The sequence below is a fragment of the Bradysia coprophila genome, unplaced genomic scaffold (assembly GCF_014529535.1).
Source record: "Bradysia coprophila strain Holo2 unplaced genomic scaffold, BU_Bcop_v1 contig_70, whole genome shotgun sequence".
Lineage (NCBI taxonomy): Eukaryota > Metazoa > Arthropoda > Insecta > Diptera > Sciaridae > Bradysia > Bradysia coprophila.
The window spans coordinates 2212469-2356647 of record NW_023503941.1 but is presented as its reverse complement, the minus strand read 5'-3'; the positions used below and the strand labels follow the sequence as shown (position 1 = coordinate 2356647).

Genomic DNA, 144179 nt, shown 5'->3' with positions numbered 1-144179 from the left:
CACAAAAATTTCGTTTTCACTCAGGTTGACTTTTTTAAGTTGTGCAATCTTTGTGTAGGTCACCAATTTTACTAGATACGCGGGAGATCGCTTCTGATGATTTTAAACGTTAAAAGAGCATGGGAGGTGACTTATTTGTATGAAATCCACCATTTTATCGTCAAGTGTGGTAACTGTATCGGCGTGACATCCACAAAGTTTACATCCTTCGACTTTTTCAGTTAATACAAACTGCCGCTACGCCTAAATGAAACTAATTCAAATTTTTCTTTTGCTCTCCTGTCAAGTCAGACAGTACAACAAACTAGAACAAAGGTTTGTTTTCATCGTCAATCAGTACCTCGTTCATTCCACATATTAGTGCCACGTCATGTCAGCGTGATCTTATAAAAACGTCGGTTGATATCGGATGTAAAGCTCTTTTGACGTAACGGCTACGGTACATAATATGGCTGACAGCGCTGACAGATTTCATATTACGTAAATATTAAAACCAAATTTTGATGTCGTCGACTCTGGCTTATAAAAATAAGACTCAGACCGTACTCGTACATAGATCGCTGCGCTTGAAATGTACTCTATCGTTGTTAGTGAAATGCAGTTTTCTGATGTTCAAAATTTTATTTTCAGATGACACAATAACTGTTCGCTACAAAACTCGAAGAGGTGAACAATCAGATTTTATGTTTTCTTTTATCATTTTTCGCCTGTAAATTTGCTTTCGACAATTCGTGTTATTTTCCTAGTATGCTTGCTAACTCTGTAGCTTCTATCTTCTGTTGTGGCTGTACGAAATACCATACTCACCCCAAACGAATTATAACTTCCAGAGCTTCCATTCGGTTGGAGACTACATTCATTCCACATACGATGTCGACGTTACCGCAAATTGCGTACGACACCGATTCGAGTTGAATGTGTAATGTTGCTGGAAGCTATAATGACCGTGCTGTAAAACCTTTTTTTCCTTGCTCTTTTGCTTACTCATCAGCATTTTACTGACAACCATAACATCGACTTTATGTGTAGCGCGCGAATGAACAAGTTCATTTACAATAAATCTTTGGCAATCACTCATCCATAATCCTAATCCCTAAATCCTTATTTAACTCGCATATAAATATGCGAAGGTAGTGTACCGTACAGAATGAATTTTATCGTCTCATCACGTTGCTGTCGACGTTTCAAGCGTACATTTTGCTGGCAGAACGGAATGAAAATTCAATATTTAACCGAACACATTATTAGTCAACATCATAAGATTGTCTACCGTTCGTTCTGCCTGCTGCAGCTCTGTGTACGTACATGAACTGAACATACATCCTGAGGCTACACAGAAAAACGATTGGAAAGGAGGGAAGAAGATGTAAAAATAAATGGTTGTTCTGTACGACCTACGACCTCATTCTATATTATGCATGGCGGGACGCATGGTCGATTTCAAATGATTTACATCAATGGCGCTTTTCGCATTTTCTCCCTCATTCTTAGAATATTCCCAATCGCCGGAAAATGATTACATTGTTTCTACAGGCATAATGTTGGTGTTAACAACCATACGCACAATAGAGTGCAGCGTCATCTGATATCATTTGGATGTCGCTTAAAAATTTGCTTTTCCAAGATTTATTTCTGTGTGCGACAGCCTCCATTGTGTCCAGTGATTGTATGAACAGATTTCACTCAGCTATTCAGTGAACTATAATGGCAAGCAAAGCGATAACAAACCAGCTACCTCTATCCATTGTCCATGCATTAAACTTCATATGCAAAATTAATTAATAATTTTCGCCATCGAAATTTTACCGTTTTAACATCCATCACCGAATTAGGCGACCATATAATCCCGTGCTTTTGGAACAAAATTTGTCCAGCGGCCTCTCTCTCTCGCCTCATCATAATGTTCACATAAAACAGCATTTCACATTTATCTTTGAGCCATTTTTCGGTTCCGAGGATATTAAATCACCAAATCGGCTTAACACAAAAAAGTCTGAAAATGATTTACAGGACGCTATCCATACAAAACAAGCGGATACTTATCTGAACCAGAGCCAAATTATGATTCCGACTATTCCATCTACAAGTACAGTACATTGGATAGACGACGAAATCCGCCATTGAATGATAGTCATAACAACAACAACAACAATACAGCTGCTACAACTACAACTGCCGACGAAAAGTGAGCTTATCGTTTTAATCCTTTTCATTTATTTGTTTTTCGTTAATTTTTATTTACTCGAATTTTTCACTCAGGCCACCCACCACCTCCAAAATATTCCTAAAACACTTTGCTTCGAACAATACGACGTTTTAGTTTTAAACGAGCCATCAGAACAGTCGGAGCGTTTGCTGCGACTGAGCCCCGTACAAACCCGTATATCTATTGCGTACGTGACCCTAGTGCGTCTGTCACCCTACTTTGACCGTAAGCCTATGTTCCGGTTAAAGTAGTTAAAGTAAAATTATTATGTAATGTGTACATCTTAGAAATTGCGCATAGCGCAATTACGAAGCCCCGTACGACGTTCCTCTCAAATAAAACAAAAATTTCAAATAGCCCTAAAATTTTAATTTATTGAGTATAAATACACATAGGGCCCTAGTAGCGGCCTTAGTCCGAGGACCCAAATTTAATTTTTTTTCAACTACATTCTATTCGGCCTTTGATTACCTTCCAAATGAAACAAAAATTACGAAAAACGGATGAAATTTGCTCGAGTTATATGTAAAATACACATAGGGCCCTAGTAGCGGCCTTAGTCCGAGGACCCAAATTTAATTTTTTTTCAACTACATTCTATTCGGCCTTTAATTACCTTCCAAATGAAACAAAAATTACGAAAAACGGATGAAATTTGCTCGAGTTATATGTAAAATACACATAGGGCCCTAGTAGCGGCCTTAGTCCGAGGACCCAAATTTAATTTTTTTTCAACTACATTCTATTCGGCCTTTGATTACCTTCCAAATGAAACAAAAATTACGAAAAACGGATGAAATTTGCTCGAGTTATATGTAAAATACACATAGGGCCCTAGTAGCGGCCTTAGTCCGAGGACCCAAATTTAATTTTTTTTCAACTACATTCTATTCGGCCTTTGATTACCTTCCAAATGAAACAAAAATTACGAAAAACGGATGAAATTTGCTCGAGTTATATGTAAAATACACATAGGGCCCTAGTAGCGGCCTTAGTCCGAGGACCCAAATTTAATTTTTTTTCAACTACATTCTATTCGGCCTTTAATTACCTTCCAAATGAAACAAAAATTACGAAAAACGGATGAAATTTGCTCGAGTTATATGTAAAATACACATAGGGCCCTAGTAGCGGCCTTAGTCCGAGGACCCAAATTTAATTTTTTTTCAACTACATTCTATTCGGCCTTTGATTACCTTCCAAATGAAACAAAAATTACGAAAAACGGATGAAATTTGCTCGAGTTATATGTAAAATACACATAGGGCCCTAGTAGCGGCCTTAGTCCGAGGACCCAAATTTAATTTTTTTTTCAACTACATTCTATTCGGCCTTTGATTACCTTCCAAATGAAACAAAAATTACGAAAAACGGATGAAATTTGCTCGAGTTATATGTAAAGTACACATAGGGCCCTAGTATCGGCCTCAGTCCGAGGACCCAAATTTAATTTTTTTTTCAACAACTTTCTATTCGGCCTTTGATTACCTTCCAAATGACACAAAAATTACGAAAAACGAATGAAATTTACTCGAGTTCAATGTAAAATACACATAGGGCCCTAGTAGTGGCCTTAGTCCAAGGACCCAAATTTAATTTTTTTTCAACAACTTTCTATTCGGCGTTCGATTACCTTCCAAATGAAACAAAAATTACGAGTTCTATGTAAAATACACATAGGGCCCTAGTAGCTTTTCACTTCTAAGGCCCTAACTCACGGTCCACTCACCCGATTTAAAAAAAACTTTTTTTTCCTGGATTGGTATTGACAATACCTATCATTTGCCGTGTCATTTATATTTCCATCGTTTATTTTGCCATAAATATCACCAAAAGACCTTAAATCACTTAGGTGGCCCTAACTCACGAAGGGCCGACCCGAATATGCCCATCTTCGAACTTAGCCTCACTATTTCGACTATCTTTCAGGGAAAAAAAAATTTTTTGAAATCGGATTTGATTTACTCAAGATATCGACGTGACGGACAGACGGACAGACGGACAGACGGACCAAATTTTTATTGCGGATTCGTCATCTATGAACATAGGCAAACACTTTGCCCTTACCGTCTGCTTCGAATTCCATCAATTACACACGGCATCGTAATCCTATAAGCCCCTTCGTACTTCGTACGGGGCTAAAAATCTCCTAATTTTCCTAATTGTGCAACCACCATTATTCGAGTGGGCGGCCTGGTGGATAATTTCGTGTCCGACAACATATTTATTTACATAAACAAAAATAAAAATAATTTTTTTTTTCGCAAAATTTATTTTTAGATTTTATGGGACAATGCCAAATCCAATAAAATGTGGATCCGGTGTTTATAGAAATCAACCGGGTAGAATTGAAAATTATGTTCCAGGTCATTCGTCAGTGTCGGATAAAGAGAGAAAGGAAGTAAGTGGAAAAGAAAAATTTGAAACGAAAAATATTTATAGAAAAACATTCGAAATGATATCGTAGTTAGTAAGACGAAATACGGACGGTCATGTTGTTTTCTCCGTATACTCTCAGCCATTATACCTGACATTATCACTAGAGATAATTTGATCGGTCTGCGTGATTCTGAGTAGTTTAGGCATGGCAAATCATAAAGAACGTTGGCGTTCAAATGTGTTGGAAAAGAAATTCTGTTGATGGATCAAATCACTTCGGCGTTCTGTTGACGTTAGCACATTTGTAAGAACATCAGGTGTTGGACCGTTTTAAGTTAGTTAATAGTACACTACTGTCTTGCTGAGACATTTTTTGTTGAGGCGTGTGGGAAGGTTATATTTCGAGCCGAAGGCAACGAGTCGGTAATGTACTATTGCTGGATTACGGTGTAAATAATAGGGCGTATCGAATTTTTAGAATTTTAAGGGCCGCGATAGCCTGTGTGCGGAAAACGTAGATCATTGAAAACTAATTCCAGGCATATGGTTGATGGATCCGAAAGTGCCCGGGAAGAAGTCCCCCCGGACGACTTTAACTTTCGAATGGTCATAACTCGGAAAGTTGAGAGTATTTCTGAAAACAATGTTCTAGCAGTATGAGGAGCGTTAAAAACTCTACAAAACTGCCAAAGAAACCGATGGTCCAAAAGGTGCGTCTGTCGAGGTTTTCTAACATCGAAAGTTCGACATTTTGGTTTTTGACTTTTATTTCCTGAGAGACAAATTATTAACTTTAGCTTTTGGCATGAGGTTGTAGAGGAGGTCGAGTACTACCAGTACACTAGGCATTGTCCCGGTCGGCGATCCATCCGAAACCACTTTTTCAACATTTTTGAATGAACTTTTTAAGTGTACCCACGTCGCCCACGAAGCCAGTGCAGACACTGTAACCGGTGTTGCTGAGTCGAGGTAACCTTGGCCAGTAAGTGCACATAATATTCCATAACAGTAGCTGAACTCTTTTACAAAATATTTAAGAATTCGGTGTAGCACATTTTGTACTACAAAATCTGAGAAAGTGAAATTTGTGAGAAAAACAACAAATAATCGTTTTAATTAGTTATTTGACCCACGAACAGTAGTAAGAAGTCGATTTCGTTGCAAATACACATTTTTCGATATTTTTACAAAAGGTTGAACTTCGTGGTATACCGTGTCCATATAATGTGCTACATCGAGATCCCAAATATTTTGTAAAAAAGTTCAGCTACTGTTATGGAATATTATGTGCACTTACTGGCCAAGGTTACCTCGACTCAGCAACACCGGTTACATTGTCTGCACTGGCTTCGTGGGCGACGTGGGTACACTTAAAAAGTCCATTCAAAAATGTTGAAAAAGTGGTTTCGGATGGATCGCCGACCGGGACAATGCCTAGTGTACTGGTAGTACTCGACTTCCTCTACAACCTCATGCCAAAAGCTAAACTTAATAATTCGTCTCTCAGGAAATAAAAGTCAAAAACCAAAATGTCGAACTTTCGATGTTAGAAAACCTCGACAGACACACCTTTTGGACCATCGGTTTCTTTGGCAGTTTTGTAGAGTTTTTAACGCTCTACATCCTGCTAGAACATTGTTTTCAGAAATACTCTCAACTTTCCGAGTTATGACCATTTGAAAGGTTAACTCGTCCGGGGGGACTTCTTCCCGGGCACCTTCGGATCCATCAACCATATGCCTGGAATTAGTTTTCAATGATCTACGTTTTCCGCACACAGGCTATCGCGGCCCTTAAAATTCTAAAAATTCGATACGCCCTAGTAAATAACCACGTTTATATTACGAGTCAACCTGACAGGAAGATCCTTGTTAGATTCAGCCCGAACATGATTTGATTTGAATCAGGCTTTCTTATTTCAGGTTCAGGTCAACCGCACCTAAAATTTCAGGTCAACTTGAACCTGAAGGTGAGGTTTGTCAGGTTCAACCTGACCTTATTTCATTCAGATTTTCTCAGTTCAGAATCAGGTCAAGCCGGACCGGTATCGCGAGCATCTATTGGACATAAAAATCTCAAAGCAAACTGAGTTGTACTCAAGGAGTTTTCCATAAATCATTCCTATGAAAGCAACTCCCAGAAAAAAAGGGGAATTGCTCGACGCAATGCAAGTAACAGTTTAACGTCATGTTATCATGCAGGCAGATAACCCAAATCATCGTCTTCTTTATACCGGTTGAAATTTTCCATTCTCACAAACGTAATTTTCGTCCATTTTCTTCGTCCATTTTCTATGACTGCCAAGTTAATCACACATCTTGCACCATATTCATTAAGTCATTAAACTTTACATCCATCACAAAGCACAGTGGCTACATCATCACGGCGAGTTAATTACATTTAAATTTCCATTTCTAATCTCTTCTTGTGAAAGCTAACAAAAAGAAGCATTCAAAAAGGAAATGCGCCAATGATAATGTGTGTCGTGTGAAATCATTTCATTGAAATCGAACAAAATGTAGAGAAAAGTATGAAGTAACGTGACAAACAGTTCATTTCAACCCTCTGAAATTTCCTTTCTTTTCTCTCGGAAAGAACTGTACCTTTCCGAAGGGAGTTAAAGTAAATTCACATTTGAAGCCATGGCATGAAATAAATCACTTTCACACACCGCTCAGTCGAAGTAAACACGAATGTGAATAGGTTTGTTCCAAGGCCATATGAATTGTCAAATTTCATCCATAGAACCATAACCTCAATAATATCTCTGTGTAAATCGCGTAGGCGACGTTGCTCGATTTGTGTGAAATATCACGTAAGCGACGTTGCTGTGGATGAAATTGTCGTTGTTCGGGTTGTCAAAGTTCGTGTTTACAGTTACTTGGAACAAACCTATCATAGAGTCACTCATAGAGTTTAAGGTCAACACACACTAGCATCTAGTGTCAGTTGGGAATATGATATTTCTATTGTTAAACCGGTTTTAACTGATTTTAGCTGATTTAAACAATAGAAATATCGTATTCCTGATGACACTAAATGCTAATGTGTGATGGCCTTAGTTGTGAGACGTCTATAACTGTTGTCCATCTTCCTGTTATTTGATTCAGATTACAAATCGGAAATAATTTTCTTTTAATTTGTAGTGGTGGGATCAAGTTTTGGCTATTTTTGACGGGGTAGGATGTTACATGCAATGGGTTTTTTTTTATTTAAATTGAAAGTTGTTTCGGTGATTAATGTAATTAACAGCTTAAGCGAAGTCTGCTACAAAGTTGTCTCTTTCAATGGAGAAATCACAAAATATTTTGCGCCTACAAACCGAAACTCGAAAACCACATCCAGCCAGTCCAGCTTTAGAAACGTCTTCCTTCGTTGTTTCTTTAGTCTAGAAGTACAAGATTTTGATGATAGACCTTTTAAGTTGAAAAAAAGACTAGATGATCTGGAGGGATGAATTGACAGTTGACAGCTGTGATCGGTTCGCTTTTGGTCACTATCGTTCACTTCTCACTTTTATTCAACGAAAGTGAACACAATCAATGAAAAGCGAACCGATTGCAGCTGTCAGCTGTCAATTCATCCCTCCAGATCATCTAGTCTTTTTATCAACTTAAAAGGTCTATTGGTTGTTCTAATTAGATGTCAAATCTAGTACTTCAAAGTCTAAGAAACAGACGTGACTATGAGTGGCACATGTGGACTTTATTAAAAGAAGAAAGAAGTTTCTAATGAGCTAGACCTGTTATTTGTTGGTTAATTGATAATGCGATGAAGTTAATGATTCTAAGGTTGGAATACAAACATTTGTAGCAAATTTCGACCTAACTCAAGTTCATTTTAATTATTTAAAAAAAATATATTGAAGTGTCGTGTGTTGCTATAACCTTATATGACTTGCTGCACTAATAAGAGCTTTCATTTTTACATCTTGTTTACGTAACTTGTTACAAAAAAAATTGTCTTGACTCGTAAGGAGTTTAGCCAAGTCGGAGACTGCTGATTTGTTTATGTGTATGAGCTGCAGCAATTGAACTCCAGAGAAACGCTAAGTAGCTACCGACATTTCAAGTGGAGGATAAAACTGATTAAAAATGATAAAATTGAAGAAAAAAAAACATTTTTCGCGAATTATCCGATTGAGGTTTTGAATTTGGCGGACCAAGTGAACAACGAAAAACGTGTAGTCCCTGTAGTCCCCATAGATCTCTTCGTTTGGTGAAACTGATGACGGAAACGTGAGGAATGGTGGGGAAAAGTGTGCAAACTAATTGAAACCAACTTCACAATTTCACATAGTAATGAATAAGTGAGTGCGTCCAATTCTTTGAAATGAATGCAAATGAACTAAATACGGGGAATTCCCTTAGAAGCAAAGTTGGTTGTCATTAGTTTGCACACAAAACCGAACCGTCGATCGTCACGCCAGCGGTCATTTTAGTGATCTATACAAACACGACAACGACACGTGTGAACAATGAAAATGAACTGTCTCGCCTGATGAGCACGGATTAGAAAGTGCATTTGAATTACTGCTGAGTACTATGAGAGACGGTTACTTCAATTTTGTATACGCATTGGAATTAGTGAAGACACTTTGTCTTACATATTAGGGTTGAAATACGGAACTCGGAAATATAAACTGACAACGTCTTATCATCACCAGCCCATATCAAATGATTTCTTTATCTGATTGTAGTGTGACTATAGTGCTAGGGCCCACTGGATCAAAAACCCATATCAATTTACTTTTGTAGACCGCGGGGAAAAGACTGTATGACCTGAACTTTCAGGTCAAATGTTTTTTTTAAGAATCGTGACGTGACCTGCAAATTTTTGTCAGCACCTGAATGCTGACCTGACAGGTTGAACGTATTAGTATTTCAGGTAAAAAAGTTTGAAATCAGGTTCACGTCGGTCAGGTTTCAAGTAAAATTTAGTTGGACCAGACCTATTTCCGAACTTTTATAATATCGCATAGCAATCTACGAAATGATAATCCTTCCAGCGGCTCCGGACAATAATTGTGGATCTTGTTGTTAATAAATTATTGCATGTCTGACAGTTACAAGTAGATTAATAATTAGAAGAAGCGTAATATTGAACTCATTCAAAGCTCTCGTTCACTTTACATGACCTCACATCGCAAGTGCGCCAACTTTCACTGGAGAGCAGAATTTGCAACAGCTGATCTTTCATCAGCTGGTGCTCACACTGTTGTTTATATCACTAGTGCATTAGCTAGTTTATTCACAGACACAAACGTGTAAGTGAGTCAGGCGCCAAATGCACTACTATCATAAACAGTAACTTGAGCACCACCTGTTGCAAATTCGTCAATCTAACGAAATTTTAGGAGGGTATAGCGTGAACTTATGATTACTTTTTACCATGTTACCATTGAGCTGCACAAACTGCGGTCATGAGGTTATGTAAAGCGATCGATCGCGAAAATCTCTTCTCTCCAACAACCTCTAAGTTAATCCGAATTCAACAATTTAATTTTAGCGTACCGAGCACGAAAAGCTAGCAAGTCGAAGTTACACAGAGGGTTACCTGTCAAGGTTCGTTGAACAACGACAACTAGTTGCATTTTCTTTGCTCAATTTAATCATCGAAATTTCATTTTGGCAGAGCATTAAAGGACCAGGGTTACGAGAGTGACTCAACGCTTGTATTCCGCAAACGAGACACCGGCATACCATCACCACTCAGTCCCGTTGAACAGAAGCAGGCATATTTGAATTTACAAGCTGGAGGAGAGGCTCCACCGCAAGGGTTCCGCAAACAAGCTCCGGAAAAGCCGAAAGGTAAGAATTGGAATCCGTTAAAAATTTCTTTCGACATTGGGGTGTGAATTCTGCAATTAAAACTAATTTTATTGGCTTCACAAAATCAAATTTTTTTTTGTTTACCGAGGAGTTTCGCATCCGCTTCGATTCCACTCATTTCACTTAGTCTAATACGACTCGAATGTCTCGCGAGACTCCTCCCACTAAAGGTTTTGTCGGGGATTTTTTTGTTGTATTTTATTTTAACATTTTGACTACAGAAACATAACATCAAGGGCTTTAATTTTAACCAATTTGGTGCTGGGAAAACTACTTCAAGGTTTGTTGTGGATTTGTTTCATTCGAATCCAATTTGTTCAATAAAAACAAATGCTTCACCACCCAAAATTGCACGCTATTTTAATGTGTAGATGCACTCTTCACTTCCTACTTATATTTACGCTTCGATCATGTACAAAAACCACTGCAATCGTTAATTTGGACACTTTTTTTCTTGCTCTTTTTCAATCCAAATCATCCCCAACAGTTCATGATCGGATAGTTCTATCTCAATAGATCCATTCGTCAACGGAAAAGTCAAATTTTGCGCCAAATTTCAGTAAAATCTTAATCAAAACACTGACGAAACGTCAACAAAGACACAAAAACGTCAAACTGTCAGTTAAGCTGAATTCACCGTCGTCCGTTTTGCCTATGTTTAGCTTTCCGTTTACGTGACGTTTCTATTGTTTAGATGACTTTTGCATTGTTTTAAAACTGTCAAGAAAACGGACGACTGTGACGCCATCTTACGGCCAAAATATCGACGAGACGTCTGCAAAGGCACAAAAACGAAAAGAATGCAATGACATACAGCGCTGCTGTATTAACATGCAAATGTGAAGTATAGTTTCCACTTTAGCCTCCATTTACATGACAGTTGTAAAATAAAACAAAGGAACTGTCACGTAAACGGAGTAAAAAATTGAAACAAATTCAATTTCCACTCTGTTTGCGTGACAGTTCTTTTGTTCTATTTTACAACTGTCATGTAAACGAAGGCTAAACGGAGTGCTGTTTTTAAGTGGAAACTATACTTAAGGCTTGATTTCCAGTTACAAGAAAACCTCCGTTTAGGTAAACCACGCTTATTTTCTATTGTTTAAAAAGTAAACCGAGAGAAAGCGGAAGTGGAAATCAAGACTAAGAAGAAACAATAGTGTCCTTTCTGCGTCTTCATGCTACAACTTATCCCCTTCCTTACTGAGTTGAATATCCCTCATCGACTGTAACCGACGAGCACAATCCTTAACAACCACATTTTATCGTATGTTTTGCACATAAACACAGACACGCCGAGCAGATTACCGTTATGGCAGTTATACCACGTGTGTGATTTTTTACCAAATTTTATATTTTGAATTGCAACGATTTTACATCACACCGGTGAAAGGCTCATCAACGCATTGTATCGCAAAGAAACGTGTTTCATGCGCCATGTTTTCCGTTTTTTTCTAATTTCCAGACGATCACCACATTGAATATTTCCCGATTACATCAACGCTAACCAAAATTCGTGTCAATAACATTGACTCGATGATCAAACCTCACAAAGAGATCATTTGCTATCCCATAACAAACATAACCCGACCAATTGATCTGTTCGGTCCGTTTCCGAAATCCGTTCAAACATTTGTACCGGTCAATCCGCCCGCACCGCCGAACCGTAAATCGTCCAAACGGAACACGACTCTGCAAATATTTAGCGATATTCAATCCATGGCCAAGCAGAATTCCAAGAAACCAACATCAAGCGGACCGATCAACACCGGTACGATAACGTTGAGAAAAAGCCGTTTGGCGGGAAATTCAAACCGATCACGATCGACCGGTAGTGTTGTATCGACATTCTCGTTGAAAGAGGAAAAAAATGTTGCCAACGATTTTCGATCCACTCGTCGCCAATTTTGCCGGGTCAGTTCGGTGAGTCCAATACCGCAGGTGTCCAAGGCAGATGCACGTAGATCTGGTGCCAGTCCAATAGCTTTCGGCCGAAGCATATCGAAGGAACGCACTTTCGCCGAAGAGAAAAAGAAGTTGGAGCAAAGATTGCCGTTGTGTCGTAAATCATTTACTGCCAGTACCAGCATCCTGAGAAATCCCGATCTCAAGTCTCCCGATCAGATAAAAAAGGCCGTTCAAACTACCTTCAGAATGCCGGTTTCGACGGAAAAATACACCGCCTCGAAATCCACCAGAAAAGTATCCGCTGGCGGTACGGTTAAAACATCCGACTATTCATTTTCGTCGAATAAATCGCACAAAGGGTCGGCAAAGAATGACGAAAAGTCTCTGCGATTGACCGTTGCGATTTCGTCGAAAAGCAAGGAACCGTTGAAAACGGAAGCTCGGATCGGGGCACGTAGTCAAACTTCCATGGTAAAATCCAATATCACCCGAGGCTCGCGCAGTTGTGAAAGCAAATTTACCAGCAAGTCGAAGAATTCATCAAAATCAGTCTCGAATTTATCGTTGGCCAGAACCAGTTCCACCTACTCCATTGATTCGTGTAATTCGAAAAAGCGCAGCTACCACGGCAAATCGTTGAACGTCATTAAGTCCACGTCGAAGGAAACGGTTTTTCCGCTTACGATAAGTGGAAAAGGTCGCAAAAAGAAAGCCAATGCCAAGGAAAAGAACACCAATGAAGGTACGGATGAAATTGATAATCGAACGGTTGAAATGGTGTCATACAACTCGACAATGCGAGAAGATGAAAAGTCGCTGGACGAACACTATCATGATAACATTGACGAAGCAATTCGTTTCAACCGAACCGATACGTTTTTCCAAAACTTATTCCTTCGAGATGTTCCCTCTCCTCCTCCGTCCATTGTAAGTTGTGTGTCCAAAAATACCTCTGTCCAAGAGAAGGCAAGACTATGGGATACTGTGACCAGAAAAGCCGACACTAAGTCGAAACATCAAAGCGTTTATTTGACGAATAAGCGGGCAGTGTCCGGTTCAAAGTTCAAAACCATGGAACATGACCGCATTCGTCAATCACGAAGCTTAAGTCCGCAGAAGTTGTTCCGGCCAAAGTGTCTCTTCTACGATTCAGTCACTAAATACGACTCTTTCCATCAACTGTCCGATGAAGAGGAAGACTTTGGAAGCATGACACACAGTCGAACCACCGAACTGGTGCACAAATTCGAGGAACCGACCTCAAATGTCTTTCTAACCGAAGTCATTCGACCGAATTCGCCAGTTGTGATCCATGGACGGCAAAGTTTTGAGTATATGGCACGCAATGTGTCGCCTGTCCGAGATATTCGATCGCCCTCTTGTCGCAGGATACAACAAAGAAGAACAGAAAGTTTCAAGGCTAATAACCAGAAGACGGATCAGAAAAAAGTAGTTCGGGCTCGCAGTCTCGGTAGCAGTGATCGTTATCACTCATTGGACTCGCATGCATTGACCCGCAGCAATAGCATGCTGAATGCCAACAGCTACGAAAATCATGTCCCAATGTGTTCACATCAAAAATCCGAACGATTCAAAGAACTCAACAGATTCTACAACAATTTGGAACGCGTTGGACAGTTGGAACGAGCTACATCGTCAACGGACTTGCGTCCAATTCGCAAAGAAGGTGACCTTATCGATTTCGATGAATGGAAACAGGTGCGGGATCATGAGAAAGCTGAAAAGGAATTGAATCACCTGGTGGACAAGCTGCGACGTGACGAAAAAGAGAAAGATTTTTTGTTTCGTCCAAAGTATGTCGAAGACATGAAATGGAATGAACGACGCGACAGCGGTTTGAGAATCAAAGAGAAATCCGTCGAAGATTTGAAGGACATGTTCAAGGAAAGGCATTCGGAAGAGCGTCAAGACGAACTAAAGAAAGAAGAAAGCAATGCGTCTAAGGGCACCTACAAACCGTTGTGGCGTGGAAGTTCGGTTCTCGATCTGGCTTCCAACATGGTGGTGAAATATAATCCACCAGTTAAGACAAGCTCGTCGAAAATTCAGGCCGATGACACGAGAATCGGAATCAGCAAGAAGCTCATCAGCACGCTGACTCGAGATCAAATTGCAAAGATAAAGAATCAGTTGAGCGAAATTTACAACAACAATTTCAGCGGACCTTCACAATGCGAGAAGAATGTCGGAGCCGGTCCTGTTCCGGATAAATTCGTTATAAATGTTTCGTCCACCGATCAACCAAAAAATCGATCTTTAGTCGTGCGAAGCACTTCTCTTGTTCGCAAGGAAGAGCTGCTGGGACCAATCTTGAAACGTCATCAAGAGCGATTGACGGAAAACCTCCGTTCGGAGTCCATAAGTTCCATTCATGAACCGCGGGCCAGTCGTAGCGTTGAACGGTACGAAGATCTGGTCAAACGAGAACAGAAAGAGATCTCTGAGGCCGAAAAGAAGAGCATTTTCTTCAGCATTAGCAAAGAGATTCAGGACAAATTGCATGAACGACGCCAGAAATCAATGGCACCAATTTTTCTCGCCAAGGAAACGCGTGGAGCGATCGCTTCTGATATTGCGAGGAACACTTTGTCACAACCACAGAAAGGAGGCAATTTTTTAGACCAAAGTGAAACTGTGCGCAAAACATCAGCAGATCCGAAGGCAGACGGAAGCGCACAGGAAAGGACAGAACGAACTTTTCACGAAGCCAAGAATGAACTCGACGAGTCGAAGCAGTTGATCGACATAGAGAGCAACACCGAACAATTGCCTAAAAACACCGAACGGATTCTGGAGAAAATTCATTATTTCGAGAAGAAGAAAGATGAAGCGCCTGAAACTACCATCTATCACGCCCGGGAATATTCGTCTCCAGATGAAGAAGAAATCATGCGAATCATTGAGGAAAAAATGGCGAAAAAGAAAGCTGAACAGAGTCTGGTTCAGGGTAGAAGTTCTTCGGTGTCGGATTTTAAGGAATTATTTGGCGAAAGAGACCCTGGTCCAGCTAGGACACGTACACCATCACCAGCGAAAGGTAAATGTAGTGCCTCAACTGTAAAAGCGGTTTCGAATTCAACCAGTGTCGAAAGTGTTTTCCGTTCGAGGAGCGTATCACCTTACTACGAACAAAAGAACTACAAGACATACTACAACATTGTCCGCACCGGCGATGTACAGAAGATGAAAGATAAGTTCGAAAGCCTCACATTCAAACCGAGACGAAATTTTATCGAAATTCCGCCCAGACGATTCCAGAGTGATCCGGATCTGAACAAAATCAAACGAATAACCAGTCCGGATAAGATAACGGTAAAGACGCATGAGGCCGGAGATGTGTCTTGGATTACGCACAAGTTTGAAGTGAAAAATTCTGCCGCTCGGGGTCGAAGTCGCGTTCGACGTGTCATTTCACCGATACCGAAAGTGCCATTCAAGAAGGAAGATCGGTTCATGCCACACATCGACATCATTAGTAAAACGGCATCCCTCAAGCAAGAGATGAAAAAATCTCCAACTTCCAGCCAAGTCACCAATTTGTGGACCGGAGAGGTGCAGAAAATGCGAAGTAAATTTGAGTCACCCGATCGGTTATCGTTAATGGGTCAAATGTACACATCGTCTCCGGATATAAGCGAACTCAAGGACATTTCGAATTATCTAACTGGCCCATGGATCGCCCACAAATATCCAAATGCCAGAGACAATGCACGGTCACCAGTGTCGCCGGACAAAGGACCGATCAGTACGATTTGTAAGAAACGCGTTTCGAGTCGTCCGTGCTCTACGTCACCGCCACGATCGAAATCGGGCATTGCTTCAATTCTGAAACCGTTCTACGATATGTTTGCCAACCAGGACTACGATCCAATGAAACACCGTCCAATCAACCGATACGTTCCCGATAAACGGATCGACGCTGAGCTGTTGTGGCGCCGTTTGCAGAAGAACAACAACGGTGCAAAACCAACCGTTAAATTTGAAGGTTTTTCGATCGAATTTAAAACACTTTTAATTGCACCCTGGAGTGAACCACTGAATTTGTGAATTTTAAGATCACCGGCAATGCACACGAAATGTTTTTTTTTATTATTCTAGCGTCTCAACATGCGGCATAGTCGGAAACGTATTTTTTAGTCGGACCATGTGAAATGTCAATTTTTTTAAATTTTCTAATTTTCTCCAAAACTGTGCTATTGACCTATTACATCTACTGTTGCATGCTTTTCCTTTTTTTAGTGAACCTCATTGTTTAACCTTAGTTTGATTTTCAATTTTATTTCCATAATTTTCCCCATTTTTAATTTGTTTATGTCTTGCCTGTCTTTTATGTGTAGACACTGAAGTTGTTCCCCCACCACCTCCGATTAAAGGCGTGCCATTGAACTTAGATAACAGAGATCAAGGTAAGATTATTTGATTTTTTTTCCTTCTTTAATTTGAACACAAAACACCACCCGGTTGAAATAGTTACTTGCACATTAGTTTGTAGTATTTACATTAGAATACGATTAGTTATTAATAGGAATGAGCTGCATCCTTCAACTCTTTCTGTCTATAAACCTAAACAATATTAGTAAACATTCCTCGAGCGATATTCATACCAGTTTTGCATGCACTAGTCTAGTGAATCGTAAGTGGAATGCAAGTTTTAAGTCACTTCAGTAATGAACATGTTAACACATACGGATCTTGAGGTAATTCAACAACTTCCGTTGACTGGTTTAAAACAGTGTATGACGACGCTCGTTTGAACATTAATTTGTAGTCTACGAGCGTAGCTCCAATAAATTCGCATTCAGGTTGATAGCGAGTTAACTCTTTACTTTACACAGATGCTCTGTCCTCTGTGGCAGAACCTTTGTTCTTGTTTTGTTATTTTTTTCGCTTGACTATTTATTACACTATTTGCACCCGGTGGAACTTACAGTCAAAATTTCCATTGTGAAATAGTCATGATCCAGTGAGGAAAACAGCTGGTATGGGTTGTCTCGCTCTGTAACAGTACCATGTTTCGGAGCCAGAAGCAGAGAGTCACTTTAGATAACAGATTTCCTGCAGTAAAGGGAACGTGAGAAACAAAATTGATTTGGCGAGTATCAAAATTCAATTTGCCTTTAAGCCCGTCATAGGGAAAGGGACAGGACAGTTTCCCGAAAATGTATGTAAAATTTTATCACAAAAATTCACCGAAAAAATTCAAAGAAACTCACCTCTTATACTTTCCATTGTATTCGGGCATAGTCTCTTTAGGTCGCCAAGGCATATTTGAACACTAAAACACTTTTTACTCGATACAAAAACAAAAAGTTTTTTTTTTGTTTTGTCGCGACAAAAACACAGAAAATATTTCGACACAACAGTGACACTCCGCTATTATAAATACTAGATTGAATGTTTGCTGTGTTCACTTCGGCGGTAAAATATCTTCATTCAAAAAAGTGTCCAGCCAAAACCTTCTGTTGAACGAGCGCAAAATTCAGATCATCTTCATCCCTTGCTTCCAGTGCCGTTATGAGCGTATCATAGCTTTTGGGCAAACTATTTAGCAACATCGCGACGTTCCATGACTCTGAGATCTCTTCCTCGCCAATATCGACCAATCTTTGAAAGAAATCAGACATATGATTGATGTGCTCTTCAGCATTTCCGTTCTCGGACATTTTCAAATCGCAAATTTGCCGCACAATGTGAACCTTATTGCTGAGAGTCGATGTTTCATGATACTGGCGTAACGCTTCCCATGAGTCCCAAGCCGTAGTCTTTCGTCTAACTTTTTTCCATTCTGCCTTCTCGACTGCTGCTGGTGCTGCTAGTGCTTATGCCTCATTTGCTTCTCCTGCTGCATTGTCGACCACCGGAGCTTTCATGACTTTCTCCCACAGATTTTCTTTGATGAGAATCAGTTCCATTTTGTATTTCCAGATTGAATAATTTGAATTATTCAATTTCACAATTCTGGTTTCTTTCTCTGCCATTTCTCTTTAATTTGTAGATGCTGGGCCCATAACCTGTTAGCGATTGGAACCTAATTGGATTCTACAATATTAAAGTTTCAGGATAGACCAAACACAAAACGACTTTATTCGGTGGGATATGAATTAGAAGTGAACAAAATGATTTAGGCTAAGCTGATCGAAACTAGTAATTCAGTTTACTTCGTTAAAGTACCGTTGAGTGAATTGCTCATACTCAACATTTTTCAAATTAAAAACAATTGCCACATGACTCTAGCAGCCTAAGCTCATACTTTTGTGCGTGTACACCTCTGGCGAATCATAAACGAAAATGTGGTTCACTTTCATATGAAAATGAAATTGCGGCATCGTTTCATCTCCAAACATGCTCCAAACATGAGGGATGTGGTAGAGCTTACCAACAAAGCTGGTTCAATCCAACAAAGTACAAGAGTGTTGAGCAAAAATAAATGATGTACGAGCTTCATATGCTCACACAACTTTTTCTCTATCACGTCTAGCAGACTGGAAGCTTGCGAGCGAGGACCGTAAATCACACGAGGCTTTTTAGAGAACCCTATCGGATCAGCGCGTTTTGAAATAAACAAAACTCACGGTTTGCGGTCCCTTTATTATTACAAATTAAAAAATTTCTGGAAAAAATGTTCAGTCAAGAGACATGACCCACCCAAGTGGCGGGACCTAGTTCTTTAAGAAAATTTTTAGTTTTACAGAAAATCATTTCACTGAACTGAGAACGAGATTCCCCTTCCCCGATCTTGATGTAGGAATCTTGTATCCCAGATTCAAAGACTTTAAAAATCTGAGAAAAAATTTAAGATTTTTCGTGAAATCTTTGCGAAGTCCACGACCACGACCGTATACAATATCGCAGTGACAATCCGACTCTAAATGTTTGTTCTGCATCAATATTGTATTCAATCATTGTATTTAAAGTATTTTCGATATGCAGCACTCTACCGAATTACCATAAATCAAGCCACATGATGATAAATTTTACAAATTTAGCCATTGCATCATCGCATATGCTAAATATTTCGATTTTAAAATAGAAAGCGAAATTGAATAACGAAATTCACTTGACCTGAACGGTAATTATCAGTAAAATGAAGTAATGAGCGTTGCTGATGGACGATATTAAAAACGAAATTTGTCGTTTCCAACATTCAAATCGAATTACATAAAATATTAGACAGACCAGTCCACACACATACACATCCATCCACGAGTGTATAAATAGGGATTATGTTAAACGCGCGATTCATGGACATTCCTAAATCTAATTAATATTCATCGAAGCACCATGAACTTGACTTTGAATATGCCAGTCGGTGCATAGAGGTACATAATATTCACTGTTGTTGTTACGATTTCATTGTTAACACCATTTAAAAAGAGAAATATTTTTGTTTAACCGTTTGGTGTGTGGGGTCTCGATTCTGCAATCACATCATTATCATTTTGATGGATTACGTTTCCCACGACCACACAGACAGACAGATATGACACAAATTCAATTACTTAACATTTTTTATGGAAATGAAACCAATACAAAGATTGAAATGTGGAAGTAAGTGCTGCGGGGTATATGTTGAATGGAACGCTAAGAAAACGTGATGGGACAGCCGGAAATATTTAATTTCGAATTTTATTTTTCATTGAGTTAGCATTTAGCCCATCACACTAAGTCATACTAACGTTTAAAGATTGGTATTTTTGTGTACGACGTTGAACTATTGTGCAAAATTCAAATTAGGCGCCAAAGCTTTAAGCTTAACAAACCGTTTAATTCAACTACTCATTGCTAGCCTATATTTCAGAGTCAAACGCTTCAGGTTGCGCAGACTTCTATTTTTTCTTTGCAGTAGTTACACAGAATCCTTGAAACAGCGGAGCTCTAGTCTAAATATTTGAATTGATTGTCAGTACAATAAGACTAAAGAAACGTTTTAAAGGTAGCAGGCATGAGCGCCGACGGAGAAACCTCGGCGGCGGCTAGCCGAAAAAAATTTCTCGGCGGCGGCGAAAAAGTCGGCTTGAGCCGGCTTAAAACGGCTCGGCTGGAGGTTTCTTTTAACTTTTTTCAAAATAAAAACGTTTCGATAAATTCATGGAAAATGAACTAGTAAGCATGAAAATGAAATTGTACGGAAAGCGAAAATGTAGGTAGATTAGGCTGTTCAAAGTGCAAGTGGAACTGGTCTTGTTACAAGCAAGTCTCTAAGTCTAAGGTTCACTAACGCGTCAAGTTTTATTGCCTCAAAACTTGAACTAAATGGAAAATCATGCTCCAGTACACTCATTTAACTCATTAAGAAAATGGTTTTCGATAAGAAATCGAAAGCTCACGAAAATCAAGTAAAAATTGAAAAGAAAAAAAAATCGAGAAAATTCGCAAAGATCGATAAAGTTTCCTCAAATTTGTGAATTAACTGATTGAGCGCCTTCGGCTCGTTCCGCAAAGGTCATACTTGCCAAAACAACAAACTTAGAAGCGAGGACGTAATATACCATTCTGGAAAATTCATGAAAATTCAAGAAAATTTTCAAAATTTTCTTAATTTTGTAAAAAAAAATTCAAAAAGTACTTGAGCTGCTTAGGATCAACAGGAATCTCGGTTTTCAAAACTATTTCACCCATTCACCTTTCGAAATTTTTATTTCATTTTCCAGCCGTTTCAACCCTGTTTTTGGCACCGGCTCGGCTGCGGCTTGCTCAAAAATGGCCGGCGGCGGCTTGATCGGCGGCTTATTTTCGGCGGCGCTCATGCCTAAAAGGTAGGCCCTGACATTGGTCTTGCATGCCAGTAATCTGCATAACTCCCAACATAACCTTGGCCTCGACTTTTGTTCGTTATAGTTGCAGAAGGTTATCTCTCTTCCACTCACACTTTCACAAGTTTGAAATATGCACAAGACGATATGCCTTACGTGATATCCTTCCACCAAAATGATCCGGACTCGACTACCGTGTCAGACAATTCCACGTGGAACTTTTCAAGCGATTGTATCGCATTGGTAACGTCCTAACGTTGCGTAGTTGCAAATTGTGTTCGGTGGCAGTGGCTGGTCGTTACTAAATGACGTATATGACGTCCGAAAACGATGTATCTGTGTGCATATGTCAAGCCTACATTTAGACGAGATATCAATCAATCAGAGAGTATTTGCATACTTTGAGGCGTGCTTAGTTACCGGCCGCAAGAACTGAGAGCTCTAAAGAAACAAACAAATCAGGGACACTGCATGTATAGCTTGTCGTTGGATTGTTTACAATAAATGGTTCATGGGTTGGTGGAACAGTCGCCTATTATGAAATTATCTTTTTCTCAAAACGTTTTCAGTACATTCTGCTTCTCAAGCAACGTCTTTACGCTGCGTAAAAATCAAATTCTGCTGAAGTAGATGATTGCAAGCCAAACGAAAAAAAAATGCTTTTCTCGAAACACCCGTAGTTGAAAGATCTACGCTCTAGACAACCTATCGTATCTAATACACCAAACTCTCAGTTGTAAATTGTATCTCAGTTGTTGCTGTTTTTTTCCCATCTAAATATCGTGTTTCAGTGGTAAACAACGAATCGATCGGTTCAAGTGTGTGTATAAATATTGGGAAAAAGAAGCAACGTGCCAACGCTGAAGCTCATTATATAGCATCGGTACAATATTGGATATGTTACCATTTTATTGATAAAACAATTTTAGCATTTTTGAAATATGTTTATCGTACGTGAACGACGACGGTATATTCCGTGTGTCGTCGTCGGTGTTGTACTGTGACATTCAAGAACAAATTGTTTTCTTTTCTCGTTAACATCTCTGGCATGTGAACATTGTGGACCAACAGAAAATTGAAATTTATGGTCACCTCGTAAGCAATAAGCGTAACTACGCGGGGTTACATTTACGTCATTTTCGTTGAATATATTAAATCGGTTACGGAATAACTCACGCTCACGGTCAGCAGATAGTTTAAACGTGAAAACATTGATAACAAATGTGAAGTTCCATTCGCCCACAAGGCAATCAAAATTGAAAATCCATAATGAACGACACAACGTTCAACGATTACATTCTCATCAAGGCCAATCCCTACATCATATCCGATTATGATGATAGGCAATTCGTCTACGGTTGTAATTCACCGACAGAACAGCACTCCAATCAAAATACACTTCATGATTCCATTGAATCGAATGATTCGTGCGGACATTCGGTGACAACGAGTGAATTGTTCAATTTGCAACGGCCGAGACATTCGGATAAAATTGATATTGTTCCAGCTGCTGTTTATGGACCGCTACCGTTCAGTTAGTATATAATTGCTTTTGTAAATTGATTGATTGATGGGCCAGCGTTTCGATTTCTCGGATTTTATGTGCTTCGTGCAACTCTCTGGTTGAAAAGAAAATTCCTCCCCCTGAGATTTGAATTGGATTTGCTAGGCACAGAAGACTTTTCTCTCTAGCAAACGCGGCAACTATATATAACCGAACATTTCCGTTTCTACCCTTTGGTTTATATCACCACAAAACATATTTTATCATATTCTCGCTTCAAATACGAGCAAAACGAGCTATCACTCGACTATGTAGGTTTAAAATTGCCGGAGATACATCGTTTTGGAATTGGTCACTTTTCATACAAAATACACCAAATTGACTTTTCCCAAACAATCAAAATCTTTCAACTTACTCTGTATGTTTCTATCTGTCTATCTATCTATCGACGGTCGATCTCGAAAAGTAGTCAGCCAATCTCCATGAATTTTTGCAGGAACCTCAGGGTGGGCATAAAAATGAAAATGTGATACGCCATTACCCCAGGAAAAACCAGAATTTTGTTTTATTGGCCTCGAAGTGGTTTCTGAGTGTGGTTCTCGAGGGTCGGGAACGCGTTTTCGGCTGTAGCTTCGCAGTATTGAAACCTACAGAGGCGTGCGACCCATCAAATGAAAGGTATTCGTAACACGATTCGAACAAAAAAATTATTTAAAAAATCGGGTCAGATTCGTTTGAGCTAGAGTGATTAGAGTGACCAAATTTTGAGCTACTCGCGCGTAGGATGAAAGGACTAATATTTTTTGGGGTTATGAAAGATAGAGAGTTACTTTTTTCGGCAAAGTCTCAGAGTTTTACGAGTAGAACAGAGGGGCATATGTGAAAAATGTCGAAAGTTGGAAATGGGTGGGTCAATTGGGGTTTTGGAGATATTTTTTGAATGGTGGCAGATAGATAATTTTTGAATTTCGTCAAATTTTCGATTTTCGTCAAATTTTCGAATTTCGTCAAATTTTCGATTTTCGTCAAATTTTCGAATTTCGTCAAATTTTTGATTTTCGTCAAATTTTCGAATTTCGTTAAATTTTCGATTTTCGTCAACGATTTTCGTCAAATTTTCGAATTTCGTCAGATTTTTGATTTTCGTCAAATTTTCGATTTTCGTCAAATTTTCGATTTTCGTCAAATTTTCGAATTTCGTCAAATTTTCGAATTTCGACAAATATTCGATTTTCGTTAAATTTTCGAATTTCTGTTATAAACTGTTATAAAAAGCAGTGTTCTAAAACTTCTAAAACGACTGATATCCCAAAAATCTCTTCGAGAAAAGTGTGACGCAGTCTTTGAAATACAATTTCTAAAATGAATGATATCGCTAAAGTTGACGCTTTCAGCTTCGTTACGCAAAAATTAAATTTTACACCCAGTTCAAACAAGCTGGCTTAGTTTTTCTCATCATCTGCCAAATAATTTTTACCAAAAAAAATTTGACTGGAAACAACCAAAATTTTACCAAAAAAATCTGCGTCGCATGTGGCAGATAAATTTTCTTGCTGGTCTGTTCCTGAACATCTGCCACTTTGCGACGCAGATTTTTTTGGTAAAATTTTGGTTGTTTCCAGTCAAATTTTTTTTTGGTAAAAATTATTTGGCAGATGATGAGAAAAACTAAGCCAGCTTGTTTGAACTAAAATTGGGTGTAAAATTTAATTTTTGCGTAACGAAGCTGAAAGCGTCAACTCTAGCGATATCATTCATTTTAGAAATTGTACTTCAAAGACTGCGTCACACTTCTCTCGAATAGATTTTTGTTGGGTTTATAGTAGATAACAGCAGAGACCATGCGAACGGCCGAATAAAGTAATCGGAAAGTTTGCGGGCTCGAGCGAAGCGAGGTCCATAATCGGCCATTTACATGGTGCTGTAATCTACTATTAAAAACGACAGGCGTACCACGATGCAATCTTTAATTCTGTTCTTTAATTCGCGTCTCAACACGTTGTCTTTGATGTGCTCTTTTTTTTGCTTAACCAGCGGTGTTTTTCCATGCTTGTCGATGTAAACCTTTTTCTTGAAATTCTATCTGTTTGTTCACTGTTTGTCCGGATATACTTCTCCGAATAGTTAATGCAAACAAACAATCCAACACCAAAACCAAATGTTTGTTACAATTGCGAGAATCTTTAAAGCGCTAAAAAAACAATGCGACACACCCTTAAAGATATTGAGAACTTTCGATGTCGACTAATTTCACACCATTCACATTCCAGCTACGTAACACCTTTAGTGCAACTGAAATTTCTTTTTCAAAAGTTTGTTTTTTCGGGAATCGTTAGGTAGTCTCATTTTTCGATGAAAAAAAAATCAAATCGAAATCTGTTGTACCAAATGTTAGTCTGAGCTTTTAAACACTTCGATCCGTGCAACGTAAACATTTCGCCTAAATATTTGTAAAGCACGTAACGTTTAATGAGTTCAATATGATGCGACCTTTTCCCATCTCTCAATCAAACCCATGTAGAGATGGTGTCTGTGTATGTGCGTGCATAATAAAACACTCTGCGTGTAATATTGAACCATTGAACGATTGCTTGCATAATATGTTCAACATTAATGAGTTCTATTGTTGATCGATTCAGTTCAACGTATCAACGTACCATCGAGGAAAAAAAGTGTGGCTTTGTTATGATAATATGACAACTTTCCATCAAGCGTTTCTCTCTCACATTTTTTGTTGCTGTAGTGCAATGGAATAACTCATTTCAAATCGACGAGATGAAAATAAAATGTGAACCTGCTGCATGAACCATTGCCATCGACGTTAATTGCTGGTGAATGACAATCTCCATTTTTTTGTGCAATCCGTTTTTTTTGTCGTTTCGTACTTTCAGTCGATAGTCGACAGTAAACATTGGATTTAATTTTATCGGAGAGTTTAGAATTAGCGAACTCATTTCATTTCATTTATTTCAGTTTAAATGCGATTATAAATACAAAAAACATCTGCGTAGCTCTCCGTTCGTTGCATTTTATGTAATGGGACCCACTGTACTCAGTTAACTGCTGTAAGCAAAATGCATTCTGTGAGGTTAGTTGCCACAAGATTCTTGTTCAAATTTGATGCTATTTTCGCTAATTGAAGTGATTGCATTGAGGACTGGCACACAATCTATCACTTCGTTCATTTTAACGTGCACTTTGGTATGTAGGATCAAATTAACCGTTAACAATGACAGGGAAAGGTTTGTGGGAATCAAGTCTCTTCTTCTTCTTTTTCAGCCTGTTTCTATCCACTGCTGGATGTGGGCCTCTCCAACTTCTTTCCATTTCGTACGATCCATTGCCATTTGCTGCCAGTTTGTACCTGCAATATTCTTAATTCCGTTTGTCCATCTCTCTGGTGGTCTACCTACAGCTCGTCTTTTATATGGTCGCCAGTTCATGATCTTTTTGGTCCAACGTTCGTCTGCCCTTCTTGCAATATGTCCCGCCCAGCTCCATTTCAGAGATGCTATTCTTTCCATGACATCAACGACCCTGGTTTGTTGTCGAATCCATTGATTCGTCATTCTGTCTCTGAGTGTTATTCCAAGCATACTCCGTTCCATGGCTCTTTGTGTCACTCTCAATTTATCTTCGGATGCTTTCGTTGAAGTTAACGTTTCCGCTCCATAAGTGAGCACTGGAAGGACACAAGTGTCGAACACTTTGCGTTTCAGACTGTTATTCATTTTGCTTTTGAAAATTAGTCTGAGTTTTCCGAACGCTGCCCATGCAAGGACCAATCCTACGTCTTATTTCTGCAGTCTGGTTGTCCAGACCTAACTTCAGTTTATGTCCTAGATATACGTAGCTGTCGACTCGTTCAATGACAGTGTCACCAATTTTGATTTCTCTATCGCCCCCGATGTTGGTCATGACTTTTGTTTGCGATAAGTTCATCTTGAGGCCAAGTTTGCTTGCCTCTTCACTTAACTGTTGTAGCATAAGCTGAGCCTGACCTAGATTCGCTGCTATCGGTACAATGTCATCAGCGAAGCGGAGATTGCTCAGGTACTCTCCATTTATCTTTATTCCCATTTTACTCCAGTTTAACTTCCTAAAAACACTCTGCAGAATCGCCGTGAATAATTTCGGTGAAATGGTGTTACCCTGCCTTACACCTCGGCCGATTCTGAATTTGCTCTTATGAAGTTTCTGTACATTCGTCTAATGCGTCCAATATCGACCATGTTTCCACTGAATCGAAAGCTTTTTCGAAGTCGATGAATGAATAGCAAGTCTCTTGATCATGAATAATTAAAAGGAAAGAAAAGTTCGTTTCAAGTACGGTTTCCACTCAACAAAAAGTACTGAGTGTTTGAGCCGTGAGAGATCAAGCGGTCAGACTCAGGAAAGATTGAAAAAAATAAATTTTTGTCTCTCACACGGAGTACTTTTTCGGTAAATGGACATCAACCTTCAACGGGACGTAGGACATGTAGAACAATAAAATTGCGTCTCCCAAAGGAGCGTTGAAACATTTCATAAATCAATACCCGAGTCATAATCGCCGTGTAAATATTTTAGCGTATCTCACGGTTGCATCGAATATTTATTCCAATTCAATCTTGAGCATGGATTTGCAGTGTATATAGCGTCGATACGTGCACTTGACTCTATTTTCTGCAAAGAGAATTGGAAAACTAAAATCGATGCCGCACGGAAGTGTGTCATATTTTGCAACTGAAAATGCACTTGCCTTGAAACATTTTACTTTATCGATACAACGAACGAGTTGCTTGTGCAAACATTCTGACACAATCGCGTTTTTCAATTTCGTTTTCTGATTTTTCTTTCTGTACATTTTGCTCATTTCTGATTTTGTTTTTGTTTTTTGTTCTTTAAATTGATAATGTTGCGGTCTCTCACCGTTATCTCGGTGTATCATTATCAAAAAGAACAACAACATGAATCCAGCGGTCGGATGTTACGTACTATGTGCATTGATATTTCCAATTCTTTTTTCATTCATTTTCTCTTTGACTATTCACTGTACATATGTGTATACTCAATTAAATATCGCCTGAAGGTGTGCTATGCTTGGTCATTATCTCAATTTTAAATTAAACATTCGTTGTATGTACCCAACGAAGAAACAATTTTTTTTATAATTGCTCGTTGGTGTTTAGCGTACACAATCGGAAAAAGAAAGAGTTTGAACGAAAAAAATCCGCTAATCACATCCTCAATGGGATTTAAATGTTTCCTCACTTGACGAAATGAAAGCTGAACTAAAAAAAAAATGAGCAAAGCGTTCGTTGTTGAAGAGCTTTAAGTTAAAGCCTTCTTTAACCGCTTCAAACCTTAGAGTAATTATACCTAGAGAGGTAATTTGTACGACGAAATGTGGTCCCAACATCAGTTTGTATAAGATAATAAGATACACATTTCGTATAATTTTACACCAATACGTTGACGCTATTTCGCTTTTGATAGTTCAATTTGCCCTCTTAATTAATCATTATTTCATGTTGGGACCACATATTTTACATAATTTTGTTCGAAATTTCCTCTCTAAGTATAATTACTCTTAGCTTGAAACTGAATAAGCTGGCAACACATTCCTACGTGTGTGCAAATAATGCTTTCTTTCCGGTATCCAAAACAATTTTTAAGATTATCTAGTTTTTCAATCTCGATCTCGGTTGCAAGGACCGATATTCCGTTTTTAGCCCCGTACGAAGTACAAAGGGGCTTATAGGATTACGATGCCGTGTGTAATTGATGGAATTCGAAGCAGACGGTAAGGGCAAAGTGTTTGCCTATGTTCATAGATGACGAATCTGCAATAAAAATTTTGTCTGTCCGTCTGTCACGTCGATATCTTGAGTAAATCAATTCACATTTCAAAAAAAAATTTTCCCTGAAAGATAGTCGAAATAGTGAGGCTAAGTTCGAAGATGGGCATATTCGGGTCGGCCCTTCGTGAGTTAGGGCCACCTAAGTGATTTAAGGTCTTTTGGTGATATTTATGGCAAAATAAACGATGGAAATGTAAATGACACGGCAAATGGTAGGTATTGTCAATACCAATCCAGGGAAAAAAAGTTTTTTTTAAATCGGGTGAGTGGACCGTGAGTTAGGGCCTTAGAAGTGAAATGCTACTAGGGCCCAATGTGTATTTTACATAGAACTCGAGTAAATTTCATTCGTTTTTCGTAATTTTTGTTTCATTTGGAAGGTAATCAAAAGCCGAATAGAATGTTGTTGAAAAAAAATTAAATTTGGGTCCTTGGACTAAGGCCACTACTAGGGCCCTATGTGTATTTCACATATAACTCGAGTAAATTTCATTCGTTTTTCGTAATTTTTGTTTCATTTGGAAGGTAATCAAAAGCCGAATAGAATGTTGTTGAAAAAAAATTAAATTTGGGTCCTTGGACTAAGGCCACTACTAGGGCCCTATGTGTATTTTACATATAACTCGAGCAAATTTCATCCGTTTTTCGTAATTTTTATTTCATTTGGAAGGTAATCAAAGGCCGAATAGAATGTAGTTGAAAAAAATTTTAAATTTGGGTCCTCGGACTGAGGCCGATACTAGGCCCTTCAAAAAAATAAAATTTTAGGGCGATTTGAAATTTTTGTTTCATTTGAAAGGAACGTCGTACGGGGCTTGGTAATTGCGCTATGCGCAATTTGTAAGATGTACACATTTCATAATAATTTTACTTTAACTACATTAACCGGCGCAATAGGCTTACGGTCAAAGTAGGGTGACAGACGCACTAGGGTCACGTACGCAATAGATATACGGGTTTGTACGAGGCTCAGTCGCAGCAAACGCTCCGACTGTTCTGATGGCTCGTTTTTAATAATTTCCCGATTTCTGGTCATTTCTCGATTTCCGGTCATTTTATCGCTTTTTTTCTGTGCCAGTTAGATAAGCCGGTATGCGGGTTTTCGGCAAAAAAATTGAGCGGTGTCCGTGTCCTGGATACCAGGGATACACATGATTTGCACATGCGAATTGGTAATAAATTTTTAAAAATCGATTTTAACGATTTTTGAATTCACTGAACTTTGCCGTAATTTTCATACAAAATTGTAGCGCATTTTCAGTTCAGTTGACATTTTGTACTGAAGTCATTGAAGTGCAGTTTAAGTTACCAATAGCCGCCATGTTTTTTTTTCGAGTCACCCCCATTGAAAAAATGGCGATCGGCTTAACCTTTTCACATAAAACCTTGATAGTGTGCCTCGCTAGCACTCGTTATGCAACTGTGTCTACTCTGTAAAATTTCCGTTCTCGGTCGGAGACATCAACTGTGACAGTTTGGATGAAAATTCGATCTATTCTATCTGTCAAAGTGACGTTTCAAACGTCAAACCAAAATTTTTCTGTCAAATAATTAAGAAGTAGCCTATTTTTCCTCAATTCTATCAGTGGAATAGACTTATAGTAAAATAAACGATTTTGTAATTAGTTACTATTGATATTGACTGGGTAGTAGGTGTTTGTGTAAAGGACTAAAGGGAAATCAGAGGAAATCATCCCGGAATTTATGAATGAGCAGAACACCGCCCTCTCCGTTCTGCACCATGCTTATTTGTTGGATGCTTTTTCTTCCACCGGAGCATGTACATTGTACATTGTATTTTGTTGCATACACTTTTAAAACTGCCTGCGGTTTACTGCTGTAAAAACTTCGCTACGAATGAAGAGAAGAGCATAATTTTCGAAATTTTAATAATTTTTTTTGTATTTTGTTTCCATTCGTTCGTTGTGATAAAAATATTTCCATTTTCATAACAAACATAATAGACACAAAAGCCACTCTTCTACAGTAACGACAGTACACATAACACACTTACAGGCATTATTTTGTGTATGTTGCCTTTTACCATTTACAAACCATCATAAACATAAATTTCTCTTCAGTCAGTTGAATTCACGGTCTTCATTTGACTAGGTCGTTAGTGTAGTTGTTTGTTTGGTGAATGCGGTGAACGGAGCATTTCGCTTCGAACTGTAAGACTTTTTACACACCGGGAAAACATTTCTTTTTTCTCTCGATTTCGTCGATTTTGTTAGTTTTTCGAACGGATGAAAAATAAGAAAAAAACAAATTTTTGTTTTATTTCGTAAACCGACGGCGCTCGTCCGATATTTATTGGAAATTTAAAAAAAAAATTGTTTTTAATCACACGGTCTACCACCGGACTATACATCGATTCGTTGTACCCGCGAGTGTTCGTCAGTGGTAAAAGAGGCTGACGGTTTCTTCTGTTTTCGTTTTACATCAAATTAATTTAATTGAAGCCAATTTTTCTGAACATTGTTTACCGTGTCGTCGTGTTAACATAATGTTGTTATTGTTACGGGTGCCGTGTGTGTATTGTATGTGTAATGGTGTTCAATACATTAAATTCATTATCTTAATTACTACTTAATACGAACCGTTACCGAGACTTGGAACGTGAACTTTAAAATGAAACATTGAAAACGTTACATCGGCAATAAGACGAACTCATTAACTATACAATATAATACGCCACTTCTATGGTCGTTCACATGTAATGTGTCTTCGAATTGAATTACAACTCCATTTTAGTAAAATCTTTGAGAAAATTCAATGATGAGATCTGATTTTATAAACGTTATGTTGTCCATTGAATGTTTACTACAATAAACGTCTCTGTAATGAAGGGCACACAAGAAAGTCTGCGGTTAAATTGGAATTTTTTTGTAGTTCAGTTAGTGCGAACCGAAAGATACTTCTGCGATCAATGAAAAAACTCAAGTTATCCCAATGTAGCCAGATGCCACTAGTCCTTGACTATGTACGGAAAGGGAACCGAGGAGCTTCGAAGACGAAAATTTGCAGTTCTGGGTAATACGGAGAACTAAGTTGGTACGCCTGTGACGAGATAGAAGAAACATGTGAATGACAGTTGTTGGCTCCTATGGAAGAGTTTGTGAGAGAATGTGTATGTAATTCTTTCAAATTCTCTCCCATTGGCTCCTAAACTGTCATTCCAATGTTCCTTCTATCTCGCCACAGGCGTACCAACTTATCATCGCTCTGAGGCAATATTATCGCTCAGGGATGATAATATTGATCATAGAAGCGATCATTAAGTGTGGTTTCCACTCAACAAAAATTGCTATGTGAGAGAGCCGTGAGAGAGCAAGCTGTCAAGCAAAAATTAAAAATAAAATCAATTTTGTCTCTCACACGGCGTATTGTTTTGGTAAGTGGAAATCAAGCCTTATCGTCCAGAAATCGATAATATCATCCAGAAGATGATAATTCTGTCCTGAATTTGATAACATTGCCCTGATGGTGATGATCGTCCACAAAATTGGAATATTACTGTCCAGAGGGTTAATTTCTAGGAATCGCCCTGAGGTAGATCCATCAACATTACCATCTCTGAGCGATAACATTGTCCGAAACTGCAAATTTTCGTCTTCTGGTCGATAATCACACGATTGAATTGTCGCGTCGTTCATAACCGTCACACGAAAATCATAAATCTTTCAACCATTTTTCTAAAATTCCGTTTTTTCCAACAATCTCGGAACCTTTTTGCGCGTTTCGAACGTTTGTTTGTAGCCGTGGTAGCCGCAAATTTTTCCAACATGCCTAGTGTACTGGTAGTGCTCGACCTCCTCTACCATCTCATACCACAGGCTAAACAAAATCATTTGTCTCTCAGGAAATATAAGTCAAAAACCAAAAGGTCACATTTTCGATGTTAGGCAATCTTGGCAATGGCACCTTTTGGACCATAGGTTTCTTCGGTAGATTTGTAGAGTTTTCAAAGCTCTACATCCCGCTAGAACATTGTTTTCAAAAAAACTCTCAACTTTCCGAATTATGACCATCGGAAACTTAAAGTCGCCCGGGGGGACTTCTTCCATGGCTCCATTGGATCCATCAACCACATGCCCGGACACAGTTTTCGATGATATACGTTTTCCGCACACAGGCTATCGCGGTCCTTAAAATTTGCAAAATTCGATACGCCCTAATGTCGAAATAACATGTGTTCTTCTGTCACGACATAACATTAGGAAAAAATTTCACTTTCCTCAGTACCCTCTCTACGCTGTCAAAATACCATCATATTCCTTTGTTTGTAGGATGAGCCACTGTTGACTAATTTCTTATTTTACATGTAAATTGCAAAGGCTACGTTGCATTTTTACCACCTTAATAGATGTAGTTAGGTTGCTAGAGGCGTATTGTCAGTTGACATCAACTCTGTTCAGTGCGGAGTAATCTGACTCAGATACTTAATACGTTTCCTCCGAGCCCTGTCCTCTCCTACGTACATAATGTAACAGGAACAATATTCAATTGCGTGACCTCTGCATCTGAAATCTAATCTCCATTGAGAAATCGTTAAACTCCAAGATTTTTCTCGGTGTTCGTTCTGTGTATGCATACAAGTCTCATTATACACCACGACGACGATATCAATTTATTTATTATGCCTCCGTTTTTCTAACATATATATCATAACAAAAATTCCATTATCAGAACGAATCTCTTTCACCATTCAGAGTCTTCTCTCCAATTTTGTTGTGTTTATAATAAATGTGAGTTGAAATTGAATGAAAATTAAATTCAATAAAAATTGAAGACAATTTTTTGTTGAATGGAACTGTGCGCGTTTTCTGTCTACACATAATCAGCTACTTTCTTCGTTTGGATAGAGAAGAAAAAAAAAAAACAAAAACAAAAAACGATTGAAGTTGAGAGTGAAAACTGACCGTAGCAACGAATCGGATAGTCTTAATGGGTAATTGAAATTGATTTTTTTCTCCAATAAATTTTAATTGAATATTTTGTGAAATTGCTAAGTTGTGTACAGTTCGGCGATAATGACCGTGGTATTTTCAGTTTATTTTTAATCTTAGGAAATTCGATTTTTTTCTAACGTTCATTACTAGTGAAAGAGTCGGTTTATTAGTTTAATTGAACGCAAATGAATTGAAATTCCGGTGAATGTGGACGTAATTTTCCAAAAATAATTTTTCTCAGTTTCTTCGTTAACGGTCTATTGTCTACTTACGGTTTCGATAAATTATTTTCGAATTCGAAAATTATTCCCAAATTTTGTCCAACGAAAAGTGTAAAGTATAGTTTCCACTTAAAAAGAGCACTCCGTTTACCTCCGTCTACATGACAGTTGTAAAATAGAACAAAAGAACTGTCACGCAAACGGAGTGGAAATTGAATTTATTTCAATTTTTTACTCCGTTTACGTGACAGTTCCTTTGTTCTGTTTTACAACTGTCATGTAAACGGAGGCTAAACGGAGTGCTCTTTTTAAGTGGAAATTATACTTAACGCGATATTTAGTGGCTGCGTCCGTCATTTCCGTACGTTAAAACGTATTCAATGATACGTTTGTGGCCCTAGCCCAGTCTAACATTAAACTGGCGTTCTTTCAAATTTTGTACACGGAAAGAATCATAAAGTCAACCAGAAATGCCTGATATAGTACCAACCATTTTTACTGTGCGTTGCATTAGACTAATATCACCGTTTTCACAGAGGGATTTTTAGACCCGTACGAAGTACTGGGGTCTTATGCGTTTACGCATACATCCGTAACACGTCGAATTGGACTCCCTGAGTAAGGGGAAACCTATTGTGGTTGTCTAGAGATGCCAAATCAGTGAAAAAAAATGTCCGTCTGTCCGTCTGTCCGTCTGCACGATAGCTTGAGTAAAACGCTTCCGATTTTGAAAATTCTTTTTTTTCCCGTTTGGTAATGTCAAAAGACAGGCTAAGTTCGAAGATGAGTGATTTTGGATCGACCCCTCCCGAGCTGTGGCCCAATAAGTGCTTTACGGTTTTTCGAAGATATATCCGGACATTTAAACGTTAAACTTGTAAGTGATACGTCAAATAAAAGGTACTTACAATACCGATCGACAAAAAAAAAGTTTATGGAAATCGGATGACCGACTCGTGTGTTAGACCCCTTGGTGTGGAACAGGCACAGGGCGGCAAGCAGTTTTTGCTTGTAGGTCGGCCACATTTGAACATATTTCGTCTGTTTTAGCTTTATTAGATAGGTGTTGACCGTACCAATCAGGGAAAAAAAGTTTTTGAAATTATGTTCTCCGGAGCGTGAGCTAGGTCTCTTGGAGTGAGCTCTTATCTGGCTACTCGGCCGTACAGTGAACGTGGAGCATTTTGTCAATATCTCGAGTAAATTTTGACCGAATTTCATGAATTTTTTTTTGTTTGAAAGGTATTAACGAATGTAAAGCGTCGGTAAAATTTCCGGTCCCCTAACAAAATGGCTGCCGGTGGCCATATTGGATTTTATTAAAAGTGATATAAAGTGGGGAAAATGGTACTTAGAGTGTTTCTGTTAACATGGAAATAATTTGTTATGTGTGTGGGGTGTTTCAGGCATTCCATGTATGGACATCTATATATATCTATATTCACCTATATTGAGCTATATACAGGCATATAGAGCTATATAATAGCAAATTCATTTGTGGAATGTTTATTTATAGTGAAATATAGGTAAATATAGCGGTATATAGCTGTTTAAATAGGAATTTATGAAAGTTGAATTCGTACGGGGCTGTCTATATTGCCTCCGGCAATTTATTTGTATATGATAATAAGGCAAGGAAAGATAATGTAAGTGATTTTAAAGGGCGAATAGCTTTTCAGTAGAGAATGAAGTAAAAGAAATGAAGAGTTTCACAGTAAAGGCTTTTGATACGAATAGGTGTTTCGTAAGGGTCGGCGTTAGCTATGTTTTTTTTTCAAAAACTGAAACGCCGGCTGAAATCGGATGCATTTCCCATTGGACCTCGTTAAGTGAGCCTAGAAAGGTATTTGTCCTTAGAAGCCAAAAGCACTTTTAAAACGCCGCTTCTGTGGCTATTGGGAGAGAACTAGCACTTTTTGGACTGAGATTTCTTCTGGTACTTGAAACGTACAAGGCCGTGTGAGGTTTTATTAGAAAGGCAATTTCATGTGTTCTCAAGGCATGGAGGCTTGGAAGCATCTACGATGAACTATTAGCATTTAAAGTGTTAAAGTTACTTGCCCTGAAAGTATGTGAAATTACCGTTCTAATGACACCCCACAAGACCTTGTACACTTCATGTACCTGAAGAAATCTCAGTCGGAAAAGTACGAGTTTTCGGTTTTTGATCACCTCCCATCAGCCACACAAGCTTCGAAGAATTTGTAGATTCGAGGCACTTAGCGTTTTGTGAAAAGAATACCTCACCTCAGAATGTAAGCCTAACAGTTACGGAATTTGGAATAATTCTTCAACCTCAACTACGACCAGTAGCACTATTGACCTCGACTTCGACTTCGACAGGCAATCTTTCAAATTTGTCTCGGCTTATTTTCAGCTGGTTATACACTACTACGCGCATGTACATACTGTTCAATCCGTGTAAGCACTCATTACCAGTTTTGGCTGAATGAGTGAACCAGCCGAAAATCAGCTGAAACAAACTAAGAATGAAATTTGATTGCCCTTTCCTGTCGGTCGGTTCTTCATTGAAATATACTCAATATGGGCCAGAATTTTTCGGAACCGTTCATAAAGTATGTCCCGCACGTAGGGGATATTCAACCTTATGCCGAGTCAAATCTGATTGTTCTAGAAAAAATCCCTTGGACTGTCATTGGTGCCTATTCTGACCAGTCCTACGAGTTTCAGATCTATCACGGAACAGCAAAAGCGTAATGAAGAGACTATGCCAGGTAGTGACGGGAGCACTGTCTCCAATGCTTACATGTTGCTCACTAAATATTCGAATCTCTGGCTAAGTTTTCGAAATTGCTTCTGTCCAACCAAGGAATACATTTGCGGAGTGTCACTCTTGTCACGTTCGTGTTTTCTCAGTTTGTTGTGTGTAAATTTATGTCGGCAACATTTTAAACTCAATGACGAGTTCGGGGACATATCAGAAATAGTCAACGTACATTTTCAACATGCTCAGCATTCTGATCTAATAATTTGTTTCGTTTCGTAAAACCTGCTTTAAACGTACACATAACAACGTAAAGCATCAAAGCTGGGCATTTCGGAAAAGTACAGTACTGCACACACCAAAGCATAGGTGTATACTATCGTGTATAAGCGCACACATTAATTTATTGTCACCGCCGGAACATTAGCATAAATTAAGTTAACTTTTGTGTGGACAGATAAGAACATTTTTCATTTTTTTCTTTAAATTTCGAAACGAATGCAAGGTGAGCGGTTCATCAAGGGTCAATGGCATTCCCTAAAATCTGTTTTCGGTGTTTCTTGTTTATTCCACTAACTGATGGAAGGTTATAAGTGTACAATTAGGAATGCATTTCGGTGAGCAGTGACTAGACTGGTTCTGAGTTATACTTACAACGTATCAATAAGGCTTTGGTTCTGTAATTACAATGAATGGAATAGTTGTGTACATAACAAGGGGGAAATGATTTTTTTGCGAGTATGGAGTGTTGCAATCCAAGCCTAAGGCTGAAAACAAACGAGACAATAGTTATTTGCGTATCGATTGAGGAGGCTGAAAGAGTTACGTATTAAGTTTTATCGCATACGCGGTGTGATTCCCCGAAAAAATTATTCACCTATATATATAAACAAACATTATACTTCTGTAAATTGTCAAAGTGTCATTCGCATATCTTGTTGTCTCGTTTTCGCTTATGCGATAAAAAAGAATATGCACGTATGACAAGCCGTCTCGGCAAGCCTCGACCGCTTTGTCATACGTGCATAATATTTATTATATGCTGCCTACTGTGAACGAAAGTTGAAAAATGTAAACCCACGGGCCGAAAGTGACAAAAATGTAAGCCAAAGGGGCGAAAGCGAAACTTTCGCCGCGTGGGCTTACATATCAGTCACTTTCGGCCCGTGGGTTTACATTTTTTCTTTCAACCCGCAGTAGGAAGCATATAAAACGTGTTTTAGTCCTAGTTTTCATTGACAAATGCAGCAATCGCAATTTTCTAACTTTATTTGACAGTTGCGACAATTTCGTCATGAAAACAAGGACCAAAACACGTTTTGAATGTCTCGTTTGTTTTCAGCATAAAGCAAGGGTTGCATGCATACTCACCAAAATCAATGACTTTTGTGTATCCCCACAAGCGATGATTTTACACGCATTTCATGCAAAACAAAAAACAGCAAAGAGAGTGTTAGGAATTCCACGAGTGTTTCCACTGGTCTAAGTAGAAATGAATCAAGTCACCTCTTGAAATAAAAATGATCGAAGTAGACAAAGCTTTGATATAAATACGAGGTGCTTGTAAGAAGTAAAATCAGAATAAACATGAACGTAGAAAGGGCAACACGCCCGAAATAAGTGTTACATTCTCAGTAGAAAGAATTTAGCTTTCTGGCACTGTGATGTCAAGAGATTACTTGATTAAATTAATTTCGTTGAGTGGAAACACTCGTGGAATTCGGAACACTCCCATCTGTGGTTTTCGAGTGAAGAGAGGAAACCGCACACAACAATTCCACGTTCATTGATCTTCCTCCCAACTTGTCAATGCGAGATGCAATTCCCCAGTTATACATTGACTGTTTTCTTAGATTGAACAAATTCTTTAACGAATGACCATCCACTTTCTCTCAGTTGACGAACTCTTCTCAATGGTTGACCAAACTCACTTCGGTTTGTTTCAACTTTACAGTGATCGTAAACTTTTTAACGGAATTACCAACCAAACGTTTAGATTTGAACAAATCTTCCTCTTGTGTACCCAACTGAACCGGTCCTGTCTCGGTCGCCATATTCGAAATTTTTAGACTTATCGGCTGGCTGGTTATTGCTACGGCAATAAACTGTAATTCTAACTGGCTACGGTTAGGATCATACCATCGCCTACATTTGAGAAAAATACTATATATTGGGCTTGTTGCCCGTTCAACGTTCATGTTTATTCTAAATTTCATTCATACAAGCACCTCGTATTTATACTTAATTCTTGGCTCACTTTGACCAATTTCATTCCAAGAGTTGATTCATTTAATCTTTGAACAGTGGAAGCACTCGTGGAATACAGAACAAAGAGTGACAGAATTGACTACGTCTTCGTATGCGTCAATTCACAACCAACGTACTAAAAGAACAGGTTAAGACGACTCTGAGTTGATCACGAAGGCTACGGTGACATACAAATTGCGTCAGAGGCTGCGAAGTTTATATAAAAAAGGCAACTTAACAAAAACAAAATTCTGAATTTTCCTAAAAAAAACATTTTCTTCAAGTTGATTTCACACACAATCTGGTGTCACCCGCCTTCGTGGTTGTCTTAACCTGTTCTTTCAGAACCTTGTTCATAACGAATCGCATGCATGCAAACGGTCTTTTCCACACCTTGACGCGCCTTTCCACGCCTTTCGAATAGATTTTGACGCGTGATTTTCCATTATTTTCACATTGATCTTGTCTTCTGCTTCCTCTTGTTTGTACACAAAATAATTGACCGTTTACCGATCAGACGTCAAATGTTCATTGCTCAAGCTAATATTCATCTTTTGCAACTCTGCACGTGGTTGAATTTCTTTACTATTGTTCAGCAATGCACAATTTGCCAGAATAAATTTACGTGCAACAACAAATGTCTCGCCAAGGCCTACGTTCACACGCAAGGAAAAATATTGAAGTAGTTATTTGCATCACTCGACTTCGTCTCGACGAAACATACAAACTTATGCAAAAATTATTCTCTCGGTATACGAATTTCAACAAACAAACAAACCATGAAATACACAAACAACAAAACCAAATATAATGCACACCGTTCAAGGTTGAACTTGAATGTATAGAAGAAGAATGAGAATAAAAGCGAAACCGAAAATCCGCGATATAAAGCCGAACGAGTTGATCGTTCGATGTGCATCACACTACTCGTTGATACGGAGAGTAAGCTCCGCCTTCGTATCAAATTTCTCTCTTTGACGAATAACATAAACAAACTCCATCATTAAGGAAAACATCGCCTGGATCCCTAGACCTGTTTGCCAGGTCTGCTGAGATAGAACTAAAAAAGTGTGGTTTCCGATAACTTTTCACGCGTGATATACAGTGTTTTCATGGTTTTGAATTTTCATCTCGTGCTCACGCCGAAAATTCCGAGATAATTTAGACAGAGTGGTCAAGTTCGGGTCTTGGAAAATAAACTCAAAAATGCATCTTCGTCTGTACCATCCTTTACATATTACTGCTGCTGTTACTATTTCATCCTGATGTTGATCAGTTCACCACAGTCTTAATCTCCCAGATCGTCTTTACGGTAGCCGTGTAACATAACAACCATGTCACTCGCGCGTTTTGAAGAGATGAATGCATTTTTGAAGACCTCTGATCTGTTCTGTGCCCACATGGGTACGCTTCTAGGTGCTCCTAGACTCTTTGCCTGTGTACCACTTCCAGAACGAGAGTTTTCATTTGTCATTGTCTGATTGTATTGGACGTGCCATTTCGAACCGGATTTCAGGAATGACCACTTGTGCCTGCACTTGCGTAACAACGGAAAAACAAATTCCACCAACTGCATATGAATGTCTATCTGTTTTCGAATTAAATGGTAAATCTTCCCTGTCTGTATACGGTTCAGTGCCATAACGATTTCGTTTGAATGTTTACCTAGACCTGTGTGCGTATATGCACCTACATGGATGTGTAGCGTTAATAACGTCTGTTACATCACCATGTTTGTTTATTTACATATCTCTAATTAATGCATATAGTGGATGAACGCTCCGTTGCATCTACCTTCAGCATTTCATTTTGATTTGAATTTTTTATTGTAAATTCAACGAGTGACATTATGTCACTTTCATCAATGAAATCATTAAAAACAGTGATGAGCGGCGGTCAAGATGGTTGGCTGGTTCAGGTGGTTTTTTTTGGGGGGCGATGATGATCAATCGAAAAATTGTGTAGCAATGCGGTTGATGCATGCTTGATGTGAGGGAAATGAAGCAAGATACACGCACGTTCTTAAGGCCAGGTTACGGTCTTTACTATCGCAAAGATGTAAACGAGCGTAACCCGGCCTTAAGGCCAGGTTACGGTCTTTACTATCGCAAAGATGTAAACGAGCGTAACCCGGCCTTAAGGCCAGGTTACGGTCTTTACTATCGCAAAGATGTAAACGAGCGTAACCCGGCCTTAAGGCCAGGTTACGGTCTTTACTATCGCAAAGATGTAAACGAGCGTAACCCGGCCTTAAGGCCAGGTTACGGTCTTTACTATCGCAAAGATGTAAACGAGCGTAACCCGGCCTTAAGGCCAGGTTACGGTCTTTACTATCGCAAAGATGTAAACGAGCGTAACCCGGCCTTAAGGCCAGGTTACGGTCTTTACTATCGCAAAGATGTAAACGAGCGTAACCCGGCCTTAAGGCCAGGTTACGGTCTTTACTATCGCAAAGATGTAAACGAGCGTAACCCGGCCTTAAGGCCAGGTTACGGTCTTTACTATCGCAAAGATGTAAACGAGCGTAACCCGGCCTTAAGGCCAGGTTACGGTCTTTACTATCGCAAAGATGTAAACGAGCGTAACCCGGCCTTAAGGCCAGGTTACGGTCTTTACTATCGCAAAGATGTAAACGAGCGTAACCCGGCCTTAAGGCCAGGTTACGGTCTTTACTATCGCAAAGATGTAAACGAGCGTAACCCGGCCTTAAGGCCAGGTTACGGTCTTTACTATCGCAAAGATGTAAACGAGCGTAACCCGGCCTTAAGGCCAGGTTACGGTCTTTACTATCGCAAAGATGTAAACGAGCGTAACCCGGCCTTAAGGCCAGGTTACGGTCTTTACTATCGCAAAGATGTAAACGAGCGTAACCCGGCCTTAAGGCCAGGTTACGGTCTTTACTATCGCAAAGATGTAAACGAGCGTAACCCGGCCTTAAGGCCAGGTTACGGTCTTTACTATCGCAAAGATGTAAACGAGCGTAACCCGGCCTTAAGGCCAGGTTACGGTCTTTACTATCGCAAAGATGTAAACGAGCGTAACCCGGCCTTAAGGCCAGGTTACGGTCTTTACTATCGCAAAGATGTAAACGAGCGTAACTCGGCCTTAAGGCCAGGTTACGGTCTTTACTATCGCAAAGATGTAAACGAGCGTAACCCGGCCTTAAGGCCAGGTTACGGTCTTTACTATCGCAAAGATGTAAACGAGCGTAACCCGGCCTTAAGGCCAGGTTACGGTCTTTACTATCGCAAAGATGTAAACGAGCGTGACCCGGCCTTAAGGCCAGGTTACGGTCTTTACTATTGCAAAGATGTAAACGAGCGTAACCCGGTCTTAAGGCCAGGTTACGGTCTTTACTATTGCAAAGATGTAAACGAGCGTAACCCGGTCTTAAGGCCAGGTTACGGTCTTTACTATCGCAAAGATGTTAACCGGCCTTAAGGCCAGGTTACGGTCTTTACTATCGCAAAGATGTAAACGAGCGTAACCCGGCCTTAAGCGCATGACAATATTTCGTACACAAAATTCAACTAAAAGTCGAAAATCTAAGTTCGGTCTTGCTGGATGCAAGCGACTTTAAGTAATTTGTGCAACAAGTTTCGTATGAAGGTAAATTGATCGAGAATTTGATGCACTGCGAATGAATGACTGACAGACTGACAGATCTGTTGTTACACAAAATATCAGTTCAACGAACCCTGTTCACGGTTCAAGTGGTATCCGATTCCACTCCCTCGTTTCAATGAATCCATCACCCGAAATTGATTCAAATTCGTTCTTTTCTCTCCCTTCCAGAATCACCACATCGATATGTCGAAAGTGATGTCAACATTCACTACAAGACGCCCGTTCGATTCGAATACAAAGATCCAATGTCCGAATCGGAACTGGCATACCGTCAGGCTGAACAGATGAAAAAACTGTACCAGGAAGAGCGTCGCCGAAAATACTTACTAGAAATGCAGGACATGAGCAATCGTCGTCACACCGACAACTTTACGCCGTCACAAAAGTCACCGATCGCCTTGAATCGATACGATGATTTCGGACCGGACGCATCACCAAAGTCACCGTTACTGCCACGAACCGTTGCCCGTGCATTGTACAATTTCCAGGGTCAGACGGCAAGGTAATCAGAAAGTTTGAACAACTAATCTCGGCCAGAGATTTAATTGATGCATCTTTGAAGCAGGGAGTTGAGCTTCAAGAAGGGAGACATCATTTACATACGACGAGAAATCGATAAAAATTGGTATGAAGGAGAACATAACGCTGCCGTTGGACTGCTGCCATCCAACTATATCGAGGTTAGGTTCCTTTTCGTTCGACTTTTAATTTCGCTTTCGTTTCCTAACCGAATCGTGTCGTCCCAATGACAGATAATAACCAGAGATGGCATCCGTATCACACAGAAGAAGTTACCAGAAGGACAAGCCCGTGCAAAATTTAACTTCCACGCCCAATCTGTAAGTTTGCTTCGATCGAAAAGTATCTTTGAGTGTCCTTGTTGACCGTTTTATACGATCCGATTCGGCAGGCCATAGAACTATCGTTAAACAAAGGTGAACTGGTCGCATTGACTCGACGCGTAGATGACAATTGGTTTGAAGGTCGAATCGCTAATCGAAAAGGAATATTCCCAGTTTCTTATGTTGATGTAAGACGACGACGACGGCTGGAACGAATGTGACTCTCATTGACACTAACTCCCAATCCGCCCTTTAGGTCTTAACGGATATTGGTGCCGATTCAACGCCAATCATTTCATCGAAACCAATTGGTTCACCAGCCGCCCATTCGTTGACACTAGCCCCGTCACCGGACTACTCAGTTATTCGGCCGAATTTCGTGTCCGATTTAAGTGCCGGCATAGTTCCGCAATCGAATGGCTACCAATCGAACGGAGTGGTGCGAGAAACAAAAACCATACAGAAGACGGAAGTGCTGCACGTGGACACCAATTCCGAGCCAGTGGCGTAAGTCTGATTTTTTGCATTGTCTTTAGGTGTTGGGACGATATTTGCCGTTGAGGTTGGTTCCGTTTAACTGACTCGAATAGCACTTCGTGACTTCGTCTCAAGTTTCTTTGGGAAATACCACTGAGCTAACCATTACTAGCCGCAGTGATGAACGAGAAACGGTATCTGATCGTCACCACTTACAATTCCCTTGACGGAACAATTCAAGGTTGGGGAGAATCGCATGGAAGTTTGTAATGATCTGGAGTAGTCGTAATTGCCAAAAAGACATTTATGTCGAGGAGTTGTAACAGTACAAGTTTACAACTCGCGACAGTTACACCACCTTCTGCTGCTCTTACTTCTAAATGAGCGTCGCCTAAAACGATTTTTTTTCTTTCTTTCGATCGAATCAGATACCGAGCCATCTACAAATACCGGCCGCAAAATTCCGACGAATTGGAATTGCAAGAGGGCGACATTGTCTATGTTCTGGAAAAATGTGACGACGGCTGGTTTGTTGGCACATCGCAGCGAACGGGCTATTTCGGCACCTTCCCGGGCAACTACGTCGAAAGGAACTAACGGTCGTCCGCCCTTCTTCGATTGTTAATTTTATAAATGCGAGAGAGATTTTCGTTTAATTTATTTTCTTTTTTCGTTTTTCTTCCTTCCTATTCCTCCTCTTCATCGGCCTTCAAGTTGGCTTTGAAGGGGAGCGGGAGGGTTTATTACTAATTTTTACACTTGCGTTTGTTTTCGTTCCGATTGTTTTAAATTTTCAATTTTTTTTTGTTGTTTAAATTTTAACATTTAATCGTTGAATTGCACAATTTTAATTTACAAAAAAAAAATTATGAAAAAACAGCTTCAAAATATACCAAAAGATATAAAAATGCGGGAAATATTGCGTCGTTAATGGACCGAGAGCCGATGTGCATATCAGACTCTCCGATATATCCGGGTCACGATTTTAAAACCTATGCCACACACGCTATTTGAGGCGAAAAATTGTCAATCTTCATTTACATTGCAGAGAAGTCAATTTGGTGTAGTTACGAAACAAAGATCTTCTGGCCAGATGAAGGATGAAAATTGAAAATAAATTTTTTATTGAAAGTACTGTCGGGCCGAAGAAGTCAAACTGTCGGGTTCCACGGCAACCATTCAATAAAATTTTAATTTTCAAATTTTGTTTCCTTATTATCTCACTACTGCCATTCAGGTCCTCAGGGCCTTTAGGTCCTTAGGCTCAAAACAAAATTGAGAAAAATAGTGATTTGTCAACCTAGCGAAAAAAAATGTTGGAAATTTCACTTCGAGGAGGTTTTTTGTGGCCAGAGCGAAGCGACTGCCACAGAAGTCACCCGAGAAAATGAAATTTCCAACTTTTTTCCCAAGGTCAACAACACAACGTTTTTCACAACAAAGGCTCCCAACGTTTCAGCTGAGGTCACGAAAAGACTACTTTCTCGCCTGCGTTGTGAAAAAATGTTTATCATCCATGCGCGGCTCGAATAACCTTATTTTCTGCACTTAAATGCGGTGATAAGATGACGTTTTGTTGACGCTTTCACTGATGACAGTTCATGTGAGAATATCCTTAATTTATCAACTCTGGTGTCTCCCATGGGGTGAAAAAGCTTTTTTTTACAACACAGGCGAGTAAATACTCATTTTCAAACTTCGAAAGTGTGAAAAAAATCGGAAAATATGAAATTTCATTTTCTCTGGCGACAACAACTCCATCATTATACAATTTTCAACTTTTCTTCCCTCGTTGAACAAATAACTGTTACTCCTTGCAACTGTCACTTTGATTTTGGTTTTGAAAAATGGTGAAACCAACTGATGTGTTTGTTTAATGAATAGAAATGGTGATTCAAGCCACGCACAGATGAAGTGTGATCACCTCGGGGGAAAATAGTAAATTCCAACTCGAGTGAATCGCGGCTCTAGCTTCGCTCTGGACTCAAACTTTCGTCTTAATGGGTAAACAAATGGCCATATACCACATTAGGTAGTGTAATAACATGACAATACGTAGGTTTCGAACTGATGTGACGTGATCGTCTGAGGGACTGCAATGCACATCGGCTTCCTGTCTATCAACTATTGAACATTTTCTATTTGTTTTGTTTTTGACGAAGAAAAAACACGACGAAAAAAGGAGATAAAAGTATGTGGAACATATATATCAAATGGAGAAATAAATTTTAAGATTTTCGAAAATGAAATAATTTAATTATTGCCTTACTAGTCAGTCAAAACTTCCCAAATAAATGAATAAAAATGGAAAGAGAAAGAGAGAGGAAAATTTTATTGAATATTTTGAAAATTTTGTTTTTTTTTTGTCTAATTTATTAGAAAAGTTTTTGAATGGAAAAAACGAACAAACATAAAAAAGAAATGTAGAAAAATCTAACATTTAAGTTCTCTTGAACATATTCACAATTTATTGGAAATAATAGTTTTTCTTCCAGCGTACATTACATACCTAGTATCAAAATAACATTTCGGTCGAAGAGAGGAAGCCAACCATTTTGTTAAGTTGAAAATTTGAACAAATTTCGCGATCAAAGATTTCGGTTTTGTCTCCAATCAAGCTGAAAAAATCTGACGGAAAAATTCAGGTCGTTACAGTGCCTTTACACAACGACGTATGCAACATTTCCAGTGCTGTATTACGACGCGAGATTTTAAAGTTTTTCATTTATAAAATCTCGTTTCAACTCTTTTCATTTATAAAATCCTTTGTCACTTTCGAATACAGCAATTCAGCACAACAAGAATTTGATGTCGGTGTTGTTTACTCTCTCTTTGTTTAGGAGAATTGTAAATTGTAGATCTCTCTGTGCTCGAGAAGAAACGTTATGCCTTTAAGCTACGTCACGTATATGCTTCACTTTATTCACATGCAGTTAATGTCGCTAAGACGACAGTAATTTGAGTTCGTTCTTTGGATGAGTTCTGATGACAGCTATTCACACACAAATTATGAGCCGGTAGATCAGTTTTCACTCAATTTGCAATTTTGCGACGATTGGTGACATGGTGAAGTCAAAGGCTAACAAAAGAAAAAAGAGAAATCACAACCGGTTTCATCGAACAGAGAAAGGAATGCCATCTGTTGAACCTGATTCATTTCCGAATTCCGGTTTTGAAACTGGCATAGATTGGACAAAGTCATCATCTTGCTTGGGAGCTAAAATCGTTGAATAATAATTATCGATGAATTTAACGTCGTGTTCGCATCGTCTCAATTACAGAATGAGCTTTGAAAGCTTCGACTTTGCTTGAACTTTGGAATCTGTTCATTTCTGCCAACTTTCGAAATTGGCTTACACTATTCGACAGAAGAAACGAAAAATGGGAAACAACACAGACAACTCTCAGAAATGTTTGTGTTTAGATCTTAAAATCACCACAATGTGTTTGAAAATTTTATTTGATGTTAGAAAAATATGGAAAAAAATTAAAAAAAAAAAATTCACGCGCGAATAGGAAGTGCCTTAAAATTTAGATGAATTTTGTGGTTTCTTTCTTCGAACAAAAAAAAACGGAGAAAGAAAAACGAATTTTTCGGGCCTAAAATTAGAAATTTTGAAAATTAATTCACTTTAAGGATTTATCGTGCAAAGTTGAGAAAACCTTTAATTTATAATTAACAAAATGCAAGCAAAATTCTTTTTTTAACTTTAATTACTTCTGAGTAGTGTTGTTACCAAACCTCTGGCAAATTGTTGAAGCAAAACAAAGGAAAAAAAAAGAAATTTGATTTCAATAACAAGATATTGATCACGCAAAATAAAATAAAAAAAATTAATTACCAAAACGGATTTTCATTTTTAAATGCGCACGAACCCCAACATACAGAGACCAGACCACCAGACTGTAGCCGAAGCGGACCACAACGATATAGTAACTACATCGAAAGAGGAACTTCCTCCCAATATGAAACCAATCATACAAATAAGAATTTAAGGAGAGGATCGGAAGGTGGGTACAATTTTTTAACCTTAAACAGCCGTCAAGTCTATCCTAGGAAACATTTCTAAAGGGCGTAACTACCATATCTCTGGAAGTACAAAACCGACCTTCATCAATTTTGTGTGTTGCTAGAACTATTTGCAGGTTTTTGAGGCCGATAAGGAGTTCGGAACATATAGTCGATAAACCAGAAAAATTCCGGGGAGCTGCGGGAATCGACCAAGAAAACCACCTCTTAGACCATTATTTCAATATTTTTGAAATTTATTATAATTCCATCAATTTGAAGTGTACTGGAGAATCTCCAGTGGACCTGAATGTGAAAGGCATTCTATTTGGAGATGGTGCTCCCATTCCATCAAATGGATTGTGTGGTATTCAAAGACTGTTCTTATACCGGAGCTATATTTGAATGTAGACATTCAATGACTTATTTAAAACAAGCTAAGCACACCACTGTTAGATATTTACGCTTAGCAGTGTAACTTTGTTAAATATTAAAAATTTCGTCATATTTTCGATTTAGCTTCCACATTTCCTTTTTCGTTCTAACGAGACTCATTCACAAAAATCTGAACACTTTAAGTTCAAATTTTAGGATATTTTCGGCATATTTGTCATTTTTAGCGCTTTTTTGCGAATATTTTTTCAAGTTTACTCAAATGTTATCCTATTTTCTAGAGCTCGTCAAGAACTTTCCGAAGAAAGTCATTTGCTGAATTTGAACCAATTTTAGATAAAATTTGAGGAATTTGAGCGTCTTATGCAGCGCTGCAGCGCAAATTAAATGGTCAAATTTCTTCCTATTTCCTAGAACTCATCGAGACCTTTATACAACGAGCTATCGCAGAAATGAAAATCGTTCATTTTAGGAAATTATCCATTTTCCAGACAATTCGTGTGAAAGTAGTATGCGTTAGGAAAATGCCACTTTCACACCTAAATGTTGTTTTAACAAAGGATTTTCTATGCCAGAGAACAGTAGTGAAAGCTCATCGTTTAATACACATTTCAGCTAAGCCTTCGACAAATTAGAATCGTCATCTCGCGTCAAAATTTTGAACCATATTTCGCTCTTTGTCTGTCTTTTATTCAAAGTTTGGAAACTATTCCATGTTACTCATGTTAACTACACGGAGTGCAAAATTCAACTGCGGAAACACTCATCTTTGAAATGAAAAGCCTTGATGGTACACGGCACAGCACTGCTTCTAGCGTCTCAAAATTGGACATTTGTCAATTGAGTATTCATGTTTGACATGTTAGAGCAGTGTTGTGTACACGGGCGAAATTTTTTCGTGCAGCAAAACGAATTTCGCTAGAAAAGCTATTTTCCTCTTAAGTGTCGCATCGCTCGTATCGACAATCTCACATCTAGTGCCCAAAAACAACACCATTTAGACACTTAATAGAAACGAGACATAATGACAATAAAAAGTCAATTAAAACTGAAATGTCAACACGCCATCACACTGTCACATATTTGCGACAAATAAATCGTACATCTAGGACACTGTCAATTTTTATTGAATAAATAAGAAATTATCGAAGTTCGCTATGTCCAAATCGTCCAAATGAAACATTATCGAAATTTTCAGTTCAGAACTTCAAGGTTCTGAAAGAACCAGGTTTAAGGCCAGTTCATGGTCGCATATATCGCAAAAATGTATGCGAGTATGAACTGGCCTTAAGACAACTCTGATCACGAAGGCGGTGACACACAAATTGAGTTCAGCAGCTACGAAGTTTATATGAAGAAGGCAACGTAACAAAAACAAAATTCCGAATTTTCCTAAAAAACATTTTCTTCAAGTTGATTTCACACACAATCTGCACTGGCGCTTATCGATTTCGGTGTCACCCGCCTTCGTGGGTGTCTTAACGCGTTCTTTCAAAACCTTGCAGAAATTGACGTTCTGAGAATGACGTGTTTAAATCTAGCGCTCTTTGATTCTGAAAATGTCACGAAAATTGTGAACGTTACAGTAGCCAATGGTAGTATAGGTATGTTTGATCTTACGGTAAAAGCGATTTTTGACTAAAGTATAGTTTCCACTTAAAAAGAGCACTCCGTTTAGCCTCTGTTTACATGACAGTTGTAAAATAGAACAAAGGAACTGTCACGTAAACGGAGTAAAAAATTGAAATAAATTCAATTTCCACTCCGTTTGCGTGACAGTTCTTTTGTTCTATTTTACAACTGTCATGTAAACGGAGGCTAAACGGAGTGCTCTTTTTAAGTGGAAACTATACTTAAAACTAACGAGAGCCATAACCTCAACGCTTTTTTGTGAACAATTTGTCAACTTTTTTGGTTATGGATGACGATTTGACAGCTCAAATAACCTTGGGACAGTCAAGGGTTCGATCGTAGATGTCAAACTTACCATATTCCTGCCATTGTTTTCCATTCCAATGTTCAAATGCACAATCTGAAGCTTCTTGTATTGGTGCCTGCAGCTCAGGTCAAAAGGAATCCCGTCAGTCGCAATGAAAACTCTTCCACACTCAATATCGTTTCTCAAAGATTTTTTTTAATTAAAATTAATAATAAATAAGACTGGATTTGCATAATATCAATTCAAAATAACGTTGAACTCTTTCCTAATAATTTTTTTCTAATTTTTTCTTGTAACAAACACAACATTTCCGTTTATAAATAAATTAAGTTTTAACTTTCGCATTTTTATTGCAACCAAAAACACTTTGCACAAATCTACACAACTAACTAGTTATATTTGTCTTGTTCGTCTACTTTTGTTTCATTTCTCTTTTTTTTGTTTGTTTAAATTAATCTAACTAAATACAAATTTATACAAAAGGAAGCTTACGTTACGTACACACTGAGCTTTTTTCTACTGTTTTGGCTCGTGTCTTGTTTTATCAGCAACATTTGTCCAAAAAACAAAAATTTTCAATTTTTTGAGAATTTCTTTACCGAACCAAATTTTCGTTTTCGCAGTGACTTTAAGGCAGTGTGGCGATAACATCCTTAGATGTACTATATCGCCTGACTGGCAAATCGCTTTCTTATCGCCAGTTCTTGAAAATATATTTTTTTCGTTTTGAGGTGAATTTCTTCGACGAAATAGGAGTTTAGTTGAAAGGAGACGATGTTATTCGCAAGGTTCTGAAAGAACAGGTTAAGACACCCACGAGGGCGGCTGACACACAAATTTTGACAAACAGATGCTATTTATTGAACATACTCACTACAGATTGTTTGAAATGTCAACTTGAAGAAAAAAAAATAGTTTTTATCAGGTTGACATTTCAAACAATCTGTATTGAGTATAGGTTTGTTCCAAGGCCATATGAATTGTCAAATTTCATCCATATAACCATAACCTCAATAATACCTCTGTGTAAATCGCGTAGGCGACGTTGCTCGATGTGTATGAAATATCACGTAAGCGACGTTGCTATGGATGAAATTGTCGTTGTTCGGGTTGTCAAAGTTCGTGTTTACAGTTACTTGGAACAAACCTATGTTCAACAAATGGCATCTATTTGTCAAAATTTGTGTGTCACCGCCTTCGTGATCAACTCAGATGTGTCTTAACCTGTTCTTTCAGAACCTTGGTTATTCGTACGTCGGTGATTATACGACAATTTCTGACTATCATTTCATCTATAGAATAGAGTCCATGTGGTGTGAACCATTTGGTTCTTTTACATAAACGGTGAAGAAATCGATGTCACCTTTCATCTAAAATATTGTAACGTGGAGTGTCAGGGACTCCCTCTAAGAATCGAAACTCTTAAATCTTTCGGAAAGTATTGTAAAATGTGGGAAAATTCAAGAAAATATGGGACCCAATTTCCGAAAAACAATCCCTGGGTGAATTACTCTTGGGATTATCTCGAAGTGATCACCTGCCCGCTCAATTCTAGTCAACCATCAACAATAAGAATTTCGAATTGTGTGTGAAGATGAAGGATGATCCTTCTCTCTCTCTCTCTCTCTGTGTGATTTTATGAAGAAATTATGATCAGACAAGGTATACCCGATACAAGTCGACCAAAAACGAGAAGTTCCAAAAACGAAAAATATTTTGCAGAGCCCAGCGATAAGCATCGGCCACGAGAATTTTTGCCACATTCATACAAAATAAATAATAATCAGCTAAATGAACATTCCACACAACAAGCACACAAACAAAAACTACATAAACCACGAAAACAACCCGGTGACTAACTTGAAATTATTACTTTCTTCTTCCCATTTCTCCCATTCATTTTAAATTTTATTATGTTGACTAATACATTGTGCTGTCTTGCGACCGGCACTCTCTTCCTCTTTTACTTCGAATCGAATTTACCGAAAATTTTCTCCCTTTTTTTTGTTTGCGATCACATTGATTACTCTGTCCGTTTACAATTTGTTCACATCCAACAAACCAAACCAAAAAAAAAATTTAATTTAAAAATCGAAAAAACCAAAACTTAAATTCAATGCACTCCGGTCACACTTTCCAGCCACGGTTTGTAGTACGTCGTTCGCATATAAACACCGGGCAGATATGGTGCAGCGCATTTGATACCATGCGATACGGTTCCGGCCAATTCCCATCTACCGTCACTGCGTTGCAGCACAAGCGGTCCGCCTGAATCGCCCTGTTGGAATAGACAATATGGTTGTTTCTGTTAGTGATTCGAAGGCAGTTGTGTACAACATATCTTAGGTATCGATGTGGATTGGGCTTGTAGAGCAATTTTAGTATGGGCTGCTAAGTCGGAAAAAGTCTTCTTGCTCACTAGAAAGTGCTAAAGTATTTTGACGACTGTATGTGATTGTAGGGTCAAAGTTTCCGAACTAAATTTTTTTGGGTCTCCTGAACCGGTAAAAACCGTATTTTCTCTAAAACCTGAGATATCTCCGTCAAATCTCCGTCATACGAAAATGTTTGTCGACAATGAGTTCTAGAACAGGTAAGAAGATGGACCCTTAGAAATGATGGAATTCTAGGAACTAGCCTCTAGAGACTTCGAAAATTTCCAAAATCCAGACCAGAGTTCAAAAAACAGCAAATTACCTGTCATCCCTTAGTTCTAGACTTTAGGGAGTGATGCGATTCTCGGAACTGACATTTACCCACCCTTACCTTTCTCTAAGTCCAGAAGAGACACTTCAAAGAAACTGATGTAAGTGCTTGTTATCCTTGAGTTCTAGCTTCGGGATGGATTCGAAGGCATCGTGGTCTTGCGATTTTTCGAGTGAAAATAGTGGAAATCCTTCGAAGCGTTAGTCAATTCTGATGTTTTCCCCAAGAAAATTTTTTGGGGAAAGAGCAGATTCTTCCAAGAGCTGAGGCTCCCAACCCTTTGACATGTCAGAGTTCGGCCAGCTATCACACATAGGCTTTGAGAATAGCTTTCCAAAAGGTGTCGGGGAATCTCGCACACGCGATCATAGTATGCGTCCTTTTACGACATGTAACGAAAAGTCATGACTGTGCGAGATTCACCACTTAGAGGTGAATCTCGCACACCATGAATTTGTGTGGTGTGCGAGATTACCCTACCCCTTCCAAAACGCCTCCAGTCTCAAGGTTGACGTTTTTTGAGACACTCTTCAGGAATCCTCCATTGCCCGAACTGTTCCAGAATCTTGACAAAAAATTAGTTGGGAAACTTTAACCCCTCTATCACATCCAATCGTCCCAATACATTATCCTAAGCGAGCGAGATACATAGCAGCCCGGACTATTTGTCGGAAATTGTCATTGACGGTGTAGCTCAAAAAAAAACTTTTCTCCTCTCTAAATTCCAAAGAAACCAATCGAAAGAAAGGAACGGCCTTGACTCAAACCAAAAATTTAAATTTCTGCTAACCCAACTGTTTGTAGATATTACAGTTTCCATCGAAGACACACACCAACTTATCGATTTCCAAAGCTTCGAATTGGTGAGCTTTGATAAGCTAAGTCAACATGACGCGCCATCTGTTAACATTTCGTTGAAATGAACAAACTCTATCTGCATTCAGATGTAATGTGCTTTAAACAGAGGTTACAGGGAATTGAATGCAAATTGCATCAGATATTGGTGGGTCTATTCCGGGTTAAGTGTCGATGATTCCGAAATTCATTCAAAAGAGAAGAACCGAAACGAAAAACTCACCTCGCACGAGTCTTTCTGTCCATTTGCGTAGCCCGCACAGAGGAATGATGGCAAAATTTTCTTATTATGACCGGCTGTGTGGAACATTTCTTGGCAAACACTGTTCTCGATTATTGGCACCTGAAACGGAAATGGAAACGTGCGGTCAATTTTGGTACATTTCCAACAACGAAGCAACAGTGGCCTTCGAGCCACACGGTTCTTCCGTTCTTGCGTCAAAACTGGCGAATCATTTTTACTTACTTGAACTTCTTGCAGCACAGATGGCACACCTCCACCATACTTCAATCTTCCCCATCCAGTGACTGTTGCCATTCTTCCCGTGAAGTCGGCCAAATTGGCTGGCATGCAAATGGGAACTGAAAATTGATTTTTCGATTCTTAGTCTCGTCGATGCTGAAGCGAATGACAATAAAGTCACTCCGAAAGCGGCTATGCTTACCAATGTGTGTGTCGTAATGTATCGGACTTTCCAGTTCCAACAGAGCCAAATCATTTTCAAATGTTGCCGCATCGTATTCCCGATGAACGACCACTCGTTTCACATTTTTCGTCACTGATCGTTTGGTTTCCAAATCGCCAGAGATGTCAAACTCTCCGAACACGGCGACAAGAGAGGCTAGGAATCTGTACGAGAAGGAAGAAGAAAAACATTTGAATTTTATCGAGAGTGAGACAACACGATTGTCACTCAGTGGCTCTCATCGGTCACTTACCCTGGCTGACAGTGAGCGGCCGTCATCACATAATTCTTTGTAATCAAAACGCCACCGCACTTGTTCTTGGTGAAAAGTCCCAGCCAAGTCGATTCTCTGACCAACACTTGCCATGGAAATTCGCCGAAAGTCGCTCCCTTTCCGCCAACAATTCGTCCGGATTTCACCTGCGGTCGAACGCCACATTCTAATGGAAACAGAACATTTGAGTCTTCATGTCTCACAAAAATCATTTCGTCCGACTCACGAATCCGTCCTTCAGCCAGTGTTGAAGTCTCTTCTTCCTGGTCAGCGGTTTCATCATCTGCTCCCTCGTTTTCCTCATCTTCTTCATCGATTTCGTCTTGTTGCACCGTGGTTGTTTGAATCTGTTTTTTGGTCGGTTTTGTTGTTGGACGACGTGTTGTCGTGACCTACAAGAATAACCGCACGAAGACGGATCGACGGTCAAAATTATTGAAAATTCATCTTGCAAACTATAACAACCACTTACCTTGGTCACTGTCGGCCTTCTCGTTGTTATCGTTGTCGGTTTCTTTGTTGTTCGCCTTGTATTTGTCTGTGCAACACTTGGTCGTTTGGTAGTAACTCTTGTAGCTGGAGTCTTTTGAGTCGTCGCACCTGGTCTGGAAATAGTCGTTCCTGGCCTGATTCCAGGTCGTTTTGTTGTTGTAACCTTCTGAACGGGTTTCTTCGTCGTACCCGATGGTCGCTTTGTCACAGTGGAGTTCTTCTCTTGATAAACAACATCGGCCAATTCGTCGAAATTGCCCTGCAGCGACTCGACAATTTTGCTCACCAACAGTCCCATCTTATCGTCCAAAATTTGATCCTCAACGAACTCCGGTGTTGAGACATCGTACTCGTCCATAGCAACACCGGTTCCTAGCGCAGCCGACATATTCAAATTAGGATTGCGAACGGGCGGAAAATTGTTCAGATCGTTGGGCGACGTGTAGAACTCTTCATGATTGGTTGAGTATTCGATGGGAAGTTTCCCGTTCGGACCGTACGATTGGGTCGCTCCCAGGAAGGCTGGATACGATGTTGACGATCCCGAAATGGTGTTTTCGTAATCGTTTTCGTACACACCGTACCCGGAAGTGGATGTATATGTATGATGCGGACGGTGTGTCGATGATTGGCCATAGTATCCAGAATCGTAGAAGTCATTCGACACAGAAACACTGTCTGGTAACAGTGAGAAATCTGGTCCCGATACACCTGTACCACTTGGCGACGAGACGTAGTCTTGCGTTGAACTTCCATACGATGATACAGTGTAACCAGCAGTTGTACTTGGTCCCGAAGTCGGTCTATACGTGACAACAGGACTGTACACGTACGATGTGCTTGGTTGTTTGGTTGACAATGTGTTTTTCGTCACCAGATTGGGCCTCTGTGTCCAGGTGCTTGAGGTTATCAAGTTCACTGTCGGTTTCGGTGTAATGAGAACGGTTGGTGAGGGATTGTCGGTGCCCAAGTTATCTTTAAGCGGCACTTGACCCAACGGTTTCGATTGAATGATGTGCTCATGAGGAACTTTCTCGGTTGTCACCGAGCTGCCGTAACTCGATCCGATCAGAATTGGGCTAATCGTTGTTGGTTTCTTCGTTCCTTTCTTTGTGGTGAGCGTTGGCTTTCTGGTCGGCGTTGTCGAATAGACGTAGCTGGTGGATGGTTTCTTTGGTGTTGTACTTTTCGGACGAGGTGTTGTTGGACCGGTTACATAACTCGTTGATGGAGGCTCTTTCGTTGAAATTTTGACGGACACGGGATTCTTAGCTTTGGTGGGCTTTTTAGTAGCGTACGTCGTCGGCCGATAACTGCTCCCAATGATTTCGTCATTCGATTCATCTGGCGGGCGTTTTGTAGTCGGACTGCCGGTGACATAACTCGTAGATGGTAGTCTTGTTGTGGCGCTCGATGAACCTGTTACCACATACGAAGTCGTTGAATGTCCTGGAGTCACGGCACCATAACTACTGGCAATGGTAGACTGTACATTAATTGGTCGCCGAGTTGGCTCGGGACTGTATACATAACTGGTAGATGGTGGCTGTGGCGTCGATGATGGCAATTTGGTTGTTATGTAGTAACTGGACTGTCCATACTTGCTGTAGTCAATGGCATTCGTGCTACTGCCCCCATAATTATTGGTAGGATCGGTGTTGTATTGCGGTCCCGTTTTCGTGTCATTCAACATCAAAATGATCGATTCAATGGACTCGATGTCATTCTCAGACATCGATCCATGCTTCGACGGTTTATCACGATGATCGATTGTCTGAACCAACACGAATTTGTTCTGAGTGCCTTTGGTCGGTTTCGGTTTGAAGACCGGCTTTGCATGCGTAACCTTTTGCGGTGCCAAACTGGTTGTCGATAGTCTTTCCGTTGAAACGGATACCGGTTCGGCATAAGTTCCTTCCTCGACAATGATTGAATCAACGCCGGGATGAGTGATTCCGCTGTAAGTGAAATCGGCACTCTGGCTGTTGAACATTGTCTGCGATATTTGATTGAATGCATCGGATGCACCGTATGGACCGGTTGGAATTAATGTTGGCAGTTCTTGGCTGAATGCTTCTTGTGGACTTGTGCCTGTCGATGGAGGTAGATAATAGTCCTGGGCTGATGTGGACGGGGTCATCGTTGTGGAATAATAGCCTTGTGTACTGCTACTACTGCTACTGCTGTATTCTGGGGACGGAGACGAAACCGACACCGAATCATTCTCCACGTAGAAACCGTTAATGTCCGGATTGTGGTGCGACGAATACAGTTCGTTGCTGGGCAAATTACCAGAGCCTAAACTACTCTCATCATCAATCGACGATCCGTAGTAATTGTTCTTGATGCCACCATATTTGTGCGACATTGACGGTCGATGTTTCATCGCATTCTCTTGCAGCTTGATTTCCGTGTACTTATTGCCAGCGCCTTGATACGATTGTTGATTACCATACGACTCGTAGGAAAGAGCAGCGGCTAAATTCGACTGCGGATGATCGATATCCTGTTCGTCGATCAGAGGTGTGTCGACCTCGCCATGCAGTTGACAACACGCCCCAAATAGGAATCTATTGCATGTTTGGTGCGTTAAAAAAGAAATGTTTTCTCTGCCAGTTGAATGGATGTTTCTACTTACCCGTCCATGCATGCGCCCACTACTTCACCTTGCCGTTGCGTACATTCGTGATTGAACATACATATGGTCGGTCCGTGCGATCGAGGATCGGAACTGGGCAACGTTTTCGATGCTCTGCAAAATTTTGGTGTAATTCGATAGCCGCCGAACAGTTTTCGGCCATCTGAAACGATAGAAGGGATTTCAGTGAGTTAGGGGGAACATTTTCAGGTTTAGGCAAAGCTTTATAGCTTCACGGAAAGTCTAATAAAATGTACTCCAGCAAGGCCTCACTTGGTGTGACTTCTTTTACTGGACGTAGACAGGTTAAAAGACATTTGAGCGAGAGATTTCTTAGCCGAAGAACCAGCCACAAAAAAAAAAAAACTGGTACCAGTTGTGCATTAAACCAGTTAAGCACTTATCGTTGCAACGCCAGCCACATTTGAATCCGTATAATTAATGTGTTGTAATCAAAATTAATTTATTTCACAGATCGTAATGTGTATTACGAGGATTAATATAAGCTAAACCCCAACATTCAGGTGGGTCAGGCCGCTTGCTTCATTTTTTTAAAATAAAATAAAAGTAAAGGGACCGCAAACCGCGAGTTTTCTTGATTCCATTCGCTCCACTAGTCCCACATAAGACCCAAGACCGTGGTAGCTCCACGAGATCCATCTACGAACTCAACGTCAAGTAGTTATAATCTCTCGTCGACTCAAAACAAAATTTTGAAAATCGGTGAAGAATTCACACCGCAGGTCAGAATTGGAATTTTGGGTGAATCAGTAGATGAACAAATGGATTGAAATAGTTATTTGTTCACTGACGGAAAAAAGTCGCTCCAGCCTGGTCACAAACAACACCCTCGAAATGAAATTTACTACTTTTTTCCCGTGGTCAACACCACATTTTTCACACAAGTGCTGTTTCCACATAAAATTCACGGGAATTTTATGGAAGTGAACTAGTGAGTTTTGAGATCAGCAGGACGAAACGGTGTCTCTAGGTACTCCAGGGAATGACCTGACTACGACAAATCGGTTTTATTATTGTTTTTCGTTTTGTTTCGCAGGACGACTGACGCTTTAATTCTTTCCCTTGTGCTTCGAGATATGCCGTACGGCAGAGTGGAGAGCCGAAAAATAAACGCCGGCGGCGGCGGCTAAGTACGGCTTAGCCGTTAAAAAAGTTCAGGCGGCGACTGGGCCTAGCCGCCGACCAAAAAGGTCGGCTGGCGGCGGCTGGATGACAAATTTTTGTAATTTTCACGAATTTCTGTGATTTTTTACGAATTTTCGCTCTGTTCACAAGTTTTCGCGCTTTTAGCGAATTTTTGCGCTTTTAACGAATTTTTGCGCTTTTCATGAAATTTCAAATCTTTTACGAATCGAATTTTCGCAATTTTTACGAATTTTTACGATTTTCATAAAATTTGGGATTTTCACAAACAAAAGACCATGTCCATCGACAATATTTTCTACAAATTCTTGAAAATTTTCTTAAATTTCTCAATTTTTCTTGGAATGTTGTTTTGAAGAAAAATTAAAAAACTGACGAAAATCAAAGTAGAAAATATCTTAAAGATAGACATAGCAAGGGACATTAAAAGTAGGGGTACATTCTCAAGTGACGGTACTGTCCCAAAAAATGAATTTAATTTTGTTGGTTTGTGTCATGTTTTTTGGATAAAATATGCACCAGCCGCCGAGTTAGCCGACCTAAACCTCTGGCGGCGGCTTTTGGCGGCTAGCTGCAATTAGCCGACCAAAATCTCCGGCGGCGGCGGCGGGTCGTTTTGGGCCTAGCCGCCGTTTTTCGGCGGCTGAAATTTGGCGGCTCTCCAGTCTGCCGTACGGATGGCTCACTCTCGGTTTGCTCGAATTCTCGCTTTCAGACGATTTAGCCGTGCATGGACCGCACGAATGTTTATTAATTGCACGGACGGTAATTGTGAACATTTACTCTTTACTTCCGACTTGTTGTTTCCTAAGACCGTTGCCAAATTGCAACGTTAAAAAGATAGCCTTCAAATGGCCCAATTATTAATTAAAAACAGCACATTGAAGTCTCAGTTGAGGCGAGAAAATGACTATTCTCTCGCCTGCGTTGTGTAAAATAAAATTTCAACTGAGAGTATCGTGAATTATCGTGATCTTTCGTGGTAACAAGAAAAAAAATGTGGAATTACTCCCATCTCGCTGCTCCAGTACGAACTCAACGTCAAGAATTTCATTCTTCGTCGATTAAAACAAAAATCTTGAAAATCAGTTATAAATTACTTGAAACCACGGCAGAGTAAAATAACTTTACTCTTTCGTGCTTAAAACTCGCAGCAACATGCGTTACGGACATTTTTGCATTTAAGAGCCTAATGTAGCCTAAATTTATTACGGTGAAGTTTCGACCAAAATCATCTAGCCTTGGCTAGATGTTGAAACAACATTTTTGGTCGACCAAAAATTCGTCGTTTTTTTTTGCATTTTGCTTGTGTTTTCCTCTATAAGAATAAACAACATTTATGGTCGACCAAAATTTGGTCGTTTACTGAAGGATTCAGTAGAATTCAAATGTTAAGTGAAATCGACCAAAATGTGGATGACCACAATTTGGTCGACCGAAATTTGGTTGACCACCATTTCGTCGACCAAAATTTGGTCGTTTACTGAAGGATTCAAAAGAATTCAAATGTTAAGCGAAATCGGCCAAAATTTGGTGGACCACAATTTCGTCGACCAAAATTTTGTCGTTTACTGAAAGGTTCAGAAGAATTCACCGTTCAAGAAGAATTCAACGTTAAAATTAATTATTTTCCAAATGATGAACATTTGAATTGTTTTGAATCCTTCAGTAAACGACCAAATTTTGGTCGATTTCACTTAAGATTTGAATTTTTTTGAACACTTCGGGAAACGACCAAATTTTGGTCGACGAAATGGTGGTCAACCAAATTTTGGTCGATTTGCCTTAACATTTGAATTCTTCTGAATCCTTCAGTAAACGACCAAATTTTGGTCGACCAAAAATGTTGTTTATTCTTATAGATGAAAACACAAGCAAAAAATCGACTAATTTTTGGTCGACCAAACATGTTATTTCAACATCTAGCCAAGGCTAGATGAGACTACTTTGAAAATTTTTTGGTCGACCAAATTTTGGTCGAAACTTCATCGTAATCCGAAATTTGTGCGAAAAAAATTGTATATTTTCGATGATAACTCCGTGTTCGGAGGGGAGACCATCGTTTTGTGTGAAAATGTGTTGGCTCTAAGTAAAAATAACAAGGGTTTTTGTGGTGGTGCAACCTGCTAAGGGAAAACGCAATAATTCACTAAAATTAGTGCACATTCTGAGCACAAACATTTATTACTGATGTCATTGAAAGCCAACACCTTTTGACACAAAACGATGTTCCCACCCTTTTCCAGAAAGGACGCCGACATGGAGTTGTCATCGAAAATATATAAGAAAATTTTCAAAAAATCGTTACAGATGTTTCAAGTCATTTTCTGCCGTAAGACCCTGACTTTCAGTCAAGGCAATATAAAATTTTTATCGAAATCAGTCCATCCAAGAGGAAATGATATCAAAATCGAGGATAAGTTTGTTGTCAGAATTGACAGGCAGAAAAACTGTTGCAACCACGGCAGAGTAAAACCACGGCAGAGTAAAACCACGGCAGAGTAAAACCAGGCAGGAGCGCCTCATTTGACTAGGGACCTGAATTATCTAGTAAATGTCATATTTTACGAATAAAATTAATTCAATTTATGTCTGCGTCCCGTTTGAGTTCATTTTCAAACAGTATACTAGGTCCCTTATTTGACATTCGAAAAATGAACAACTACTGCCTGGTTTTACTCTGCCGTAGCTATTATTTTCCAACAAACGAAATATTGATGTCGATGAAATGGACTTCTCGTCCTCACCATCTTTTCGCTATTTACGTGGGTTCAAAGTTGTTGTTATTCATTTCAAAATGACACCGACAGCAAGACAACAAAAAAGCGATTAGAAAAGAAAATGAGATAACGAGATCATTTGTGCACTTAAAATGAATTACAAATTGCTAACATTGAACAAACAGAGAAACGAGAAGTGAGTCCAGTCTAGGTTTCTAGTGCGACTATTAAAACGTTTTGGATGTTTACTTATAGCTCTGCCGTGTAACCTCTATACGGTGTAATTACTATTGTGAGCACGTCTTTCAGACCATGTAAAAAAAATGGAAAAATTGAATTCTAAAGCTCGTAATATGTGTAAAATAAACAAAATTTCAGTTTTGTTTCGTATAACCATAAAAATGTGTGTCAGATTGGTAAAAGATTCATTTGTAAAACCGTAAAAATGTAGGTAAAATGGTCGGGGCATTACTATACCAATAATTTTATGCTCTGAAGAATATTAGCGTTAAACAATAATGTGAGCTCGGTTTTGACATGGATTTTCTTCTTCTTCTTTCGTTATATTTGTAGAGTTGTATCGGGCTATATTCTATGTAATTTTCGGATCGAATGCATTTCGCTCGCTGATTATGGAGAGTACGCGTATTAATACGTAGTAATTTGCATGCATTTGTAATGATGCGATGTTTTCACTCATAAAACACGTTGCTGTGCTTTAAATTCGTTGCACGTCACAAATCAACAACTTATTGGAGTTGACACAATAATTGGCTAGTCTCTTAGCATTGAAAGCAGATGAAGAGTGTTGCGAGGAATGTTGGCTAACCGCCGTTGAGGAGTAGAGCTCCTAACTGTCATGTGTAATTCCTATTATGTAATTTTATGACGGAAATCACGTCTTACATGCCTGTTTTAAATGTCATATGAGGCCATTTTTATCACAGGGGGGAATAGGAGTGCGGGAAAAGTTTTCTCGCATTGTTTACCGTAAACTGTGTTCAATTTGGGTAAAACGTAGTATCTACCGCAGTTCATATGCCGGAATTTTCTCTCTCCCGACTCGGCTTCGTCTCGGGTTTCCAGTCGACTGTGAACATTTTTTGACACTGCCTGTTGAGATGTTGGTCCTAACATTTGCATAGCACAATAGGCTCTCAGGATTGCAACGGTGGCCGAGGTAATATTTTTGTGTATGGTTCGATGGTTTTGGCATAGAAACACTTCAGTCCGCCACAGAATTACATAAAACATTGCATGCAACAACGAATCGTATATTATCCCACACGATGTCTTGTCAACCTCGGCTTCGCCTCATACGATTCTTGTTGCATATCGGAACGGGAACCTCGGTAGCTGAAATGACTATTTTGATCTACAGAGAGAGTAAAGTGAAATTCGACATGTTTTCCAATTTGGGAGTTTTTGTGATTTGTAATTGATTCCACAAGAATTTCGTTTGAGAAATGAAAATAGCGACTTTGGACGTTTGTCCAGGTTTTATGTGCTATCGCTGAAAAAAAGCTTTCTTACTTCTGAAGTTGTTGTAGATCATGGTGTTGTTAGTCCTCCTGATTCTGAGTGACTTGGTCACATTTTATTTACTGTTTTATGAGACTTTGGCCGTGGCTCCTCACAACACGAAAACCAAAAATAATCGAAAGTCAACTGTGGAACATTCAACCGTATGTATGGGTTGTTTCAGTCAGTTAATAACCTTTATATCAAAGCGATAGCGGCAAATATATTTCTAGAAACAAAATTCAAGTTCATGATTAAAATGGAGCTTTAATGACACATCACTGCCACAATAGAGTAGCAATTCAAATAAATGAGCGGACTGCCTTTGTTTTCCTTCAAACGAAATGTAGAAAACAAATCTGCGAAAAATTAAAAATAAAAGTGCAATTGTCTTCGGCTAAAAACATTTTAAATGAATCGAAGAAAGTTGTTTCCCACATTTGCGTGGGATTCTCACAAAAACGCTCATTGTATCACAGAATGTGACCCATATTTTACCGCATTTACGGATGGTGTACGCGATGATCTAACCATTTCATTTCGATTTATTTGTTAAAACAAATCAAGTCAGTCAGTAATTTGTAGAAATTCAGAAATTCATTTAATTCTTGGAAAAAAAAATTTTTTTCAAAAAAATTAATGGTTCAATCTGAGAACATTCCACACACAAAAGAAACGTTTTCAGAAATTTCACTTTCAAACGAAGCATATAGAGCTGCTGGTCGTGACTTTTATTTTCAATTTTTTTTTTTTACATTGGATTCGTTGCACTGTACTCTCTGTCGTTCGTTAAAAATTGATACTTTTAATTGTGTATTCTGGGTCAACTGATTCGACAATAAATAAATTTGCTTTCCGCACAAATGTGAATGAGAGCCACAGACATTTCTTAGAGAAAATTTCACTTTGATTTTTAATTTCGTTCTTATTCTGCCTTCGAAATGAAATTGGTTTAAAAGCCTTGTCTGCGGCGATTGTAACTTCTGGTACTGACTGGTAGGATAAAACATATATTTCACAAACACTTTCTGTTGAAATATTCCGCTTTCAACGGAAGACTGCATAGTATGCCGTGCATACTGTTGGGGATCACCCAGCTTTTACGATGACCAAAGGTTTTCTAAAAAGTTTAGTTTTTCTCACAAGTCAGTAGGTGTAACATTGAGACTGAGACTGATCAAATTCCAAGCAGAAACTTTATCAGCACTGATATAGCGCAAAACGCTACCAAATAAGTTAGCAGAAGCGTCAGAGGTTAGCGCTAAAACAAACATAATTTGAGAAGACTTTGGGGCTGACTTAACTGTCATGCAAAATAATTCACCTCTTATGTAGTGCAGAGGTGTATCTTGGCAAAGCGTTTGCGTTTGGATCAAAAACTTTGTGGAATCTAAGTTTCGGGTGAATATAAGATTTGTTGTGTTGCATCTGTGACGTTTGGCGTAATAATGTTGTTGGACCTGCGTTAGTCAGCATTGAGTTTTAGCATGTGTTGCAATCTAACAAATTCAATTCGTCTTGTGGCCAACGTTATAGAGCCGAAGAAGATATTTATTGAAACAATAAAGGTGCTGCTCTCGGAACAAAAGTTGCTCAAATACACATCGTATTAATCTATCACTTAAGACATTCCTTGAACTAAAATCAAATCTCGAATTTAACTGTAAACACGCTGAGCATGAATTGTCTTTGTCAAGATTAGCTCGGATACGTCTCTAAGTTTCATCTTACTAAGCTTAATGTGGTTAAAAAACGTCTATCACAGATTCTCTATAATAACCTCTCGCTCCGAAAAATCGGCCGGTCATGATAGTCCTGATCTCGATCATTAGTCTCGCGTCTGACTATCGGGTCAATAATGTGGGCTTCTTGTGATTTAGAGTCGAAAGTCAAAGGCAATAATGTTGCTGAATCGAAAGTTACCAGTATTATTAACGGGTGTATAACTTCCATTAATCAAAGTATTTTTAATCTTTTGATTTCAAATCTTGTACTTCAATTATTTCAACATTCATTTTACTATATTAAAGACCATATTACCAAGGGCTTGTCATTATTTTTGTCGTCGTTATCGATAACAGATGAATATTTCTATGATGGTTTACTGGTCCGTTATTATTGTAGTAGTTTCCCCTGATATTTTTGAAGGTCTAGTCCACATTTTCTATCTGTACATCAGCATCTACCATCCATCCTACGTTTTTGTAATTTGTTCCATGGCAATGGATCCTAAGAACATTTTTCGATCCATTTAACATGAGTCATTTATCAAATCAATTCAATTTGCGTGAACAACAACAATAAACTGCACCATTCGACATTCGATTTAACTAATTTATCATTTTTTTGTGGTTGGGATCCAATATGCGCACAGACATTTCGAAATGAGCAATCAGTGTGGATACAGTGGGTACATTCTCATTTTTCTGCACCAAAATTTATTGCGTTTTATGCAAATCTTGATGCTTGATTCAAATTCAAAACTTAATTGAATGCGTTTTATTCAAATTTTTCTGAATTATAATAATAATAAAATGAAATAAAGACGAAGAAAATGGATAAACGGATATTTATGGTGGTGTGGTTCTTCAAATAAGCGGAGAGTGAGTGAGTTACACATTATCAGAACAGAAAGGAATACGTGAACGCAATAAGAGCGCAATAAACGGGTAACTTGAACTGCATGAGGTCAAGAACCCATTGATATATTTTGTTTATCGTCAATTTATCGCGCTTTGATATACATTTGCTTTTGGTAAATAAATAAGATTCGAGCCCAACAGTTCGTTGATCAAATAAAACAGCAACAACAACAAAATCAAAAAAAAAAGTTTTTTTTTTCTTCGTAAAAATGAACATCAAAGGTAAAACCACACAGACGCAAAGGCGCGTTTGATTTTTATTTAAATATGGTGACCGCATCCAAGGTTTTACGAGCTTTTAATTTGTTTCACGTTTTATGATTCACTTAACTTCCTTCAAATTTATTGAGACGGCCGTTCGTGTACAAGAGAGTTGAAGAGTTACTGCGTCTCCACAAATTAAATCATTTCTAATGATGATACAGTCATTAACAGACCGACAGCATTAAGTATCTCTTATGTAAGACGGTTATGAGTACTGCGGTTGTTTTCAGTACAGAGAGAGCACCACAATTCAATCATTTGCTATTTCGTGACTCGCAAAAATTTATAATGAAAGGACTTTGTGGAAGGATAAACTGTTTTGAGGTTATGTAATTCCTGAAATTTCCGTTTATTTGAGAGGCGCTAGTTTTACCTTAACTATAAACTCATTTTATTTTACTAGGGAGTAAATAGGGTCATTCTCTCCCTATGAAAAACCCTTTACCTCGCTCGTAAAGTAAAATAGCACACGGGAACTAATTTGATATCTCGTATCACGATGAGTAAAGGACTGAAGCCCTAGGATAGTTTCACTCATCAGGATACTATAAAATTACTTCACTGGTGTAGTAATCTATTATTACTTAATGCCCCCCGGGAAATGGGTCATTACTTCATTGACATGAGCGTTCAAGCTCATTTCTCGGGGCTATAGTGAGTAAAATAACTTAAGTTTTTCTTTATAAATTTTTATTTTGCCAAGCGTGGCGATTGCAGCTCGAGCCGGAGGCGATGCGTGCAACAAAAAATTACGTAAGTCGCTCTAACCATAGCACGGCTACTGCTCTCCTTAAGATAACGGATGATGTTAGATCGTCTCTAGATAATGGCCTAGCGACGGTTCTGCTTCTGCTGGATTTTTCGAAGGCTTTCGACACGGTTAAACATGATTTGCTGTTGAATAAACTCTCTGCTCGTTTCCATTTCTCATCGTCTGCTCTAAATATGGTGAAGAGCTACCTGATGGGCAGAAAGCAAAAAGTAGTGGTCAATGGCTGCAGTTCAGGTTTCGTAGATGTCGCTATTGGCCTTCCCCAAGGTTCGGTTCTCGGCCTGCTCCTCTTTTCAACTTTCATTGACGACCTACCGCAAGCTGTTAAGTACTCGAAGGTACATCTTTTTGCTGATGATGTGCAGCTTTATATTGGGATTCGGAAAGACTGTATAGAGGAAGACATGGCGAGAGTGGCTGCTGATCTCAATTCTATTTCATTCTGGGCAGGAGCAAATTGTCTGTTTCTTAACGTCAATAAGACACAAGCCATTAAGATCACGAGTGGAAATTGGGGCACTGCCATTCCTGAGTTGGTGCTTAATGGCGTTACCATTAAGTACAGCGATGAGGTTAGGGATTTGGGGTTGATGATTGATTCTATGATGAACTGGCGGTCGCATGCCCGCTCTGTTGCCGCCAAAGTCTTTTGCGGGCTTCGCTGTTTGTGGCCGCATGCTGGCTACCTCCCCAGGACTACTAAGCTGCTGCTGGTGAGGTCTCTCTTGATGCCGCATTTTGACTACTGTTGTCAAGTAATGGGCAGACTTCAAGCTTCGGCGAGAGATATTCTGTCAAAGGCATTTAAAGCATGCGTGCGGTTCGTCTGTGGTTTGAGTCGATATGAATCAACTTCAAATAATATTGACTGCATACTTGGTTGCGATCTGTTCTCTCACTATGATTATTTGACATGTGTGCTCATACATAAAACTATTCTTACGAAACAGCCTCGCTACCTGTCTGATTCGCTAACTCTTACGCGTAATGAAAGGACGTTCAACCTGCTGCTGCCAAGAGTCTGCTCTGACGTTCAGTTGCGATCGTTTTTTGTCAGCGGAGTCTCAACCTATAACTCATTGCCTCCGAGTATAAAGAGGATTTTTTCGATAACTGGCTTCAAAGATGCGTGTAGAGATTACTTTAGTGCTTAAAAGTTCCTCTGACTCATCTTATCGTCTTTCACCAAAATCAACATCAGTGGTCACTGCGTGCCATCACTGAGGAACTCGTTATGTTGGTATTGCTCCTGTGTACAAAATCGATGATAATGCTACACTCGGTTACTGTGTGGCTTTTTTGCTTAATTTTAACTTTTACTTGATTTTATCTTTCTGACGTAGCACAACTGCCTGCCAAATGGATCCGTGATCCTAAATTCTTAGTTTTTCTTTTCTTTTCTTTTATCATTTTTTCTTTTATACCGTTTATAAATTTTTCAATGTTCTAGCGTTGCTTTGCTCGGGTTTATATGTAATTTAAAAGGCCTCAAGGCCTTATGCGTATAACGACAATAAATGAACTAACTAACTAACTAACTAGTTAAAATCTCAGCAAAAATTCGCGAAAAAGCACCAAGAGCAGGAAATCCATCTGAAGTCACTATCCACAGGCAGTGTTTTGCCTGCCCGATTATGAAAGTAAAGATGTTGAACCACGCGACAGTTTTCTAACGATCATGTTAGCAATACTATAGAGTTTCCACTACGAACCTTATGAGTAGTGAAGCAACGTCCGTTTCTTAAATTACTTCCATCAATGAAGCGATATTGCGATATATACATCCCTGCAATTACGACCTTTCGAGCTGCTGAGTTTTTCCTTACAAAATCAAGTCGCGATTTCTTGTAAGCCCTGTAATGACGCACATGCACACGCACTAATTCAATGCAAATCCATAAAAGTAAGTGAGACACTTCCACCACATATTGCACCTATGGACGTGAAAGATATTTTTTTTCATTAACGCGAATTAGCTGATAATCAAATGTGGCACTTCCAAGCATAAAATTTATTATTTTTGGATTAATAACAGCGCGTCGTGTTATTTTGAGATTACAAACATTAAAAGAGGAAAATTATAATAAATTAAAGTCGTGCACCGTTATCGCAACGCCCGAATTCGGAGGTGGGTGTATCATATCGGATTTTTTTTTTTTGAAATGTTTTTCTTATGGAAATAAATTTTTTGATGCAGAAATACTATACGATTCGGTGCAGATAAGCAGAGTCGTTAAAAAGCTTGTTGCACATCGTACGGTCAATGGTCATTTCACCACCGAAAAATTATTGCAAGGTTTTATTACCGCATAGAGTCTAAAATAGTAATCAATGCAACAAGTTGCGAAAAATGGGGAGTGAAACGTGATGCATACAATTTTTAATGCACTGAACTTTCACATTGCTCTGACATTTTGATACACCAAATATTCTAGACTTTGGAAAAAGTTATTTTTTCGTATTGAATCACATCATGATTTCAAAGTCTTATCGCTCGGTAGATATTGGACCGATTGGAAAACTGAGATCGCGCGATACACACTGGCAGTTTGTTTGATCAAAATCCGTCGAGTAGAAATTGAATTGTTTTTCTGTTGACAGCTGTCAAAATAAGCAAGATATCCCAAGGTTCTAAAAGAACAGGTTAAGACACTTACGAAGGACAATTTTTGATCATTTAGACATGTTTTGTTCAACACATTCATCATAGATTGTACGTAAAGAAAACTTGAAGAAATAAATTTATTTTTATCGAGTTGCCATTTCAAAACAATCTGTAATGAGTGTGTTTAACAAAAACTGACTAAATTGTCAAAATTTGTGTTTCAAAGCCTTCGTGATCAACTCAGAAGTGTCTTAACCTGTTCTTTCAGAACCTTGGGATTAATGAAAAATTTCACTTTTCGCAACAGAATTGCATGAAAACATAAGTTTAAATGCCATCGAGTATATTAAATTTCATAAAGATTTCGCACAATCAAAAATGATCTTTTTTAAAATCGACCATCTGAACTGAGCTGAACCTTACAACCCGTTCGATCAATGAATTGTTGTTGATTTTCGGTGTGCTACAGCTACGTACACTGCTTACAAATTTTTGTTTTCTCATTTATTTTTAAGGACGGGCTGTTTCAGTAGTGACGCGCCAAGCTTCCACCGAAACAGCATTTTTCAATTACGCGAATCCGAAGGAATTTCTTTTTTTGCTTAAAATATTTTGTCCATAATATTGTCTCGGATGTGAACTCAGTGAAATCGTGGATTCGTCATCAATTTCATGGGAAAGATTGTATGATGCACATCACTTTCATACAAAGTAGTTCACACCTAATATGAAAGCTAGACGAAATAGTGCTACATGCGTCGAAAACTGTACTTTTCATGTTTTAAGCACTTCTTTCGACGCCCTCAGCATGTAAAATCCATTACATAACTCGAGATAAAAATGAAAAGTCTCGTTTTCTTGTGTTTATTGACCTCGGCTTCGCCTCGGATCAACAAAATTCACACGAAAACTCTACTTTTCATCTTTTTATCCCTAGTAATGTAAAATACTATTGTTTACCGAGGGAAGAAAATAAGGAATTTCCATTAAGAATGATGGCCCCTCGAGTAGGAATTTAATATTTCTCCCAGCCGTTTTTCTCCACGAAACGAAAACATCGATTCGCCATGCTATTTTCGAAAACATAAACAAAGTGACAGTTCGAAATGAGAAAAGTTCTATTTTCTCCCCACGGGAGAGAAAGTGGGGCACTTTTCCCACTAGAAATGTCATTCGGCCAGTCGTCAAGATACCGCAAGGGGAGAAAAAAAGGCGCGAGCATGAAAACTTTGTTATAAAGCAGAAAACCGGCTAGAATTATCACTTCTACCATTGCTTGGGATTATTACACTCCCAAAGCCATTAGTTCTTCGATCCAAATCTCTATTAACTGTAGATAGACTACTATACGGTCTATAAGTATTTGTCGCCTACATCTATTCAATCGATTTTAGCGATTAGGCATTTGATTTGTTAAGTAAATTGCAACCATTTGTGCAAAATGTGATGGCATGAAAAGAAGAAGCTTTTGATATTACGAAATTTCTCTGAAAAAGGCTGGACCATTGAATCAAATTTAAGCTTGTCATTCATCCGACTATCCGTCCGGAACCGAATGTCGCTAACTTTTATGGCAAAACAAAATTCCGCATCGATATGACATTGTTGTAATAAATTATAACCGACTGACTGACTGACTAACTATATTAACACGTTATGGTCTCATGAATATGTATGACAGAACATACATTTCACATTAAATAAATCGTTTAGTGCGACATAGCCGCGTGGGTGACACACATAAATGTTTCCATGTTAAAACGCTTTTCAACTCTCGCTACTTCATTCAATCGTAAAATTGGTGGAAAAAAGCAGCAACAACAGGTTGAAACAAACAAACAAACAACGTGATTCTCGATTGCAAAAAGTGTAATTTGAAATGAAATTTTATGAAAAGAAAAAAAAATCGAGAATTTCGTTTTTGATGCGATTACATTAAGTGGGACAGACACGTGAAGAATTTTCTTGAAAATAATTTTGGTTTTTGGTTTGCACATTTCACATTTCATTGAAAGGAAAGTGCTCGATGCAAAAGGTTATTTTTGTCACGTTTCGCCTTGTCTCCTCGTATGAATATATGAAGAAGTGCTAATGACTCGTATGGGTTTTATGCGATATGGTATGGCGAGGCAATGGCCGATTTTAATGAAATTAGAAAATGAACACCATTTCACCGAAAAATTATTCACGGCGATTCTGCAGAGTGTTTTGAGGAAGTTAAACTGGAGTAAAATGGGAATAAAGATAAATGGAGAGTACCTGAGCAATCTCCGCTTCGCTGATGACATTGTACCGATAGCAGCGAATCTTGGTCGGGCTCAGCTTACGCTGAGAAATCAAAATTGGTGACTATGTCATTGAACGAGTCGACAGCTACGTATATCTAGGACATAAACTGAAGTTAGGTCTGGACAAAAATGGAACAGGAGCTGGAGTGTATGCCCCCGAAACGGGGCTAGGCAATTCCTTCCACCTGGGAGAGATCGCCAGCGTACCTCAGGCGGAGCTTTATGTGGCACTCATGGGAGCTATAGGGACGCAAGGCGAAGAGGTCCTTATATGTCTTGACAATATAGGAATGATCAAGGCACTCGTATCGCCCGTAGTCACCTCCAAGCTGGTGAAGGAATGTAAGGAATACCTGAACCTTCTTGGTCTGAGCAATCGGATCAATTTGGTCTGGGTACCAGGACATTCCGGCGTGGAGGGAAATGAGGAAGCAGATAAGCTGGCCAAAGAAGGCTCGGCGACTCAGGCAAACGGGCCAGAACCGTACCTTCCGATTCCCCAGTCAGAGTGTAAAAGAGCACTGGAAGACTGGGTTAAGCGTAAACACGCAGAACGCTGGGAAGCGTATAACGGAGGCGTTCACACGAAATGCTTCTTTCCTAAGCCTAACAAAAAATGGGCCAAAGATTTGCTCAAAATGGACCGAAATCGCATTAGAAGAGTAGTAGGAGCGATTACGGGACATTGCGGGCTGAATCGACACATGAATAAGTTGAGGCTTTCGGACACTCCGAGATGTTCTTGCGACCTAGAAGAAGAAACGGGTGCACACTTGATATGTGACTGCCCCAAATTTCTTCAACTAAGACGCAGGATGCTCGGAGACTACGAGGTGGTTCCTTCGGAAATTGCTGCAATAGGACCTGACATCTTAGACAGGTTCCAATCGGCAACAGGAAGGCTACCATGATTTATATGATGACCGGGAATGGAAACAAAGGATCAACAGATCTGTGTTTCGAGATCTTAAATGATCGTCCCAAACTGATAAATCTAGGTCTGGACAACCAGACTGCAGAAATAAGACGTAGGATTGGTCTTGTATGGGCACCGTTCGGAACACTCAGACTAATTTTCAGAAGCAAAATGAATAACAGTCTGAAACGCAAAGTTTTCGACACTTGTGTCCTTCCAGTGCTCACTTACGGAGCGGAAACATTGACTTTAACGAAAGCATCCGAAGATAAATTGAGAGTGACACAAAGAGCCATGGAACGGAGTATGCTTGGAATAACACTCAGAGACAGAATGACGAATCAATGGATCCGACAACAAACCAGGGTCGTTGATATCATGGAAAGAATAGCATCTCTGAAATGGAGCTGGGAGGGACATATTGCAAGAAGGACAGACGAACATTGGACCAAAAAGATCATGAACTGGCGACCATATAAAGGACGAGCTATAGGTAGACCACCAGAGAGATGGACAAACGGAATTAAGAATATTGCAGGTACAAACTGGCAGCAGATGGCAATGGATCGTACGAAATGGAAAGAAGTTGGAGAGGCCTACATCCAGCAGTGGATAGAAACAGGCTGAAAAAGAAGAAGAAGAAGAAAATGAATAGGTTGCATGGTTCAGCTAACGGAAATGCAAAATGCTGTGGCTGCACATGTTAAAACCAAAGTTCTTTCAGAGGGATCACATAAATTACTGAGGACCCCGATTTCGTGTGAGTTGAGTGCAGCGCCAACTTTCGTTCATTATTGCAATTACGATTTTAGTAGAGTCATTGGAGTGTTGAAAGATCGAAATGTATATCCCCCCTGCTTACACAAATAGTTATTAAATCAAGGGATAAAAAGATGACTTTTCAGAGTTATCGTGTGAATTTTGTTGATCCGAGGCGAAGCCGAACTGACTTTTCATCTTTTTATCCCGAGTTATCTCTCTATCCCTAGTAATGTAATAAGCCATTTTCGACCCTAGGCAAATCAAAAACATGAAGAAAATAGCAAACATATCTCGTCAGAGAGCACCTAATTTATGAATGGCCTCGTTTGAGTTTGTTAAGGGTTTGGGTTCGGGGTCATTCAAATAGTGCACACGATGCGTGAGTACGAAACAAATTCCCAGCATCGGAATATCAATCAAAGCCATTCGATTTTGCACACACACTGCAAAGAGATCGGATCCATTGCAAACGCCAGCCTAATGTGAGCGCGCATTCAATGAGTTTTTATTTTATATTAAATGGTTGCAGAACACCGACGACAACACACCGCGTTAAAAGAGTTGGGTATGTGTATTGGTTGTGCTAGTTTTAATGAATATTTTCATTCGAATCGGTAACATAATATTAATAAGAATTCAGGACGTAACGGGATTTCGTTTGATGCGCATCACCATAATCATCAATATTTATTTTTTATATTTTCACCTTTTTATTGCTAGTCATGATCGGTGTGATCGGTGTGATCGGTGTCTCGGTATTATTTTTTGTACCCAACCATGGTCCGTATACAGTGCACACACGCAACAGAAGAGTGTATTATGATATCGACACGATTCTTTCATTTCTTTCGTTGTCGCTCATTTCTTCTAAATTTTAACTTGACTTCGTAGACCAATTTTTGTTCGTCCATCGAAAGTTTTTGTGGTGATTGTTTGTGCTTTTTTTCGTGACTATTACGTCGCGTCGTCACCGATGGTTATGAGATTTATGTTATGAATGAAATTGAAGAAGTGTTATGCTTTCGTTCATGTATTTTGGTTCGGTTCAATGAAATCAATCTGTTAGTCAAAGTTGCTTCTGGCATGTTTCACATTCAAAGACGTATGAGGTAAAGTGTGATTTATTAGCATTATTAAATAAATTAATTTGGGTAATTTGGGTACCAATTTTCTTGAAAATTCTCGAAATAAGTTTTCAAGTTTTTTTTTAAAATTAATCCAGGACTTCAAGGCCTGGTGTGGCGTAGCAGTTTTAGTTATATTCAAATTCCAATAGAAGTTACCGTTATTGAGGCACTGCCGCTGAGATTTAACAAAAGTCAAGAACCCTAGGGATGAAAAGTAAATTAACTTTACGTTGAAAAGCATGTAAAATCTCTTTTTCGCGTTTTTATTAACCTCGGCTTCGCCTCGGATCAACAAAATGCACACGAAAGCTCTACTTTTCACCTTTTTATCCCTTCTCATGCAAAACACTTGTTTTCCATTCTTTTCGCAATACCCTCACTGATTTGCTGCTAAATTTTCTTAATTGGAATGAATTGGTAGCGGATGTAAGTTTGACAGTTTATTATCTCGATGTTTGTAAAGCTGGTTAAAGGCGACATTTTATGACAATGCGAAATGCAATACTATCTCAGAGACGGTATTGCGAAAAGAGTAGACATTACAGTATTTTACATGCTTTTGTTTTCCCTAGGGTCGAAAGTGGCTAATTACACACCTAGGGAAACAAGAAATTTTGTTTAGGTTTCGAAAGCATGTAATAGTCATTACATAACAAGGGATAATAGGCTGAAAAGTAGAGTTTTAGTGTGAATTTTGTTGATCCGAGGCGAAGCCGAGGTCAATAACAAACGAAAACGAGGCTTTTCATTTTTATCCCGAGTTATGTATTTTACATTCTTAGTGCGTCGAAAGAAGTGCTTGAAACATGAACAACATGAAACATGAATAACAAGGGACAAAAGGCTGAAACATCTCGTTTTCGTGTGTTTATTGACCTCGGCTTCGCCTCGGATCAACAAAATTCACATGAAAACTCTACTTTTCAGACTTTTAGCCCTTGTTATGTAATGACAACGGATAAAAAGATGAAAAGCAAGTTTTCGTGTGTATTTTGTTGATCCGAGGCGACGCTGAGACAATGCAAGCTGTCTAAATCAGCAATTAGAATAAGGGTTCCAAATACGGTTCACCCAGCTTGTGTGTTTGGGTTGGGGTGTTGGCCCAAAAGCACATTAAATTACCTTTCAAATGACACCTCGCACGACCATGTAAGTTTCGTGTACCTCGTTAAATTTCTGTAAGAACAGTGTAAGTCTTCGGTTGAAAACTTCCACATCACATATTTCAGTGTCGATGAATTTTAAACCCAATAAGTCCCTATTCGGCTCAATAGTACGTGTGATTACCTTTCTAATGACACCCCACACGACCCTGTACGGCTCGTGTAACTGGAGAAATTTTTGTAAGAAAAGTGCAAGTTTTCGGTTTTTGCTCACCCTTCACCTTCCAAGAATTTTTAGACCCGTACGAAGTACTGGGGTCTTATAGGTTTACGCATACGTTTGTAACACGTCGAATTGGACTCCTTGAGTAAGGGTAAACCTATTGTGGTTGTCTAGAGATGCCAAATCAGTGAAAAAAAAGTCCGTCTGTCTGTCTGTCTGTCTGTCCGTTCTCTAACTTGAGTAAAACACATCCGATCTCTAAAATTCTTTTTTCCCCATTTGGTATTATCAAAAGACAGGCTAAGTTCGAAGATGGGTGATTTCGGATCGACCTCTCCGGAGCTGGGGCCCAATAAGTGCCTAAGTGTTTTTCGACGATATCTCCAAACATTTAAGCACTACACTTGTCAGTGATACGTCAAATAAAAGGTATTTACAATACCGATCGACAAAAAAAAAAGTTTATGGAAATCGGATGACCGACTCGTGAGTTAGACCCCTTGGTGTGAAACAGGCACAGGGCGGCAAGCAGTTTTTGCTTGTTGGTCGGCCACATTTCAACATATTTCGTCTGTTTTAGCTTTATTAGATAGGTATTGACAGTACCAATCAGGGAAAAAAACGTTTTTGAAATTATGTTCTCCGGAGCGTGAGCTAGGTCTCTTGGAGTGAGCTCTTATCTGGCTACTCGGCCGTACAGTGAACGTGGGGTATTTTGTCAATATCTCGAGTAAATTTTGACCGAATTTCATGAATTTTTTTTTGTTTGAAAGGTATTAACGAATGTAAAGCGTCGGTACTATTTCCGGTCTCCTAACAAAATGGCTGCCGGCGGCCATATTGGATTTTAATAAAAGTGATATATATTGGTAAAAATGGTACTTAGAGTGTTTCTATTAACATGGAAATAATTTGTTATGTGTGTGGGGTGTTTCAGGGATTCCATATATGGACATCTACATATATCTATATTCACCTATATTGAGCTATATACAGGCATATAGAGCTATATAATAGCATATTCATCTGTGAAATGTTTATTTATAGGAAAATATAGGTAAATATAGCGGTATATAGCTGCTTAAATAGGAATTTATGAAAGTTGACTTCGTACGGGGCTGTCTATATTGCCTCCGGCAATTTAATTGTGTATGATAACAAGGCAAAGAAAGATAATGTAAGTGATTTTAAAGGGCGAATAGCTTTTCAGTAGAGAAGAAGTCCCCCCGGACGACTTTAACTTTCAAATGGTCATAACTCGGAAAGTTAAGAGTATTTTTGAAAACAATGTTCTAGCAGGATGTAGAGCGTTAAGAGTTCAGCTACTGTTATGGAATATTATGTGCACTTACTGGCCAAGGTTACTTCGACTCAGCAACACCGGTTACAGTGTCTGCACTGGCTTCGTGGGCGACGTGGGTACACTTAAAAAGTTCATTCATTAATGTTGAAAAAGTGGTTTCGGATGGATCGCCGACCGGGACAATGCCTAGTGTACTGGTAGTACTCGACCTCCTCTACAACCTCATGCCAAAAGCTAAACTTAATAATTTGTCTCTCAGGAAATAAAAGTCAAAAACGAAAATGTCGAACTTTCGATGTTAGAAAACCTCGACAGACACACCTTTTGGACCATCGGTTTCTTTGGCAGTTTTGTAGAGTTTTTAACGCTCTACATCCTTCTAGAACATTGTTTTCAGAAATACTCTCAACTTTCCGAGTTATGACCATTTGAAAGTTAAAGTCGTCGGGGGGGACTTCTTCCCGGGCACCTTCGGATCCATCAACCATATGCCTGGAATTAGTTTTCAATGATCTACGTTTTCCGCACACAGGCTATCGCGGCCCTTAAAATTCTCAAAATTCGATACGCCCTACTTTCCAGTCTCCCTTGTTACATTGATGATGCAGATGGATTGGACATTTCGCGAACTTATCCGTAAATTCGGAGATGAAGATTGGTTTTATTGTTCCATCGAAAGTAAATGATTGCGAAGTGGGTCAACCGTAAAATAAATAAAATTTTCAAATTCTTCAGCGAAATAACCCAATTTCTGAGATTGAAAGTAAAATTGTGCTCCAACATTAGAAAAAAAATGAACAAATTCTGTTCTTGCCGTATAATATACAACCAGCACTTCATCGGAAAAGACATCAAGCGGTGTATTAAATTGCTAGTAGGTCAAATGACGTACATCGCTGGCTTCATAGACTCGAAATGTTTTTTTTTCTCGTGTCGAGTTGTTTCACACTATTTTCTTGTGTTTAGGAGAAAATTGTCTCTTGGTCGTTTCGAGTTGGTAGAATTTTTATTGAACTGTTGCGCTCATAAGTTAACTCGACGAGAATGTGGTACTCTCTCGTTGGATTTATCATCTGTTGCCTTTGTGATTTGTTAATTAAGCAGCGTGTGATATACACACATTACGGATATAATATATTACGGTGTGAGTCACGTACCGTTTTGCTGACTTACAACGAAATTTATTCATTTTTAAGGTGAATTTAAAGCTTTCAGCAGCCATTCAGATGAAAGGTTCCTCTTTGTTTTACTTTCAGAATTTTTTTTTTCTCGTTTAGAAAGTATTTAAATCGATCGACGTAACAAGACACAGAAGTTTAGTCGATCCACTCAAAATATTTGCAGTGAAGGTTCAATTTCGGGTTCAATTTGCATCTTATGATGTAGGTCAGTGGTTAGTCAATCTATTCAACTGAAAATGTTATTGCCCAACTTAGATTCTATAACAAGGGTAACTGCAAATTCGTCTCTGAAATTCTTTCTTCATCACCCTAAGACCCCCTTATACCCTTAGTCTAAGGGCCTTAAAATGGTAAAAACTTTGTGTACCGGGAAGAGTGGCGAAATTAAGTGTGGATGTCTACAGTAAAGGCGTTAGTTGTTGGAAAAATTGAGCGACCTTTTTGGTCGAAAGACGCTCCATAGACGCTCCAACTAGTTAGGAGTACCACCAATTCAACCGTCACCTGATTTTGTCTTGATTGGGTATTTAGACTTTAGAGTATTAGTCATAAACTATGGTCACCAAGTAACGAGTCTTCAGTTAAAAGAGATGTCGGTTTTGCGATTCTTCTCGTCTAGGGTTGGGCGTTTTAATTTCGCATAACGGACTTTCAGGTCCAAAGATTTAAGATGATTGTAGAACCACAAAGCGTATGGGATTATTGATAACAATAAACAAAAAGGACAGTAGATTGGACTGCGAAAACCACCACGAAATATGTCTTCTGAAGTCTACAAAATACTATCGGATCGTCAAGAAGCTTACACTGAAAGCATAATCAGGAGTCTACCGAAAGGCTTCAGAATACAATATGAACATACATCAACGTTTCGTTGATAGGGCGATAGACTGTCAACGATTCCGTTCAATCTGTAGCACTAGAGAAGGTAGTAAGGGCTATGCAAATAAACTGGAATGGAACAATCTAGCCAGGCATGAGCGCCGACGGAGAAACCTCGGCGGCGGCTAGCCGAAAAAAATTTCTCGGCGGCGGCGAAAAAGTCAGCTTGAGCCGGCCTAAAACGGCTCGGCTGGAGGTTCCTTTTAACTTTTTTTTTAAATAAAAACGTTTAGACAAATTCATGGAAAATGAACTAGTAAGCATGAAAATGAAATTGTACGGAAAGCGAAAATGTAGGTAGATTAGGTTGTTCAAAGTGCAAGTGGAACTGGTCTTGTTACAAGCAAGTCTCTAAGTCTAAGGTTCACTAACGCGTCAAGTTTTATTGCCTCAAAACTTGAACGAAATGGAAAATCATGCTCCAGTACACTCATTTAACTCATTACGAAAATGGTTTTCGAGAAGAAATCGAAAGCTCACGAAAATCAAGTAAAAATTGAAAAGAAAAAAAAAATCGAGAAAATTCGCAAAGATCGATAAAGTTTTCTCAAATTTGTGAATTAACTGATTGTGCGCCTTCGGCTCGTTCCGCAAAGGTCATACTTGCCAAAACAACAAACTTAGAAGCGAGGACGTAATATACCATTCTGGAAAATTCATGAAAATTCAAGAAAATTTTCAAAATTTTCTTAATTTTGAAAAAAAAAAAATTCAAAAAGTACTTGAGCTGCTTAGGATCAACAGGAATCTCGGTTTTCAAAATTATTTCACCCATTCACCTTTCGAAATCTTTATTTCATTTTCCAGCCGTTTCAAGCCGGCTTGAGCCGTGTTTTTGGCACCGGCTCGGCTGCGGCGCGGCTTGCTCAAAAATGGCCGGCGGCGGCTTAATCGGCGGCTTATTTTCGGCGGCGCTCATGCCTGAATCTAGCTTCAAAGTGTTGCATTCGTTTAAGTACCTCGGTACGATCGTGCCATGTCCCGAAAGAGATATTGATCTCTGACGATATAGAGGAAGAATATCACAAGACACAAGGAAACAAGTCATATTACGCAGTTGAAAAGCTCTCTCCTGAGCATGGCGACACAGTTCAAACGGTGTTAGGGAATCTCGCGCCGCGTCGTTCACAATAACTCACAAAGTGACATCTTCCTTATACAAAATCTGTCAAAATGTGAATTATTGTGAATGACGCGGCGCGAGATTCCTAGCAACCGTTCAAACTCTATACACTCAATGTATTCGAGAGTAAAATGTTACGCTAACTCTGCGGCCCCGTCCAGGAAAATAACGTGTGGAGAGCAAGGAACAATAAAGAGTTGAGTAATCGTTTTGGCTGTCGTAGGAGCAATCAAATCATCCAGGCTTAGGACATGTAGTAGGAATGGATAACGGTAGAGCAGTAAAAGAAGCTGAAGGTCAGCAATTGGAAGATCAGTATCCGAAGATCGACATCAGCAATGGCAAAGTTTGCCGCAGACAGGCAAAAACCCAGTTGGGTTACTATGGCACTGATAAGTAAGTAAGCTGAAGAGAAATTTAATTTTGAATCATCATACGACCTATGTCTCTGTTTTATTGTTCTCCATTGGAAGTTGCAAAACAATATGAAACAAGCTCTGCACAGCACCGCAAAGATCAACAATGTTTTTTTTTCTGTATTTTACCCATGACCAAACGGATTTAAATAAAAATTAAACAAACAGTGCCATAGCCGAACCAACATTCAGCCACCTATTTATGCGAAAGACATCGAATGTAACGAAAAATGTTGAACACCGAGCCCGTTATAAACGCAAAACTATCGGTATTTCTTATAACTAATTGAATCATAACGACTTTCTGATCGTACGAAGATTTTGTTTCGAAAATGTTTGTTTGCGTTGCATGTACGGCAAATGTAAGCGAAGAAATGTTTCGTCTTTCTTCTTAAGTTTATTTGATAAGAACGGTAAGCGCAACACGACAGAAAATTAACTGGTTTCGGATTTTGACTAGCATTTTCATATACAGGTAAAATGGTGAAGAGACTGTTGACTGTAACGTGTGTTTAATGGTAAAAGGAGAAAGAGAGGACAGAATCACCATAAAAGTGTTAGAGGTTAGCGCTAATTTGATTAAATAGCTTGTGGTAATTATTTATGTGCACGCACCTAAGACTTCGTCGTTGAATTTTACAAATTGAAAAATTGTTAGAACGAGCGTGAGAAATATGTTGACTTTATTAGAGTTCAGCCGTTAACTCGGGCAAAGATATGATTACTAACTAGAACGTTATGCACTCAAGTTCTGCTGTCTGGGGAATATATGCCATCGTAACTCTGTAGTCCCGATTAATAAGCAATTCCATCAAAAGCAATTAGTCGCTTTCACAGATGATGCAGATAGTGCAGATTTGATAGGACGTGCAGCACTAGAAGTGATAAAGAAGAGCACTAACTCACGCTGGACAAACAGAAAGGCTCAAGAATGGGACAAGGATTCAATTAATAAATCATGGGCGCGCGTTAGCATAGCGCCCGTGACGCAAGTCCTATAACTAGAAAAAGTTTCAAAAAAAATTTTTTGTCGTAGACTGCAGAACCATATATACAGCAAATATTGAAGTTCCACAATTCAAATACAAATGACTCCAAATTACCATTAAAAAAAACTAGGCGTCCGTACGAGTTCAACGAGCTATCACACGTTCTTGCAGCTTAAAATTTGGCCACGCAAAAAATCTTCCAAGAAGCCCCATTTCCATACATTTTGGTCAATTTCAGTACTTTAAACGAAATGAAAAAATCCTACGTTACTTTGTTAGTCCGTCCGTCCGTCTGTCCGTCCGTCCGTCCGTGTTTCCTATCTTCTAAAGTCTTCTTTAGATTTTGTTGAAATTTTGGGAGTAGATTCTAGTCGTCATTCTAAGACATTCCAGAAAAAAAAAATTGGGGGGAACCGGCCTCGTTTCGGAGCTAGGGCTCCTCGAAGTTCCCATATAAGCTCCATATAAGAACACCTTTAAGTGTGTGTGTGTGGATGGGTATAGTAGAACAAATTCGTTCGCTTTTGGTAAGCTCTGCTCGCCTCAATTTTTTTTCCTAAATTTAGAATTTTTAAAATTTTTCAAATTTTTTAAATTTTTCAAAATTTTTTACATTTTTCAAAATTTTTTAAATTTTTTTAAATTTTTTGAAATTTACAAAATTTTTCAAAATTTTAAAATTTTTAAAATTTTTTAAATTTTTGAAAATTTTGAAATTTTGAAAATTTTAAAAATTTAAATAAATTTCGGATTTTTCAAAATTTTGCAAATTTTTTAAATTTTTCAAATTTTTTCAATCTACTAATTCTTCCAAAAGAACTGATATCAGTCAAAAACACTCAAAAGAGTAAAAGTGACGCAAGTCCCTGTGCATACTTCCAAAACAACTGATATCGCTGGATGTGACGCATTCTGCTCTTGTACGCAAAAACTGTAACAGCAAAAATTTGACCAAAGAAATTCTAGAAACAAAATTTTACCAAAAAAATTTTGCGTCACAAGTGGCAGATGTTGAGGAAAGTACTTTTAAGAAATTTTTTAAAATAGGCAAGAATACGTCCTAATACGTCCGAATCATCTGCCACTTTGTGACGCAAAATTTTTTTGGTAAATTTTTTTTTCTAGAATTTCTTTGGTCAAATTTTTCCTGTTACAGTTTTTGCGTACAAGCGCAGAATGCGTCACATCCAGCGATATCAGTTGTTTTGGAAGTATGCACAGGGACTTGCGTCACTTTTACTCTTTTGAGTGTTTTTGACTGATTGAAATTTGAAGTGGTTCAGTGGTTTAACCCGTTACAGACGGCGATCATATTTCGTATTGTTATCGGATCTATTACTTCCATCGATCAAAGTATTTTTGATCTGTTGATTTCAAATCTTGTACTTCAATTTTTTTAACATTAATTTTACTATATAAGCGACCATATTGCAGAGAGCTTGCCATTATTTTTGTCGTCGTTATGGATAACAGATGATTAGCCGTATGTGACCGGTTCCATCATCAAATTCAAATTTCACGAATGATATTCAAGAGACCTATGTAGAAGATTGATCAACACTGTTGAAGAAGACGTTAGGAAGCTGAAAGACAATAATTGGTAGAAAGAAAAGAGTAGCCAACGATTGGCAGCAATGTGCAGATAGCCAAAATCGAAATGGGTTGACATGGCTGATAAGTAAGACTGTACCACATCCGTAAGTGGGCGGAATGCACGGATTTGTCTCTGAAAATGTTTGATTGATTACAATGACTTAAATGGATGGAAGCAAACCACATACGAACAAAAAACCAAACATTCTATTTCTGCAATAGATTATCCAACGTGATGTTGGTCGACGATCGTTTTCTGTAATAAATTGAGAGCATTACGCCTTTTTTGCGCTAATATTTACTTCCTCAATCATTTTTCCATCACTACACTTTACGTCTGTTTTCACATTTCAATCAATGCTTTTTTACTCACTCACAGTAATGACTGTGCAATCGCTTAGACGGTCATGAGTTATGGTGTGTTATAAACCAGTTCTTCGTTTGATGATGCACAATGAAGACGATAAAACAAGTGATTAGAGTTTTGTAGTTCATTCAAGCAATAGAACGCAATTATAATGGACTGCGTGTGATGGGAGAAGTGAAGACGATGATGATGAAGAAGAAGTGTGATGGAAAAGTGGACAGAACAGAAATTAACGTAAGACATCGCTTCCATCATCGAATAGAAGATGAAGGAAGAGAATCACAAATAATAAGTTTTGCTTAAACGTAATTTATGAACAGCCCCACGTACAATTGCACCACCATACCGTAATGAAACAACATTCAGCTACCGACTATTAAATGTCCAAATATTCGATATTGATGTTACGAACGAATAACCGATAATAACAGACCATTTGTTCGGATATAACAACAACCAAAAAATCATTTTGAAACTTCATTTCCTATCCATCGAAAATGTTAACTCAAAAGATGTCTGTGCATGTTTGTTTAGCAATTCACCTTTACTGGGTGACCTATAGCATGCCATATCATTGCACATATCCGAATTCATTTCAACCAACTGCTGTGATGAAATAATTTCGTTACTGCGAATTACAAATTTAACGTTTTCACCGCATTTACAAAACGACGACTCACTTTTTTTTTCTACTCTTGTAGCCATCAGTGTCCGCATTCCATTTCTATTGCTTATCAAACGACAATAGTTTGACTTCCTTTTCGGTTGAAATGCAAGGTAATCTCTTGAAAGGAATTGCTATTCAGAGTGGAACATTAGCAATTGGAGAGATGGTAGTGGGTAGAAGAAAATTGAAATAGAGGTCGGGGGGAACGTTTTTCGATTGTTTTCGTTCCTACAAGTATTAAACTGTTACGCGATATTGGAGATTACATACGGAAATTTCGAGTAAATGCAGCGCCGTAACGTGTAGCGTTAACAATTTCAATAGAATTGATAAAACGTGGTGAATAAGCAAGCTCGAATGTTGGAAAAGTAATTCACGACCAAAGTATATAAATGCTGAAGGTAGTGGATATGCGCAGTTACACAAGGATCCCTATTTTCAGGTCAATTTAGTTTCGTTATGTTGCCCACATATTGAATTCATTTGCGTCAAGTTGCAGCTAGTGAGGTGACTTCGATTCCATACAAACTTAGCAGGTACGACAACATTAAGCACAAGAAAATATGAGTAAGGCAACATAACAAAAATGAATTCACCTGAAAGTCATAATCCGTAACTTCTCTGATCCGTTGAGACTATGGATTACCTGCAGCTTCAGTGTTTATATACTTCCATTCAAGGCAGCGAGAACTATATAAATCGATATTATAAGTGCTATACTGCATAAGAAGCAGGCATGAGCGCCGACGGAGAAACCTCTGCGGCGGCTAGCCGAAAAAAATTTCTCGGCGGCGGCGAAAAAGTCGGCTTGAGCCGGCTTAAAACGGCTCGGCTGGAGGTTCCTTTTAAATTTTTTTCAAAATAAAAACGTTTAGATAAATTCATGGAAAATGAACTAGTAAGCATGAAAATGAAATTGTACGGAAAGCGAAAATGTAGGTAGATTAGGCTGTTCAAAGTGCAAGTGGAACTGGTCTTGTTACAAGCAAGTCTCTAAGTCTAAGGTTCACTAACACGTCAAGTTTTATTGCCTCGAAAGCTCACGAAAATCAAGTAAAAATTGAAAAGAAAAAAAATCGAGAAAATTCGCAAAGATCGATAAAGTTTTCTCAAATTTGTGAATTAACTGATTGTGCGCCTTCGGCTCGTTCCGCAAAGGTCATACTTGCCAAAACAACAAACTTAGAAGCGAGGACGTAATATACCATTCTGGAAAATTCATGAAAATTCAAGAAAATTTCCAAATTTTTCTTAATTTTGAAAAAAAAAAATCAAAAAGTACTTGAGCTACTTAGGATCAACAGGAATCTCGGTTTTCAAAATTATTTCACCCATTCACCTTTCGAAATCTTTATTTCATTTTCCAGCCGTTTCAAGCCGGCTTGAGCCGTGTTTTTGGCACCGGCTCGGCTGCGGCGCGGCTTGCTCAAAAATGACCGGCGGCGGCTTAATCGGCGGCTTATTTTCGGCGGCGCTCATGCCTGATAAGAAGTGTAGATGCAGGTTATGGGCCTAGGAATGAACATCAATTTTCATGCTTCGGGGCCGAAAATGAGGGCAATTTTTCGAATTTTCTCGGGTTTCCGGCCCTCTGCATGAAAACTCACATGTGCACCTGTTTGGGACGGTTGATTTAAGGCACCTTCGCTTGTAGACCTCACTTCGTTCGGCCTACAATCCGCGAAATTGCCTAAAATCAATCGTCCAAAACAGGTACACAAATGACTAATGTGGACTTCACGTGTCGTGAAGTTTTTACACCCTCACATTCCTTTAGACCACATGGTCACTGATCAATTTTGCGTCGATTGGAACATTGCAAGGTCACTAGCTTCTCTGAATTGGCCTAGTGATCTTTTCTTCGTCGGTCCTTCCACTAAATATTACGAAGAAGAAAAAAATGCAAAAATTTCGGTCATAAAAGCAGCAGACAGATATGTCATAAAGTACGATCAAGCCACCCACTTAAATGAATCCTGCAGACATTTAGAGAAATCATGAAGTCTGAGGGGAGAAGGAAAAAAAAACTCTGAAAAGATCGCATATGTGCAACTGATCTGTCCATATGTTTGGCTTATTTGTATTTATTTGATACGAATGGTGCATTTTGAATGTACAAAACAAATACGAAGATTAAAAAAAAAAACGTTTTTCTTTAATATCAAACTTTATCCGAAGTGACTTTTATAGTACGGCCGAATTTGCAATAATTTATTTTTTGTTTACCGACAACATCGCTTCCATCCACTCGAATAACCTGCAGATAAACGAGAATGCTGAAAGAGCAATGAACCAGTAAAAAAAAACGAGAGAAAAAAATCCACCAAATTAATTCGAATCGTACGATTAAGACTCATTTTTCACCATTTATTTTAATCCCGACTTTCCTTCACTACTCGTCGTTTCATTTTGACAACCATAATAAAATGAGCACCGACATTCTTTCTCCGCATATCCTTCGTTATCATTCGCTGTAACTGACCAAAATTAAATACAAATGTTCCGATCATAATTGCTTCTTCTGAAACTGTTTCTTCTTCGTCTTGTTTCACCGATGCGGTGTGCATCGCTTTTTGGATATAAATCAAAGGATTCATTTGCTTCTCAAATTAATTTCTTTTTCGGTTGTGAACGTTGTTCTGCAGCCACGTGAGTTCCTATCAGAATTGTACATCTTGTTCTCTTGTTCAGTGACTCTGAATTCTGAATTTTAATAGTTGTTTGTTCAACGAGGGAGAAAATTGTAAATAACTATTTCACAACGCCGGCGAGAAAATAGTCATTTTCTCCCTCCGCTTGAGCTCGAAGTCTTAGTTGTGGAAAACGTTGACCTCAGGGAAGAAGTTGGAAATTTCATTTTCTCGGGTGACTCGTGCACCAACAACACATTCGAAATGAAATTTCCAATTTTTTTCCCCAGTTGAACAAACAACCATTTTTCGGTCGACTTTTGCGAAAATTCACTTTTTTTGCACTGGAAAATGTTTAGCAAATAGTTTGTAACCGTAACCGATCTTCTGTCGCTCCTAATCTACACAGGTGAACTTGGTCAGTTTCTATCTCAAAACAAGTCCTCTTGGGTGGGTACAGACATCAGAGCCGTGCGATTCTTTGAAAGCGGATTGAGTATACCAAAGAATTGATCTCGCTCCGCTCGTGCACGAATCGTAATTTGTGTTAGAGATTGTGCCAACGTATGTGTAAAAATTGAAGGTAGCTAAAAAGCTACACCCCCTGTTGGTAATCTCCAACAACTAGCTTAAATATGATATGTGTTAATCTACTACCGACGAACATACACCAAACGCTACATCGTATGCAAAATCCACTTCAAACAAGAACGAGGCGCTTTTCGTATGTGAGTCGATTAGTATTGTTTTCGGATGCACATAAATTTCGAATGAATGATAATGGCATACAACAATGCCAAGTATGTCGATTAAATCCTTAACGCTACAGCATTTAAGCTCACATTTTAGTCGGATACAATTCTTTCTGTTTCGTTTTGGTTTCATTTGAATTTCGAAATTTCTATCGAGCGATTTTTGTTTTGTTTCTTTTGACAACAAAAAAACAAGGTGACACAATAACCGCAAAACATTGTCATCAAAATGTTAATAATATACGAACAGTATCAATGGAACAACTGAATGAATTCTAAGCTAATTCTCCACAATGCATCCTCAGGTTTCAAAACGGTAAGAGAAGAATATTTGACCACATTGTTTAACATAGATAATGATTGTACAGACCCAAACGAAATGCCGATGAAACACGTTTCATGGTTGCACTAGGTGCTGAATAAATTTGTTGGAGTGAAATGGTCGTGGTCCGTTCTTTGTTATTAAAGAGTAGCAACAAAATTGAATCTTTTAAGCTGAAGTCCCAAAGCTTCGCGGAAATGTTAACCGTTTAGTCTTAACGGGCTCTAATTTTCGTAAAATTCGTAAAATCTAAGACACAGTTCGAATTTCAAGCAATCAATCAAATTTTCAAAATTTCCGTAAAAGTCACTGCTACTGCAGTAACTGTAGCTGCAACGTGAATTTGACATTTACTCCTGATTTAAGTCATCAATGTAAATTTAACGAAACATTTCTTCTGTTTTCAGCTCTTTTTTCATTTTCAAACTTGCATGTTTTCCACCAATTTTCTTCGATTGATTCAATTCAATTGGGAAAATTTAGCAGCAAGTTTGACATTTTATGACAATGTGAAAAGAGCTGAAAAAAAAGGAAATTTTTCGTTAAATTCACATTGTTAAGGGCGCGTACAGCCAATATTCGTCAAGCTTAACCAGTGAATTTTGACAAGTCTACCCATACGGGTATACCTGTCAACATTTTCACCGTGAACTTTATCGGACATTGCTGTACATTGCTAAGTAAATCAAGAGTTAAAATTGATGATTTTCCTGCCAGTACACAAACATTCGCATTTTTTTTTGTTGGTAGTTTGACTAAACAAACACCACGAAAATTAGAAGTGCAATGCCTTCGAGTGCATTTCATTCAACAACAACACATAATATACCAAACCGAAGTCTTACAAAATAACAGAACGAAGAGATAGAATGTCTGTACGAAATAAATCAAATTAACAAAAACAAAAAAGTTAATCGAATGGAAACTCATATTACTGTGTATAAACAGCACGACAATCGGACATTAAAAATTAACGAATGAGTTACAAATCAAAAATTTTTGTTCGATTTGTGTGTGCTGTTGACCTATTAAAGAAGTAGAATCCAACGAACGAATATGAAGAAGAAAAAAGAAGAAAAAAAAATGTGAGAAAATGATGAAGATAAAAGTCTCCATCCACACACTGGCCTGTGTCCAACAACACAAAACCCGATACAATATTCTTATCCGGACGCTGTAAAACGTACTTTCGAAAAGTCACACCGGCATCATTTTCAACACTGAAATCCTTTATATAGGTCATGTCATTGACTTAATGAAAGTTATGTATTCAAGACGACTATCGTTTCATTTCAATCTCTCCATCAATTGCACGAGATTACTTTAAGTTTTTGTTGTTATTTTTTTCCTTCATTCTTTCTTTTCGTCGTTTCTTCGAGTTCTGATTTGGTTTTTCAAGTTACATCAAGAAGCATTATTAAAAGCCTGTATGAGGTATATGTATCCATATATTAAAAGCAGGCTGTGTGTATACACAGCTCGGTTATAATATGCAAAAATTGTAATAAAAATATGAAAAATTGATGTTGGAAAGAAAAGAAGAATATTAACAGATATGGGTTAATTTTATGATAATGTGTGCAATTACGGTTGCTTCTCGTGAATTGCATGTATATTACGTTTATATGTGCAGAGCCGTATCATGAACACTCTTTTTACGGTGTATACAGCGAATCGCCACCGAACAAAAATTTCTGATAAAACAGGTGTGACAGCCTGGTTATCACAGAATCTACTGCGAAAATTCATGGCTACTTTCGCGTATATTTTTCAATTATTTTAGCCGTGGATGAAACCGGGCACAAACGTTTACTTATTCCACGAGATTGTTGGAATTCAAGTGAATTGTGAAATAAAAACGATTTATAAGAATCTCTTTCTATTACTACACTCACGCAATTAGAAAATCAGAAGGGTAACAGGTTATGGGCCCAGTTGTGGAACATAGAGAGAACCCATAAGGAAATCGGAAGAAGTGCGGTATGAAAATCGAAATTGAAGATAATAAAGAGAACTGGAATGTGAAGGTGCCTCGACTGCGTCATCAGACGGTACGCCTGTAGAAGCAATGGAAACATATCCACAAAATTAAAAACACGGAATTGGAATTACAGAATCAGATCTAAAGAATTACAGTCTACGGAATGAAGGAATTAAGACGGACATTTTTGGTTCAGGAGGAGATTGGAATTTTTGACCAAAATGTGTATTTATGTGAATGAGGTGCTGGTTTTTTCCGTTTTGTGATCATGATCAAAGTAACATAAATTGAGTTTTGAACAAGTACGCCTATGAAAATAGAAGTTCATCCCGTAAAGTCAATTGAGGAATTAAGTCGTTTTATAAGAATCACTCTCAATTACTCCACTCGCGTATTTCGAAAATCAGAAAGGCAACAGAGATTTGAAATCCCTCGACAAATTTTTTTCTAGTCAAATACAATCTTGAGCGACCAAATATTCTGAAAATTTTAACACTTCAAATGGAAATGAAAAAACCTGAAATCACGACATTTATGAACCAATGCTGAGACTAACAAATGCATTTCAGAAGAAATGGCGTCATTTTGAAATCATTCCACACATTTCTGAAAATTGTCTCAAGTCCATCAGTGCCACATAAGATCTGGCTACAGCACTGGTCACCATGGAAAATAATAAATATCTTGTTGAGGAGCATTACAACCTCGATTACAACTGACAATTATAATATTGCAATGAATTCCATTTAAGTGTTGGTTTATAACAATAATTAATTAAACCGCTGATCATCATCAGCATGGAATATTGAATTATAAATTTGAAATACATACCACGTTCATTAGTTGCCGTGCTTAATCCATCAACGTAAATGTTGCCAATGAGAACAGTTAGATATAACACTAGATACCACTTGTTCACATTCATTTTGATCGATTTTATTATTAGCAACGTATTCATATCATAAATTCATCGACTTCTCGTATTTCCTTGGTTTTGAATAACCAGATCAGATTTGCTTGATTTATAACGCACAAAAAATCCAAAATATTTGTAATTCTAATTTCTCCGGAGATTTTCGTTGATTTTTCTCTCTCACTTTTTTCGGTTTGCCCGTTTCAATTTGTCATAAACAATTTGCCGTTTGAAATTTGCACATTTTACTTGGAACCTGTTCGAAGCGAGTTCTTGAGTGAATTGGGTTGATCATCCGACGAAAATTACATTTTTTTTTAAATTTAGTTTGCACAAAATTTCTGTTTCAATTTAAAAAAATTTGATTTCTAAAAACAATTGGAATCCCCGACTCCACTAGCACGGAAATTTTTTAAGAATTTTTTTTTTCTTTCTTTTCGATTTAAAGATTTTTCTTTACGACCTGCCGCAATGATCACCGGAGTCCAACTAAAAACTATCAAAACACACCATCCTCAGTTAACATTTGAAACGAAAATGCTTTTACCTCCGAAGAGTGTTTTCTTTTCCATACCACCAATGTTTTTTTCGATCAAGAGAAACATTGTCTTTTACCACACATGTAATTTCACCATGTAAAACGTGTGTGCTGTGTGTACAAGAAGTGAAGTGGAATATAAAAGAAACATTCCACGTATATTATACACGAGCGGTAATCCAATCTATACCGACCGAAGATAAGAAGTCCGTACAGTTTATAATACTCATTTATAGTGTACGTTGAGAAATGGTATGGATGGTATACATATATAAGGCCGATGAGTCAAAGCGAAAAAAGAGAGATCGTTGATTTTAGTGAATTGCACACTCTCGAAGCAGTAGTATTTCAAGTTCATGGCGAATCTAATGATTGTGAGTATAAAATTCAATTTTTTTTTTGTTTTTTTTTTTTTTTGTTTTATTTAAACAGAATAAACGAGCTTGATGGTAAACACCTGTGATTTTGGTACATTGCTCTGTTGCATTTTAAATTTAGATTGTGTTTGTTACCGTGTCACAATGTTTGCAACGTTTTTTTTAGTGCTCGTAACATTCTCACAATCGTAACAAACATTTGTTTCTGGTGTTTCATTGATCGGAAGGCTTAGTCGCTATTATTATTGCTTGTAAGACGATATTACACGGTCATTTATGGTCATAAATGGTAAAAGCGATCGCATCTTGAGAAAGAAGATAGAGATCTGAACATTAGGAAATGGTTAGCTCTTCATGTGAAAACAATATGAAAATGTAATGCAAGTCTGGTTGAGACACATATAATCATCGTGTTAAGGGAAATCGAACAGCAAAAATTTCCAAAAAAATACGAAACTAATAGAAAGCCGGTGGAGATGTTCTTCCTGCTTGTCTCCCATATTGGGTAGCTCCAGAAAAAAATTGCGAAAAAGAAAAAAGGCCTCCCTAGGCTTTGGCCGGTAAAATACGACCAGTTTATTTGTCATTATTGATGAACGGACGCAAGTGCCAGGTAGTGTCGCATATCAGTGTCACAACAAACGGAACCTAACCACGTAACGTAACGACCTGAAATTTATTTATTTCATTACTAAATTATGAATTCGTTCTATGTTGCGCTCTCGAGTACTTTATTCGTATCGATTTCGTTCTTCCGCATTCAGGTCCGATTGATTTCGCAAATTTGCAGAGTGGATGCTTCCAGAAATAAGCTGGCACATCCACATCCTTCTTCTTCTTCTTCTTTTTCAGCCTGTTTCTATCCACTGCTGGATGTGGGCCTCTCCAACTTCTTTCCATTTCGTACGATCCATTGCCATTTGCTGCCAGTTTGTACCTGCAATATTCTTAATTCCGTTTGTCCATCTCTCTGGTGGTCTACCTATAGCTCGTCTTTTATATGGTCGCCAGTTCATAATCTTTTCGGTCCAACGTTCGTCTGTCCTTCTTGCAATATGTCCCTCCCAGCTCCATTTCAGAGATGCTATTCTTTCCATGACATCAACGACCCTGGTTTGTTGTCGAATCCATTGATTCGTCATTCTGTCTCTGAGTGTTATTCCAAGCATACTCCGTTCCATGGCTCTTTGTGTCACTCTCAATTTATCTTCGGATGCTTTCGTTAAAGTTAACGTTTCCGCTCCATAAGTGAGCACTGGAAGGACACAAGTGTCGAAAACTTTGCGTTTCAGACTGTTATTCATTTTGCTTTTGAAAATTAGTCTGAGTCTTCCGAACGCTGCCCATGCAAGACCAATCCTACGTCTTATTTCTGCAGTCTGGTTGTTCAGACCTAACTTCAGTTTACATCCTAGATATACGTAGCTGTCGACTCGTTCAATGACAGTGTCACCAATTTTGATTTCTCTGTCGCCCCCGATGTTGGTCATGACTTTTGTTTTCGATAAGTTCATCTTGAGGCCAACTTTGCTTGCCTCTTCACTTAACTGTTGTAGCATAAGCTGAGCCTGGCCTAGATTCGCTGCTATCGGTACAATGTCATCAGCGAAGCGGAGATTGCTCAGGTACTCTCCATTTATCTTTATTCCCATTTTACTCCAGTTTAACTTCCTAAAAACACTCTGCAGAATCGCCGTGAGAGGGATTCTTTTGAAAAACAGCCTGCCGAAATCGGACACATTTTCTAGTGGATTTTTTGATATGTGCCTAGATTGAGGTGACCAAAAACCAAAAACATGCACTTTTCTTATGGAAATTTCTCGTATTCCGCGAAACGTACAAGGTCGTGTGGGGTGTCATTAGAAAGGTAATTGCATGTACTTTCGGGGCAGATTGGGTCTTGTTGGGTTTAAAATTCATCCACACTGAGTTATGAGCAGTTGAAAGTATGGGTAAAAAAAGGATAATTTCGGCGAACTTCTAACGGTTCACATGCATCCGAAAAGCAACAGAAAAATAAATAAACTGTTTTCCCCAACTGATACTGGTCTTAGCTTTCCAATAATACCAAACATGCATGGGTAGTGTTTCGATGAATGTGGTTTTGGAATGAAAATTTGATGTGTTGTTCAAAAGAATCCCTCTAAATAATCGAAAGCCTTTTCGAAGTCTATGAATAGCAAGACTATGTCGATGATTCACGACACTTCTCAATAAGCGTTCTCATCACCTGCAAATGGTCGTTTGCATCCTTAATTGTTGGTTATTTAACTTTCAGCCCAACCGAAGCTCCATCCCTCAAACTAACCAAACTATTTGCATTTGCCGATTTTCCACCTCCCACAAGTCATAACTTCACTATTTTCAAAGAAAGTTTTCCTCTCTCCAAGTTTTCTCCACGTTTCAGAGCATTGCCCACAACATATTATCAAAAAGTGTTTTTTTTTCCTCTGAACTTTCATTACAACAGGCAGTGAAAGTAAGCTTTTTCGGCAAAATCATTACCCACAAACAAACAGACAAACATCCCGCTACTACATTATGTTTAAGGTAATTTATCGTAGTTCGTGCTATTTCACAACATTTTGAGTTTGAGCATTGATAACGTGGAAAGTGTTATTGGAATTGGCTTAGACTGAGTGTCAACTTGAAGTATGTTTAATTCATTAACGATTAAATAAATAATTTCATGAAAAAGATTTAATAATCAAGAGCAACTTATATTTTATTGATGATGCAGCTTCGTGCTATGCTGATCGCGGTTCGTGCTTTTGTATGAATCTTACTTCGTGCTACCATACAAAAGTCATAGCAAGAAACTAGATACATCGAATCAAACTTCGTGCTATCAAATTTTTTGCATGTAAATTCCCATAAGCGAACCAAGATCATTTTTTGATAGCACGGACCCAGATAAGTTACCTTATACAAAAGGTCTCGTGAAGAGATTCACCAATTCATTTTCATTACACCAACTACGAAAGTTGTAATTTTCGCTTCCCGAATGAGATGCGAAAGTATAAAAATTCAACTCTCAGTTAGCCACGACATCACAAGAGGTGCGAAAATACTTTCGCCTCCCAACAGAGGAGCGAAAGTACTTTCGCCCCTCAAACGAGGATGCGAAAGTAAATGACAGCAACAACATGTGTTCCGTCTGGTGTCGTTGTGATCACTGTGATTGTTGTGATAGAAAAGAACGTCGCCAATAATTTATACAAGATCTCCTGAGAGATTCACCGGCTTTAGCTCAGAAAATATTTTACAAGATCTACTGGGAGATTCACCTAATATTTGAGTAATTTATGACTGGTGTGGCTGGGTACGCGTCCACCTGTGGTCTACAAACTTGATAACGTTAGTCGCCTTTATTTGCTGACAGTAAATGTGATGCGTAATTCAAAATGGAAAGTGCGGAGGTCTTTCTAACGTAGCGTCATTTTCATACAAGGAAGCAGTGAAATGTATTTTTCGGTTCACTTTTTCAACGATTCGATTCACTAAAAATTCACGCCGTAAGTGTGCCTAAAATTTGAATTTTAAGTGAACGAATCGATGAAAAAGTGAACCAAAAAATACCTTTCAACGCTTCATTGTATGAAAATGACGCTACGTTAGAAAGACCTCCGCACTTTCCATTTTGAATTTCGACCGCACTTACGGCGTCAATTCAAATTTTAGGCACACTTACTGCGTGAATTTCGTCTGACGATGTGGACTGCGTTACGTAAGCCAATTTCTTTTATGCGATTTGAAATTTTGGTTCTGTAATTCGGTATTTCCACTTCCAAAGTTCGAGGGTGCAGGAATTCCAAGAAAAATTGGTTTCAATTTGATTCGAGCTTTTTATTTCTTTTATTTTCCATAATTTTTCTAAATTTTCACCATAGTAAGTCTTTTAAAGGCAACGCTTACCTACGTAGGACTTTCAGTCCCACCCAATGCCTTGTAAACAGCTACTTTGTCTCTAGGTATTAGTTTTAATGATGATTACATAGGACAGGACTTGGGGGAAAAGTCAAAAAATTCTCAAATGACACTTTGTAAATGTAAAAACACCAGATTCCTTCAAGCGTAATAAAGAAAGGACATTAGTTCGATCATCATTCATTATGATTCTGTCGATGTAGTGAATGTGTTTCAACGCAGGGGGCATGTAAAATGAAATTCACGCCGTAAGTGCGGTCGAAATTCAAAATGGAAAGTGCAGAGGTCTTTCTAACGTAGCGTCATTTTCATAAAGAAATGCGTTGAAATGTATTTTTCGGTTCACTTTTTCATCGAATCGTTCACTCAAAATTCAAATTTTAGGCACACTTACGGCGTGACTTTCTTACTTTTAAAAGTTTTTCCGGAACTTTCAATTTCGCATGATCAAATTGTCATTAATAAATTGCTTTGTTTCATGCATTCTTCAACGAAATGACGCAGTGAATATACCCCGAAACATTGACTTTGATTTTATTGAGTGAACCAGAACGTTAAACTCAATGAGATTTTATTGTGCCATCAGTGATGGAACTCCGTTTGAAATAATTTTATAGTCGCGTTAGAGATAACAATTGTTATAATTTAAGTATGAACATCCGCATTGGCACCCATCAGTACGCAGATATATTTTCTTCGTTTTATTTCTTGGAAATAATCTTTGGAATTTGTACGTTTTGCTATGCATTTAACGCATAAAGACCTCTGTGATAGAGCAACGCACTTCAAGCATGAGTGGTACTCTAAATAGGGTGCTGTAACTGGACAGTGTATCGAACAAATTTTGGCAGTGTAAACCAATTTTGGACAATTTTTCCATACAAACTAGTCCTCTATTTGGCAGCTGTCATTAATAGCATTTTTGCTTGAAGTGCGTTGGATAGAGGTAAATTTATTGAAAAACTTAACCGGATCATAATTTTCGTACTGTAAAAAATCCCAACATTCCCACTCCAAGAGCCAAACCAAAATTATGTTAGAGTCATGAATTTCCAATACAAAGCTAAGTTCCCTAAGTGCCCTAGGTTCCTTTCCACTTCTTTCACTATCAATAATGTTTATGATTGGTGAATGTAAACATTGAATACCGAATATGGATGAACCTATGATCCACACTATATTACAACACATTTCCCTTACCCATTTATTGTACTCTGATTTTGACCGTTATCCGATGAATTTTTGTTGAAAATAAAACAAAAAGCAAAAATGAAGAAGAAATATATTTACCAAATCAATAAAAAAAAATAATTGAAATGACAGTAAATTTCACAAATTGACTTTGTAAGTATTATGACTGTCATAGTACATTTTAGCATCTGGAAACATGAACTGTCGCTGCTAGGACCCCGCCAGTAATCTGCCAATATTAGACTTCCCCTCTTTCTTATTTGCTGCTAAATACTGTAGCCGCTTTGGGTTTTCCATCAGTGAACGATCAGGTGGTCGAAGTGGTACAACCCATTTCTCTTTGAATTCTTTCACTTGCACATCTTCCCATTTGCCGTAGGAATTTCTCGACGAATATTTCTGGTGATAAAATGTGCGCCGACTATTATACACTCGCGAACTACCACTGATACCTCTACCGCCGCCGCGGCCCATCATTTTCGATTGAATCAGAGTAAAATTCACAAGCAACAGAACGACCACAAAGAACCAATTTATTTTCATCGTTCGTGTGTAAAATGAACTCAAATCTCTAATGTTATGTGCACGAGAAAACCCTCACTCAAAAATGTTCAAACAGAAACTGACTCAATGTAGATTATCCACTTTAAATTATGCTCTGGTGCAGAGTTAACAAACTTTTTCGTAGAATTCCTTTTCACAGTCAGACAATAGTATTTTTCGTTACAAGTGATAAAAAGTAGAATTTTTCAGGACTAATCGTAAGCTTATTCTAACGAGGCGAAGCCGAATAGGACAAGCCTACGACGTGTCCTGAAAAATTCTACTTTTCATCACGAGTTACGAACTACGTTTTTTGTGCGGTAATGATCATAATGAGACGGAACACACGCACACCCCCCCTGAACCAAAATAAAGTTTTACCGAAAATGCACCCAAAAATTGATTGCTGTTCTAAATAGAGGGACCCTAGGGGAGTTCAAAACGATGGTCCGTTAAGCTGGACCAGATGCTTCCACATCCCATACATTTTTTTTCTTAGTTGTATGGGGTTGGGGTAGCATCTGGTCCAGCCTAACGGACCATCGTTTTGAACTCCCCTAGGGTCCCTCTATTTAGAACAGCAATCAATTTTTGGGTGCATTTTCGGTAAAACTTTATTTTGGTTCAGGGGGGGTGTGACACAAACAATAACAAAGAAATCATTCTACAACAATTTCACTTTTACTTGGCACACTCGATTGCGGCCGATGGTCGAACTTTTCGATCGTAGGTGCAGTGACGAAAAACGTCGAATTATGATCGTAAGGCACAAAAACACATTTTAAATCTGAAATTGAAATAACAATATTTTTGCACTGCATCATCAAAAACAACACTGATTTATGAGCTGGTAAATTATTTTATTATTGTTATTATTCGAGTTTGCGAGCACACAGTAGTTATTACGTGACTGTTGTTCCCGAATGAGTGTGAACTATCCAGCACAACCGGAAGGCGAAGGATGTAAACACACAAGAGAAAATAAAATTTTCCATAGGCATGCACATAATTTTCGTTTATATTGGAATTTCCCACGCGGCGTCCAAATAGTCAATAACCGTAGGAATGACTATTCGCACGAGCGTGGGAATAGTCACTTCGTAATCAAAACAATGTTACCAAAGCATGAATAATAAATCAAAAAATGCAGCGGTCATTTTTAACATTTAATGTCGAAAATAACCGAAATCCATAAAAAAATCCGATGGAAGTTAGGAAGTGCCAGAGGAATCATCTGTCATCCCAAATTTTAGGAACCAACTTTGGAACACCTCACTAATGTCGAAAATAACCGAAATCCATAAAAAAATCCGATGGAAGTTAGGAAGTGCCAGAGGAATCATCTGTCATCCCAAATTTGAGGAACCAACCTTGGAACATGTCAATCATATCGAAAATAACCGAAATCCATCAAAAAATCCGATGGAAGTTAGGAAGTGCCAGAGGAATCATCTGTCATCCCAAAATTTAGGAACCAACCTTGGAACACCTCACTTTTGTCGAAAATAACCGAAATCCATCAAAAAATCCGATGGAAGTTAGAAAACGCGAGAGGAATCATCTGTGATCCCAAATTTTAGGAACCAACCTAGTGGAAGTTAATACTTAATGATCTCCAGCTCCCAAGATATGGATTTTTTACTGAGGAGTTGCTGAATCCACTTTTCCATAGTAGCTTAGTAACTAACTAACGTAGGCGATTTACATTATCTGAAAAAACGAAATTTTTCCTATTTTCATACAAAAACCAAAATTTTGAAATTCAATAAATCAGCAAAAACGTAGGCTACTGTAACGTGTGATAGGTCGTTGAACTCGCATAGATGCTTGGATGAAAATATCTAAGTATCCAAACATCTAAGTTAATGGGTCGTTGGAGTGAAGGGGGGAAGTCAAAAAGTTGCTGTAAATATGCTCCGCTGTCCCCAAAAAAATTTTTTTAAACATTTTTGGTAGTGGACGTGCGTCACGCCCGCTTACTAACGTGCGGGCATGTTAACAATTCAGCGTTGTCAGTTCTTTATAGCATTCTCACTTGGTAATCACAAGACTATTGTTTGCCTTCTTCGTCGCCAGTTGTCTATGTAATGGGACCCTCATTTTCTGGTCCATCTTAACTCCCAGATCGGATATAATGTACGACTGAGGTAATGATGTTCCTTTTATGATGGTTTGATTTGCAATTCCGTCCTTCTCTTGTTGCGTTAGACCGAATCGCTGTTGTCGTTGTCGCATTCGGTCAGTACAACTGTGTTTCCCCTTCTACGCACCTTGGTGATAACTATCGACATTGCTTTTATCTTGAGAATAAATTTCAGCGAACCAGTCGTTTCTCTCATTTTTGACTTTGTGGGCGATAGCTTCTTTTACATGCAACGTACTGCGAACATGTTCGCTCTTGGTGTGATCTAATTTTGTGACGCTAAGAGACATGCGGCACATCTTCATCTTTGCTGTTGTCAGACCTCTTCTTTGTGCCTTTTGTGTGTTCAACACATTATTCCCACAAATTTTTTATAATACGTTAAAAGAGTCTATGGCGAGGTCTACGGTGAATACTATGGTGTTACTATTTTTACACGGTTTCTATAAACTAATGTATTAGTGACTCCAGAAGCGGGATATGTTGAACTTTTTCGTATATTATATTGTAATGATCAACCAGATCCTCTACTTCCTCTGTTTCTACCGTTTAACAGTTTTTAGAATGTTGAACAGGCTGTACGATGCATTCAAAATCTGCAATAGAAATGCCACGTTGACTAAGCCCGTTTTGTTTAGAGAAATAATTCTGACAGCCAGGTCTGCATGAAACTCCAGCCGTTTTTTCATTGTTACGTTGGATTTGTTGGATCAAACAACGCACTTCAAGCAAAAGTGGTACTCTAAATAGGGTACTGAAACTTGACAGTGCTCCATACAAAATTTTACACTGTATGCCCCAAAATTGCATCAAAGGTACACTTTTCTCAAAGTACATGGAACTTTCACAGACAATTTTATATTTTATTCAAAGCTGACATATTTTTACTCGAAAATGTGGTCGTACATTTTTCAAAAAGGGCTCTCGTAAGAAGATATCAGCGATCAAAAATTTCGAAACGCACAAATGTAGGCTACAATTTCAGCATACGCTCGGAAGCTCTTAATAATTTTTACCCAAAAAAAATTTGATGTTCGGGAACAGACCAGCAAGAAAATTTATCTGCGCCACATGCGACGCAGATTTTTTTGGTAAAATTTTGGTTGTTTTCAGTCAAATTTTTTAGCCCCGTACGAAGTACGAAGGGGCTTATAGGATTACGATGCCGTGTGTAATTGATGGACTTCGAAGCATACGGTAAGGGCAAAGTGTTTGCCTATGTTCATAGATGACGAATCCGCAACAAAAATTTTGTCTGTCCGTCTGTCCGTCACGTCGATATCTTGAGTAAATCAAATCCGATTTCAAAAATTTCCCTGAAAGATAGTCAAAATAGTGAGGCTAAGTTCGAAGATGGGCATATTCGGGTCGGCCCTTCGTGAGTTAGGGCCGCCTAAGTGCTTTAAGGTCTTTTGGGGATATTTACGGCAAAAAAAAACGTTGGAAATGTAAATGAAACGGCAAAAGATACGTAATGTCGATACCGATCCAGGAGTTTATTAAAATCGGGTGAATGGCCCGTGAGTTAGGGCCCTAGAAGTGAAAGGCTACACGGCCCTAAGTGTATTTTGCATATAACTCGAGTAAATTTCATCCTTTTTTCGTAATTTTTGTTTCATTTGAAAGGTAATCGAACACCGAATATAATGTGGCGAAGAACGTTTTAAATTTGGGTCCTTGGACTGAGGCCGCTCCTCGGCCCTAAGTGTATTTTGCATATAAATCGAGTAAATCTCATCCAATTTTGTTAGTTTTTGTCTTATATGAAAGGTAATTGAATACCGAATAGAATGTGGTGAGAAAAATGTTTGAAAATTAGGTCCTTGGACTGAGGCCGCTCCTCGGCCCTAAGTGTATTTTGCATATAAATCGAGTAAATCTCATTCAATTTTGCTAATTTTTGTCTTATATGAAAGGTAATTGAATACCGAATAGAATGTGGTGAGAAAAACGTTTTAAATTTGGGTCCTTGGACTGAGGCCGCTCCTCGGCCCTAAGTGTATTTTGCATATAAATCGAGTAAATCTCATCCAATTTTGTTAGTTTTTGTCTTATATGAAAGGTAATTGAATACCGAATAGAATGTGGTGAGAAAAATGTTTGAAATTTGGGTCCTTGGACTGAGGCCACTCCTCGGCCCTAAGTGTATTTTGCATATAAATCGAGTAAATCTCATCCAATTTTGTTAGTTTTTGTCTTATATGAAAGGTAATTGAATACCGAATAGAATGTGGTGAGAAAAATGTTTGAAAATTGGGTCCTTGGACTGAGGCCGCTCCTCGGCCCTAAGTGTATTTTGCATATAAATCGAGTAAATCTCATCCAATTTTGCTAATTTTTGTCTTATATGAAAGGTAATTGAATACCGAACAGAATGTGGTGAGAAAAATGTTTGAAATTTGGGTCCTTGGACTGAGGCCGCTCCTCGGCCCTAAGTGTATTTTGCATATAAATCGAGTAAATCTCATCCAATTTTGTTAGTTTTTGTCTTATATAAAAGGTAATTGAATACCGAATAGAATGTGGTGAGAAAAATGTTTGAAATTTGGGTCCTTGGACTGAGGCCGCTCCTCGGCCCTAAGTGTATTTTGCATATAAATCGAGTAAATCTCATCCAATTTTGCTAATTTTTGTCTTATATGAAAGGTAATTGAATACCGAATAGAATGTGGTGAGAAAAACGTTTTAAATTTGGGTCCTTGGACTGAGGCCGCTCCTCGGCCCTATGTGTATTTTGCATATAAATCGAGCAAATCTCATCCAATTTTGCTAATTTTTGTCTTATATGAAAGGTAATTGAATACCGAATAGAATGTGGTGAGAAAAATGTTTGAAATTTGGGTCCTTGGACTGAGGCCGCTCCTCGGCCCTAAGTGTATTTTGCATATAACTCGAGTAAATTTGATCCGATTTTCCTAATTTGTGTTTCATTTGAAAAGTAATCGAACACCAAATAGAATGTTGTTGGAAAAAAAATTAAATTTGGGTCGTTGGACTAGGGCCGTAACTAGGCCTTAGGCCTCTCAATAAATTAAAATTTTAGGTCAACTTGAAATTTGTAAGATGTACACATTTCATAATAATTTGACTTTAACTAGGGTGACAGACGCACCAGGGTCACGTGCGCAATAGATGTACGGGTTCGTACGGGGCTCAGTCGCAGCAAACGCTCCGACTGTTCTGACGGCTCGTTTTTGGTAAAAATTATTTGGCAGATGATGAGAAAAACTAAGCCAGCTTGTTTGAACTAAAATTGGGTGTAAAATTTAATTTTTGCGTAACGAAGCTGAAAGCGTCAACTCTAGCGATATCACTCATTTTAGAAATTGTACTTCAAAGACTGCGTCACACTTTTCTCGAAGATATTTTTGTTGAGATTTGTCAGGTGTTGTCAATCGAAGCACTTTTGCTTGAGTGCGTTGAATCAAATCTTCCTGTCAGCACTAACTATGTCTATAGAAATCTTACCCTAGTGAATGTTTCCAAAGTTAACGGATACAATTTGCCGATTAGTATCTCATGCGATCGCTTCAAATATTCACCAAAAATGATTACGTCTGTCTGGGTGGAATGTGGTTGCCCGATCCATTCCGATTCAAACAGACTGTAGGTAAGGCAATCACTTGACAACATAATCTCATTCCCGAAATACGTTACAATAAACAACTCGGCAGTGTAGTAAAATAGCGAGTAGACGTGAACTATGCGTTCGACAAAGTTGACACCAACAACCTGGAAATTATTCGAATATTTTAATGGCATTTTAGTGTTGTTGGTGTCTATCATACGAATGCCAAGCAGTAAATAGAACCGCAAATACATAGGCAACTGGTGGCGAATTGTAATAGAAAAAGTTTGGATAGAAATGACTCCACTTCGTCGATTACTCTTTAAAAAAAAAATTAAATATCAAAAATGGTCAACAGGGCCAAACGCACTACTTAATATGCGAGGACATACCCTCTCAAATGAAGATGAGCTTCTATCGACGTCACCAAGTCCTGATGAAACATTTTCTGTTTTTGCGTTTCCGTCATTTTTCCTTCACCGGCAACTGTGACTCGTCCCATTTTTCTAATTTCCATTCCTAGAATTTTATATCTTAAGGAGCAATGCAGCAATAAATACCAAGTTGTGATGGAAAACGCCAACGCCACAAACGAGAGACCATTTTCGGTAGTGAAGAAAATATTCGCCGTCCAAAAGCCAATTTCACTGTTTTTGTAATCCAATGGAAACGCAAAGTCCACGACAAAAGTTTTCTTTTTCCCAATGAAAGGAAAGCCTGAACATCCCAAAGAACCAATGATAGCACCACATACGTATGCAATCACAAATTTATTGAATTTTTCCACTTTGTCATTGAAAAATGCGAACTCTTCGTCATTTCGAATTGAGAAGACGCAAAGTCGATCCAGCATCCGCACAATTTTCTTTTGTTTCCAAAGGAACAACCAAATTTTAACAGTCAGTACAACAATGATAGTGGATAATTCTGCTATGAATATGCCTTCGTCTACTGTTTCGCTTGAAATTGTTCCAATCGCGAATGAAATTGAGAATAATATGTAATAGACGCAATAAAATGACTTCAGTCCGAATTGAATGAATGTAAGTCCGTCGTCTTCATCGTGCCAAAGACCGATATGGCGACACATTGAAATCATTTGATCGATTACTCTATGAATTCGAACGCAATGCATTCTTCAATCTAAGAAGGTCTAGTATTCAGCAGTAAACGTTTGATGGAGTATTGAAGACGTTTCCATCGTTTCCTTTTAGTGCAACGCCAATAAATACCATTGCTGTGCTGCTATAGGCAATTTCAAATAAATTATACATAAATATAGATCAAACGCAGCGACAGAGGCCATTCACAAACTACGTACTCTGTTTAGAGAGAGGCATACCATATATGAATGAGAGATATGACAAGTGGAATAGAAAGGTGGGCTGGAGTTTTATGTGTTGGTAACACTGATTTTGAGCTACGTAGATGTCAAATCCACGCGTTTAGTGGTATGGTTTGTAGCGCTACATAAAAAAGCGGTCGAATTGACATTTTTCTCTTGCGTACTCTGTTAACGGTCCCATATATTGTAATCAGTTTTGAACATGTGTTCTATGTCACTCAATTAATTATTCAGAATTATAATTTCTTAACGGACAAAGGATTGCAAAGGATGGTATATAATATACAATGACACGTTTCCACAAAAATCCATATTGAAAAATGGAAATCTAACCATACTCAAGGTTTTTGGTATTTACGCATATCACTGGGCCGTTATGGTGATTTTTTTAAATCAGACATTGATTGACAATCGACGCATGGAGGGCTGTGTGAAAAGTGAATGGTTGTACCATTTTTTGTTTCTGCTTGTTTTCATCGTTTTCCAATTGTTTAATTGATTGTTTAGGGTAAATTAGGGCCGACTACTTACTAAAGAGCCATCTGTTCTTTGCTTTATGGAATCACTCACCTTTGTATGAAAATAAACCACATTTTGTGTAGTCATTATTTCGATCAATTCACATTGGAGCAATTATTTTATAAATTAATATGGAACTTTGAACATCTTACGACGTTATTGCAGAAAAACATTTATTAAATTAGTGTTAGATCCAGAGAAATTATTATTTCAAAACAACACTGCACCAACCACCAAATACGAACGAATTCTCATTTTTGCTCTTATCAACATATTGAAACACAAAAATTATGAGTGAAATTAATTTCTGCAATGGTTTTTTATTAAATTACACTATTTACTGGTTGAGTGAGTCCAGGGTAAGGGAAGAGTGTTTAAACTCTGTTTGTTTCTAATTTATTTTGTTTTTATTTTGTTTTTAGCTTCATTTAGATAGGCATTTCAGCTGTGTGATGAAGAAGGGGAACGCCAGCTCGCTGTGATTCACTTCAGGTTATACTCTTCACTGAGTATATAGAAGTAAAGGACGGGTTAGGCTTAGTCCAACCACTGAAAAATCACTAACGGAATGCATGTACCCTCGCACGAGGATGGATCGTACATTAATACGACTGCTGAATCACGGCTAGCAGCTGGTCTTGGAATGGACTCGGTTTGTTTCCAAACGTTGTATGGAAAAAGAGAAGTTGCAGTTCGTTTTCGTGGTTGGACTTGAATTTTGATCAGAAATAGAGAATCGTGGACATAGAATGGACGGCGAATCATAAGGGAAAGAATTTGAATGCAGCTGTCGAAGGAAAGAAGAAGAAAAGTCGGAATGCGGATACGACGGGATTCGGTAAAGTTTGAGTCATTCTTCGCAAATAGATTTTCAACGATACGTTTTGCTATGAAGTTTCCTTGTTTTCACTCACTGCTTTCTATTTTGTTTTCAACCAATGCTTTTTGCTGCGTAGAAGGCTGGAAACATTTTGTTTAGTTCGTTCTGCCTAGGAGGCTGGAAGGCCACCTTTCAGGCTTTCACTTTTTCTTTTTCGGATGTAACGAACGGAGCTTGACAGAGTTTTTCAACGAGATTGAGTCTGAGTTTGTGCGGTGGTATGTGTTTTGTTTTTGTTGTTTGAGTGGTGTTATTGTGTGAATTTTTACTCTCGATTTTTACATTTTTACTCTTATTTTGGTGCTACGTTTTTTGGGATTGTTTCAGAGTAGCTTTCTTTGACGCCCGATTTTCCATCAGCAGATGGCAATTACTTATGTAAACTTTATAACGCTACAGTTCAATTGAAGATTTACTGCTGTCTTGTGTAAGAGGCTAGCGGAAACAACTGAAGATGGTCAGTCCACTCTGGCTTTTGGACCGCCGCTAGTTCTCGAGGTCGAAACAGCCTTCTTTTTCTCAATTCATTCACTTAACGTGAGTCCAGGGTAAGGGAAGAGTGTTTAAACTCTGTTTGTTTCTAATTTATTTTATTTTGTTTTGTTTTTAGCTTCATTTAGATAGGCATTTCAGCTGTGTGATGAAGAAGGGGAACGCCAGCTCGCTGTGATTCACTTCAGGTTATACTCTTCACTGAGTATATAGAAGTAAAGGACGGGTTAGGCTTAGTCCAACCACTGAAAAATCACTAACAATAAATAAAACTTTGTACTGACGAAAATTATAATTTTCTTCTTCTTCCTTCTTCCTTGAACTTTGAGTTGGATGTAAACAGTGTCCGTTTTCGATCTCAGTATATAAAGTTATATTTATTGTTTATAGAAAATAAAAAGTGATTTTCAACCAGTAAATAGTGTAATTTAATAAAAAACCATTGCAGAAATTAATTTCACTCATAATTTTTGTGTTTCAATATGTTGATAAGAGCAAAAATGAGAATTGAGTTACAAACAATTTTTTTTTTGTCGATGGAGAACCTAATTATAAGACACTTTGTCTCGTATCATATGCCAAAAAAAGTTAAAACTTTTTTTATAAATCATTTTGAAAGTCACTGAAAACACGAAAATTCGAATCGAAATACAAAAATTTTTGATGACATACTGTATTTCTATTCGAATTTTCGTGTTTTAAGTGACTTTCAAAATGATTTATAAAAAAAGTTTTAACTTTTTTTGGCATATGATACGAGACAAAGTGTCTTATAATTAGGTTCTCCATCGATAAAAAATAAAAAAAAAATTGTTTGTAACTCAATTCGTTCGTATTTGGTGGTTGGTGCAGTGTTGTTTTGAAATAATAATTTCTCTGGATCTAACACTAATTTTATAAATGTTTTTCTGCAATAACGTCGTGAGATGTTCAAAGTTCCATATTAATTTATAAAATAATTGCTCCAAAATTGAATTGATCGAAAGGATCGATTTCCATACATTTTTAAGAGAGGTACGTGAAATTAGCGAAAATAAATCTCCTCATATATGGAATCTGTTCTCTCATATAGAAAAAAACCCATTATTTCGAACGGCGCCCGCTAATTCAACAAAAGTTGTTTCTAATAGCCCAAAGAAGTCATGCAAAAAAAAATCGACTGAATTTGGTTCAGGAACACCGTGCGACATTTTCAGATCGGACTAGTTAATTGAATAAGCACCGGTTCTTTCATCATATCGCTGAAGTCTTTTATTCGGACCAAGAAAAAAATATCCGAAAATTGCCTGTATGTTCGTTGCATCTTTTTATTCTGTAACAACTACATCATCCGCTCGCTCAGCAGTCGATTATAAAAAAAACTACCGAAACTATGAACTTCTAAAAAGACGAACGTTTTTATTGAAAATTTATTATTTTACCATTTCGCGGCATTGATTCACCGCATAAATAAATAATAAAAAAAAATCTTTTCCATTAACAAAATCCGACCAATCAACAAATTTATGAGATTACCACGGTGTCATTTATCCCAAAAAAGAGATTTTTTTCCGAGGGGAAAACCACCCCAGCCGTACATCTGTACCACCAATTTCCATTCCTCAATTAAATTAAGGAAAATTAAGGATTAAATTAAATTTAACAAAATCTCAATCCATTTCCGAAGTATTCATTGACTCGTCTCACACCAAGTCCACTAGTACTTTGCCCCTCGTATCTTTTCGCAGAATTCTGTGGCATCCAAGAACCAAATGTGCTCGTAATTATTTTCTCAAAATTTTTAGATAAGTTACGTAAGACACCCGAACCGAACGAATAAGAAAGAAAAAAAAACTTTTTAATGGACATGGACATTAAATTGGATATAAAATTTCCGGTTTAAGATGAACGACTGAAAAGACGCATGTGTTTAAAATTAAGCACCAGACTGCATGGTTCCAGTTAAAATATTTTTATTCCAAAATTAATTGTTAGTCATTCGAAGACTGATATAATCTCGCTAAAATGTTCTTTTAATGTCAGTTAGGGGATTTTAAGGACGCCATACGGCTTGTAAGCGGAAAGGTGGAACGGCCGAGTTGTTGAGTCGTTTTACAACATCACGAAGGTTTGAAATAGTAGCGCTGAAGGTTCATGCAAACCTACAGACTGCAGCGCCATATGCTTCCTTCATTGAGTGTGTAGCGTAGCACTTGAGATTTAACCAGAATTGTGGTGGAGATAGAAGAGTTCTGTCTTTCCGCCAATGGTGATTATGCAGCAGAGTCGAATTCATAGGTAGCTAGGGTCCCGTGTGTGTTCGAGGATTTGCATAGATCAAAGAAACTGTTCGTGTTGTACCCTTTAACAACCTGTAAACTGGTGAAAGTGGCTAAATGGACACTAAACTGTAAACTAACTAGGAATGAGCTGGCCAGACTCTACATCTGTTGTAGAAGGACAGGAACTCTTCATCCGATTCTCTTTGCAAGAGGGCGTTGAGGAGTTGTTCTGAGTCAGAGGAGTACAGTCAATGGAGGAGTACAGTGGACACAAAGTTGTTCTTTTCGACACCTGATCCGTAGTCACAAAAGAGGGATGGTAGGCGTGATAAAATTGATCATTTGGAATAAAGGTGCACTAAATACGCATAGCGGAAATGAGTTGAACAGATGTATTTACAACGTGTGTATAGAAAATGCAGACATGTGGTGAGAAAAGAGCAAGCACAACTCTCTTCTCTAATCATTGTCATTTCATCAAGGCTTCAATTTTAGTAGAGTGTTTCAACCCTCTGCTTTATGTTATCAAATTTCTATGCATTTGTCGCACCGCACCTTATGTGACCAACTAACACGTCTAACCAAATCCATTAAAAATTCATCTGTTATCGATAACGACGACAAAAATAATGACAAACTCTGGGTAATATGGTACTTTATTCAGGAAAATGAATGTTAAAACAATTGAAGTACAAGATTTGAAATCAACAGAAATGCTTTGAAAAGCTTCAAATGCTTTGATCTATGGAAGTAATAGACCCGATAATGATACTGGTCATATGCTTGCAGTCTATAACAAATTAAGCTTTTCGAATTAAACACAAAGAGAGTTTGAGATGAAACCATGTTTTCAATGTAGGACTCCGCGTTAACTCGTTTTCGGATCGATTGACTACTATTCTGAATTTGTGCTCTTACTGTTTTTCGATTGGAACGAGAAAGATTGGTAATTTAACGAAGAAAAAAATCGAAACTTAAAATCCAAAAATTATTGTCGATGATTGATGTTACTTTAGATAAGACGAAAACATGTAAACAAATTAGCTGCAACAACACATTTACAATTCAGTACTTAATGCCATCGATATTTCGTTTGATTTTCTTTCACTTCATATTACCATCGCTTACAGTGCATGTATGTTACCTTGTGGCTAGAGGTAAATATTCTGTTTGTTTTAACATCTTATAATGAGAGAGCCCTTATTATTGTTTCTCATGACCTTTGATGTTGTTTTAGCAAACACACATATCGTAATGCATCACAGACAATTCGTTTTTTTTCTTTCTTTCAGCTTAAAAATAAATTTACTTTTAACTCTATGATCTTTAACTTTCTCCAGTCAGTGTGTTGTTTGCGATGCATGAACATGAACTAAAATCCTCAAAAGTTTTAGAATCTGAAAGTATTGTACGTTAATTGCAGAAAGATTGTTTTGCTGATACAGTGAAATGATAAATGAAATTGAAAATTTTGATTGATTTTCTTCCGTTGTTTCGCTGATTTCTAGTCATTATCTCAGATCAATTGCGGCTGGCACGAGCGCCGCCGCACATTTTTCAACGTTTTGATCAAAGTATTTATTATCAAAGTAAAAGTGGTGTGAAAGCAAACATTCAGTAGATCACAGATATGACAGGACGGACACTTAAGGTGAATCCACGCCATAGGTCTGTTCCAAGGTCATACGAATTGTCAAATTTCATCCATAGACAACATAACCTAAACAATTTCTCATGAAAAATGAGCTGCCGAAATTAGCGCGAAGCAGCTTCAATACGTAAAATTTTTTGAAAGCTGTCACTATAAGTATACGGCGCCTCAAAATTTTTGCAAAAAACAAGGGTTATGTCGTCTGTGGATGAAATCGTCGTGGTTCGGGTTGTCAAAGTTCGCGTTTACAGTTATTTGGAACAAACCTATTAGTCGTATAAATTTATACGTCAGAGAGAGCTTTTTTCTCCTTTGTTACGATCTGTCAGTTTTTCTATTTTTGCGATTTAGTATGGAAATGAAAACTAAAATTGAGATATCTTTGCTGTTTTAAGTGGTTTTTCATATTTCTTTGGACCAAAATCTTTTAAAGTGTGTTTGGAATCGATTCACATTAACAAAATAATAAAATAGAAAAAATATTTTCACACAATCTGTTAATGCCAATCGATTCCAAACACATTTTAAAACATTTTGGTCCAAAAAAATATGAAAAACCACTTAAAACAGCAAAGATATCTCAATATTAGTTTTCATTTCCATACTAAATCGCAAAATAGAAAAACTGACAGATCATAACAAAGGAGAAAAAAGGTCTCTCTGACGTATAAATTTATACGACTAATGGCGTGGATATCGAATATCGATCGATGACGTTCTTGTTACTTCTTTATTATTGCCTTGTTAATTTAAGGATTTTCTTACGCTTTTTGACGATTTTCTTTGATTTTGAGGATTTTCTGATGTTTTCTAACTTCCAAAGGATTTACTGTGAATATATTGCCCTCGGACTCGATCAAGGTTTTTCCCGAGTTTTCGCTTTTGGGAATTTGCAAAAAAACTTTTGCAAAATAAACATTGGCATGTTTCAAATGCATCTTTAAAAAGCTCTTGCGAGCTTTGAAGTCCATTAGATGGGTTGTGATTTTCGCCATTTTAAGAAGAAGAAGAAGAAGAATGACGTTTCAGGTCTATGACGCTCAGTAAATACGCAATTTGTGAAACTATTTATGTTCCAGGCATGTAGTATACGTTGACTAAATTGGTTTATTGAGGGGTTAATAGGTTTGTTCCAAGGCCATATGAATTGTCAAATTTCATCCATATAACCATAACCTCAATAATACTTCTGTGTAAATCGCGTAGGCGACGTTGGTCGATTTGTATGAAATATCACGTAAGCGACGTTGCTATGGATGAAATTGTCGTTGTTCGGGTTGTCAAAGTTCGTGTTTACAGTTACTTGGAACAAACCTATAGATCATTGAAGTGAAAAATCAAAAAGAAAATGTTGACATTGGTGCAGGCGATCAGTTTCGACGGTCAAACCATGAAATTTCATCACAACCCATTGTCGCATAAGATTCATGACCAAGGTCAGAGCTTACGAGCGCATGGAGAAAACCTTTCTGTTCAACGCTTGATTCTTCTAGCTGATGAGATGTGTTAGACACTTAAAGCTCAAAACACACGAGGCATCGAAACGTGTTTCGACGAAAATTTTCTTTGATCTTTAATTCTTAACGAAACTATAACAGTAGAGAATTTTGATCGAAACATGTTTTCGATGCCTCGTGTGGTTTGAGCATAATCTGCGAGAATAGATATTTACGTCACGGATTTGCAACCAGTGCAGACAGACTTCATTGAGTTTAGATGATTTGTCGGAGCAGCATCAGGATCCTTTAAGCCACACCAAAAAGTCAGTCAAAGAGCTGTGCGATAGTGAAAAGATATCCGAAAAGAAAAATTAGTCTGAACAAGCTACAAATGGCTAATCTTAGCAACTTAATCCACACTTCTTCCAAGTCACAATCTCGCTTCGCTTTTCAGTTCACATTTAATCCACACAAACAAACTCAATAGTTATTTGTTCAACGAGGGGAAAAAAGTTGAAAATTACATTCCACTCGCTACGATGTTGCCACAGGTCAACCGAAAATTTTCCCGAAGTAAACAAAGACTTCCGAAGTTTCAGTAGAGGGTAGAAAATGACAGTTTTCTCGCATGCGTTATGAAATCGTTATTTGTTAACCTAGGGGAGAATTCCATCAACGACGAAGCTTTGCGGCCAGAGCAAAGCGAGTGCGTAGTGTGATCAGCCGTTTTCCTCCACGAAACGGAAACATCAATTTGCCATTACCGTTTGTTAAAAACAAAACCAAAGTGACAGTTTCAGTGGAGAAAATACACATTTTCTCAATCAAACTGTCATCATACAAAATGTCAATAAGCAACTTTTCATGCCTAGTGACCAAATTAGAAGAATTTCCATTGAATCACTAATAACGTGAAGTGTGCGACCCTTAAATTGACGTTTCTATCTGTATTCCAATATTATGAATCTGCGTAGTAGGTAGTGGTTACCAATTCAACCTTGGACTAAAACGCTGTTTGTATACAAAAATTTTCCACAACTACCGATCTCGACTAAAGTCGTAAATAAAACGGCCAAACGAAGGAATTATGCTAATCTTAATTTTTGGCAATAATGTCATCACGCCCGAATCAATTTGCTATTTATCCGATAACTGCCGCACCTATATATTCAATAAAAATGAATCCACTTGTGAACCCACACATAGATTTTAATAGTTCACGTTTCGACAATATTTTAATTTTAATCTCTTTCCATCAAACGCAACCAGATGTTCACAATATTTAAAATAAGAAGACGAAACGCGAATGGAATAAAAAAATCAACCGAAAATGTTCTTTACAAAATCAATTTTTTCCCATATCATTAGCACAGAAACTACTAATCACCATTCAGGTTTTTATAGAGGTGTGCACCGCCGATTTTACGCCGGCGCGCCGCCGATTTTTGGCCAAATTTTCGGCGCGCCGCCGCCGAAAAATATTGGCTCACGCCGCCGCCGCCGCCGGTTTCATTTTCGTCGCGCCGAAATGTTATACTTTTATTGCTTTCAGTCATTTTAATGGGCGGCAATATAAACTTAAACTGAAATATATATACAACAGTGTGTGCGTGATTACAAGGTTTTAGCAAATGTTTCTATCTCTTAATTTTTTAAGTCAGGTTGCTATATGCTGCTCAGCAAATACACTTATTACTAATTACTTATTACTTATACATTTATGTTTATCAAAATCTCTTATTTGCGCAAACCATAGAGTTACACTCGAGAGTTGGCGTGATGGCGTTTTGTCGTTTTATCATCTATCCATGTGGCCACTATATGGACAACCCTATCTTTGTAGTTACTTATCAACCCTGAGTCATATGTTGTTCTGTCAAAACGGAAATTATGATGACTCATATCAAAACAAACCATTGCACTTTTTTGCTTCTGAAGATTCATAAAATCTGATTGTTCAATTGCTCGAATATGCAATTGGATACGTCTGTACCGACAATTTGATACGATTTCGCAACCAATTTAGTAGTATTCTTTAATGAAATTTGTGATATTTTTACTCTGAAACCGTTGACTTTAATTTGATAAATTTTCACTATTTCGTTTAGTTAAATTTGTTCCTAAAATTTATTAATTCAATTACTGTAACGAAATTCACACATTTAAACCGACTCTAAGAACAAACAAACATAACACAAATTCAATGACACAAAATGTCAGACATCAGTACTCATGTAACAGCAGTCAAAACAGCAGTAAAAACAACAGCTGCTGGCCACAAGAATACAATTATTAGGAGCATCGGCACCCAAAATGCTGGTTTCCTCTTAAAAGTAGCATTTTCATAGAAAAGCGCCATCTTGCCAACACTCGAGTGTAACTCTATGGCGCAAACCTACTACTACGATCTCACTCCTACATCGAAGATATGGAAATGTAAAGTCACATCTTCTTAATCTACTAGATGTTCTGACAGTTACTCATAATTTCCCAAGGTTCTGAAAGAATAGGGTATACACTCGCGAAGGCGGTTGAAACCAAATTTGTCAAACGCACTTATTACATATTGTTGAAAAGTCAACTTGAAAACAATTATTTTTTGTAAGTTGAAATCGTCATATAAAATATTCCAAACCTAGTTGGCGCTACAGAGGAAAATTTTGGTTCCACCGCTCTCGTGATCAACTCGAAAGTGTCTTAACCTGTTCTTTCAAAACCTTGTTAATCGAAAGGACAATCGTGAGTTTGCGAAAATGACATATAAATTATAAGTTGTAAATTTTAAGTAACCTTCTAGAACATCTAGTATGAAGATGAAGATGTGACTGAAAATTTCCAACTTATAAGTTGACTTATATGTCATTTAGGCAAACTCACTAATCATTCTTGGATTCATTGAATCAGATGTTTTTAAAATGAAGGTCAGGGATTGTACATTCGAAAGATAAAAATGAGATTGTACTTGGATTCGTGGTTGATACTTCAGTTCTTCAGTTTGCAAGATAGTAAGAATTCAGTGTTCGTAAAAAGGATTGCGCACGCTTTTTCAAATGTCTTTGCATTATTTTAGAAAGTTTAGATTTTTTTTTTAATTTATCGGCGCGCCGATCGGCGCACCGCCGCCGACATTAAATTTCTTTCGGCGCGCCGCCGCCGATCCATCACCAGTCGGCGCACCGCCGCCGACTATTTTGAAATCGGCGCACACCTCTAGGTTTTTATCTCCACTCGATGGAGGATTTTTTTTATTCGTTAATAATACTTTATTGATCTTAACAAACTTTTTTTTTTTAAATAATTTTGTTTTTTTTTTGCTCTTCACTCGGCTAAAACATTCGATTTGGCATACTATAAAAATTTGTATCAAATAAAGTAAAACTAACAGGCACTGCGGGCGATTCCTCATAACGATATTTTGTTCTCTTGATTTCGGAATATTTATGGCCGTGACCATTTAACATTACTTTTTTTGCTGCCTTACACCCGCCCGACAGCGTCTTAAGGGGTATCTCGTCCGAAATGTAACATTTGTCTAAAAGGAACTTTGTAGATTAGATGCGAACAAGCTTCGCAAATAACGCGTCTTGTTGATATTGGCAGCCGCTTTCTTCCAATTTTCACCGTAGACAAACAATCACTAAACAGCTGAATGTCAAGACATCCAGACAGGCATGAGCGCCGCCGAAAATAAGCCGCCGATCAAGCCGCCGCCGACCATTTTTGAGCAAGCCGCGCCGCAGCCGGTGCCAAAAACACGGCTCAAGCCGGCTTGAAACGGCTGGAAAATGAAATAAAGATTTCGAAAGGTGAATGGGTGAAATAATTTTGAAAACCGAGATTCCTGTTGATCCTAAGCAGCTCAAGTACAGTGAACGACATCTCAAATGTCTCACTGTCATTTTTTTCAGAGAATGTCATTGTGAATTTACAATGACACAATAAAATTCTCAGAAAAAATTGACAGTGAGACATTTGAGATGTCGTTCACTGTACTTTTTGAATTTTTTTTTCAAAATTAAGAAAATTTTGAAAATTTTCTTGAATTTTCATGAATTTTCCAGAATGGTATATTACGTCCTCGCTTCTAAGTTTGTTGTTTTGGCAAGTATGACCTTTGCGGAACGAGCCGAAGGCGCACAATCAGTTAATTCACAAATTTGAGAAAACTTTATCGATTTTTGCGAATTTTCTCGATTTTTTTTCTTTTCAATTTTTACTTGATTTTCGTGAGCTTTCGATTTCTTCTCGAAAACCATACTGGAGCATGATTTTCCATTTAGTTCAAGTTTTGAGGCAATAAAACTTGACGTGTTAGTGAACCTTAGACTTAGACACTTGCTTGTAACAAGACCAGTTCCACTTGCACTTTGAACAACCTAATCTACCTACATTTTCGCTTTCCGTACAATTTCATTTTCATGCTTACTAGTTCATTTTCCATGAATTTATCTAAACGTTTTTATTTAAAAAAAAAGTTAAAAGGAACCTCCAGCCGAGCCGTTTTAAGCCGGCTCAAGCCGACTTTTTCGCCGCCGCCGAGAATTTTTTTTCGGCTAGCCGCCGCCGAGGTTTCTCCGTCGGCGCTCATGCCTGCATCTAGACACTTAGGTAAAGTACACCTAAAGTCAAGTAATTGATTCTCAACACCTTACGTCCAGATGCCGGTATATACAAAGATTCCTAAAGACGAGAAACAAGACACCTAATTAATTGACTCAAAAACAATTTCACGCCGTAGGTAGGTGTGAGCTAGAATTTGAATTCACGCCGTAAGTGCGGTCGAAATTCAAAATGGAAAGTGCGGAGGTCTTTCTAACGTAGCGTCATTTTCATAGCGTTGAAATAACTATTTAGGTTCACTTTTTCATCGAATCGTTCACTTAAAATTCAAATTTTTTTAGGCACACTTACGGCGTGAATTTTCGATGAATCAGTGGAATCAGTGAAATGAATTTAAAAACAAATTTCAAATTTATGCCTAAAGACACTTAATTATGCCAAAAGTCACCTAATTATGCCTAAATACACCTAAATATGTCCGAAGACATCTAATCATGCCCAAATATAATATAGAAGACACCTAATTAGAATTATTAAATTAACCAAATTATCTGAATGCTGATCATTGAATTAGTGGGAAGGATTTTCTTCAGTGATCGCCTATTGTTCCTAGTGATTATATCCATCGAACCAGAGAAGTTTGAATAAAGAAGAAGGTCGCACGACTACTGAACCTATTGATGATGGCAATTAAACATAATTCTAACTTTAATTTTGAGCAATTGGTCAGTCACTGAAATTTCCTTTTCTTGGCAAAGTCAAAATCAAAAACAAAATTTAAAAATAAAAAAGAATTGGAGACGAATCTGGAAACCAATACTTTGGGCATCATAATTTATTGCTTAATCTTAATCTGTGAAAAGATCTCTTTTATGTGAGTGCTGAATTTGTTAATTTGTTTCAGCTCATAACAAATTTGTTTTACTTTTCAGATTTTGGGCATAATTCTAATAAGATAAAAAGCAGCAGAAGATGACGAAGAAAAAAGAACTCTAATTCATTCATCGGACTGAAAAGGTGGACGTACGATAAAAGGAGATTTTTCATATTTTATTAGCGTTTCTGATAATTTGAATAGATTGGATTGATGAAGTCTATTATTAAAACTTTTATTCAAAAATAATTTATGATAATTTTATTGTGCCAGAGTCACAGATGTTGTTAACCAACGAAAATACGCAAAAAAAACAGTTCTCATGCTTTTCGATTTATTTCTTTAATTTTGGCATTCGCAAGGCATACAAACAGTAGGGCGATATTAGGTATACTGCAGAATAAAACCAGAACCAGAGAAATGATAATAGATGGCGTTGCCTCCGCCCCACAAGTAGAATGTGTAAGTGGAAAATTTCTGAAAAGTTTTTAACATTATGTATCCAATGCGTCAAAATGGTTACATAACCTCAAATTGTGATTCAAAAAATAGCTAATTTTCGAATCTACGGATTCGACCCAAACAAAGTGTAAAACTGCAATTGGAATTACTCGATTTACTTTTCAACAATGACAGGTGGGAAAAGCTTCCATTGTTCACACAGCCTATGCTTTTATATGGTTTTATCGATCTCATACGTGTACGACAACGACAGTAAAGGCATTATAAGCAATGTGTTTGCATAAGTTTACCAGCTGCTAAAACAACTGAAGTAAACTTACTGTAGTCACACATAGATCTCTTCGTTTGGTGAAACTGATGACGGAAACGTGAGGAATGGGTGTTAAGGAATCTCGCGCCGCGTCATTCACAATAATTCACAAAGTGACATCTTCCTTATACAAAATATGTCAAAATGTGAATTATTGTGAATGAAGCGGCGCGAGATTCCTAGCAACCGAGGAATGGTGTGGAAAAGTGTGCAAACTAATCGAAACCAACTTCACAATTTCACATAGTAATGAATAAGTGAGGGCGTCCAATTCTTTGAAATGAATGCAAATGAACTAAATACGGGGAATTCCCTTAGAAGCAAAGTTGGTTGTCATTAGTTTGCACACAAAACCGAACCGTCGATCGTCACGCCAGCGGTCATTTTAGTGATCTATAGCGACACGAAAGAGACCTAATTCAAATTTTTCTTTTGTCTTAACTGTCAAAATTGACAGAAGAACGAAAGAAAAATTTTGATTAGGTCTTTTCAAGGCTGTAAGCTTTGGGGAGGTCACGCAGACCGCCATTTTATTAGATACGCGGGAACACACCACGTCTGCTGATTTTACATACAAAAAAAAATTCACCACATCGTCACGGCGACGAGAATCATCACAGTTGGAGAAATTTTGTATGAAATCCGCCATGTTATCATCAAGTGTGGTGTGTCACCCGCGTGTCTGCATCTGTTAAATTTCCCAAGTTGAAATTCAACCTTTTTTGAAATTCTAAAATAATGTCTAAGTGACGGCATTGCGACCTAGCAGTCAAACAGTTAATTGAAAGGGTCGCGATATGGTCAATTCTTTCGGTTTGCCGATTTAGGAGGATTGATTTGAGAGTCGGCAGATCGAGCAGTACGTGTCGAACACCAATAGAAGTCGGTCGTCATTTAATGTCGCGTCGATTTATTTGTAATTAGGTTTAGTAGAACCAGTATCACCTACGATTAATAAATATTTAGTTATAATTGAACTTTTGTGTCGCGTAAGTTTTTGAAGCCGAACCCGCCAGGCGGTCGACAGTATTCAACGATTTGATTTTGGTAGTTGAATAGAGAAGAAAATGATGTGAGATTTATCAAAATTAAATAGTATCTGCATGACCTCCCCAAAGTTTACAGTCTTGGGTTTTTCGAGTCACAATGTGTGTCTAGAGGAGAATGGAGTTTAGAAACTAAGGGTAAAATCTAATACAATTTAGTACTTTTCTTCATAAAAAGACTGCTGTCACTGACCCTTTTTTTCCAGAACAAACTTCACTGCTGTGACATTTCATGGGAATGAATCAATGTGAAGTTGTTACACAAAAAAAATAGTCCAGTGAGATTGAAGTACTATAAAAAAAAATGTGGCGCCTCTACAGGCCAACAGACTAGGCGAAGAGTTAGACATCAGTTTGGTTGACATTAACTGTAAGCTTAACGCCACTAGCGGCAGCACAAACTTTCTTTGGTATAAGCTTTCGACAAAACTGAATGAACAAAAGTGACAACATTGATCATTCGTTTTAAGAATACTGAAAGTTTCGTACTTTTCGAATTTTGGCAAATACACCAAATGTTAATAATTTGCACACGGTTGTGATGTCCCATATTTAGGAAAAAACTTACTAAAATTCACAAAATTAAATTACCTAAATGTCAATAAAGTATTCAACATATCGTGTCGCAATTGACTTGATTCCCTTACAGCCTTTGTGTGTGATTACATACCTTCGCAAAATTCACCAACATAGAATCATGTCTCCTGGAGACGGGGAAGAACTTAAGTCTCCGCTAAAATGATCAAAAAATCGCATTATCACGATCGTTTAATAATGATCTACAGAGCAAGAGAAGACAATCAATTTTCCAAAAAAAAGCGATCATCATTTCTATGACATTAGCTGCCGAAATTCTCTCTATCAGGCGAAAGCAACAAGTGAATCTGAAAGTATTCTCATCTCCTACAGCTTTTAAAGCTCAACAAACCTAATCGAAAACTCACAAAATTTCTCTGACCAAGAGGCAAATTACTCTTTTTCTATGACATGAACACAAACTTAAAATTCTCACCAAATACATCCACAGAATCTAACGTGTCTTGTTGCGTACACACAATAGTCTTATCTTCTCAATTATTTATTTTTCTTTCTTTTTCATTCAAAGTAACGTTTGTACGACTGTGTTTTCGTTTTGTGTTAGGAAAGATTTTTCTGCATAAAACAACTACCTTGGTAGATACGAATACCGCTATGATAGTGTACTAGTGGCCCAAATTCTCAACAATGTTCGGTGAGTTAAAAATTTTAAAATAAACATGAGAATTACCCATACTGCATGTATGTATGTAACACATAGAACCGTATGTGTAATGTATTACACCAAAATGTATTATTATAATGAAATGATCAATGAAAACATTAATTTTAATTCAATTTTTTGCGCGTTTGTTTGCTACCAGCAAACATTACTTTATTTGCGTGCAACTTTTCCGTAAAATGGCTAAATGATTGAGGGGGTGGTCCACCAATGAAAAAGCAGTTGTACATGTCATGCTAGGCATATTTGTGGAACTCAATGTAGTGGAAATTGTGGAACCTAGCTGTGGAAAATAGAATTGTGTGACCGATTTTTTGGCGAGTGGTATGCTCCTCGTTTAAAATCAGATCTATTCAAATCGTTCAAATTAGTAGTATAATGTACGCCTGGGACATTTTGAATGTGAAAGTAAGTTTTTGTTAATATGTTTGAAGCGCTTCTGAATTTAGAAAAAAAAATTGTGGTAAACGCATGCAAATTGATTATTAACATTTGAAATTCGCGAAGAACCAATTACAATGTTTTTTGAGTAACCATCATGGTAAGTGTATGCACGAAATGTTATTGTCAGTGATTACACCTAATATAAATGCCAGGTTAGTTAACAAAAATGCTAGAGCGGACAGAGTGATATGGAAAAGTGTAGTCAGCACTTGTTGCTAGAATCGGTAGATTCTTTATGGATTTCTAGATTTTTCAATTTAGATTTGCGGTACCAAATGTCGAAAAGGGCTTTATTTCGGAATTGGAGATTTCTAGAAAACTGAAAATGAAACAAGACAAATTCCTGATTCTATTCATTTTACTGTCTACCCTCACGGCAGAGTAAAATAAACCAGGCAGAAGTGCCTGATTTGACTAGGGACCTGAACTACCTAGTTGCCTCCTTACATTTTGCGAATAAAATTTATTCAATTTATGTTCATTAGAGTCCATTTTCAGACAGTGTGTATTGGGTCTCTTATTTGACGTTTCAAAAATTAACCGCTCCTGCCTGGTTTATTTTACTCTGCCGTGCTAACCTACAAAAGATTATCCGTTAAGTAAATAATAGCATTAAACACAGAAATGGGGAGGTCACGCAGATGCAGATACGCGGGTTACACACCACGTTTCATACAAAAAATTCACCACGCCATACAAATTCAATTTTGATGAATTTGTTTGTATGGAAAAAGTGTGTTCCCGAGTATCTAATAAAATGGCGATCTGCGTGACCTCCCCAAAGTATACAGCCTTGAATGATTGCACCCATATGACGTTGCTTTGGCACGTTTCTCTACGGCTTATAAGTATCAGTATTAAAAGTGAACACTCTTGCTTGTGGTTCTAAGAACACGCCAAATCTAGTACTACAAAGTTAGAGGTGCAATTTATTAATTTTTGTTAGTTTAATCTACAGTCACGGAATTTTGAAAAGTGACACATTTTCTGTTTTGAGGTTTACTGTTTTTTGCGAATTTTGCCTGTATTTTTATTTGGAGACTTGGAAAGTTGGGCTAACATTGATCAATGGAGCGTTTTCAATAATTGGGTCAGCGTTTTATCGAACCATTGCTACTCTATTGAGTAAAACGAATGTTTTTACATTTAAGGCCAGGTGAAGGTGTTTAGTATCGCAAAAATTGTAAACAACTGCACCTGACCTTAACTAAATTGTGCAGTGAAGACCAATAGACTTTTATCGGCTTGGAGCCTAAAGTCAACGAGAGTAAGGGATGTATAATGTAGCAATTTCTGAGGTCATGGACGCCAGGTGACATGGTATATAAGGTTGGAAAATGAGAGAATGGGAGAATGCTTTATTAGATTTTGAATGTTTTTCTTCAAAATTTAGATGTTCACTTGATTTATATCAAGGTTCTGAAAGAACAGGTTAAGAAACCCACGAAGGCGGGTGACACACACATTTTGACAAATAGATACATTTTGTTGAACACACCCATTACAGATTGTTTGAAATGTCAACTTGAAGAAAACTGAATAATTTTTATCAAGTTGGCATTTCAAACAATCTGTCATGAGTCTGTTCAATAAAAAGCATCTATTTGTCAAAATTTGTATGTCACCGCGACTTCGTGATCAACACTCAGAAGTGTCTTAACCTGTTCTTTCAGAACCTTGATTTGCATCACTACATGCCAAATAGTACATGATTATGACAATGATATAAGAAATGTTTACCGATGGAATCGAAAAAATTAAATTAATAAACGTTCTTCCGCTTTAGTATCAGAACCCTTCTCAAAAGATAGCATTGCAATTCGATAATTATTTGACAACGGACTAAATGCAACAGCGGTACTCACCCAAAGCGCAGAGCTAGATTCATTTGACTATATGGACCTGAACTATCTAGTAGCTCTACGTTTTGCGAAGTAGAACTAACTCAATTTTTAGTCAGTGTTCACTACATTTAAGTTCATTTTCATACAGTTAGTGTATTAGGTCTCTTAGGCCTGGTTTTACCAAGGTAAATATACATACTGATCAGTATGTATATTTACCTTGGGTTTTACTCCTGCCTTTGTGAAAATGAAACGTCAAATATGCCAACTGTCAAAAGATGTTGTTCCTTTTATTTTCATTTTATGCCACAGAGAATGTAGCGCCCGATCACTTTCGAATGAATAATTTTAGTCAATTAAACAATTGAGCTTGATTTTCAGTCGACAACACAACAAAAGAAATCATAAATTGCTGCCGGAAAGATTGTCGTTCTGTTTTTTTTGTTTGTTGATTATTTAAATTAAAAATCACTTAAGCTTGCCATTTTCAAAAATAGAGAGAAAAAAACAAATTTAATTGCTAAAATAAAATTTGATTTAAATATGCTGAAAGAACATAATTATAACAAAACCATCGAAATGAAAAGAAAACCAATGAAAATAAATAATCCGATGTGTGTGTGCCATTTTAAGAGAAAAATATGAAATTCGATTTCAAATATTTGCTGTTAACAATGAAGTCGTCCAACAGTTAATTGGCTGTTGGTTGTTTGACGGTAAGATAGCAATTATAATATTAATGATTTCTCCGATTTATTGAATTATTATTGAAATTGACAACCCAATTCTCCGATATTTTCACTAGAAATTACAGTCTAGTGTTAATGGAAGAAGTAAAAATGACGCACCGTCTGAAACGTTAAAACATTCAAGTGCAATGAGCACAATGGTTGATGTGGCTAATCAAAATGAGCTGAACATTTGAGATATTACTGACCATTGCATTATACATTGTTGCCATAATTGTCGTTAATTTGTTATTAACGTAAGAAAACAAAGAGAAAATCGAATGCGCAGTAAAGACCGACAATAATCAGCTGAAACATTGCTTCAGAAGCACACCGAACCCGACTTTCGAATAGTTGAAAGAGAAAAATGGAAATTTCTGGATGACATTTATTTTCAGACACAATTTTCGTGGGAGCCTGAGGCTTTTCGTTTGGAAGTTAAATTTTATGTTTACCTGCACCAAACGAAAAACGAGGAAACTGAAAATTTGCTTCGAATATTTGTGAATGACATTCGTAAAACAATGTATGGTTTTTGCGTTTCAACTGTCAAAGAGCTACACATTGAAGAGGTAAATAGAGTCTGTCGTTCATTATACTTAGCCACATGTTCGTTTAGCGAAGCATCCGAATCATCCGAATCCTTCTCTAAAAGAATGACAGGGTTCTGTATGCCTTTATACTCTACACTCAATTTACAAACTGATTTTTTTCCTAGTCAGTTAAGCGATTCTTAGGTTATGATATTTTGGCGCAAAATTTAAATTTGCTAAGACGTTTTGAAATTTCGCACCAAAATATCAGAACCTGGCCCTAATTGACTGGGAACATCGATGAAATTCTCTAAACTCTAAAAAATCGGAAATATGTTCAGAGCTAAAAGTCCCACTGTACCTTCAGGATTGTGGGTAAGAGTTGTGTTAGCGGCAAGATCCGTAAGCATTAGCAGTTTGATTGTATGGGTATAACAGTTGCAGCAAACTTAGAGACACGAATTCGGTTGACATTAACTGGGTTCCTATTTTCGATGAATCCCACTGGAAAATGACGTCATTTTTCGTACAGTTCATCTCCCTTAATTGAAATTAGAGACCCTGGGGAGACAAAGGTATTTTAAACTGGTAGCCAGTGATTTCAACTCCAGTGGTATTTTCATGGGAGGACTGTTAGTGTATTTGTAGCTTGAGATCCACCTGATTGCTGTCAATGAAATCATGTCGATCTGCGTAACCAATACCCTCTCTAGCAAACAAACTTTGTTTTGACGCAGTCAAAATACCATCTTATTCCATTGTTTGTAGAACCATACGGTGTTGTCTAATTTCTAATTTTACATGTAAAATGAAAACGTTACGTTGCATTTTTACCACCTTAATGCTACATTTAGGTCTTGACGTAACCCTATAGAACTGTATGAACCTTGACACAGTGATCTGATCGCGAGTGTAAATCAATTAATATTTTAAACTTAGCTGACATAGAGCGACAAGTCACAAAAATATCAAAAACAAAACAGCGTTAACAACGCGGAAGTGGCAGGAAACCAGTCGGAGTCAGTACTCACTCTACGCCGTATGGGCGTAATCTCGCGCCACGCGAAATTCCTACTTTATTAGTGTAATTTCGCGTCCATAAGGAATTTCTTGCTGGTAGGAATCTCGCAACGTCTCAGTTGCGATGCAGGCATCCTAACATTTTGTAAAAGGAAAATCCACTTTTTCTGAGTAAGGATACTGGTATCCTTGATGCAAAATATGTGTATCTCAGTTGGGATACCGGTATCCTAACGTTTTGTTAAAGGAAAATCCACACTTTCTATGTCGGGATACCGGTATCCTTGATACAAAATGCGTGTGTCTCAGTTGGTATACCGGTATCCTAACGTTTTGTAAAGGAAAATCCACACTTTCTATGTCGGGATACCGGTATCCTTGATACAAAATACGTGTGTCTTAGTTGGGATACCGGTATCCTAACGTTTTGTTAAAGGAAAATCCACACTTTCTATGTCGGGATACCGGTATCCTTGATACAAAATACGTGTGTCTTAGTTGGGATACCGGTATCCTAACGTTTTGTTAAAGGAAAATCCACACTTTCTATGTCGGGATACCGGTATCCTTGATACAAAATACGTGTGTCTTAGTTGGGATACCGGTATCCTAACGTTTTGTTAAAGGAAAATCCACACTTTCTATGTCGGGATACCGGTATCCTTGATACAAAATACGTGTATCTCAGTTGAGATACCGGTATCCTAACGTTTTGTAAAAGGAAAATCCACACTTTCTAAGGATACCGGTATCCCTGATACAAAGCTCTAGGGTGTTAGAATAAAATTCGCATCTCCAAAATTTATGTGCCTGATACTCAACTGAATCTACCGCCAATTTATCGCCAGGTACTCGTAAAAATTCTCTAAATCAAGTTAGCCATTGAAAAATGTATGGGCGCGAAATTCCACTATAATATGTGTAATCTCGCGCGGCGCGAAATTACTCGTTACCCTCTATACGTTTACAATTTCAATTTTCTAGTGGAAAATTTAAAGTTTCTGCAATTTTGTTTTGCCATTAAATTCTGAAGTGAACAGAAAATTGTGAGAAAATTTGAATTCCGCAAGACTACGCCTCACTCATCCAAATATATCAAAAATTGTTGCAAACAATCAATCAAATCAAAATCATCGTACGAATCGTTTTTTGATAAAAAAAAATTCAAAATTGTTTTGTAGGTTTCTGGGTTATGCAAAACAAACAATGCATTAAATACGTGTACATCAAACACACACACACACAAACGCATCACAAACCGATTAGATTCATTCATTGACTACGGAATGAATTTAAAAAAAAAATTGTAAAAATGTAATAACTAAATGGAATCGACTTAAGTAAGACCTGATGCTGTTCGTCATAGAAAAGTATTTTATCGTTTTGTTTTGCTATTTTTCTTCTTGAACATCATCATTCATCATAACACTTCGGATGGCATATCGCTCTCAGATTTGTGAATGTTTTTATTCAATAGCGAGAGGTAATGTTGAGATTACTGTGTAAGATTTCAGTGCACAAACCTGTAAATTATCCCATTACTAATACATGAACAGTATCAACATGTCCATTTGAAACATTATCTCACCGATGCTGTATGTCCTGTCCTAATCGAATTAATTCATGCAAGACGCTCTTATCGCAGACAGTTCTCTGTTTGAACAACTGCCTCATAAAATATGGACGCATTTCCTGATAAGTCTCGCTTTCTATATTGTATCATCGTCTCGCCATGTTGTGACGTTACTATTATTTGTCTAGATTGATAAATTGGCAAGTGCAACTATTGCAACTACTACTGCGATATTTCAACAATAGTTAGGAAATCTTCTGGCTTTGAATTTTCCTGGATTTTTCGGTCATGTCAATCAATTATTCTACGTTCTTCTACGCTTCAAAAATGACAATTTATGTTGCCCTCGTAGCTAAAGTTTTATATAAAATTGAATGCCAGGATGGAGCCCAGCACTGCTACTAGCATGAACGAACACTGAATTGACAAGTGTCAAATTTGGAGGCTTCAGTGATACGAGATACCGCTTAGGATTGTTTGTATTTCATGATTTAACTCATACAACGAAAATAAGTCATCTATCTGTATAACAGAAACGCAGTGCCTACTGCGATTTCATCAGCCTCCGAATATTTTCTATGTTCTTGCTAGTAGCAGTGCTGTGGCTGGAGAAAACAGATTATGACTGATACACAAATAGAATATAGGCAAAGTGTACGGTTTTAGATAGTTCTCAGTGATCTCTATTTACACCCAACAGTCTCCAAAAATTCCATCATAATTTAGGTTACAGTGAGAGGCAGTGAAATTTCAGCATGAATTTGCATCAGCTGTCTTTCAGATGATTCACACATATTTTTCACATAAATTTAGTGTTTTATGTTGGTAAATATTACCACTGCGGGGGCCAAAATAAGAGGCTTTTTGACCGTTAAAAAATCTGTTGTTGTGCCTGTTAGGTAGCTGAAAAGGACCAATTTTAACAGAACGTTTACAACCATAGAAACGTTTGGCAACCTCCCTAAAGTTTAATTTCTAATTTTTTTTTGGTCCCAGACTTTAGTATAAACCTCTGACGTTTAATGGTTTCACGTATAAACTTAAGCACTTATAAATTTGACCTTATAAGTGGTCGACTTATAACTTATGACTTACAACCACCTCACACTTATAACTTATAACTGACTTACATATAAGTTCATATTTATAAGTCGACGTATAACTTATACGTCATTTGCGCAAACTGTCTATTACAAAAAATAAACAAGATTTCAAATGACTTTCGATGACAGATTTAAGGCAACCCCTTCGGTCGTTGAATGAATATAATCATAGGACTGAACCTCTGTTCTACTGCTGGGTTGCAGATGCTACGATATCATCCATCGCCCGAATGTCCATAGACTAAGTACGCACTGCAGAACTCCATGTAGGACGTAGGAGTTCACTGTTAGCTTAAAATTCGACCAGTACGCGTATTTGTAATGAGGCAATTTAAGCTATTCATGGGATTTCTAAGTCTTCCGTCAAAGCACCTAGCAGGGTAATAGAGGTTTTTACACGTCAAATAGAGTAGTTTTTTGATACCAATAATACCATTAGCAGCCTTAATGGTAATTTTGCAATGACATTATCAAAAAAAAGGTATGGAAATATTCGCATACTTCGATTACCCTGCTAGGTGCTTTGCTTCCGTTGACTAACTCGTAATGCGTATTATAAGCTTGACTTCAATGAATTAAAACTGAAGACTGATAAGACTAGTAAATGAATGAGCGAAGTCGGTAGTTAATGAAAGAATGACTTACTCGCATGTTTACCGAACAATCGAAATTTTTCTCTCATTAGAAATGGAATCCGTATTGTGACACGAATTTAACAGACACCAAAAAGTGAAAAAGAATTTTGATAAAAGCAGCAATTAAAATTGTTGTTTCGGATACCGAATTCCATTCAGGCAAACAAAAGCGCTGATTATATTGTCATCGACTTTGCTACTCACAATGGTTTCTAACTTCTGTTTCTATTTTCGTTTTTTTTTTGTTTATTCAGATTGTTTTTCGTAAAGTGGAGTGTGCTTCGAATTTGTTTTCCGATTGTTATCTTTTAATTTCTCTATTATTCATTATGGAAACATTTAACGGCGTTCGAACATTATTGTTTACTGTTAAATCAACACAGAGCAAATGTGGACGTTGAACAAATCTTTTTGATATCATTTCGATTTGATTTAGAAATGTTTTTTTTGTTCTTGCAACATACAAGTAAACATTCCACACCGTAATATCTCAACTCCAGAACATACGAATACCAACAGTTCCCAAACTGAAATAGATCCCAATCTGCGCGGGTTTCATTAACCTGTTGCAGGCGGCAAGCATATGACCAGTGATATTATCGGGTCTATTACTTCCATCGATCAAAGTGTTTTACGTGCTTCTGGTGGGTAAATGCAATTTTTTGAGTACATTTTCCGCATTTACCGACCAGAAGCACGTAAAGCACTGGACGTACGAGGTTCCAAATTTTTATTTTGACGAGTGGGAATACAGCCCGTACAGCCCTCGCCTTCGGGTCGGGCCATACCGGGCCCACTCGTCAAAATAAAAATTTAGAACCTCTGACGTAATGTACTATTGATCTGTTGATTTCAAATCTTGTACTTCAATTTTTTTAACATTCAATTTACTGTATAAACGACCATATTACCTAGAGCTTGCCATTAGTTTTGTCGTCGTTATGGATAACAGATGATTAGCCGTATGTGACATGTTAATTCAGAACACAGTTTCAACGTAGCTCCTTAGAATTTGAATTGTTTACATACTGGAGCTACGCGGGTCGTTGTAATCGATATCAGTCAAAAACACTCAAAAGAGTAAAAGTGACGCAAGTCCCTGTGCATACTTCCAAAACAACTGATATCGCTGGTTGTGACGCATTCTGCGCTTGTACGCAAAAACTGTAACAGGAAAAATTTGACCAAAGAAATTCTAGAAACAAAATTTTACCAAAAAAATTTTGCGTCACAAAGTGGCAGATGATTCGGACGTATTAGGACGTATTCTTGTCTATTTTAAAAAAATTTCCTAAAAGTACTTTCCTCAACATCTGCCACTTGCGACGCAAAATTTTTTTGGTAAAATTTTGTTTCTAGAATTTCTTGGGTCAAATTTTTCCTGTTACAGTTTTTGCGTACAAGCGCAGAATGCGTCACAACCAGCGATATCAGTTGTTTTGGAAGCATGCACAGGGACTTGCGTCACTTTTACTCTTTTAAGTGTTTTTGACTGATATTTCAAAAAAAAAATTAAAAATTTTAAAAATTTTAAAAATTTTGAAAAATTTTGAAAAATTTTAAAAATTTGAAAAAATTTAAAAAATGTAAAAATTTTTAAAAAATTTAAAAAAATTTTAAAAATTTGAAAAAATTTGAAAAATTTAAAAAATTTGAAAAATTTAAAAAATTTAAAAAAAAATTAAAAATTTGAAAAAATTTGAAAAATTTAAAAAAAAATTAAAAATTTGAAAAAATTTGAAAAATTTAAAAAAATTTAAAAAATTTGAAAAATTTAAAAAATTTTGAAAAATTTAAAAAATTTGAAAAAATTTGAAAAATTTAAAAAAATTTAAAAAATTTAAAAAATTTGAAAAAATTTAAAAAATTTGAAAAAATTTGAAAAATTTAAAAAAATTTAAAAAATTTGAAAAATTTAAAAAATTTAAAAAAAAACTAAAAATTTGAAAAAATTTGAAAAATTTAAAAAAAAATTAAAAATTTCAAAAAATTTGAAAAATTTAAAAAAATTTAAAAAATTTGAAAAATTTAAAAAATTTTGAAAAATTTTGAAAAATTTAAAATTTTAAAAATTTTGAAAAATTTAAAAAAAATTTAAAAATTTAAAAAATTTTGAAAAATTTAAAAATTGTGAAAAAATTTGGAAAATTTTGAAAAATTTAAAAAAAATTTCAAAATTTAAAAAATACTAAGTTTAGGAAAAAAAATTGAGGCGAGCAGAGCTTACCAAAAGCGAACAAATTTGTTCTACCATACCCATCCACACACACACACTTAAAGGTGTTCTTATATGGGGCCTATATGGGAACTTCGAGGAGCCCTAGCTCCGAAACGAGGCCGGTTCCCCCCAATTTTTTTTTTCTGGAATGTCTTAGAATGACGACTAGAATCTACTCCCAAAATTTCAACAAAATCTAAAGAAGACTTTAGAAGATAGGAAACACGGACGGACGGACGGACAGACGGACGGACGGACTAACAAAGTAACGTAGGATTTTTTCATTTCGTTTAAAGTACTGAAATTGACCAAAATGTATGGAAATGGGGCTTCTTGGAAGATTTTTTGCGTGGCCAAATTTTAAGCTGCAAGAACGTGTGATGGCTCGTTGAACTCGTACGGACGCCTAGTTTTTTTTAATGGTAATTTGGAGTCATTTGTATTTGAATTGTAGAACTTCAATATTTGCTGTATATATGGTTCTGCAGTCTACGACAAAAAAATTTTTTTGAAATTTTTTCTAGTAATAGGACTTGCGTCACGGGCGCTATGCTAACGCGCGCCCATGATATTTTTTACGGAAAATAAATGAAATGACAGTTTCTTATGTACGACAGTTCCTAATCCACAACAGTTCCCAGGCCACAATAGTTTCCAATCCACAACAGTTCCCAATCAACAATAGTTTCCAATCTTTCATGGAAAAGTGATGATCTTTGAATTGTTGTGAAAAAGAAGAGTGAGAGAAAAGCCTTGTGTAAGGACACATGGACACTGGGCAGTGTTCTACAAATTTAGAGTTCCTGTGAAGGGAAGCAACATGATGGTTAGACCATTCTGGTTCACAGTACTGAAACTGTCTCTCCGCTTCAATAGAAGCTTCTTTATATCAATCGATTTTGGATGGTCAATCGATATATTATGGTGTTTACATCAATCGATAATTAACAAGAAATCTTGATTCTAAAATCTTAGAGCCATGTTATAGTACGGATGGATAGAACTGCTCCCGTACCACCATCTGTATCAAATTTTGGGTCATCAGTTAATTTGAATCAAACGGTAAACATTCTTCGAACCGTCTTTATTACCTCAACGTATCACTTAAATGTGCTAAAAGCGATGTGCGAGGAGAGCCATCGATTAGCTGAAGACATTCCAAAAAAAAAATGGCAAAAACTTTCATCTTCAGCCATAAAAAAAACTCGGCGAACAAACAAACGGTCCAACGTGAATGTTTAACTTTTGTTTTCACCAATTTGTTTATTTGGCAAAAATGCTAAAATAATATTTGTCTGCGCCTTGCCCACAAAAAGTTCTCATTAGACACAATGTTTGACTTTATTTAAATATCGAAATTTACATGAATTCGCTTGCAAAAAGAAACGTCTACAACATAAGTAGATTGAATGAAATGAATGCAAAATGTGGGTCACACAATGAAAATGTTTCAAATCTGGAGATTTGTCATCAAAAATCGTAAAAATTTGGCTTAAAATTTTGCACTTAAAGTGAGACTGTACGAACCGATTCGTAACCAGAAAGTTACAAATGAATGTGTTTTACTGTTCAAAATACACATTCCAACGCCAAGTCACATCTTAATTAATGACGCCATTGGAAAGTTGTGATTCAATTTACTGCTAAAGATGGTTACGACGATGTTAGCGGATTTATTCCACCGGAAATGTTTACCGATCTAAATAAACGAAAGTCAAAGAAAGAATTCCGATTTTCAAATTATATCCTCGGAATCTGAACGACCAAAAAGTTTAGCCTCCACCGACCGACAGAGGTGGCATGCGCATTTTTTTTTGGCATGCAGGCATATTTATTTGTTTTTAAATTTTTGTAGGAAGTATGTTGTTAGGCGCTCAAAATTCTCAGAAAAGGTTTGATAGAGTAAAAGGTAGAATTGCACATAAATGAATAGAATGTGTGAGTGTGAGTGGTGTTGAATGAGTTTTCCAACATTCCATCATAAAAGTGTCGTTTTAGTATAGTAGGAGAGAAGTGTGTTCATGCATAATGCAAGTACTGCACGTAAAAAATTCCGGCGCTGCCCATCTAAATTTTCATAATTAAGTAGGTATGAAATTGACCATTACGATTAGTTGAAGAAACTATTGCTCCGCACTGTTAGTTGAATCAATCAAGGCTGTAAACTTTGGGGAGGTCACGCAGATTCAGATGGCGGTCTGCGTGACCTGATGTGGTGATTTTTTTTTTGTATGTAAAATCATCAGACGTGGTGTGTTCCCGCGTATCTAATAAATGGCGGTCTGCATGACCTCCTCAAAGTTTACAGCCTTGGAATCAATTAGTTAAAAACAAGGCATCAGAACAGTCGGAGCGTTTGCTGCGACTTAGCCCCGTACGACCCATAATCCTACTTCGTCCGTAACCATAATACGTCCGTAGCCGTCCGGACCCTATTACGTCTACAACCCTCTAATGCGTCTGTTACCAAAATGCAAGTCAAGTTGGGCATGGTCAAATTTACTGAAAGTGTTCATTTTTAAAATTGCGCATAGCGCAATTACGAAAGCCAGTACGAAGTACCTCTCAAATAAAACCAACAATTTACGACATTATTTTAGAAACCCAAAATTTTTTGCCAACTTTCCATTGGGTATTCAATTATCTCTCAAATGAAACAAAAACTAGCAAAATCGGATGAGATTTACTCGATTTATGTGCAAAAAGCACTTAGGGCCGAGTAGCTGCCTTAGTCCAAGGGCGCAAATTTGAAACTTTTTTCGCCATCATTCTATTCGGCATTCAATTATCTCTCAAATGAAACAAAAATTAGCAAAATCGGATGACATTTACTCGATTTATGTGCAAAAAACACTTAGGGCCGAGTAGCGGCCTTAGTCCAAGGACCCAAATTTGAAACTTTTTTCGCCACGTTCTTTTCGGTATTCAATTACCTCTCAAATAAAACAAAAATTAGCAAAATCGGATGAGATTTACTCGATTTATGTGCAAAAAACACTTAGGGCCGAGTAACGACCTTTGAGCCCTCCCAACAAGCCCACGTTGCATCTTACCCAAAAACAATGTTCAGCAACTTTGTTCTACTCGTCAATACCTTTCATTTGATATATCACAAGCAGCTATTGCGTGCGTATTTCGGTAGATATCGTTGAAAGACTGAAAAACACCTATAGGGCCCTAGCTCTGGAGGGGCCGACCCTACCATGCCCATTTTCGAACTTGACCTTACTTTTGTCGATACCAATCGGGAAAAAAAAGAATTTTCAAAAAAGGTTGTGATTTACTCAAGCTAGAGCGGTCACAGACGGACGGACGGACATTTTTTTTATTGCGGATTCGTCATCTATTAACATAACCAAATGCTTTGCCCTTACTGTCTGCTTCCAATTCGACGTGTTACAAACGGCATATTAATCTTATAAGCCCCCAGTACTTCGTACGGGGCTAAAAACATTCCGTGTGTTGATTGAGGTAAGCCTTGATCAACAAATTTTACACGGAAAGTCGAATTTGATTCCTAGTCTTATGGAAATCACTCTTACATCAAAAGCATGTGCAAGATTGTACTCATCATAAACGCCTATTTGTATGCATGAAGAAAATGTTCACATGCAGTAGACTGTCCGGATTATACGTAACGACACACATTGTAGCCTCGAGATATACTATTTCTCTTTTTAGTAGAGGTCTGCAAATTAAAAAAAAATCTTTTTAGCCGGGAAAAATGTAATTATTTTCCGTCCATTTATAAATTTGCCATTGCCGATACGAGCGAAACGAATTCAACTCAAATTAATGAAATTTACTATTTCACGGACGGCAAGCATATCACCGATATAGAGTGACGAATTTGTTCTCGTACACAGAGAGAAATCCTGGATTAGATTTAAATCTTTTTCGGATTACATATAGGACCAAATTTATTTTTGGATTGAAATCTAATTTTTCGAAAGATTACTTGCATTTAATATTTCGAAAATAATCTTTCGATGGATTAGATCGAAATCTTGCAAGAGATTTAAATTTTTTTATTTTGAAATAAAAATTTTTTTTTCAACTTATATTTGAATATCGAATCAGATTTACTTGTTTTATTTATTCTGAAATTGGGAATTTTATTTGTTTAGTTGAAATTAAATGTTTTTTTTTACTTACTTTGATCAGGATTTGAACTCTTTCACCTCGGTACCTCCGTATCTCCAGTCCTGTACTTTACCACTGAGCTATTGGGTTCAGACCTCGCACTCAAAAATGGCGTGCCTTATTAAGGAAATAAGGAGGTTTTTTAAAAAAATAAGGAGAAAATAAGGAATTTTTCGGTTGAAATTAAGGAGAAAATAAGGAGCTTGGAAGTAAATTTTTGGGTAAAAATCTTGATGATTTTTTATTCGCACACCCCCTGCACGCTTTTTTAGGCTCATAATCAAAAATTACGAAGTTTTTCAAAAATTCCCATACCCATATTCAACGATTTTACACTAATTTAATCCACTTAAATCCACTTAAACGCAATGGGCCACGTTCAGAAACGAAACGTTCATGACATCTGGGTAAACTTTCACGACCAAAGTACATCGTGAGAAATCTAACCTCAAAGTTAAACTTGACAGCGTTAACTCAACGAAACGAATGTTCACTCAGTGAAGAATTTTTCGTTCCTGAACGCGGCCTATGAATTACCATGGTTTAATAGTAAAAGTTAATTTGAAATTATTAACCTTAGCTTACCGCTACTTTCTTATACCATGTCAATTGTTTATTTTGTGGACTGTGAATATTTACGTGTAAATATTAATACAAATAATCCACACAACCCACAAAATAAGACTATGGCTCTTTACAACATTCCATTGGTTGTAGGTCGTGTTTTGAACCTCAGGATAAAACTGTACATTTCTCAATATGCTACATTCCTTAATTTTCTTTTAGGTGAAGTAGAGATTTGAGGTCAGAATTATATCAAATTTGTAAACAACACAAATGAATTTAAGTTTATGTAGGTCTTGTTTTTCTGTGTGATCTACCACCAAATAGTTTGTTGGGAAAGTTTCCCTCTTAGTACATCAGTGAAATAATAAAATAATGATTCTTCCCATAGATGACTTGGAACAGGTAGATTCCATTGACCTTTTCAAGCCTCCAACAGGTCGCACACAAGTGGCGTCCACCAAAATTTTGAAACTTTGGGACCCCCTCCCCCACTGTGCTCTATTGTCGTTAGATTGTTTCTTAGACTGACTTTTTGTAAAGTCGATGCTTTAACTGACTTAGTATGACCGCGCTTTTTAGCGTGAGACAGAGGCAATTCTTTCCAAACATTCGTCCGTTACCTTCAATTCTACCCTCCCTCCCCTTCTTCAACACCGCTCTTCCCATTGAGTGGGAAGGTAGCAAAATTACTGTAATCCACGTGGATATTTTTCTTCAGTAAAATCGACAACAAGGAACTACATTTCTATGGTTTGTTTACTAGCAGTAGGAGATCGGGTGAAGATTTACGATGACCCTATTGCTCAGTATTCTGCCGCGCAGCGATTTTTTTTTATTATCTGTTATCCAAAAATGTAGTTTTCTCGTCAAAATTATTGAAAAATAAGGAAAAAAAGGAACTTTTTCAAAAATAAGGAGGAATAAGGTGGTTTTTTCAAAAATAAGGAAAATCAGGAAAATAAGGAGTAGTACGACCCCTGATTGGGTTCTTAATCTTAGCAAGATTTAATTTCGAACCGTTGTTACGGAGATTTTAATCTTTCAAAGATTAAAAAATAATCTTCTGAACGAAACCTTTGTACCGACTGAGGTAACCATCATAGTAAACGAGTTCAAATCCTAATCGAAGGCAACATTTTTTTTCTTCATTTTTTTAATTATTATATTTAATAAATCTGGATAAGCAACGATAAGGAAGTTGAGCCTGACAAAAGTATTGAAAAGTAGGAAAATATTATAATAAAACGATATTTTGCGCCCCATATTTAATTGTACAATTGATTAAGAAGTATAAGACCAATTTGCATGGAAGAATTTATTTAATTTTGCAACGATTTTCAACTCAAATTAATATTCCTAAAGAAAAGCAAAAAAAGGTCTCAAACATTTCTGTGCTGACAAAAAATTACACATCTACCACCTACTAGATTCTAATCATAAACTCTAGGTACCATAACAACGTTCTTTGAAAAAAAAAAAATCCGTGGCAAAATTGTCTATAGTTAACTTCACTTCTCACTGCTACTATCAATTTTAGCCATTTTAATCCGAAACGTAATCTATCGAAAGATTTAATTTTTGTAATCTTTGAAAAAAGATTGAAATGAAATCTTTAGAAAAATTTAAAATGTTCGTAATCTTTCCAAAGATTAAACATTTAATCTGACTTTTTTCTCTGTGTATTATTTGCTCGTCAAGTGAGTCGCCACCGGTCATCAGTCGTTTTTTATTTTTTTTAGGTTGGCACACATGCATTCGTACATTATACCCGCTGAAAACCCATGCTTCCACCTATATAACAAACCTTTATCTTTACTAACGAATCGGATACTCCATTTCATCGAAGTTTTTGCGACTGATTGATCATTGCTATTACTTCATTAGTTTTTGTAGTAAACATAAACGTTACCACAATCTATCTAACATTTATGTGATATAAGGTAAACGAAACTGGTTGGCAGTCAGGTAGAAAATGTATTATGTTTCCAAACTAAATGAATGCCCTTGGCCATTATTACATACATCGAAAAATAAAACTTGCTCAAAATTTAAAATTCCGAGATACGAATATCCTACCCACACTCTTAATACAAATGCAATTACAATAAAGTCATCTGTTCATTGAGAAATGTGTTGCATACCAGCAAAACACAGTTTTCTCTACTCTCCACAACTGATATAACTTCCTTACATTATCAAATTGTTATTATCAATGCAAATGCAAACTAAATTTGATGTTAAGTGTAGCCGTTTAGTTGTTCTAACAAATTAGTTCGTTAATGATTTTATAAGCGGTTAAAAATTGCCAAGCCCTCATCCCAGCACATTTCTAAAGTAATTTTCGTGATGTGTATACCGACTTCATTAAGTCACGTACGTATAAGAGAAAGAGAGTAGCCGAAACGATTTTAGTGCGATCATGACAAAAAGCTGAAAAAAATCATCTTTGTTTGGTAAAACGACTTATATCAGCTCTTCTCTCTCTCTCTATCTATACAATACATTACAGTTTAGAGATGCGCAACGGGCAAAAATAGTAAATCACATTGAAGAAATACTTTTTCTTTCACTGACAATGTTACCGATTTTGTCCGTGAAGTATTAACTCGTCAGTGAAACTGACCTTAAAGATGTCAAAAATAATTAGCTTTCAATCGGTGAATCGTGTTCAAATAGTGAAAGGAAATGAAATAAATTTGGTTTACATCGTCATGATAGTGGCCAAAATTTAGTTTCATTAACTCAGCGCCTTCACCGGGCGACGAAATAGTATATTTCGTACCTAGCACAAAAAGTCTTCTTTAGCGTGTAAGATGTTTCCAGACAGAGCCGAAGGCGAGGTCTGGAATCGAGTACGAGCTCCGTTTTGATAACGCATGTGCTCAAAGAGAATGTTCTCTCTCTGCCTATGCGCATTTTCTAAACGGCGACCAAAACTGAGTGTATGCGTACCGACCTTAAAAGTTGGATTCACATTAAGAGGCACCGGTACTTTGACGAAAAGCATACATTAGGGCGATTTTTAAATACTGGATTTTAGTTTACTTTTGATGATATCTTTCCACCAGAATCCTTTTTCAAAAATGTACGACCGCAATTCCGTCCACGAATGTGTTAGCTTTCGACAGAAAATAGTTTTGGTTGTAGCAATTTGACCAGCTCTGAGAACAATAAGCAGTTTATGAAAATTTCATTAAACTGCTCACTTTTCTCAGAGCTGGTCAAACGAATACAACCAAATGTATTTTCTGTTGAAAGCTAACACATTCGTGGTCGGAATTGCGGTCGTACAATTTTGAAACAGGATTCTGATGAAAAGATATCATCAAAAATGAAATGTGAGGCACACAAATGTAGGCTACAATTTTAGCTAAGTACTGGTGCCTCTTAAAGTGAAGATTTCTCCGTTTACATGACGTTATGTTGTAAAAGGCGTACTCTCACATGTGCGCTAGTGTTTCAACGCATCTGTTAAGTAAACTGAATCAAAATGGAGATACCTTCTGGTAGCCACCTTTAACATGCCGAACTTCAAGGCTGTAAACTTTGAGGAGGTCACGCAGGTACAGATCTGCGGTTGACACACCACACTTGACGATAAAATGACGGATTTCATACAAGAATGTTATTTTGCCAGGTCCCTTTTATTCAATTCGCCTCAGCTGCGGTAATTACTGTGAAACCGGTTTTTCGAGATGTAATTGAACTTCAAACAATTTTCAGGTACTACGGCACACACCGATCGGTACACAGCAGCTGCAGACCTCTAACACTGTACATTATACTATCAGAGCAGATGAGTCACATAAACAGAAAACATAACAGAGTAACTTTGAACGTTCACGCGTACACAACTTAACTTCTCGTCTGTTGCTCGACATCCATATACACGAAGGTTGTTCAGTTCCGTTTCGGTGTGCAGTGTGTAGTATATAAAACTTGAACAGCTGATAGAAAAGCAAAAATTATGATAATTTCGTGTTGTATTTGCTGTGAATTCCTATTGCCGGAGAACGTTCTATTGCACCTCAAATGCGGTCACATATTCCACGAAAATTGCTTAGCCGAATGGATAAAACGTTCAAAGACCTGTCCGCAGTGTCGCAAAAAAACCTGTCGACCGACGAGAATTTATCCGAATTTCACAAACGCCACATTGGATGAATTGAAAGACCAGTTGGTGGATGTCGAAAAGGAACAATTGCAGACCACATTAGCCGCAAAGGAGGTGGACATTGTATTGTTGAATGCAACGCTTAAACTGGCCACAGAGGATCACAACCGGGAGACGCTCAGTCTACGCAATCAAATAATCATTTTCGAGGAACGCATCAAAGATTTACTGTTCGAAATGAGTGCGGCTAAACTGGCGGAAAAGGAGCATCTGGACAAATTGGATCAATGTCGACGCGAACTGCGGAACGCACAAATTGACTTAAATGGTCGGATGAAGTTAATCGAATGCTTTGAACGGGTAAATGCTCAGCTACAGACCCGTCAGACGGAAATTGAAGTGGAAAACAATCGATTGAGAGAACAGGTTCGCACACTTTTATCATCGGCTAGTTCAGCGATGAAGCGAAAAGTAGCAATGGATGAATTTATGAACCAACACCAGAGCTCGAAGAAAATCGTCATCGATTTGGATGGTGATGATGATGATAACAATGCGAGTGACGACGATGACTGTGTTATTGTTGTGAATGACGGTGTGACTGAGAAGACTGAAAATATGGTCAAAGGAGAGAACTGAACGATGTGCTTTGTTGTATTATATTATAAAGTGCGCAGAGGCCATAAAGATAATTTCGTAAGCATTTGTAACAGAAAGTGTTGTACAACATTGTTGTAGACGTGTATGCATTGCAAGTTTTCCGAACAAAAAAAAAATGTTTTCTGTTTTTAATGAATATAATTGAGTTGAGTTAAGCTAAGCCATTTTTCGGAATTGGAATAAAAACTGAATTTTTTCGATACTTTTACCAAGCAACAACAGTCTTTCAATGTTTTTTTTATCGTCAAGACAAAACGGTTGTCATAGAGTCCCTATTACTTCATATAATTTCCCCAAAGTTCAGTCACAAAAGTAGATGTTGTTACAGTCTCTCCAACGAGAGAGCATTGCTTATACCGTCAAATTGATAACACCATTAAAAAGAGAGAAAAGATCAACGAAATTCGTTGGGATGGTCGGTCGGTTGACTCAAAACTTTGCGATAATTGAATTGTATATAAGACATGTTTACGTATGAACGTCTTTAACGGTATATTCCCACGAGTTCCTTATCAGTTGTTCATGTCTTTAGAGCTCTGTATACTTGTAATGTAATTTCTATTCGTCTACGACGCCGGACGATTAGCTAAATTGCTGGTTGGAGTTGGAATTTCCTATTTTCTTCCAGATTTGAACACAGAATTTTACAGATGTGCGAGATGTTTGTCTACACGACACGTTTGTGGTAGAAAATAGACACTTTCTCACCAAACGAAGCGTGAATAAAACATTTTCTCATGGCCTTTTGAGTGGAGAAAATAGTGTTATTCTAGGGCAAAAACAAATTTCGAAATTTCACTTCGAGATTATTGCGACGATGTGTGGCTTGACGTCCAACTATCAGGCCCAACAACCAGTGAGCCAAAGACTCAGCAAAAAACCTTGTTCGATACTTGTGCTTAGTAAAATACAAACAATTGAAGTAGAAGATTCGAAATTAATCGATCGACAATGCTTGTCTTGTCGTCTGTGTGACAGGTTAAAAAAACAAACACAATTTTCACGATTCCACAATTTTTCAAATACGTACTTCAACACCAACTCCTTCCTTCAAAGGAAATATCAATGTGTTAGAAAATCCAATGAATGTACCAGGTATGGTCTGTTCTCATGAGAGGCGAGTTGAAATCGCTATGTCCTCCGCTACGTTTGACATTCGACCATGCCTTGTGTTGACGTTCATTGAGAAAATCGCCTATTTTTCTTAGCGAATCATCACATTGCGACGTTTTTTTCACACTTTGACGATTGTTCTTGGCAAATTATCATTTTTATGGTTGATTTGTTAAATCACCAAGAAAAATCGTCAGAATGTGAAGCAGGCATGAGCGCCGACGGAGAAACCTCGGCGCCGGCTAGCCGAAAAAAATTTCTCGGCGGCGGCGAAAAAGTCGGTTTGAGCCGGCTTAAAACTGCTCGGCTGGAGGTTCCCTTTAACTTTTTTTTCAAAATAAAAACGTTTAGATAAATTCATGGAAAATGAACTAGTAAGCATGAAAATGAAATTGTACCGAAAGCGAAAATGTAGGTAGATTAGGTTGTTCAAAGTGCAAGTGGAACTGGTCTTGTTACAAGCAAGTCTCTAAGTCTAAGGTTCACTAACACGTCAAGTTTTATTGCCTCAAAACTTGAACTAAATGGAAAATCATGCTCCGGTACACTCATTTAACTCATTAAGAAAATGGTTTTCGAGAAGAAATCGAAAGCTCACGAAAATCAAGTAAAAATTGAAAAGAAAAAAAAATCGAGAAAATTCGCAAAGATCGATAAAGCCTTCGGCTCGTTCCGCAAAGGTCATACTTGCCAAAACAACAAACTTAGAAGCGAGGACGTAATATACCATTCTGGAAAATTCATGAAAATTCAAGAAAATTTTCAAAATTTTCATAATTTTGAAAAAAAAAATTCAAAAAGTACTTGAGCTGCTTAGGATCAACAGGAATCTCGGTTTTCAAAATTATTTCACCCATTCACCTTTCGAAATCTTTATTTCATTTCCCAGCCGTTTCAAGCCGGCTTGAGCCGTGTTTTTGGCACCGGCTTGGCTGCGGCGCGGCTTGCTCAAAAATGGCCGGCGGCGGCTTGATCGGCGGCGCTCATGCCTGATGTGAAGACAAATTTCCAATGCTTTATGTTTCTTGGCGTTTCTTCGCGACCTTAGGCGTTTCTTCACATTCTGTCGATTGTTCTCGGTGATTAAACAAACCAACCAAAAATGATGAAAAGCCAAAAAAACCGGCAATGTCTGAAGAAACGCCAAGAAATTTCGCCAACGTATTAGGAATCGTATGGAGGTATCGCACTATATGTCAGATTGCCGATCCGAGGCGAAGCCGACATACAACGTTTTATGCAATGAAGAAAATCAAATAAATACCCAAAGATAATCTTAGTGTGACTTCAGTAACACTTGCCTATTATTACACTAGTGCGATAAAACCCCTTGTAAATTGTAGTAATGCCGAAGAGAATGAGCCGCTAAATAGAATGCAAGATCATCACGACAAGTTGTTGTGACATTTTTGATGATTCATTTCGGTCGTTCAAGAATTCGGTCATGAGCATTGGAATGAATATGGTATTGGATCAGTAGGGACTGGAATGGAAAATGGATATGAGATTTGAATTTTCTTTAAAGATTTCTGTTTAAGATTTGTAAATGATTGATATGTTATTGGGTCGAAAGGCCTGTTTATTGATCAATAAACGAATAAATAAAAGTGAATCCTTTATCGCACTAGTGCGATAAAGTACGTTCATACGACATTGCACACAGGCGGCATAAGTTACAAATATCATCACTGAATTGCATAAAGTAAAAGAAAATACACTTAGAAGCCCAAAAAAGACTGTTGTAGGAGCTATAAATCTCGATGAGGCGACATAACTACACGGTCAATATCGTCAGGAACGTCAGGATAGTATCGTCTAAAAAACGATAGTATCGTTTTTTGGACGATAGTATCATTTTTTAGACGATGATATCGTTTTTTGGACAGTAGTATCGGCCAAAAAACGATAGTATCGTTTTTTAGACGATACTATCGTCCAAAAAACGATATCATCGTCCAAAAAAATTTCATACAGGACGATAATATCGTCTAAAATTATAAATTTTAAAATATTTTCAGGACGATATTATCGATTTCTTGACAATATTATCGTTTAAAAAAACGATAATATCGTTTTTAAACGATAATATCGTTTTTTTGGACGATACTATCGTTTTTTTGATGATACTATCGTCTAAAAAACGATATTATCGTTCAAAAAACGATAATATCGTCCTGGATGAAAATATCCGCTGGACGATATTATCGTTATTTTCTTTTTCTGAACAAATTTATCGTTATTCGTCCTGGTCGATAATTTTTGGGACGATAATATCGTTCTGGACGATATTATCGTTCTGGATGGTTGTTGAAGACGAAACACAAAATCTTGTAGATAAACACCTTTTTATAGACGGCAAATATATATTAAAAATCAGTTCATTTGGTTGCGTAAATTTAAATTTTATATAGAAAAATTACACAGACTAATTATGAGACGATGCGAGAAAAAAAAATAACTCCTAAGTTCCGACACCGTTCCGGCGCCCGGCTCGCATTGCGGCCCTCCACTTCGCTCCGGGGCAATGGGCCGGATCGCTCGACGTGTTAAAACGCTTTTTATGTACAATCAACGTTGGTATTCATTTCGTAAAAAGATGAATTATTTAGGGACGAACTAAACGCCTTTTTTAAACACTGATGTGTAGGTGATTTCCTCTGACAATTGTTTTTCGATATTTTGGAAGAGAATTCGGTTCTTGCTGCACCTCTGAGTAAAATTGAGTCCTGGACAATATTACCACCCAAAACTAAACGATAATATCGTCCTGGGCGATATTATCGTTTTTTTAAACGATAGTATCGTCCTGGACGATATTATCGTTTAAGAAAACGATAATATCGCCCAGGACGATATTATCGTTTTGGACGATATTATCGTGCAGAAAACGAAAATATCCATTAGATTTTCTAGAACGGTAATATCGTCCAGAAAACGATAATATCGTTTTTTGAACGATAATGTCGACAATAAAACGATACTATCGTCCAGACAATATTTTAGAATTTTTCAATTTAGACGATATTATCGTCCTGGATGAAAATTTTTTGGGCGATAATATCGTTTTTTTGGACGATAGTATCGTCTAAAAAACGATAATATCGTTTTTGAGACGATACTATATACTATCGTCCAAGAAACGATATTATCGTTTTTTTAGACGATAATATCGTTCCTGACGATATTGACGGTGTGGAAATGTCCCGTCACCATAAATCTCTTACATACTGTCTTTGTACATTTTGTACAGATGGGGCTCAATTGAACAAGTCACCTTTACAGTACCTTTTGTAAAAGGATAAATGCCCTGAGGATCGAACAAAATCATCATCAGTTTTGGTTGATT

The 144179-nt window shown here is 37.7% G+C and overlaps 4 protein-coding genes and 2 long non-coding RNA genes across 13 annotated transcripts in view; 3 read left to right on the top strand and 3 right to left on the bottom strand.

Moving 5' to 3' along the window:
* The window catches only part of LOC119083642 (sorbin and SH3 domain-containing protein 1), an 84774-nt gene extending 40321 nt beyond the window's left edge, over nt 1–44453 (top strand). For 3 of the 7 annotated variants that reach the window (XM_037193386.1, XM_037193383.1, XM_037193387.1), the window contains 14 exons: nt 631–666; nt 2011–2185; nt 4487–4607; nt 7732–7764; nt 10094–10149; nt 10220–10395; nt 11882–16330; nt 16683–16751; nt 42386–42719; nt 42780–42897; nt 42970–43056; nt 43128–43247; nt 43316–43566; nt 43965–44453. In XM_037193386.1, coding sequence (XP_037049281.1) covers nt 631–666; nt 2011–2185; nt 4487–4607; nt 7732–7764; nt 10094–10149; nt 10220–10395; nt 11882–16330; nt 16683–16751; nt 42386–42719; nt 42780–42897; nt 42970–43056; nt 43128–43247; nt 43316–43566; nt 43965–44133 — 6194 coding nt within the window. In that variant the 3' untranslated portion in view covers nt 44134–44453. Of the gene's footprint in view, nt 1–630; nt 667–2010; nt 2186–4486; nt 4608–7731; nt 7765–10093; nt 10150–10219; nt 10396–11881; nt 16331–16682; nt 16752–21760; nt 22633–33203; nt 33397–42385; nt 42720–42779; nt 42898–42969; nt 43057–43127; nt 43248–43315; nt 43567–43964 lie in introns of those variants that run through there. The other 4 variants (XM_037193384.1, XM_037193385.1, XM_037193388.1 and 1 more) reach the window with 4 other exon arrangements.
* A 7335-nt stretch (nt 44454–51788) lies between these two features.
* On the bottom strand, nt 51789–91295 carry LOC119083649 (serine protease filzig). 2 transcript variants are annotated; one of them, XM_037193423.1, is made up of 9 exons: nt 90673–91294; nt 57529–57691; nt 54871–57460; nt 54625–54790; nt 54378–54564; nt 54104–54288; nt 53905–54020; nt 53662–53781; nt 51789–52155 (listed from the first exon to the last, which is right to left on the bottom strand). In XM_037193423.1, the coding sequence occupies exons 1-9, from the start codon at nt 90797–90799 to the stop codon at nt 51991–51993; spliced, it is 3819 nt and encodes a 1272-aa protein (XP_037049318.1). In that variant the 5' UTR covers nt 90800–91294; the 3' UTR covers nt 51789–51990. The 2 variants fall into 2 exon arrangements, with proteins under 2 accessions (XP_037049318.1, XP_037049317.1); XM_037193422.1 differs by having other exon boundaries at nt 54378–54790; nt 90673–91295.
* A 3200-nt stretch (nt 91296–94495) lies between these two features.
* On the bottom strand, nt 94496–127370 carry LOC119083740. Its single transcript, XR_005088918.1, has 4 exons — nt 127358–127370; nt 121478–121484; nt 115949–115962; nt 94496–94591 (listed from the first exon to the last, which is right to left on the bottom strand). It is a non-coding gene; the product is annotated as an uncharacterized LOC119083740 (long non-coding RNA).
* LOC119083698 (odorant receptor 30a-like) lies at nt 100016–104176 on the bottom strand. The gene is made up of 4 exons (XM_037193484.1): nt 103434–104176; nt 103262–103361; nt 102942–103205; nt 100016–100069 (listed from the first exon to the last, which is right to left on the bottom strand). Exons 1-4 carry the CDS (start codon nt 104174–104176, stop codon nt 100016–100018), a joined length of 1161 nt encoding a protein of 386 aa, XP_037049379.1.
* On the top strand, nt 100823–121448 carry LOC119083751. The gene is made up of 3 exons (XR_005088929.1): nt 100823–100967; nt 120588–120598; nt 121438–121448. It is a non-coding gene; the product is annotated as an uncharacterized LOC119083751 (long non-coding RNA).
* Nucleotides 127371–138757: 11387 nt separating the features above from the next.
* Nucleotides 138758–139939, top strand: LOC119083708 (E3 ubiquitin-protein ligase TRAIP-like). Its single transcript, XM_037193497.1, has one exon. It carries the CDS (start codon nt 138914–138916, stop codon nt 139697–139699), a length of 786 nt encoding a protein of 261 aa, XP_037049392.1. The 5' UTR covers nt 138758–138913; the 3' UTR covers nt 139700–139939.
* The last annotated feature ends 4240 nt before the right edge of the window (nt 139940–144179 follow it).

Bases quoted from the DNA above. Each gene is read 5' to 3' on its own strand.
- LOC119083649 (XM_037193422.1), bottom strand. From the start codon at position 90,799: ATGAATACGTTGCTAATAATAAAATCGATCAAAATGAATGTGAACAAG. The intron at 54,791-54,870 runs GTAAGTGGTTGT...TTATTCTTGTAG, and splicing joins GAAGGCCGACAGTGACCAAG to GTCACGACAACACGTCGTCC. The intron at 54,021-54,103 runs GTAAGCATAGCC...ATCAATTTTCAG, and splicing joins ACATTACGACACACACATTG to TTCCCATTTGCATGCCAGCC.
- LOC119083698 (XM_037193484.1), bottom strand. From the start codon at position 104,176: ATGCATTGCGTTCGAATTCATAGAGTAATCGATCAAATGATTTCAATG. The intron at 103,362-103,433 runs GTATGTCCTCGC...TTTTTTTTAAAG, and splicing joins GCTCATCTTCATTTGAGAGG to AGTAATCGACGAAGTGGAGT. The intron at 100,070-102,941 runs GTAAGATTTCTA...TTTCTATTGCAG, and splicing joins CTTTGGAAACATTCACTAGG to ATTTTGAATGCATCGTACAG.
- LOC119083708 (XM_037193497.1), top strand. From the start codon at position 138,914: ATGATAATTTCGTGTTGTATTTGCTGTGAATTCCTATTGCCGGAGAAC.